The sequence below is a fragment of the Budorcas taxicolor genome, chromosome 15 (genome assembly GCF_023091745.1).
Source record: "Budorcas taxicolor isolate Tak-1 chromosome 15, Takin1.1, whole genome shotgun sequence".
Lineage (NCBI taxonomy): Eukaryota > Metazoa > Chordata > Mammalia > Artiodactyla > Bovidae > Budorcas > Budorcas taxicolor.
The window spans coordinates 42,772,794-42,914,241 of NC_068924.1; the positions used below are offsets into that span (position 1 = coordinate 42,772,794).

General features: G+C 41.4%; 1 protein-coding gene and 1 pseudogene across 3 annotated transcripts; one reads left to right on the top strand and one right to left on the bottom strand.

The window, feature by feature from the left end:
* Positions 1-1,504: 1,504 nt before the first annotated feature.
* LOC128059820 (G2/mitotic-specific cyclin-B1-like) lies at positions 1,505-2,789 on the bottom strand (annotated as a pseudogene).
* A 13,992-nt stretch (positions 2,790-16,781) lies between these two features.
* On the top strand, positions 16,782-110,857 carry DENND5A (DENN domain containing 5A). 3 transcript variants are annotated; one of them, XM_052652354.1, is made up of 23 exons: positions 16,782-16,930; positions 60,109-60,180; positions 60,923-61,032; positions 63,160-63,817; positions 68,709-68,896; positions 78,397-78,714; positions 79,851-80,066; positions 80,552-80,786; positions 83,575-83,725; positions 84,398-84,491; positions 87,539-87,670; positions 89,545-89,697; positions 96,305-96,389; positions 97,949-98,033; positions 98,507-98,635; positions 103,490-103,611; positions 104,760-104,905; positions 105,461-105,579; positions 105,947-106,128; positions 106,734-106,816; positions 107,274-107,397; positions 108,004-108,172; positions 109,855-110,857. In XM_052652354.1, exons 1-23 carry the CDS (start codon positions 16,819-16,821, stop codon positions 110,036-110,038), a joined length of 3,867 nt encoding a protein of 1,288 aa, XP_052508314.1. In that variant the 5' UTR covers positions 16,782-16,818; the 3' UTR covers positions 110,039-110,857. The 3 variants fall into 3 exon arrangements, with proteins under 3 accessions (XP_052508314.1, XP_052508316.1, XP_052508315.1); XM_052652356.1 differs by lacking the exon at positions 107,274-107,397; XM_052652355.1 differs by lacking the exon at positions 60,109-60,180.
* Positions 110,858-141,448: the final 30,591 nt, after the last annotated feature.

Below are 141,448 nucleotides of genomic sequence, written 5' to 3' on the forward strand. Positions count from 1 at the left end.
AGGCACTAAACTTATGGTGATTATTTCATAATGCACGCAAATGTCAAATCACTGTGTAGTACACCTGAAACTTACATAGTATTGTACATCAGCTATATGTCAATAAAAAAGAAAACAAAATACAGAACTCCTTTTTCAAAAAGCAGGAAAGAAATAGTGCTATTAAAAGTACTAAAATGTAGAGGTTTTTCCTTCCTGCCAGAATCTTCTTGATGTGTCCTGGCATTTTTATTTAATGTTGGTCTAAGCAAAGAAAAATTAAAATAGTAAATTATTAGCTTTAATTTTATATTTGATTTTTTATCATGCAGTGGCAGTTTTAAATGCAAATACCAGAGGGTTTTACTGCATGTAGAATTGCCAAAATTATATAGTTCTGCTTTGAAACTCATATATGCATATGCATTTTATTCTTACATGAATAGTGGAAATATTACAAAAGGTAACTCAACCGATTTTATTTCACTTCTTGATGAGCACATGTTCTACCAATATTCTTTGACTTACTGATAAATGAGAAAGGCCTGAAAGGAAAAGAACTATGGGTTGCCCTGTTTTTCCCTTTCCTTCTATGTCACCAGTTTTGGCAAGTCATCAGTTACTACAAGGAAGTCACATAAATAAGAATATGCTAGGGTTCTTCCATTGTCTGCATTTTTTAATCTTGCTTTAAGTATTGTTTTATTTTCTTAACTAATAAACAAAAACCAGGCTTTGAATATAAATTAAAATTCTTACTTTTCCAAGTGAAAATGCTGATGCTAGCTAAAGTTGATAATTTAAGAAAGCAGTACTAGTAGATTACTTAGAATTATGGTAGCAACCACCAGAGGAAATAGCAATCAGGAGGACTAGGAATGAGATGGTAGACTTTTCCTTATATAGAACTAGGCAGTATTGTCTCTTAAGATGACGGGCTTACATACAGTATAATCTATAAAGTACATCAGGATTTTAAATGCCTTCAGGAGCTTAGTAAATCATCTTAAGTAAAGCCAGGCACATAAAACAAAAACCAAGAAGAGCCAATTGTATATATTAGTTGGGTACCCAGGTAACTGAAAATTGTTTGTTTGTTTATTTTTAAACAATTGTTGTTTAGAACAGTTGTTTTTAAACAAACAACTTTTATCCTCAAGTGGAAAGTTCAGTTCAGTTCAGTCGCTCAGTTGTGTCCGACTCTTTGCGACCCCATGAACTGCAGCATGCCAGGCCTCCCTGTCCGTCACCAACTCCCAGAGTCCACCCAAACCCATGTCCATTGAGTCGGTGATGCCATCCAACCATCTCATCCTTTGTCATCCCCTTCTCCTCCTGCCCTTAATCTTTCCTAGCATCAGGGTCTTTTCCAATGAGTCAGCTCTTTGGATCAGGTGGCCAAAGTATTGGAGTTTCAGCTTCAACATCAGTCCTTCAAAGTGGAAAGTAGCCATGTTCAAATGAGTTAAGAGATAAGTAAAAAGGAATACAACTTTATTAAAAGTTATTTATTTGCAGATAGTATTCAAAAGTTCACAAGTTGCACCTTTGCCACAGCCTTGGCTAAATCTTGAACTAGTGCAGAATTCAGCTGTGCTGATCTTAGCATGCTCAGATGTGGCATACTTGTTCTTGATAATCATGTGCTTTGTAAGCCCATGATTCACCATGACCATATTTTTGCCAGGTGTTGCGTAACAACAAGAAGGGATTCTTCAGTGTATGACAGGTAATGCTGTAGAGATGGTGTCCATTCACCATTATCAAGAATTTTCAGTGCTAAGCAAAAAGCTCCCACTGCAGTCTGAGGAGGAAAGTACACCATATTGTAGTCCAGCATAGTTAGTTCCATCAGATATTTGGCCAGAATATGTAGCTCAATATTAACCTCTCCAATCTTAGATGCTCTCTGAGGGAAATGCAGGGGTAGAGGGTGTCCCTAACTGAAATTTACAGCTCTTAGAATCTTCATTTCTGTCTGTCTGATTTGGAACTTGGTATAAGTGTTGTCAGTCACAAAGGCAAAGTCACCGATTTCTGGAGGGTACGTTTCCTCATATTTGCTTGCAACAAACATGGCAGTGACTCCAACCAGCTGCAGCATCTTCTTGGGCACACAATTATCCTGCATGAACCGATCAGTTTTGGAACAGTCATGTACATGTTCTCCTGCAGCAACCTGAATTTCATTTGAACATGCACTAGCCAGTCAATTAGGATGGCTCTCGTGTTTCCAGTGACTTCATGACCCATTAGGTATTTTGGTTTGACTGCTTGCTCTTCCCTCAAGTTACCTCAGATAAACATAGATATCTTTTACATATTCACTGCAGAGTTTTGGATTCGCTCCGTCTTCTATATCCACATCACTCACTGCAAGAATTACATCCAAGAAAGCCTGACGCAGATATTCTTCTGCAGGCGCATAGCCAGATGTTTCCACGGGGCTTGGAGAGGGAGTATCGACCAAAATGGGCTCAGGGGAAAGTTTCTCTTCCTTAACAGGCTCCGGTTCTGTCTCCGGCCCCAGCTGGGGCTCCGGCACAGGTACAGGAGCCTTTTCCAGAGGTTTTTGCTACTTTTTTAGCAGTAACTTTTCCTGCAGCTAAAGTTTTTGCTTCCTTTTTCAGGGGCAGTTTGGCCTGCGGCTGCTCACTGATTTTGTTAAGGATGTCTCCAAGAGCTGTGGGCCTCAGCCCAGGCTTAGAGGTTGCAACAGTAGCCACAGGCAAGCGCTTTGCCCCTGCCATACTGATCTTTGGCTTATTTTCAGCATTAGTCTTCGTGTTCCTGGTGACCTGAAGCACCATGGCTTCTTCTGCACCAGGCAGCAGCTCGGTGAGAAAGAGAGCACTGGAGCCCCAGACCAGCCTGGAACTTGATGGTTGCACCACAGGCCAACCCATTGTCTGCATTTTAAAAGATTTTTTGTATTTTGGGCTATGGTGCGTCTTCACTGTTACACATGGGCGTTCTCTAGTTGCAGTGTGCAGGCTTCTCATTGCAGTGGTTTCTCTAGTTGGGGAAGAAGGATTCTAGGCCTGAGGGCTTCAGTGGTTGCAGTAGGTGGACTCAGTAGTTGGCGTCACCTGGGCTTAGCAGCTCCTCAGCATGTGGGATCTTCCCAGACCAGGGATGGAACCTGTGTCCCTTGTATTGCAAGGGGGATTCTTAACCATTGGGCCATCAGAGAAGCCCTGCATTTCTTAGAATGCCATTGCCTTCTTTCTGGGTTAGAAGCAAGTTCTGGTTTGAACAGAAAGCACACCCTGTCGGGATAGTCAGCACCCCTCTTATGCAGTTGTAGACATCATGAGTTTGCCTTGTACTGGCTTTGAGTCTTGTGAATTAAGGGGCATCATAGGTCCATCAGAATTCACTACCCGTGTAGTACTGCAGAGGTTGTACGGTAATGAGACAGCAAGGAACACCATCTGCTCATAAAGTTACTGAGAATTTTAAGGCAATTCTCTGGCGGTCCAGTGACTTGGTGTACTCACTTCTAGGACCCAATTCCATCCCTGGTCCTGGAATTAAGATCCAGCAAGCCCCTTGGAACAACCAAATAAATAAATAAATAAAAATTTATTGCTGGCAACAACCCAGCATTAAATCAAGTTCTCAATACAGAGTCCTGTGCATAGGACATACATACACCCATGGAGGTGGCCCTGGGTATAATAGAAGGTGGCAAGAATGGTTGTAGACTCCAATTACTATATCCAGTATAGTGCACTTATAAACAGGTGAGCAAGGAATGTGGATGGAAGGCGAGGGGGAAGAAAGAGCAGAGGAACTGAAAGAAGCCAAGAGAGACACAGGGAGAGAGAGAAAGAGAGAGAGAGAGAAACTGGAGTTGACTTCCTAGTTCTGTGAGGCCCAGTTCTACTTCGTGTGTCCTGCTGTTTACCAGCACTACACTGGCCAATGCAGAGAAAATGGAGCCCCACTGGTAGTTCATGCTGTGATATGGGGTGAACTAGAAAAAGATGCCCCTTTCTTAAGATACTTTATTGCCATCTGTTGGGAAACTGTCATAATAACTATGTGAATGAACAGTGACCACAATGAATGGTACCTCTTGGGCAGAGCTCAGTCTGTATACTTGTGAATGGCAGCCCTGCCTGTTACCCTCAGGGTCCCCAGGAGTCAGAGACGCGAATGGGGATAACTTACAACCTGAGCTTAGCAAACTTAGTGGGTAGCAGGCAGCAGTTGAGACAACAGACCAAGGGGTGGCCCAGGCACACATCTGAATAGCAGCTTCAGAGACATTCAGTTGAGAATCAAAACCAATTCTTCGCTTTATATCGCCTTGCCCCTAGGAGCTTATGGAAATTATCTTGGTGAGGGCTTTTGGCCAATTCCAACATTTGAGAAAGTCGAGTGGAGGAGATAATACTTTTGTCTAGGAGAAGCCTGTTCAGGCTAAAAAACCCCACCAAGCTTCCTTTTCTTTTGCTTTTGGCTAGAATTACATTAACTTGTTGCGGTCTACATATCTTGTGTTAATTAAAAGGTCTGAAATAAGATTAATGTATCTTTTATTAATAAAAAATGGGAAAACTATCTACGCAGTTTGTTTCAGAGATATCTTTCTAAGTATAGGGTATCTGAGGTGGGAAAGCAATAAAAGGACTCTGAAAGTTGCAGCTATTAGAAACTGTACTTCTCTATAAAACTGGGTAAGCCAAAGACTTGAGAGAATGAGAAATCTGCCGAGGTCACTTCATCTGAGCACATTGCACAGTGGGGATTCTAACCCGGGTTTCCTGGTTCCTGAGTGTCAGTGTCATTCACTGAGTGTTTCCAGTCCCCAGGAGCGGCATCTGCATCTTTCTTCCTCCTCCTCCTCTTCCTGAAATTTCGTGAACTTTTATTCAGGCTCAGAAAAAACCCAAACCATTTCTTTAACATTTGCTAAAATCTATTGAACACTGTGAGTGTATTGCATTGAATAGCAATTATTAACAATTCTTTTGCAAGCTCCACACTTACCAGCAACCCAATAATATCTCTTCTTTGTCCACAGAGTACATTAAACTGTACTCTTAAAAGAGAACATCTCGGGAATTTCCTGGCTGTCCAGTGGTTAGGACTCAGCGCTTCCCCTGCAAGGGGCATGGGTTTAATCCCTGGTTGGGGAACTAAGATCTGGTATACTGTGTGGCACAGCCAAAAAAAAAAGGAACATTTTCTTATGTGTGAATAAGAACAAAGAGGTCCCCAAATATAAACTAGGACATAATTCTGTGAGTTTTTTTAGAAATTCAGTTTGATTATAGTTAATATTTGATGTGTTAAAAGTCTTGTGCTGTTTAAGTCTGTCAATTCATTATTATAAATTTAATCATTTCAACAATTAAATTTCTTTAATTTTTCTATATGTAATTACTCTTACATGTTTTTTGTCTGCCATACTAAAGACAAATTGACATAAACTAGCAAACTGATAGTGTGACACTGGTTTTGTTCATAGCTGAAAAAATACTGAATTTTTCAATTGTCAATTGTACAGACTTTTTCCTATTTTTAAATTAAGATATGATTTACAGTAAAATTTACTTTTTTGGTGTACAATTCTGTAAGTTTTGACAAATACACAATTATGTAACCACATCACAATTAAGATATATAACAGTTTCATCGCCTCCCCCTCCAAAATCTTTGCGAGCTCAGCCACAGTTAAATATATCTTCCTCTTGGGATCTGGTCCAAAGGCCTTTCACTTCCCCTCAGCAGACCATCTGGGCTTTCTCAGAAAGCTCTTGGCTCTCGAGTTGATGGGAATAGTAAGGGGCTGTGTTCACAGCCTAAGGGCTGCAGCACATATAAGGTCATCCACCCAGACTCTCAGGCTCTCCTGGGGGCTCAGATGGCAAAGAATCTGCCCGCAGTGCAGGAGACCCGGGTTTGACCCCTGGGTCAGGAAGATCCCCTGGAGTAAGGAATGGCTACCCACTCCAGTATTCTTGCCTGGAGAACTCCATGGGCTGAGGAAACACATGGGCTAAAGTCTATGGGATCTCAGTTGGACACGACTGAACAACTAACACTTAGACTTTCACCCAGGCTCTCAAAAGACTTTCAACCCAGGAGGACAGAAAGGAAGAAGGGACAGAAGGGACCACCAGTGAGTCACTCCTAGGTTTGTCAAGAGCCTCTGCTTATCTGGTCCAGCAACTCGTTCAGTCTTCTCAGATATACACAACACACACCCACACATGCACACACTAACAATGACACACACATACAATTATTAACACATGCAAATATGAAGACACATCTAAAATATTTAAGTGCCTACATATACATAACCAACTCTGTATATAAATGTTCACTCACATGTAAGTAAACAGACACATACATAGATAAACACACGCACATGGTCATGCACAACTTCTGGGAATGTTGCACCATTGTGAACATTATCGGCAATTTGCTCTTCCTGTTGCTCAACTTTATACCTCGTCAGGCCATGGGGCAGGAGATGTTGCTTGCTGCTGACTCTTCTTTGGGGCTTCCTGGTTGCTGTGAGTTATGGTGGCTAAATGTAATGTCTGATTTTCAACCAATTTAGAGCTCTTGCGTCAACAAGCTACATGAGGAGCCTGATGCTGGTTATGAATGAGGTACTGGGGGCTGGTGGGACAGCAAGGCATGGATCGGTGTACAAAGGGACCTGACTGCCTGAGATGTTGTGAGTGTGTCACTCTATACCCAGCATTTTTTTGTGTTAAGAAAGCCTGTATTGGGACTTCCCTGGTGGTCCAGGGGCTAAGACTCTGAGCTCCCAACACAGGAGGTCCAGGTTCGATAGGAGGTCCAGGTTCGATCTCTGGTCCAGGGAACTAGATCCCACATGCCGTGACTGACAGTTCACAGACCACAACTAAAGACCTGATAGGCCACAATGAAAATCCAAGATCCTGCGTGCTGCAACTAAAAGCCAGCAGAGCCAAATAAATCATTTTTTTTAAAGGAAGAAAGCCTGTATTATGAAGCTTGCATTTTTCTGTATAATCAGTGGGATTCATTTCAGTTTGTACATGGTGAACTCTTCACTGAACATTGGAGAAGAGGGGTTTTGAGCACCTGTGAGTTCACCCGCAGGCCTTTCTTGAATGCTGTACTGTGAACTGGGAGTGGGCAGGTTCAAGCCACCCCTCAAGCCCAACCCACTGATCTGCCCCTACCCTCATCCCATTTAAGGGATCAACTCACTCCCCTCAGGGAGTGAGCAAGAGCCCCTATTACCTTGTACTGCAGCAGGAGTCCCCATAAAGCCTTGCTTGAATGTCTCATCTGGCTTCTTATCAACTTCTATTGGTTAAAGGGTCGAAGGGTCTGTTACCCTGGGTTGGTAACAGAGGAGGAGCCACAAATGAGTGATTAACTCTGGGCTTTCCAAATGAGGATTGGTTATGGGTACTTCATCCCAAGTGGGGTGACTGCTGGGAAAGTAGTAAGTAGTAAATCTTGACTGGAGATAGATGGTGTGAAAGGGGGATGTTGGAAGAATAATAAGGTGGGTGGGTTGAGCACGGATCATACAAAGCCTTAGCAGTCACACTGGAAAGAGTTTGTGCCCTACCGAGGATTCTGACTGGCCGGGTGTAGCATGACCAGAGCTGTGTGTCTGGAGGATTAATCTTGCTGTGTGAGTAGGGAGCAGTGGAGGAAGGGGATAGCGTTTTTTAAAGTTTTAATATTGTCTATTTTTTGAGTAAATAATGCATTCTTATGGTTCAAAAGTAAAAAAGTATGAAACAATGTATAATGAAATATTTCTCCTCTATTTTTGATCCCTGTCAGTTTCCATTTCTAGAACAATACATTTTAACAAAATTATTTATTCTTCTAAAAACAGTATATGCATATACAAGAAAGAAAAAGTACATATTTCTTTTATCCTTTTTACACAGATGATAGCACAATACACGCATATTCTTTTTTATGTGTATCACTTTAATTCACACAACAAACATATGAGACAAATAATATTATTGTCTTCCTTTTGCAGATGAAAATATTAAGGCTCAGAGAGGTTAAGAAATTTACCTAAAATTACAGATTTCATAAATGGTAAAGTTGAGATTTGAAACTTGGGTGTCTGACTTCAGAGATCTGTTTAGAGCTCCACTCAGAGCTCTTCTTTAATAAGTCAGTTTGCTTCTTCTACATTTTATTTATTTTTTGAAGAAGAGTTGATGTAAAAATTATGAAACTTATAAGTGTACAATATAGGGATTCACAATTTTTAATGTTCTCCACTCCAGTGTTCTTGCCTGGAGAATCCCAGAGACGGGGGGAGCCTGGTGGGCTGCCGTCTATGGGGTCGCACAGAGTCGGACACGACTGAAGTGACTTAGCAGTGACTTAGCAGCAGCATGTCATTTATATTTATATTAAATATTAGTTGTATCCCCTTGTACAATGTATCCTTGTAGCGTATTTTCTACCTAATATTTTGTGTCTTTTAATCCTCTGCCTGTATATTGTTTTCTTCCACATTTTAATTGTATCTTTAGCTCATATCTACCTTTTCATTTTTAAAAACCAGTGTCCGAGAAATAAGTTCAGAATAACTGAAGAATTGTGCGTTACTTTGAAATTATTTATTTGTTTGTTTTTGGCTGTGCTGGGTCTTCGTTGCTTTGCTTGGGCTTTCTCTAGTTTCAGCGAGCAGGGGCTACTCTTTGTTGAGTGCACAGGCTTTTCACTGTGGTAGCTTCTCTTGTTGTGGAGCACAGGCTCTAGGCACAGGGGTTCAGTAGCTGTGGCTTGGGTGCACTAGCGGCTTAGTTGCTCCGCAGCAGGTGGAATTTTCTCGTACTAGGGATTGAACCTGTGTTTCATGCATTGGCAGGCAGATTCCTATCCACTGTACCACCACAGAAGTCTACCTTGAACTTTTTATTTTTACTGTGTAATTTTTTTCTTAATTTGAGAAATTGTGATAAAATACATATAAAAGTTATCATTTAAATCATGTTTAAGTGTACAGTTCAGAGGCATTGAGTGCACTCATAATGTTGTGTCACCATCATCATCATCCATGACTCTTTTCATTGTGCAAAATAGATACTCTATGCCAATTAAGCAAAAACTCCTCATTCCTCTCCCCCTGCCTCAGCCCCTGACAACCACCATTTTTTTTCTGTCTCTATGACTTTGACTCTTCCAGGTACTTAAATAAGTGGAATCACACAGTACTTGTCTTTTTGTGATTGGCTTATTTCACTTAGCATGATGTCCTCAAGCCTTACTTGCATTGTACCATATGTAAAATTTCCTTCCTTTTTCAAGCTGAATAATATTCCACTGTATCTATATACCACATTTTCCTTATCTAGTCACCTACTGATGGACACTTATGTTACTTCCATGTTTTAACTATTATACACACAGTTTTCCACCTTGCTTTTTACATTAGCAAAGCAACTTGTATTTTTTTCTGTATCAGTATCTAACGAGTCTCCTTTATTTCTTTTCTTTTCTTTTATCCTTTTCTTCTTGTTTTGTTTTACAGGTGCATATTTCAGTATTTGTGCAAGCTGTAGTTTCTTTAACCTGTTCCCTAAAGCTGGATATTAAGATTGTTGCCAGTTGGTTTTGTTTTGTCTTGTTTTGCTCTTACAAACAATACTGCAATGCAAATATATATAATTTTGCAATTAGTGATGATCCAAGATATACTAATGACCTCATTCCTGCTTTTGAAGGAAGGTTTGTGTCTGTAAGCGGACCTGTGTGGACCATTCCTAGGGGCTCACTTCTCTGCTCTTGAGCTGATCTATTGGGATCACATCCTTCCTCCCTCTGTTTATTTTGGTGCTTCTATGTAAGATACAAACTTGCAAGATTAGTCTTACTATTCCTACATTTCTCTAGGGAAGAGCTGACACTCATGGGAGTTATAATGCAAGTAACCCTGTGCATTTCAAACTGATATTTTAAAAATGTTTATTGACTATGTATTAAGCAAAGGGAAATAAACTGACCTATTAATAAAATTATCTACTTTTTTATTTATATTACAAGTAATGGATTTATTATCACAGCTATCATTATATTTTATACAATATGAATTTGTGTTTTTCCTCAGTTTTTCCATTATTGATATCATTATCCAGAAATACTAACTAAACGTGCGGGTAACTTATAAGATACAGCTACAAAGTTTTGGATTGGTCAAAATGTTCATTCAGATTTTCCCAATAGATGTTATTGAAAAACTCAAATGAACTTTTTGACTAACCCAATATTTTTCAAACCATGCTTAGTGATTTTCTGGAATTCATGTAGCCAAGATGTTTTACACTTTCAGAAACCTGTTCTTTCTCCAGCTTCCTTTGATAACTTTCTGACCCAAACGAGGGTTAAAAGTAGACAACTTGCTATGCTTTCAGTTCAGTTCAGTCGCTCAGTTGTGTCTGACTCTTTGCGACCCCATGAATTGCAGCACGCCAGGCCTCCCTGTCCATCTCCAACGCCTGGAGTTCACTCAAACTCACGTCCATCAAGTCAGTGATGCCATCCAGCCATCTCATCCTCTGTTGTCCCCTTCTCCTCCTGCCCCCCTTTGTTAAAATTTTCAAAAGCAATAGACTTTTCTAATGGATATGATGTGGTATGTGTGCATATGTGTGTGTCTGTGTGTTTGTGTGCATGTGGTATAAGTATGAGGAGGGAGGGAAAGCGAGAGAGAGAGAGGGATGAGTGTGAAGCTTTTGAACTGAACTGAATGCATGAGTTGCCAATTACTGAGATAGGGAAAATGTATGGAAGGGGCATCGTATTATGGGAGTAAATTAGAAATTTGATTTGGAATATGTTAGCTTTGAGATGTCTGTCCAGATTTCTATGATAAGAAGTCAGTTGGATATACAAATCTTGAGTTCAGGACAAGTTCTAGACAGAGTTAATGTATATAAAATGCTTAAAATGGTACCTTTTGTTGTTCAGTGGCCTAGCCGTATGCAACTCTTTGTAACCCCATGGACTACAGCACGCCAAGCTCCTCTGCCCCTCACTATTTCCTGGCATTTGCTCAAACTCATGTCTATTGATGATATCAATATTGATACATTCAATAGTATCAATGATGCTATCTAACCATCTCATGTCTGCAGTCCCTTTCCCCTTATGCCTTCATCTTTCCCAGTATAAAGGTCTCTTCCAATGAACTGGCTCTTCATCTCAGATGGCTAAATTATTGGACCTTCAGCTTCAGCATCAGTACTTCTGATGAATATTCAGGGTGGATTTCCTTTAGGATTGGCTAGTTTTCTCTCCTTGCTATCCAAAGGACTCTCAGGAGTCTTCTCCAACAGCACAATTCGAAAGCATCACTTCTTCGGTGCTCAGTCTTCTTTATGATCCAACTCTCACATTCATATTGACTACTGGGAAAACTATAGCCTTGACTATACCTTTGTTGGCAAAGTGATGTTTCTGCTTTTTCATACACTATTTAGATCTGTCATAGCTTCCTTCCAAAGAGCAAGTGGCTTTTAATTTTATGGCTGCAGTCACCATCTACAGTGATTTTGGAAAGTGAAAGTGTAGTTGCTCAGCCGTGTCTTACTCTTTGCTACCCCATGGACAAGAGTCCACTAGGCTTCTCTGTCCATGGAATTCTCCAGGCAAGAATACTGGAGTGGGTTGCCATTCCCTTCTCCAGGGGATTTTCCTAACCCAGAGATCGAACTCAGGTCTCCCACATTGCAGGCAGATTCTTTACCATCTGAGCCACCAGGGAAGCACAAGCAAAAGTGATTTTGGAGCCCTAGAAAATAAAGTCTGTCACTGTTTCAATTGTTCCCCCATCTATTTGCCATTAAATGATGGGACCGGATGCCATGATGTTAGTTTTATGAATGTTGACTTTTAAGCCAGCTTTTTCATTCTCCTCTTTCACCTTCATCAAGAGGGTCTTTACTTCCTCTTCACTTTATGCCATTAGAGTGGTATCATCTGCATATTTGAGATTGTTGATATTTCTCCTGGCAATCTTGATTCCAGCTTGTGAGTCATCAGCTCAGCATTTCGAATGATGTACTCTGCATTTAAGTTAAATAAACAGAGTGACAATATATAGTCTTGATGTATTCCTTACCCAAATTGGAACCAGTCTGTTGTTCCATGTCCGATTCTCACTGTTGCTTCTTTACCTGCATGCAGATTTCACAGGAGGCAGGTAAGGTGGTCTGGTATCCCCATCTCTTTAGAATTTTCCACAGTTTATTGTGATCCACATTGTGGATCTCCAGTGATTTTTCATTTTATTCAGAAACAAAGGTAAAATGTTTACAATGTGCCTACAAGGCTCTCTGTAATCTGTTTCCCCCACCTCAATGTCTTCTACTTGAGTGATGGTAATGCTAGTTGCCATAACAAAAAACAACACACTACCAGGGGCTTAACCCAACTGTAGTCTGTTTTCTGTTCACCAAACAGTCCTATGGGGGTATTCTTGGTCAGCTAGAGCCTTTCCTCCACATAGTTGATTCAGAGACCCAAGTTTCTCTGTCTTCTGTTTTGCCATTCCTTAGAATCTCTGAATTCTCTACTTCCAGCTGGTGGAAGGCAAAAAAAAAGAGATAGAAAAAGCCTCATTTGTTTCTTAAAATTTTAATTAATTAGTTAATCTCATTTGCTTCTTTTTAAACTTTTATTATTTTTTTGACATATAGTTGATTTACAATGTTCTGCCAATGTCTGCTATACAGCAAAATGACTCAGTTATACACCATGTAGACATTCTTTTTAAAAATATTATTATTCTTTTTTACTATGGTTTATCACAAGCTGGAATCAAGATTGCTGGGAGAAATATCAATAACCTCAGATATGCAGATGACACTACCCTTATGGCAGAAAGTGAAGAGGAAATAAAAAGCCTCTTGATGAAAGTGAAAGAGGAGAGTGAAAAAGCTGGCTTAAAGCTCAACATTCAGAAAACTAAGATCATGGCATCTGGTCCCATCACTTCATGGGACATAGATGGGGAAACAGTGGAAACAGTATCAGTTTTTTGGGGCTCCAAAATCATTGCAGATGGTGATTGCAGCCATGAAATTAAAAGACACTTACTCCTTGGAAGGAAAGTTATGACCAACCTAGACAGCATATTAAAAAGCAGAGATGTTACTTTGCCAACAAAGGTTCATCTAGTCAAGGTTATGGTTTTTCCAGTAGTCATGTATGGATGTGAGAGTTGGACTGTCAAGAAAGCTGAGTGCCGAAGAATTGATGTGTTTGAACTGTGGTGTTGGAGAAGACTCTTCAGAGTCCCTTGGACTGCAAGGAGATCCAACCAATCCATCCTAAAGGAGATCAGTCCTGGTTGTTCTTTGGAAGGAATGATGCTGAAGCTGAAACTCCAATACTTTGGCCACCTCATGCGAAGAGTTGACTCATTGGAAAAGACTCTGATGCTGGGAGGGATTGGGGGCAGGAGGAGAAGGGGACGACAGAGAATGAGATAGCTGGATGGCATCACCAACTTGATGGACATGAGTTTGAGTGAACTCCAGGAGTTGGTGATGGACAGGGAGGCCTGGCATGCTGTTATTCATGAGGTTGCAAAGAGTCAGACAGGACTGAGTGACTGAACTGAACTGAAGCACATCTTTTCTCACTCCTTCCACCTCCAACACCCCCTAGCTACCCTAGCTTTCTTATTGCTCCTTGACCACTCCAGGCACACTTTTGCCTCATGCCCTTTCCTGTATTTGTGCTGTTCTTAGTCGCTCAGTCATGTCCGACTCTTGGCGACCCTATACTGTAGCCCCCTAGGCTCCTCTGTCCATGGGGATTCTCCAGGCAAGAATACTGGAGTGGGTTGCCATGCCCTTTTCCAGGGGATCTTCCCAACCCAGGGATCAAACCCAGGTCTCCTGCATTGTAGAATGCTTTCCCATCTGAGTCACCAGAGAAGCCCAGAAGTATTTCCTGTATTTACCTTCCCTCCAATGTCGATTTGCTCTCTCTCAGATCCTCGGTGCTGAAATGGGTGCCCCAAGTTGCTGCTTATTAAGAGTATGTTATGGGGACTTCCCTGGTGGCCCAGTGGTTAAGAATCCATCTTGCGATGGAGGGGACATGGGTCAGATCCCTGATCAGGGAACTAAGATCTCACATGCCACAGAGCAACTAAGCCCGAGCCACAACTACTGAGCCTATGTGTCACAACAAATATCCTGTACGCCATGACTAAGCCCCAGTGCAGCCAAATACATAAATAAATATTAAAGAGAAACATTGGTTCAACGAAAGAGAATATTGTGTTCCAGATATTTAAATTCCTTTCTTCATTCATTAAAAAAAATTAAGAATCTTGAAAGCAATCTTGTGGGGGTAAGAATGATTATTCCCATTTCAGAGAAGTTAACTGATGTACCTCTGCTCACATAACTAGCAAGAGTGGAAGTGAGGATTTAATCTAAAACATGAGCACGCGGCTCTGTTGTTTTCCTCTGAATCTGGAAGAAGCAATCACTCTGCCAAACATATTTCCTACTGGAAGGAGATCACTTTACAGTTGAATATTCTGGATCTCTGAGCAGTTATATTTCCCAGGGCAAATTAATACAGTCTTTTGTTTCTAACTTGTTTTATGAGTTCAGTTAGTGTGAGAGGTCTCCTAGCACCTGATCACCCTGGACACATTGGATACAAGTTTCTAGACTTCAAACTGAGAATAATCAAGCCCCTTTTAAGTCTCTTCTTCCACATGACTCCCAGAGTGATCATTCTAAGATGTAAATCAAATCCTGTCAGTCCTCAGCTTAAACTCCTCCAGTTTAGCATTCCTCTGACACAGGGTAAATTCTTTAGCCTGGCATTTGAAGGCTTTCCTGCTTTGTCCCTCTTCTTTCTCCCTGGTTTCATCTTTTAATTCTGTCTTCCAGAGAAATGAATTATATCTTGTTGCTCCTATGTAACCATTTTAACCTGTCACTCCCTGTGTGTTGTTGCACATGTTGTCTGAAACATCTTTCCCTCCCTGTTTTACTTGAGATATTTCTTTCGGTCCTTTGGAACTCAGGTTGGATTATATCTCCTCCTGGAAGCCTTCCCTGACCATCACCCATCCTGGAAGGATGCCGCTTTTCCATGCATTGTAACCATTTAGCTCTCTGAGCCTCCTCTCCTGTCTCTGTCCCCAGCATGCAAGACAGGGTGAGGCACCACCCTCAATGCACTTTGTAAAGCTACCTTTTCTGCACTTTTTTTTCTTACTGGTTCAGGCAGGTTACATACAAAGAGGATCAGGTGCCATGGTTTCAAGTGATGTTGGCTGTGACCTCCAAGTCACCCTCCCCGCGGGAACCAATACTTGAGAGAGGTACCTAGGAGAGAACTCAGGGTGAGCCTCTGGGGAAGCCAGCTGCCTTCTCAGGCCTTTAGCAGTAGCCTGTCAGAACAGACCCTAGGCACACCTCTTGTTGGAATAATAATATAATCTCTAATATTTATTGAGTGCCTTCTACTTCCAGACACTATTCTGATCACTTAACCCGTATGAGCATTCATTTTATGTAATCACAAGAAACATGACTGCTGGCACTTGGAAACTGTCCAAGGTCACACAGTAAATGATAAAGTCAGATTTCAAATCTGAGCACTGTTCTAGAGCCTACTAGAAGTAACCACTATACACATTGCCTTCTTGATTTCTGATCTCCAGTTTTCTGCTTAGAGTCTGTGGGAAATCAAATCGGAGGGTCCCAATCCAAGTACCAGGAAGCAAATTTCTCTCCTGGTCCCCCACTTCTCTCAGGAGAACTCGCTTAGGGATGGAACTGAGAATTGTCAGAAGCAGAAGGGGAGCTCGCAGTGACAGGGGCCTCTGGAGGCTCTAGGAGAAGGGCACAACCATGTGCAAGGGAAAAGGCCTGCTTGGAGTGGGGGTGAGAGGGCAGGGACTGATCACAAGCTCAGGATTCAACTCCAGGCTTTGTCTTTCAGAGTTTACGTAACCATGGGGAAAGGCCTCGCTTCTTTCTGAGCCTTAGTTTCCCCATTTATAAGCCAAGCGTAAATATAGAGCGGGCTGATTCACCTCTGGCGAAAGAGGAGACATCCCCAGCTCTACTAGAGAAAAAGCCAGCCATGGACGTCAGGGAGCGGGGCTGAGGAGAAGACTATGTGGGGTTTACGCCGCTGGGCTTCTAGAGTTAGGATGAGCTGGGCTTCCTAGCTCAGTCTATTCCCGAGACAGAGCAGGGCTAGGGAGGAGGTCGTCGGACCTTTAGTGGGAGGCGGGGGTGGGGGCGGAGCATGGGCCAGGGGCCAGGCTCTGAAGGATGCGTCCACTCATCCCGCACCTCCGCAGCCCTGCCTAACGGAGTCGCAGCCCCGAGGGGGTGGCGGATGCGGGCGATCCAGCAATTGCCTGCCGCGCTGCGGCGGCCGCCTGGGAAGCTGCGGCCCGCCAGGCCAGAAGAGCATCACGTCATCCTTTCGGCGAGGAGCCCGCCCCCTCCCCAACGGCGCCTGCGCAGGCGCGGCGGGAGGGAGCCGCGGTGGGGGCTCTTCTCAGCGCTTTCCGCCCTTCTCCGCGCTCGCTCTGGCCGCGGCGCTCTCGGCTGGCGACAGCGGCCGCGAAGCGGAGGGGAAGGAGTCCAGGATGCGGCGCGGGGCGGCCCGGTGCCCCCCTGCCCCGTCACGGCAGCCGCGGCGGCCGCGGGGACCGGGCCAAGGCCGGGGGCGGCGGCCGGAGCCGCGATAGCGGCGGCGGCGGCGGGAGGGGCGGCCTGAGGGCGGGCGGGCGCCCGGGTGCGGGGGCTCGACGCTCCGCACGGCCCGGCCCGGCTCTGCCCCAGCGCCATGAGCGGCGGCGGCGGCGGCGGAGGGGGCTCGGCGCCCAGTCGCTTCGCCGACTACTTTGTCATCTGCGGGCTGGACACCGAGACCGGGCTGGAGCCGGACGAGCTGTCGGGTGAGTGCGCGCTGAGTCCGGGGCCGCTTCCCCGCGCCCGCGGCCGCAGGGGACCCCCGAGAAGTCCTCCCCAGCCCTGGCTTTGTCCCGGGAGGCGGGCGAGGGGCGAGCGCGGGGAAGGGGGCGTCGGGCTGAGGACGGGAAACGGGCAGAGGGGCTCTGAGCCATAACGGGTCCGAACAGTCCCTGCTCCCCGCCACGCTTGTGGCCAGGTCCTCCCGGATGAGGAGGGAAGGATTGTGTTCTCAGTTGGGTGAAGGTTGACTGACTTAGTGTAAAATAAAAGGGAAGCTTGCTCTCGAACACCCGTTAGGGAGGGAAGAAGGCATCCCACTCATGGTGAAAGTAAGTTCCACCCAGACTTTAAAAAAAAAAAGGAAAACAAAAACTTGGTGAGTTTTGTTTGGCCTCCTCCCAAGAAACCTGTGATCGCAGTTCCTCAAAACATTTCTAACCCAGCCCTGGGCTAGGCCCCCTGAGTTGATGGGACGTGAAGTAATAAAGTGAACTTGGGCCACACCAAGGAAGGCGAGAACTCCCTTCGTTCGGGAAAGGGTTCGTAACCCGGGGCCGTGCCGTTTTTTTTTTTTTTTTTTAAATTGAAAATAATTTATGCCCTTTATGAGACCAGCGTCATTGGTGAATAAAAGGGCAGCAGTTTAGCTGGAGAGCCTGGGTTGCGTAGTGATGCTTCTCAAGTCATCTTTCAAAGGGAAGTGGTGGGGAAGTGAAGATAAGGCCCAGATTAGATCTGGCACTAATTACACATGAGTGTCAGAATTGTAAAATCCCGTGAATTCCACTGCACCGGTGTCAGAGTTGTAAAGTCCCCGCGAATTCCACTGCACTGTCATTGGTTTTGGAAAAGTTTTCGTCTGGAGTGTCCAGTTTGCAGGTTTTATGTAGGTGGAGGTTTGTTGTGTCATCCTGCTTTGGATGAGAGAGATTGCTTTTTACTGTTCTGTCATGATGTGTTTACTGTAGAGTTTTTCTCCTGAAAGCGAATATCCTGTTGACTAATTTTCCTTTGCTTCAGAGATGACAGGACAAGTTTTGTGTGTCCCCCCCCCAACCAGAAAAATTTCAGTGTTTCTTATGAAAAAAAATTAGATGCATGCATCAAAATGGACTATCTTTTTTTAAAAAAATGATAAATCGATGACCTTTAACAAGGTCAGAGCAAATACACTACTTCCTCAAATTAATAGCAGGTGGAGAAAAAAATCATGAAGCAGTAATACAATTAATACTTGGTCTATTGTTGGGGTAGTTTTAAGTTCTCTTTTTTAGGTCTTTGAATTCCTGTAATCTGATGCTAATTTTTCATCTGTGTTTCCTATTTGTTAAATTTATGACTTTGAGATATAGTTGTTGGAATTCAGTTCATGGTACTGGAGCTGGAAGGATCTCAGAGAAGAAAATGAGCCCACAAAGGACAGTAAATTGCCTCACTTTGATCCAGTGCCCCTCTTGTGCCATAAACTGCATTTCATTGCTTGGCTGGGATTTTAGAAAACACTAACATGTTGACAAAAAGACTTAAAATGACACAGTTCTCAGTAAAAGAAACTTTAAGTTGGTGAAATAAACCAGTGTTATTTTTATGCTGTGCTTTTGAGTGTCTATTTGATTTTCAAAAATAAAGAAAACGATTTGCAGATGATAAAGCTTATGAGTCGAATTGGGAATGATTTGATTTGTTAGTGAGAACATGGGTTTTGGGGTAAACATTCTCACTCTGCTACTGACTATCTCTGTGACTGGAGGCCAAGTTACATAACTGCTGGGGTCTTCATCTCTAAAAAAGAGAATTTAAATAAAAAGCGTCTTATCAAGTAGACTCTCAACAGTGTTAGTTCTCTTTTAGTGAATATCTGTTAATTATCTGGCTTTTCAGGAAGCTAAAATTATATCCTTGTGAAAGCTTATTGAGAGAATAAAGAGGGGGATGAGATGTATAAAATGTGTAAAGAGGGGTATTTTTCTTTTTAAATATGGTTGCAGTAGTGGAATGCCAAGACTGTTTATTCAGTAGATGGCCTTTTGCTAGAATAAGCCCTGATTGAAGGATTTATTTTTTTTCTTCATTTCATTTCTGGTAGATTGATAGGGGAATCTGGACCCCAGAGGGAATCTTTAAGGAAAACAAAACAATAGGAATAGCTCTATGCGGGTCAGTGTTGAAGCTCTCCAGGGTGCATTTTCTCTCTGCCTTATAGCTCCCAAACTGATGATGTCATAGTAAATGAAACTACAGGAAATTGTGAGTTGCACCCAGATTCCCTAGGGAGGTACTGAGAAGTCTCTGGTCTCTTCAAACAAATTAAGTTATATACCTCAGATAGATTCTATACTCTTAGTAAGTGAATCCAGAACAAACAGATAAAAAATGCTGTGTTCTTCTAGCTGTATGGAGAAAGATTATAAGATTCCTTCTTTTCTGTTTGCAGCAATAACCATAGAACTTGCACTGTTGAAAAAACACTTTGATCATTTAATTTGATATGAAGTTTCTCCCTGTCACCTCTTCCCCTTTCTTGTAGACTTAAGCATTTAGGCAAGTCATGTAGTTACTTGTGCAGGAACTGAAGAAGATATGAAAATTTGTTTTGTTTCTCTTTGAGTTAATTGAGGAATTACTTCGAGCAGAAGGAAAGAAAGGTAATCTGTTGGTGAAGCACAGGTCTAGCCAACTGGAAGAAATGGTATCTGCTTGTTTGGGTTTTGAGTTTGTCAAGGAGATAAGCAATTCTGGAAGGAACATTTTTGATTTTGATTTTACCAAACATTGACCCATTTTATTGGCCCGTTGTAAGTGGGGAGGCAGATGGTTGTAGATTCCAGTCTCTCTTTCTACCTCTTTGATAGATGGGTGTTCTGGACATCTTCATTTTCGCTTTTTCTTCCTATGATCACCACCAGGTGACTGCAGCAGCAGGTTTACCAGGATATGGGACTGTTGAGTTAATTTTCCCTATCTGTATCTGAGAGTTAAGTTGCCAATATGCTTATAACCTATTTCTTACTTTGGAATCTTTATATTCCTTTTCACTGACCTGCACCCAGTATTGAGATATAAGTATCCTAGGTTCATGAATCCGCTACTCCAGTTTCTTAGGCTCTGAGTAGTGGGTTTTGTCAAGAATTAGAGAGGGCTTGGGAACATAGATGGGAAACTAGCCAGTGTCCTGTATGAACCTACTTAGAACACAGTACCCTGAAATCGTCTTTTAATATCATTAAAAGAGAAAAAATGGCTCACTGTCCAGGAAAGCCAGAGGACTGGCTAGATCTTACTGCTCTTTAACTATATTGGGCAGTGAAGTTAGAACAACAGAATCATGGAATGTCAAACATGGAAGCACCTTTTTTTTTTTAAAAAAATATGTATTTATTTGGCTGCATCAGGTCTTAGCTGTGGCACGCAGGATCATCATTGCATCCTGCGAGATTTTTGTTGCTGTGCTGTGCAGACTCTCTAGTTGTGGCACGTGGGCTCGGCAGTTGCTCCAAGGCATGTGGGACTTCAGTATTGCGTGGCGGATATGTGACCACCGGACCCCCAGAGAAGTCCTCGGAAGCACTCTTAAAGATTATATAACCTGATTTTCACTGATGAGGAAGCTGAGGTCCTGAGAAAGTTGGGGAATATTTATCTCACTTGCTACATTTTATCCTTTTTTCTTCTCTTAGAGTAATGTTTTGTATGCTTTGTAGAAATTTGATGGGTGGTAGGGAGACAGTAAAATGTTTGGCAAGAGCAGACATACCATTGTTTTTTTCTAGGGCAGGTTTCTGTTTCATGTTAAGCAAGGATACAGTGTGTGATTAACAAGAGAGAGATGGGTTTTTTGTTTTTTTGTTTTTAGTTTTTTCTTTTGATGTAACTTCACACCAAACGTTGCCATTCAGTACTAGGAACTTTAGTGCTTCCTTTTTCCGGACTCAGTGTTAACATTTTGCTCCATTTGCCTTATCACTTAGTATGCATCACCTTTCTCTTTCTAATATATAAAAATGTCTTTATTGAGATATGTCTTTTATTTAAAATACACAATTCTGTGTTTTTTAGTATATTCACAGAGTTGTACAATCATTACTACAGTCAATTTTAGAATATTTTCATCACTTGCCCATCACTTGCCCTATATCCATTAGCAGTTACTACCTGTATCCTTCCAACTCCCTAACACCCTACCTGTAAGCACCCACTATTCTACTGTTTTCTTTGAGGGGAAACCTTTTATTTTCTTATCACCAAATCAGTACTCGTTCACATCATTATTCACATCCATAGTATAAGAAAAATGTAATCTCTTCATGCAGAAATAGTAGTTAACATTTTAATATAGATTCTTCTAGACCTTTTATTAAAATGAAAGGTACTCTTATTGTTGTAATTATAATTTTGTAAAAACAAGTGCTGATGAGTTTGAGAAAGAAGAGAGTTTGAGGGCAGTAGGTTGTTTGGGAACCACTAATCTATCTTTGATCTTTATGGATTTGTCTGTTTTGGACATTTCATACAAATGGAATCATATAATATATGGTCTTTTGTGACTGGCTTCTTTGAGTTAGCATGTTTTCAAGGCTCATCGGTGTTGTGACATGTATCCGTACATTGTTTCTGTTCATGGCAGAATGATATTGTATAGATATACCACCTTTTGCTTATTGTAAGTTGATGTACATTTGGGTTATTTATATACTTTTCATTTATTACAGATAATGGTATTGTGAACATTTGTGTATGTATATTTTCATTTCTCATAGGTATATGCCTAGGAGTGGAATGGCTGGGTTAATGGCCAGTGTTTAACCTTTTGAGAAATTGCAGACTGTTTTCTTAAACAGCTGCACTATTTTACATTCCCACTAGTGGTGTTTGAGGGTTACACTCTCCGTATCCTCACCAGCACTTACTATCTTTTCGATCATGGGTGGCCTAGGGGGTGTGAAGTGGTATCGCAGTGTGGTTTTGATTTGCATATTCCTGGATGACTCAGAAGGATATTTTACTTAAAAGAAAAAAAAAAAGCTTATCTCTTCTCAGAGATGGAGTATAAAAAGTTTGATGAGCCAGTTTCAAACAGATAGTCAGTTTAAAATAACCTTAGATTTTATTTTCCTCTACAAGCCTGGTCAGTTCTGGGCAGATTCTCTCAGATTCTCTTTATAAAATGGTCATTTAGTGAAGGCATCTTCTCTGAAGCTCAGACTCTTAGCTGAAGCAAAACTCAAATTCTGATGGCTTACCTCAGGTATTTGTGGATATTTTCAGAGGTCAGGGTAGGAGGAAGAGAGTTCTTAAGTTAGGTCATGTGTTTCCTTTTACAAGGTAGAGCAAGTAAGAGTGCTGGAGTGGATTGCCATTTCCTTCTCCAGGGATCTTCCCGACCCAGGAATCGAACCCAGGTCTCTCGCATTGCAGGCAGACGCTTTACCGTCTGAGCCACCAGGGTAGCCCAAGAAGTCAGGAGGAGAGACTAACACACAGAAAACAATTACAGAGCAGCCCCAAGGCAGTTTAGAATTATATGCTAAATTTAGTTGGAGAGACTGTGTTCTTAACATAAGAGCACCTACTTCACACACCCTTAGGTAGGGAGGATCACGCTGAAGGTAAGTGGATTTCACTTTAATAACACTAGGGCTCTGCTCCCCTTTTCTTCGGAGGAAATCCTGAGTAACAATGTCTGGTATTTAAACCAAATTCTTAGAATCTGTTTAGCCCTTCCTTCCTTTTGTAGTAGATTATAGATAAAGTTTTTCTAGCCTTGGTCCTCCTTCGGTAATGCCCATTTCCAGTCCTATATCCTTTTATAAGTCTAGTCCTATATCCTTTTGTGTATCCTTGTTTATTTTGGCTGACTGGTGGAAGATGGACTTGACTCAGCTCCTCAATTCCTATTGCCATCCTTGGATTTGAATTATTGTCAGGTAATCTTAGAGGTCTCTCAGGAACCTGGGTACACAGGAAGGGACCTGTACTTGATATGTTTTAGGTTACTGCTGGATAGGCATAGGACCTAGTAAAAGAGAGAAAGCCTTGCCTTTTGGAAGCTGGTGTCTTCTTGTGGAATTCATTGATAACACACAGGCTATCGCTACTAAAATTTTAGATTTAGTTCTCAAAAGTTTTTAGGTGAGGCAGATACTGGTTAAATGTCTGTGTTCCAGATGTTTTGTGATAACTGATTTTAGTTTGAAGTATGTAGAACCCTGGATGTTGGAGTCCTGTCCTGGTGGAAAATGAGGGCATGCGCTGGCCCTCAAGCTATTTTCAGTGTGCTTCTTAGGAGTCGGCTGTGGCTCCAGGAAGTTAGATGGGAGTGGCTATTGTTTAGACCATCAAGTTTTCAAATATTACACTTAGGATAATTGATTGATTCTCATCCATGGGATCTATCATAGTTTCCCGTTAAAGAAAGCCAGGTTAGTAATTTGTTTGTTTTGTTCTTTAGTGTGATGGGTATTTCAGGTCAAAACTTTGCTAGGCCATCTGTGATGTACTCAATGGACTGACCTAGCTGCATTAATCTAAAATGTTTTTATGGAGTGCTGAGGGGCCTTGAGCAGGGAGAAGATGTGTGGAGGTTCCTCTTATTAAGCTTCATCCCTCTGTGAGTGTGAGTCCAATTCCTTGTTTTCTAAACTACTCCTGGTTGGCAAAACATAATTTGAGTATAAATTCGTTTATCTTGGTCATAGAATCAAAAACTATCAGAGCCAGACCTGAGATAGTCCAGGTCCCACTTTTGACATATGGTAATGATTTATATTTATAAATGACATAATAGTTTTTAAACACTTTTTAATGTTTTCAGCCTCATTTGAGAATATATTTTTTGGTCCACTGTTCCCCAGCAATTTAGAAAGAACTGTTAGAATCCAGGTCTTGTGTCTGCTTCTCGCCATTGATGAGATTACTCCTTTTTTTTTTTGCCATGCCAAGTGGCTTGCAGGATCTTACCTGGGGTTTGACCAGGGATCAAACCTCCCCCCTTGGCAGTGAAAGTGCAGCGTCCTAACCACTGGACCACCAAGGACTTCCTGAGATTATTATTTTGAAATGATAGATTTTTCAATACTTAAGAAATGACTTAAGTATTAATACCAGACCACCTTACCTGCCTCCTGAGAAATCTGTATGCAGGTCAAGAAGCAACAGTTAAAACTGTGCATGGAACAACAGACTGGTTCCATATTGGGAAAGGAGTATGTCAAGGCTGTATATTGTTACCCTGCTTACTTAACTTATATGCAGAGTATATCATGCAAAATGCTGGGCTGGATGAAGCACAAGCTGGAATCAGAATTGCCGGGAGAAATACCGATAACCTCAGATGCACAGTTGACACCACCCTTATGGCAGAAAGCGAAGAACTAGAGCCTTTTGATGAAAGTGAAAGAGGAGAGTGAAAAAGTTGGCTTAAAACTCAACATTCAGAAAACTAAGATCATAGCATCTGGTCCCATCACTTCCTGGCAAATAGATGGGGAAACAATGGAAACAGTGACAGACTTTATTTTCTTGGACTCCAAAATCACTGCAGATGGCTTGAAATTAAAAGACGCTTGCTCCTTGGAAGAAAAGCTATGACCAACCTGGACAGCATATTAAAAAGCAGAGACATTACTTTGCCAACAAAAGTCTGTCTAGTCAAAGCTATGGTTTTTCCAGTAGTCATGTATGGATGTGAGAATTGGACTATAAAGCAAGCTGAGTCCCTGAGAATTGATGCTTTTGAACTGTGGTGTTGGAGAAGACTTTTGAGAGTCCCTTGGACTGCAAGGAAATCCAACCAGTCCATCCTAAAGGAAATCAGTCCTGAATATTCATTGGAAGGACTGGTGCTGAAGCTGAAACTCCAATACTTTGGCCACCTGATGCAAAAAGCTGACTTATTTGAAAAGACCCTGATGCTGGGAAAGATTGAAGGCAGGAGGAGAAGGGGATGACAGAGGATGAGATGGTTGGATGGTATCACCGACTCGATGGACATGAGTTTGAGCAAGCTCCAGGAGTTGGTGATGGACAGGGAGGCCTGGCCTGCTGCAGTCCATGGTGTCGCAAAGAGTTGGACACAACTGAGTGACTGAACTGAACTGACTGAAGCAATAACTTAATCATTGCCTGGCAGAACTGTTGTGTGGCCTCTTTGATTCAGTCCCCAAACCACAATGCAGTAGAGGAGCTCTGTTAGGGGAGGAGTCAGGTCACTTGTTTTTTGAATTGTTGAGGCTGGTTGGTATTTTTTATATATATATTTTCCTATCTCCCCATTCTTATCAGTTCTGGAAATGTTTTTTTTTTTAAAGACCAAATAGTTACTGGGGCTTTGTTTCTAAGAAGCTCTCTTTTGTAAGTCTGTTTCAGGATGTTTTATGCTTTTTGTCTGAAGTCAGTTTTCTTTGGAAAGAAAAAAAAAAAAAAAGGTTTGCATTTGCTAACCTCAGAAATCCCTCCCTGTAGCCTGCAGTTTGCATCTTTTTCTGGTTGTCATTGGGTGCTGTCTGTGACTTCTTTTCTAAAAAATAACTTCGTTTATCTTTGGTTGTGCTGGGTCTTTGTTGCTGCGAGGGCTTTTCTTCAGCTGTGGCGAGTGAGGGGCTACTCTGGTTGCAGTTCATGGGCTTCTCGTTGCAGTGGCTTCTGTTGCTGAGGCTCTCGGGCTCTAGCGTACGCGGGCCTCAGTAGTTGTGGCACGTGAACTCCATAGTTGTGGCTCCCGGGCTCTAGAGCACAGGCGCAGTAGTTGCTGTGCAGCGCTTTAGCTGGCCTCCGCAGCATGCGGGATCTTCCCCGATCTTGGTTCAATCCCGTGTCCTGTGCATTGGCAGGCAGATTCTTTACCACTGAACCACGAGGGAAGCCCTGGACTTCGGATTTACCATATTCTTTATAATGAAAGGATATGGAAAGCAGCTAAGAAACTTTTAGGATTTTTAAAGTCAGAAAGACAGAAGAAAATGATTTAGAAGTAACAATCATAAACCGCATGGATAAACCCAATTTACAACAACTTAGATTCATTTAAAAAAATGCATTAGAATTACTTTGCCAGGAATGTCAGAAGAATTCCTTTCTCAGTTGTGTCATCTCTGGTGTCCTTTTTCCCCTTGTTTTTTGTAGTTGTAAAATAGCTTTTTAACAGTGTCATGGAGATAGGTATTAATTATTGCTATACTATTGAAGAAAACCAAAGGTTTTATTTTGAGTATGTTAGATGTCTCTTCTTTCCCCAGAGTCTTTATTTGACAATGACCATTACATTAAAAGTTCCTCCTTATTGTAAAGACCATAGGTCTTTATACAAATTAAAACATTACAAAACCATGTTATAACTTCACTTGTCCTAGAGTCAGGTAGACAAATTTCTTAGCTTTGCTAGAAGACCATGCTTTATCTAATAGGTATTTGATAAATATTTGTATTAATTATGAAAAGATAAAGCCTAATTATTCGGGCTTTCAAAGAATTGTATGTAACCATGCTTTTTTTTCCTGATATAAGGCATAGTAGTTAACTTTTTAAAACTTAAATAAGTCAGACTTCCACAGTTTTTCCAAGTGCTGAGTAATAAAGAATGTGGAGGTTTGTAGAAGAGTAGCAATGACTGTTTTCCCATACTCAAAAAGCTAAGGGTCAATGGCAGATTTGGAGTTAAAATGGTGATAGGAGAGGTATTTTGTATTGCTGCTTTTGCTAAGTCGCTTCAGTCGTGTCCGACCCTGTGTGACCCCATAGCAGCCCACCAGGCTCCCCCATCCCTGGGATTCTCCAGGCAAGAACACTGGAGTGAATTGCCATTTCCTTCTCCAATGCCTGAAAGTGAAAAGTGAAAGTGAAGTCGCTCAGTCGTGTCCGACTCCTAGCGACCCCACGGACTGCAGCCTAACAGGCTCCTCCGTCCATGGGATTTGCCAGGCAAGAGTACTGGAGTGGGGTGCCATTGCCTTCTCCAATTTTGTATTGCGCTGTGATTATTTCATGATTTTTAATAGATAGAGCTAAATTTTATAACAGTTTGGATGAACTTTTTTTTTTTTTTAAGTGAATCTGTATAGTTTTAGTTATTTAACCAGTCCTATTGACAAGTTGACTTAGGATCAGAGTCTCTTGTTGGGAAAAATAAAACAAAAACCTAGAAGTATCACCTGCTAAACTCACCAGTTGTGCTTAATTCTGAGATTCTGTATGTTCAGATGGTTTTTAATCCTTTTCTTTGCTAAATAATTATCTAGTATTCATCCTTTACACCCACTGTGAAACACAGTCTTTTTGGTGCAGTTTTATTGTTTGAAAAGTTGATATTTAAACATTTGTGGTTTTATCTTCTAGAAGAATGTTTAGTGTTTTGTGGAAGATTGTTGATCTGCTGGTCTAGCTCTGTTGGTTGCTCAGCTCAGTTGGTAGTGAATGTGATGAATTTAATGAGGCCAGGGTCATTGAATCAATCTTCCTAAGGACCAGTTAACTTTGTTCTACCCATTTTTATGCTACCCTCTGCTGATCATCCCACTCACAAGTACACTAGGTCATGGGGAACACAGTCAAGGAAATGAGGCTAGAGTAAGCTGGTCCATGCCTAATAATTAAATTAACAGATATTATTTATTGAATAGATTTCATTGCTAGGTACCACAAGACATTATCCTCACTTTACAGTTTACGAAAGCACTGGTAACTACTGAGCTCACACTTCAGAGCCTAGGAGCCTCAACTACTGAGCCGATGTGCCACAATTGCTGGAGCTGGTACAGCTCTGGGTCTGCTACAAGAGAAGTCACTGGAGTTAGAATCTCCTGCACCACAACTAGAGAACCCCACTTGCAGCAACGAAGACCCAGTGCAGCCAAAAATAGCTAACTAAATAAACAAGTGTGTTTTAAAAATGAAGTGAAAGTAGAAGTGAGAGATACTGCCAAATCGCCTTCCTCCAAAGGTTAGACTCTGTGCTCAGTCACTCAGTCATGTCAGACTCTTTGTGACCCTACAGTTTTTAAGATGCTACCCAATTTTTTCTCTACATCTGTAATGGAATATTAGCTGCTTTTCTACAGTGTTTTCGATCTTCTAGGAAGAAAATGTCTGTTTTAATCTAAATTTAATTATTTGTGAGGCTGAGCATCTTTTCATATAGTTCATGTACACTTGTATATTTCTTCAGCGAATTACTTGTTTAGTCCTTTGTTCATGATTTCTGTTGTGTTGTTTATCTTTTTCTCATTGACTTGCATAAACTGTCTTTTGGAATATGCTGATTGTTAGGAAATATTTCAAAAACACTTGCAGTGAAAAAATATATGGACACAAATATAGATGTATAAAATTGAGATCATATGAGAAAAAATGTATCCTGCTTTTAAAATTTACTATTATATGTTGATCGTTTTTCCATATTTTTAAATGTGTCTTAAATATTTTTCCATGTCATTAAATATTCTTCATAAACATGATTTTAATTATTATTTGTTTTTAACAAATGAAATTGTTACTTGGTTTTATTTTTAATTTGTTATCCAGAGTAGGAGTGAACTGTACAATTTTTAATGATTAACTGGCACTTGGGTGGTTTGTTTATACTCTTTTATGATAAGTAATTTTACAACATATATACTTTATATACATCTGTATCTGTTGCTCTAGTATGTATAACAAACAGTAAGACAGTTAGATAAACCTTTAAGCACATTTCATATGTATGATGAATTTCTTCTTGGAAGTGCTGTGCCAATTTATGCTCACTTCTAGTGTGCTATCATTTCACCATATATATATAAATTATATATATATTATTTTGAGGGGGGTGGTAGATTACTTTCACTTTTCACTTTCATGCATTGGAGAAGGAAATGGCAACCCACTCCAGTGTTCTTGCTTGGAGAAACCCAGGGACAGGGGAGCCTCATGGGCTGCCATCTGTGGGGTCACACAGAGTCGGACACGACTGAAGCAACTTAGCAGCAGCAGCAGCCATTAAAAAATGTACAGTTTGGTGGCATTTAGTACACCTTACAATATTGTGCACAATACTGTGTATCATCATTATGTAAGTGCTTAACAGGTTCATCGCCACAAAAGGAAACCTCCATCCATCGAACAGTAGTCATTCCCTATTCCTCCCTCCCCCAAGCCCCTGCCAACCTCTGACCTGCTTTCTGTTTCTTTGGATTTGCCTATTCTGGATATTTTTTGCCTTTTCATACTTCAGGAAGGTTAGAGATACCAAGGAAACATTTCATACAAGGATGGGCACAGTGAAGGACAGAGCAGCAAGGACCTAACAGAAGCAGAAGATATTAAGAAGAGGTGGCAAGAATACACAGAAGAACTATACAAAAAAGGTCTTAATGTCCCAGATAACCGTGATAGTGTGTTTACTTGCCTAGAGCCAAATATCCTGGAGTGTAAAGTCAAGTGGGCCTTAGGAAGTATTACTCCAATCAAAGCTAGTGGAGGTAATAGAATTCCAGCTGAGTTATTTCAAATCCTAAAAGATGATACTGTGAAAGTGCTGCACTCAATATGTCAGTAAATTTGGAAAAGTCAGCAGTGGCCACAGGACTGGAAAATGTCCATTTTCATAACAATCCCAAAGATGGGTAGTGCTAAAGAATGTTCAAACTACTGTACAATTGTGCTCATTTCAGGTGCTAGCAAGTTAATGCTCAAAATCCTTCAAGCCAGGCTTCAACAGTATGTGAACTGAGAACTTCCAGATTTAGAAAAGGCAGGAGAACCAGAGACAAAATTGCCAACATCCACTGGATCATAGAAAAAGAAAGGAATTACAGAAAAACCTCTACTTCTGCTTCATTGACTATGCTAAAGCCTTTGACCTGTGTGGATCACAACATACTGTGGAGAATTCTTAAAGAGATGGGAATACCACAGCACCTTACCTGCCCCCTGAGAAACCTGTATGCAGGTCAAGAAGCAACAGTTAGAACTGAACATGGAACAACAGACTGGTTCAAAATTGGGAAAGGAGTACGGCAAGGCTGTATATTGTCACCCTGCTTATTTAACTTAAAAGCAGAGTACATCATGAGAAATTCCAGGCTGGCTGCCCCAGAAGCTGGAATCAAAATTTCTGGGAGAAATATCAGTAATCTCAGAAATGCAGATGACACCACCTTTATGCAGAAAGTGAAGAGGAACCAAAGAGCCTTTTTATGAAGGTGAAAGAGGAGAGTGAAAAAGCTGGCTACAACTCAACATTCAAAAAACTAAGATCATGGCATCCAGTCATATCACTTCATGGCAAATAGATGGGGAAACAATGGAAACAGTGACAGACTTCATTGTCTTGGACTCCAAAATCAATGCAGATGGTGATTGCAGCCATGAAATTAAAAGACGCTTGCTCCTTGGAAGAAAGTTATGACCAACCTGGACAGCATGTTAAAAAGCAGAAACATTGCTTTGCCAACAAAGGTCCGTCTGGTCAAAGCTATGGTTTTCCCAGTAGTCATGTATGGATGTGAGAGTTGGACTATAAAGAAGAATAGACTATAAAGCTGAAGAATTCTTCAGCTGAGTGCTGAAGAATTGATGCTTTTGAACTGTGGTGTTGGAGAAGACTCTTGAGAGTCCCTTGGACTGCAAGGAAATCCAGCCAGTCCATCCTAAAGGAAATCAGTCCTGAATATTCATTGGAAGGACTGATTCTGAAGCTGAAACTCCTATTTTTTGGCCACCTGATGTGAAGAACTTACGGGTGAAGATAATTCTCCTCTCTTATTGAGGGTAACCTGACAGGAGGCTCACAGATTCTTAAATCTGTTCACCCGGGGAAGAAGACTGTTGGGTGCTTCCTGATAAGCTGTGGTTTTAAGTTTGGATTTAGGGACATATTAGTGTTCTGGGTACAGCCATGTTTCCTTCTCTGAGTTCTGTTTAGTACTCATTCTGTGAAGCTGATATATGCTGTCACTTTCATTGAGTAGAGGCTTCCTTTTGGTAAAGCATTTGAAAATTTCCAGGGCATTTCTGTCTGTGTCTTGTTTCCATGGTTAAAGATTTAGATGGGATTCTTGCGCGTTTAGGACTTCCCTGGTGGCTCAGACTACAGAGAATCTGCCTGTAGTGCAGGAGATCTGGGTTCCATACCTGGTTTGGGAAGATCTCCTGGAGAAGGGAATGGCTACTGACTCCAGTATGCTTGCCTGGAGAATCCCATGGACAGAAGACCTGGGGGGCTGCAGTCCATGGGGTGGCAAAGAGTGGCCATGACTGAGCAACTTTCACTTTCACGTATGGATTTTTTTTGTGTTTTTTTTGCCTCTGTGCTCCATACAAGAATATGGTCATAAGGAATGTTTCCCGTATTCTTTACACATATTTACACACTCAGTCCTCTCAATAAACCTGTGAAATAGGTATCATTATCTATATGATACAGATGACAAAACTGAGATTTATAGGAGAGAGACCTTGGCCAGATTAGTTAAAATTCAACAAGACATGGAACTAGTATTTGAATTTAGATTTGCCTGTCATTAAAATCCTGTTTGTTCCACTATGTATTATAACACAGTACTTTCCTTAGCTTCCTCTGGATGAGAGGCCCATTCAGATCTGTGAGGCCTGTCTGCTTTGGAGAAAGAGATACAAGTTTATTCAAATTGTCATGAATTCCAGGAGGGATTGGTTTTGAATGATAAATTTTTGTGTCTCTGTAGCACTTAGCCTAGAGCTGGGTGCCACACAGTGGGAAGGAACTCAGTGAAGGTTGAGAAATGAGTATGGAATAATGTAGTGGTGTCACATAATAGGCAAGTGTGGGGTAGACAGTGTCTCTGTCCCATGGTGGCTGAGTGGAAAAAACATTCTGTGCCTATGTTTATAGCTTGGATTTTTTGAGAGGGTGTGAGTATGATGTTAGGTTTTGAATGAGTAGTTTTGATTAAATGCCCTGCACATTTAGTAAATATCTGTTGGTTTATATGTTGACTAATTATGGGGACATTTTCACCTTGAGAGACAACTAAAATTTTTGGCTTGACACATTTTCTTCCCTGTCTGTGGCAGCAGTATATTCATTTTCAGAATTCTTCTTTAGCCTGATTTTGTAATACATTGGCTAGTTTGGTGTTGGCTGCTGTGGTAAGAACTGTGCTATAATTAGCATTTCTGCTTCCTCTAACAGTTTTATGGATTTGCTTTGAAGAATCATAAAAAAAAAGAAAGTTTTATTGTGATAAATATTTCTTCAGGAAGGATGTTTTATACAGGGTGATATTCTAAATGTGAAATCCCAAATAACCACATTAGAAAAAAATATCTCCACAAGACTGAAATGGCTCCAGAAGCCGTCCTCCCAACGCCCATTGTCAGGGTAAATTATCAATAGATGGGCAAGGATAGAACTGAATTGCTAAGAGGAGACTGAAACCTGAGATCATTAAGCATTTACATAGAAGCATTTAATTCCTCTGAATAAATTCAAGTCTCATGGCCCAGACAAATTACACCTTAGTGTTCTGAAAGAATTTTGGGATGATTATAATGATGATTAGTCACTGTCAGTAATCTTTAAGGAATCATAGAATTGCCACAGTAGACATATTTTCAGTCTGAGAAGAAGGTAAGAGCTTGGCATATTCCTCGTCAAAATCTCAGATGGTTTATTAAGGATGTAGTATGAGGATTTGGAAAAGAAATCTGTGATTCTTAGGAGCCAACATGGACCCACAAGGAATGTGTTGGTGACTTAATAACCACCTTTTCTTTATTAAGGGAGTAGACTTCTAGAGGAGGGGAATACTGTCAGCTATCATTTTTTGACTCAAGAATGTTTTGAAGGGAATGATTAGAATATAGTTGGGGTTAAGAGATTTGAGTTGTGTGGTGAAATAGGAGGTTCCCAGGCTATTCAGTGGTTAGAACTCTGTGTTTTTATTGTCAAGACCCTGTGTTTAGTCTTTGGTCAGGGAACTAAGATCCTGCAAGCCGCCGAGGGGGGGGGGGACCTAAGGAGGGGGAAAAGAAATAGGTGATGCAGAAATATGGTGTGATAGAAGGGAGGACTTAATAAGAACACAAAAATGCAAGGCTTGTAGTTGTCTGTAAATTGGATTTATGGCAAAAATGTGGTTTGGTTGACAAAAAGTTTTGGTTTTAGCCAGCATTAATAGCTACTGTTGAAAGAGTGAGTGGATAGTGTTGTTTTAAACGATGTTAGACCACATCTATCAAGATAGATTTTATTTCTAGGAGCTTGGATGGTAAGAGACCAAACTACTTTCAAAGGAGCAGATTTGTTTTTTGACTAGTTAATAGCTCTGACAATAGCTTCCACAGAACAGTTCCAGAAGAACTTGGAGAAATGGCAACATTGTTGGAATACCATAGATTTTGATAGCATTCATTTGAAAAAATGTAAATTTTGGCTAATCTGGCAAAGAAAAGTATGAAGGTCATTCTAGGCAGAGAATAGCATCTACAAAAAGAATGAAGGCATGAGAAAGCATGCCACATTTGAGGAACAAGTGAGTTAGTACAGATGCTGTGTAAAGAGGGAGAGGTGGGCTATAGGAGGTGAAAGTGGGGAAATTGGCAGGTGTTGTATATGAAGGTGGAGAAACTGGAATCCAGGAAGATAAAAGTGATTTGCATAAGTCTTGATTGTGTATTGAACCAGGCCTAGAAATCCAGGCTTGCTTGTGTCCTTTCTGGAGTTCGCTCCATCTTTCTTTTCTTTAGGTATGTTGTTCTATATTTAGTTTAAAATGGCCAGGGCATGCCCTATGTTTATGAAAGGATTCTAAATAATCATGTAAGACTATCTTTTACATTCTTTAATAAGCTAAAAGAACTTAAGTAGCTGTGATCTATAAGCAATATAACTTTCCCAGTTATCAGTGCCAGATATTATGGTTTTAACTTTTAGAGACCAGCAGCCTATATTCTGGGTCATGCTAGAATCAAGAACTCTTTCTATTTTTCCATGCTGTTTGTTTAAAAGAGGATTCTTTCTTTGCCTAGTTCAAATGATAGATGCTTGTATTAACAGTTGCAGCTATAATGATCATTTACAGCTGTGCAAAGCAGAAGATAAGTTTATTAAGACCTTGTGGCAACTTTGCTTGTGACTGCTCTGGTTGTAACTTATTGTTCCACTGCAGACGGGTGAATTTCACATGGGAAGCAAGTTCCTGAGGCCTGTTTGTTCCTTAGTCACAGTTCTATCCAGGGTTGATGTCCAGTCTGTATACCATATGTGAATATGTATATGGCCAGCATTTGTCCTGACTGGTTGGTGCCCACATTGTATTGATTGTTAACTATTTTGAGAATCATGTCTAACTCTCACCATCCATCTTTCCTCATTTTATGCCAGATATGAAGTTTCTCTAATTTGTTTGTGGTTTATTCATACAGAGAAATTGCTACCTTTTCTTCTCAGGCTCTTAAACAATTTTATTAAAAAAATTCCTGGAGAGACTTACCTGATGGTCCATTGGTTAAGAATCTGCCTTCGTAACCAGTTAACCAGTCTGCAAGGGGACACAGGTTCAATCCCTGATCTAGGAGCTAAAAGTCCCACATGCCCTGGAGATATAGTGTGTGATCTGACACTGCAGTGCTGCGCGCTGCAACGAAGAACCCGTGTGCCATAACTAAGACCTGATGCGGGCAAATAAATTAATATTTAAAAAATTCCTGGAAATAAAATTTTTTAAGTTATGAAGACCACTATGTACTATTTTCCTTTAGGTCCACTTAGTGATTGGGAAGCTAGTTTCAAACATTTGTGTGACAATTAAGGAAATCTGAACACTGATTAGATATTTAGCTTTAAGTATTCTTTTGGTCAAAGTTTTTTAGGTGTATTAATAGAATTGTGGTTATTTTAAAAGAAAAGTCTTTCTTATTTTTAGAGACACATGGTGAAATATTGTAGATATGTCTAGATTTGCTTTAAAATAATTTAGTATGAGGGTGTACAGAGAAGGCAGTGGCACCCCACTCCAGTACTCTTGCCTGGAAAATCCCATGGATGGAGGAGCCTGGTGAGCTACAGTCCATGGGGTCGCGAAGAGTTGGACGCGACTGAGCGACTTCACTTTCACTTTGCATTGGAGAAGGAAATGGCAACCCACTCCAGTGTTCTTGCCTGGAGAATCCCAGGGACGGGGGAGCCTGGTGGGCTGCCGTCTGTGGGGTCGCACGGAGTCGGACATGACTGAAGTGACTTAGCAGCAGTAGCAGCAGCATGAGGGTGTACAGATATAAAGTAAGATTGGACATGCATTGATATTTGTTGAAACTGGGTGATGGATACAAGGTAATTCATTGTACTTTGTATAGTAAAAAGTTAGAAAAAGTTTATGTATTTTTAACCTCCCAAATTTATAAAATTATAATTGGATTTAAAATTTTTTCAAAGGTATATTATTGGCAATTATAACTTCTGATTGCCTTGAAATAATTAGAAGTACAACTTGGGATTAATATGGGCATACCTCATTTATGCGCTTCCCTTTATTGGGCTTCACAGATATTTCATTTTTACAAAGTCAAGATTTATGGCAACCCTGCATCAAACCAGTCTGTCAGCACCATTTTTCCAACTGTATTTGCTCACTTCATATCGCTGTGTCACATTTTGGTAATTCTGGCAATATTTCAGACTTTTTTCATTATTATATTTGCTGTGGTGATCTGTGATTAGTGATCTTTGTCTTGCTGAAGCCTTCAGTGTTGGTTAGCAGTTTTTAGCAGTGAAGTATTTTTAATTTAGATCTGCATATTAACTTTTTAGACGTAATACTGTTATACACTTACTAGACTACTGCGTAGTGTAAACATAACTTTTATATGCATTGGGAAACGAAAATATTCGTGTGACTTACTCTTGCTTTATTGTGATAATCTGCTTTATTGAGATGGTCTGGAACCAAACCCATAGTCTGTCTCAGGTTTATCTTTGTACATGCGTGCTAAGTCGCTTCAGTCATGTCCGACTCTTTGTGACACTATGGACTGTAGCCTGCCAGGCTACTCTGTCCATGGGATTCTCTAGCCAAGATGACTGGGGTGGGTTGCCATGCCCTCCTTCAGGGAATCGTCTGACCTAGAGATTGAACTCGTGTCTCTTAATGTGTCCTGCACTGAAAGGTGGGTTCTTTACCACTAGTGCTACCTGGGAAGCCCAGGAATGTCTGTACTTCCAGCCACAGGCAAAGAAATTTGACCTTCTCCTTTATGTAATATTTAAAAATATGTTTTAGTGTAGCTTTTTGAAATATTTAAAGTGGTGCCCCTGTCATTACCATTTCATTTATGGGCCTCTAGTTGGGAGCCGTTAACTCTAAAAAAATTTTTTTCTATCTTTTGGCCATATCATGTGGCATGTCGGATTTTCTTTCTCTGACCAGGGATCATACCCTTGTCCCCCTCAGTGGAAGGGCAGAATCTTAGCCACTGGATTGCTGGGGAAGCTCCTTGGCTCTAAAAATTTTGATCAACCTTGTTTGTTTTTAGACTTCTTAATGCAATTGTATTAATATTGTAATTAACAAGGAATTCTTTCTTTTCCTATGTATATTGCTTTAATGGTTAGATTGTATCCCTTTGCCTTAATGGACCTAACCTTTTTTAAAGCATTTGCTTTTCTTCTTTTTCTTGCAGTTATAAATAGCTTTACCATGAGAAATGGCTTTTCTAGAAAATGCTCCTTGAGTGCTATTTTAGTGGGGGCTAGTTTTTTTCCTGGTGTCTTCTGGGTGGTATTTAGTGGATTTAGCAGATCAAAGGGTATATATATATATATATATATATTTTTTTTTTTTTTTTACAGTTTTTGTGATGTTGTGCTACTTTGGTTGAGCTTCTTTCGAAGGTGGCACTTTGTGGTTGGAACCATTTCAGTGTTTAAATCTCGACTGCTGAATCAAAGTTTTAAGGCATGTTAACAGTCTCGAAAAAATGATAAATTGGATCTTTTCAAAAGAACTGAGCTTTCATTGGAAACAGGTGGAAGGATGGAAATGCATTAACTGTAAATCTTGAAGTCAGTTTATTAAGCTACTGCTCTTTAGCTTAGTTAGAGAGCTGTATAACAGAGGTGGCATTTGAATGAAGTATTGAAGGATAGGAACGACTTAAACTTGAGGATGTGAGTTGTTGTTTAGTCGCAAAGTTGTGTCCGACTCTTTTGCAACCCCGTGGACCATAACCTGCCAGACTCCTCTGTCCATGGGATTTCCCAGGCAAGAATACTGGAGTGGGTTGCCATTTCCTTCTTCAGGGGATCTTCCTGACCCAGGGATCAAACCTGCATCTCCTTCAGTGAAGGTGGATTCTTTACTGCTGAGCCACTGGGGAAGCCTGAGGATAGTGGGGATGGGTAAAAGGTGGGTGAACATGGAACTCTGGGGCATGTTTAGGCAATCTTGAGTCATACTGTTTGGCTATAACATATGCTATTTAGAGTACAGTAATGGAAGCTAGGGTTAAAGAGTTAGTTAGGGGAACAAGTAAAATAAATAAGGATATACCAGGTAGACTGTGAAAAAATAATAGTGGGAAAAAAGAAATGATGGTAATTGATTGTAATAGCTTGAAGACTATTGAGAGGGTAACAGGCAGGAAGGCCAGGGGTCTTCTTTAAGCCCTGGGGATCAAATCTATCCCAGTTTTTCAGGATACAGTTCAAAGGAGTGAGGCTGGAATTGTTAGCTCCCATCTGTAAGAGAGAAAAAAAGCTACCAGCGCCATCTTTCTACCGGAGGCGTCCCTCCTTGCTCTAGATGGGGGTGTAGACAGACTGTATACCAAAGCTTTTCTTTCCTGGTCGGACTTAGTCTGTCCCTTACCGACGCAGGCGTCATACTCGTCCCTCCCGGTTCTACCACCGAGATGGGGTGGGGATGCACCAGGGGTAGACCTGGTGGCATCCCTGACTGACATCCAGCTCCTCACCATTAAAACCTTGCTTGCCTCTGATGTCACCCGGGGTGCAATCAGAGTAACCTTCCGGAATGCCTCCCAAGCTGAGACCGCTGGGGGAAACATTTGTCACCTGAGTGCCTGTGCACTACCCTGAGTATATTCCTGACCACAATAAGACTGATACCAACATAAAACTGAGATGTTCCTTCCAAGTGTCACCACACCAGTATAAGAGCCTCCTCTGGTCCACTAAGAGCCAGTGTTACTAAGGGAAAAAACCCATTGTAGTTCCAATCTGAGTAACCTTTAACCTCAGAGATGTTCTTGGAGGTAGAACTCCATCTAGCTTCTGAACTTACAATTCCTAGCGAGGCTGGGCATTTCCTGACTACCAATCCAAGTCTGGGACCTAAGTCACAGTACACAGTAACAGCATAGATCACAAGTCCCTTGAAAGTCTGTGAGCCAATAGATTAGGTTAATACTTCTAATTCCCAAGGAGTTATGAAATGGTCAAAGAGACCGAAAAGTTTGACTGAGAAAGGCGAGTTCGGTCCACACGCTTTGCCCATTTCTGGTCAGTCCCCAAAGGAGACATTGGGTGCCTCTTGGCATTGGCAGGTCGGTATAAACTCCCAACAGGTTTCTGCCATAAGCCATATGAGATCACTGTGGAACTGCAGAGCAGGGCTTCTCACTTGCTTCGTGCAGGGCGTTTCATTCATTCACACAAGCACAACGTGTTCTCTAGGAGAACAAAGAACTAGAGCTCCAAGAATCCTTACTTTGTCCTGAAGGATCCCGGATGAGCCCCCAAGACGAAAGGTTGTTGTTGACCCACGAAAAGACACCATTATTCTTGGCCTCTGGAGGAGAAGAATTCAGTCTGGGGCCAGAGACGAGGCTTGATCGCTCAGAGCTTTTGTGTAATAAAGTTTTATTAAAGTATAAAGGAGATAGGGAAAGCTTCTGACATAGGCATCAGAAGGGGGCAGAAAGAGTACCCCTCTGCTATTCTTCAGCTGGATGTTATATAGTCACTAGCAGTCTGTTAGGAGAAGGCAATGGCACCCCACTCCAGTACTCTTTCCTGGAAAATCCCATGGACGGAGGAGCCTGGAAGGCTGCAGTCCATGGAGTCGCTAAGAGTTGGACACCAGTGAGTGACTTAACTTTCACTTTTCACTTTCATGCGTTGGAGAAGGAAATGGCAACCCACTTCAGTGTTCTTACCTGGAGAATCCCAGGGACGGGGGAGCCTGGTGGGCTGCCGTCTGTGGGGTCGCACAGAGTAGGACACGACTGAAGCGACTTAGCAGCAGCAGTAGCAGCAGTCTGTTAGTGAAAGAAAGGAATGTCTTGAAACTCAGAATGGCACCAGGCCCCTCATCCATAAGATGTATTTTGGGATAATCTTGGCACCAGACGATTCATCCCGGACCATAAAACGATTGACTTGAATCTTGTAGAAGGGCAGATTACCATACAAATAATTTCGTTTACATAGATTAGGGGGACAATATCTGAGTATAACATACTGGTTTGTCAAGTAAGTTCTGAGCCATTAGGCAGAACGGACTTGAAGACAGAGTTTGGGGTAATTAACATAGCTTAAGACAAACATTTCCATAAGAAAAATGCATTGGTTAACTCAAGGTTTGAGAATAGTTGACTTCAGGTGAAACCGAGTGTCATTATGGCAACACAGTATTTTAAGAGAAACCTCCTTTTAAATTTGTATAGAGAAGGGAAAAAATATTGCTGGTTTGTTTCCTCCTGCCCCTTAAGAGAGATAAAATGTCTGACACTTGCAGCCTATTTCCTCCCTTTGGAGACCCCTGGGGTTACCCTCTCACTATCAGCTGCCACTATTGCTTCTATAAATAACTCTTGCAGGAAAATTACTACTCTGTTAGTCATTCTGCTAGGGTCCTCATTTTAGCAGACCTGTAATTTTCTAGGAGAAGTAGGGTCAGTGTTTGTAGGGTTGTTGATATAAGTGGAACTGATTCATTTTCATAGTCTGTTCAGATAAGAGACCACGAGAGATACAGAAGACAATGGACGTTGAGAAGGCGGAGAGGGAAAAAAATGAAATAACGTTGGCTTCTTGGGCTCTTTCTAAGAAGCTTTTCATCTAAAGCTTCAGCAACAGTGGTGGCTTTTAGTCTTGGTTTTCTTCCAAGGACGATAGAAGGCCCTAGTTTCATGTGTTCATGTTACTCTTACTAAACTCAGTTACTGGCAGGTTGGGCCCCCAGTTTAACCTCATCTTTATGTGTTCATGTTACTCTTACTAAACTCAGTTACTGGCAGGTTGGGCCCCCAGTTTAACCTCATCTTTTACTCTCTCTGGATCTCTAGTGCCAAGAGAAGACTCTGAGGGGCCATCTTTGTCGTAACTGCAACTTGAAGATTGATGGTGCTTGGAGCAGTGAAAGGATCCAGGGGACTTGGGTTGCTTTAGTTGGGGAGGAACCCCTCTTATGACCTGTGGGTTGAGGATACTGCTTTGTATCACAGTGTCGAACTTGAGGTTTTAATGGCTTTTTAACCTTCTGATGAAGATTGCTTACTCTTAACATCGTGATGTACTTCGTAACAGCTCTAAATTCTAAGGTTTTAAGAGACATCCGCTCATGCAGTAGGTGTAAAGAACATTGGATGGGATGTCTGGAGGGGTTTCTAACCCCATTTTGCCTTATACTCATTGGTGACTTACTGTTTCTGAGCCAGTTTCCTTATCTGTAAAAGCCCTCTGAGGGTTGTGGTGAAGCTTAATGAACTAATATACAATATGAAAGTGTTTTCAGTGGATTTCAGGTGGTATATATGTTTTTTCCTTTTTCTTCTTCAAGGTTTCTCATTCCATATCTTGCCAAGCAAGTAGGAAATATGCAGAAGTAATCCCATGGATGGAGGAGCCTGGTGGGCTGCCGTCTATGGGGTTGCACAGAGTCGGACACGACTGAAGTGACTTAGCAGTAGCAGCAATGTGTAGATAATTATGAAAAATGTGGGTTCATGTAATTGACCTTTTGAAGAGGAGTGCTTTTCACTTAAAAAGATATATAGAAAACTCTGTCCTTACTGCAAAATTCAGGCTTAAGAAAGTAGGGAAAGAAGAAAGTAGGGAAAACCACTAGGCCATTCAGACCACTAGATGTAAATCAAATTCCTTACGGTTGTACAGTGGAGGTGATGAATAGATTCAAGGGGTTATATATGGTAGATAGAGTGCCTGAAGAACTATGGACAAAGGTTCATAACATTGTAAAGGAAGCAGTGACCAAAATCATCCCCAAGAAAAAGAAATGCAAGAAGGCAAAGTGGTTGTCTGAGGAGGCTTTACAAATAGCTGAGGAAAGTGAAAAGCAAGGGAGAAAGGTAAAGATATACCCAGCTGAATGCTGAATTCCAGAGAATAGCAAGGAGAGATAAGAAGGCCTTCTTCAATGAACAATGCAAAGAAGTAGAGGAAAACAATAGAATGGGAAAGACTAGAGATTACTTCAAGAAAATTTGAAATATCAAGGGGACATTTCATGCAAGGATAGGCACAATAAAGGACAGAAACGGTAAGGACCTAACAGAGGCAGAAGAGATTAAGAAGAGGTGAAAAGAACACAGAAAAACTATACAAAAAAGGTCTTAATGACCTGGATAACCACAGTAGTGTGGTCACTCACATAGAGTCAGATATTGTGGAGTGTGAAGTGGGCTTTAGGAAGTGTTACTATGAACAAAGTTAGTGGAGGTCATGGAATTCCAGCTGAGCTATTTCAAATCCTAAAAGATGATGCTGTTAAAGTACTACATTCAATATGTTAGCGAATTTGGAAAACTCAACAGTGGCCACAGGACTGGAAAACGACAGTGCCAAAGAAGGACATTGCCAAGGAAGGACAGTGCCAAAGAATATTCAGACTGCTGTACAGTTGCACTCATTTCGAATGCTAGTAAGGTTATGCTCAAAATACTTCAAGCTAGACTTCAGCAGTATGTGACAGAAATTCCAGATGTACAAAATGGGTTTAGAAAAGGCAGAGGAGGGTCATGATGGGGAACACATGTACACCCATGGCTGATCCATGTGAATGTATGGCAAAACCACCACAATATTATAAAGTAATTAGCTTCCAATTAAAAGAAAAAGAAAAAGAAAAAAAAAAAAAGAAGGGGAGAAGAGACACCAGAGACTAAATTGCCAACATTTGGTGGATCATAGAGAAAGCAAGGGAATTCTAGAAAAACATCTACTTCTGCTTCATTGACTGGGCTAAAAGCTTTTGACTGTGTGGATCATGACAAACAGTGGAAAATTCTTAAAGAGATGGGAATACCTGAACACATTACCTGTCTCCTGAGAATCCTGTATGTAGATCAAGAAGCAACAGTTAGAACCAAACATGAAACAAAGGACTGGTTCAAAATTGGGAAAGGAGTACAGCAAGGTGATAAATTGTCACCCTGCTTTTTAAACTTCGATGGAGAATACATCATGAGAAATTCTGGGCTGGATGAATCACAGCTGGAATCAAGATTGCCAGGAGAGAAATATCAACAACTTCAGATATGCAAATGATACCACCCTAATGGCAGAAAGTGAAGAGGAAGTAAAGAGCCTCTTAATGAAGGTGATAGAGGAGAGTGAAGAAGCTGGCTGAAAACTCAACATTCAAAAAACTAAGATCATGGCATCTGGTCCCATCACTTCATGACAAATAGAAGGGGAAAAAGTAGAAGCAGTGGCAGATTTTATTTTTTTGGGTTTCAAAATTACTGTGGATGGTGACTGCAGTCATAAAATTAAAAGACGCTTGCACCTTGGTAGGAAAGCTATGACAAAAACCTAGACAGCATATTAAAAACCAGAGACATCATCTTGCCAACAAGTCTGTATAGTCAAAGCTATGGTTTTTCCAGGGGTCATGTTCAGATGTAAGAATTGAACTGTAAAGATGGCTGAATGCCGAAGAATTGATGATTTCAAATTGTGGTGATGGAGAAGACTCTTGAGAGTTCCTGGGACTGCAGGGAGATCAGATCAGTCAATCTTAAAGGAAATCAACCCTGAATATTCACTGGAAGGACTGATGCTGAAGCTGAAGCTCCAATACTTGGCCACCAGATTCGAAGAGCTGACTCATTGGAAAAGACCCTGTTGCTGAGAAAGATTGAAGGCAAAAGGAGAAGGGGACAACAGAGGATGAGATGGCTGGATGATATCACCGACTTAGTGGAAACGAATCTGACCAGCCCCAGGAGATGATGAAGGACAGGGAAGCCTGGTATGCTGTAGTTCATGCTTTGTTCACTTGGGGTCATCTGGGAAGGGAGAACCATGCTGAGTCTAGTTGGAAACTGAATTTAGAGTCTTGGTAGAGTTTTCACTGTAAGGTAGTATTGGGTCATGGATTTCAAATACTTTTTCCTCCTGAGAGGAATTTTAGTAACAAGGCAGGAAGTGATGTTTCTTCTCCCTTTTGCTGTCAGTGAGTAATATAGCTATGCAAGTCCCTTTTGTAGGTGATGAGTCAGGACTCCTACAATTGTTTTGGTGTTGAGTTAAATTTTAAGTTTTATTCATTTCAGTTTTCAAATACTGTGTTAATATTGTGGAACTATATTAATACATGTTTCTTTGGTTTAAAAGAAATCACTTCATTGGAAATAGATGGGGAAACAGTGGAAACAGTGTCAGACTTTATTTTTTGGGCTCCAAAATCACTGCAGATGGTGACTGCAGCCATGAAATTAAAAGACACTTACTCCTTGGAAGGAAAGTTATGACCAACCTAGATACCATATTTAAAAGCAGAGACATTACTTTGTCAACAAAGGTCCTTCTAGTCAAGGCTATGGTTTTTCCAGTGGTCATGTATGGATGTGAGAGTTGGACTGTCAAGAAAGCTGAGCGCCGAAGAATTGATGCTTTTGAACTGTGGTGTTGGAGAAGACTCTTGAGAGTCCCTTGGACTGCAAGGAGATCCCACCAGTCCATTCTAAAGGAGATCAGTCCTGGGTGTTCTTTGGAAGAATTGATGCTGAAGCTGAAAGCCCAATACTTTGGCCACCTCATGTGAAGAGTTGACTCATTGGAAAAGACTCTGATGCTGGGAGGGATTGGGGGCAGGAGGAGAAGGGGACGACAGAGGATGAGATGGCTGGATGGCATCACCGACTCAATGGACATGAGTTTGAGTAAACTCTGGGAGTTGATGATGGACAGGGAGGCCTGGCTTGCTGCAATTCATGGGGTCACAAAGAGTCAGAAATGACTGAGCAACTGAACTGAACGGAACATGATATATTAGTCTTCTAATATTTACCCTTAAATTGGTATATGTAAATAGGAAGAGTTTCTCTTTGTTTTTTAATTTTTTTTATTTATTTAGCTGTGCCGGGTCTTAGTAGTGGCATATGGGATCTGGTTCCCTGACCAGGGATTGAACCCAGGCCCCCTGCCTTGGGAGCATTGAGTCTTAACCACTGAACCACCAGGTGAATCCCGAGTTTTTATTTTAATCCTGTACTTTAATATTATTAAGACATGTAAGTTTTGCAATATAGAAATTAGGAATAAGTTAGTTATTATAAATCCAAGTTGAAAAGAGTCTCTTACCAACTGGAGAGAAATGTGCTATTATGCATATTTTTTTTACTATAATCTCTTTATCTTGGGATCATACATGCTCAAAGTAGGAAATTTAGAAAGTAGATAAAAGCGTAAAGAAAAAATAGCAATCACCCATAGTCCAGCCTTTTAAAAGTAACTTGAAAGTGAAAGTCTCTCAGTGTGTCTGACACTTTTTGACCCCATGGACTATAAAGTCCATGGAATTCTCCAGGCCAGAATACTGGAGTGGGTAGTCTTTCCCTTCTCCAGGGGATCTTCCCAAACCAGGGATTGAACCCAGGTCTCCCGCATTGCAGGTGGATTCTTTACCAGATGAGCCACAAGGGGAGTCCAGAAGTAACTTAGGCATGTTTAATATTTTGTGTATTTCTTTCCATAATTGTTTTTGTGTTGAATTACTTAAAAATACATTGTAATTCACCTCAATGTTTACAGCAGCATTATTTACAGTAGCCAAGACATGGAAGCAACCTAAATGTCTCTTGAGAAGTGAATGGACAAAGATGTGGCATATATACACAATGGAATAGTACTCAGCCATGAAAAGAATGAATTGAAGCCCTTTGCAGCAACATGGTCAGGAAACTAAGATCATGGCACCTGGTTCCATCACTTCATGGCAAATAGATGGGTAAACAGTGGAAACAGTGACAGACTTGGGCTCCAAAATCACTGCAGATGGTGATTGGAGCCATGAAATTAAAAGATGCTTGCTCCTTGGAAGAAAAGCTATGACCAACCTAGACAGCATATTAAAAAGCAGAGACATTACTTTGACTACAAATGTCTGTCTAGTCAAAGCTATTGTTTTTCCAGTAGTCATGTATGGATGTGAGAGTTGGACTATAAAGAAAGCTGAGCACTGAAGAATTGATGCTTTTGAAGTGTGGTGTTGGAGAAGACTCTTGAGAGTCCCTTGAACAGCAAGGAGATCCATCCAGTCCATCCTGAAGGAAATCAGTCCTGAATATTCATTGGAAGGACTGATGCTGAAGCTAAAGCTCCAATACTTTGGCCACCCGATGTGAAGAACTGACTCATTGGAAAAGACCCTGATGCTAGGAAAGATTGAAGGCAGGAGGAGAAGGGGAGGACAGAGGATGCGGTGGTTGGATGGCACCACTGACTTGATGGACGTGAGTTTGAACAAGTTCCAGAGATGGTGAAGGACAAGGAAGCCTGGCGTGCTGCAGTTCATGGGGTCGCAAAGAGTCAGACACAACTGAGTGACTGAACTGAATTGAACTGCAGCAACATGGATAGACGTAGAGACGATCATACTAAGTAAAGTAAGTCAGACAGGGAAAGACAAATATCAAATATTATATATCATTTAAATGTGGAATCTAGAAAACATACAAATGAGCTTATTTACAAAATAGAAATGGCCTCTTAGACATAGAAAACAAACTTATGGCTACCAAAGGGGAAAATGTGGGGGGAGGGATAAATTGGGGATTTGGGGTTAATAGATACACACTACTACATATAAAATAGATAAACAGCAAGAACACGCTGTATGGCACAGGGAGTAGTGTTCAGTATCTTGTAGTAACCTATGATGGAGAAGAATCGGAAGAATACACGCACGTATGCACACACACGTATATATAAACAGTCACTTCGGTGTGTACCTGAAACGTAAATCAACTCTGTGTGCTTAGTCGCTCAGTCGTGTCCAACCCTCTGCGACACCACGGACTGCAGCCCACCAGGCTCCCTTGTCCATGGGGATTCTCTAAGTGAGAACACTGGAGTATGTTGTCATGCCTACACTTCAAGAGAAAATAAAGTAAGCAAACTATAATTTTTTGCAATTTATGGGAAAGTTATAAGTACTTAAGAACATCTGTTTCTTTGCTTTTATGTTCTTTTTTCTGATTTAAATTTTTTATATGATTTTTCTTATCATATGTCATTTTATTTTTTGAGATTGGTGGGACAGAAATCACAAAGTTAAATAAAATACCACTATCTTCAGGATGTCTTAAGCTCTGTAGTCAGGTACCAAGTTTCATCTGAAGTGACATTCATAAGGCTTCTTGAGTGCTTTAAGTGTGCCTCGGTTTCCTTTTTTATTTCTACATGATCATAATTAATTAGGAAAACTATATTAATCTTTATTACTCTCTGTTGAAGAAGATTCTTGAGAGTCCCTTGGACTGCAGGGAGATCCAACCAGTCCATCCTAAAGGAGAATCAGTCCTGGTTTTCATTGGAGGGACTGATGGTGAATCTGAAACTCCAATACTTTGGCCACCTGATGTGGAGAGCTGACTCATATGAAAAGACTCTGATGCTGGGAAAGATTGAGGGCAGGAGGAGAAGGGGACGACAGAGGATGAGATGGCTGGATGGCATCACTGACACAATGGACATGGGTTTGGGTGGACTCCGGGAGTTGGTGACGGACAGAGAGTCCTGGCGTACTGTGGTTCATGGGGTCGCAAAGAGTCAGACACGACTGAGCGACTGAACTGAACTGAACTGAACTCTGTATTTCTTCTCTTTGAGATTTGCAGCATCTGAAAGATTCTTTTTGTTATAGGAGTTTGTTGTGGTTTGTCTCGAGTGAGACCTGTGATGAATACTTTAACTTAAGGTAGTTGTTGGTTCCCAGATCCCTTTGAGAATCTGATACAAACTGTGGATCCTTGCTTTAGCTTTGTCAATCTGTTTCATTTGAAATCTTGGCTTGCCTATTGCACAGATAATATTAATACCTTAGATTGTCCTTTTACTTTATTGTGAAGTTGTACTTGTGACACTTTTCTGTGATAGATTCAGTTTCCTGTATCTCATATATACATCTTTCTTGGTTAATTTAGTTTTGGCAGAGAACCTTCTAAATTTCCACAAAGCTTGCTGTTGTCTCTCTTTTTTTAAGCAACTTTATTGAGATATAATTTACATACCATGAAGTTCATATCCCCCCAATGTAGGCAACTACAAATCTACTTTCTGTCTTTGTAGATTTGCTTATTCTGGACATTTTGTTTAAATGGAATATAATTTTTAAAATCTTTAAAATAAACTTATTATTTTAGAATAGATTTAAACTTACAGAAAAGTTGTGAAGATAGTACAGGAAGTTCCTGTATGCCTCACACGCAATTGCCCCCTAATAGTAATATCATTATACTCATTTGTCACAGTTAGTGAGCCAGTATTGACACATTATTAATTAAAGTGTGGATCTGTTTTCATCCACTCTGCTAGGTCTTTGAAGTGCACTTTCAAATTTGGGAATTCATGGCACTTAATTTCTGGAAGATTTTGTTGAATTATTTTTTTGATCTTCCCCTTAATTTTCTCTTTATGGGATTCTGTTATTTGGATATTAGACTTCCTGGACTGACTAGATACTTCATTCATATTTTCTTAGTTTTTGCATAATTCTCCTTCTGTTCCAGTATTGCCGTTCAGGATACCATATTATAAATAGGAGCTATGTTTGCTTAGGCTGCTTTTAGCTAAATCATTCAACTGGCTTATTTTCTTTTAGATGACTTCAGCAGTTTTTAAAAATATTGGTCAACTGTTTTGTAGAATGTCCCTCAATTAGGGTGTATGTGATATTTTTCTTCTTGATTAGACTGGGATTATGGTGTTTTGAGAGGAATATTACAGAGTTATGTATATCAGGAGTCCACACATATTCTGAACATGACTTACCATTGTTGACGTTTATCTTGATCTCCGGGTAGCATTTATCAGATTTTTCCAATGTTTATCAGATTTGTCACGTAGTGTTTGTCAGATTTTTCCTATGAGCAGCCCATACTTAAGGAGTGGGGAGTTATTTTCCACCGCTTTGAGAGCAGAGTATTTATTCACATAAATTATTTGGAATTTTTCTGCACATGAGATTTGTCTATTCTCCCTCTATTTATTTAATGACTTATTTATATTAGTATCACTCATCACTCATGGATATTGATTTTATTCCTTGGGTTATAATTCAACTTCTTTATTATTACTATTATTGTTGGCCATGCTGAGCAGCTGGCAGGATTCTAGTTCCCAGACCAGGGATCAAACCCTGGCCCTCAGCACTGAAAGCGTGGTGTCCTAATTATTAGCACGCCAGGAATTTCCCTCAGCTTATTTATTTTGTTGTTCAAATTATTCTAGCTTTGGCCCTTGGAAGATGGTTCAGTGGGCTCTTGTGTCTGATGTGCCTGAATCATTGTGGGACTTTTTTGAATACTTCTTACTTTTTGGCACTACAAGATGTTCCAGGCTCCTCCTTTATACTTCCTGCTCAGTTAAAGAACCAGCTGTTTCTCTAAGTAGCCTTAAGTCATTTTATTGGAGAATAATATTAGAAACCAAGATCTCGGTATTAGTTGTGCTCATTGTTACTGGGGTACTCTTGCCTCCAAGCCTGATGAATAGTATTTTTGAAACTTCTTTTTCTGTATAGGTTTCTGTTTCCTCAGAGTTACATTAATTGATCGATTGGGTGTGCTGTGCTTAGTGGCTCAGTCATGTCCGACTCTTTGCCATCCATGGACTCTATAGTCGGCCAGGCTTCTCTGTCCGTGGGGATTCTCTGGGCAAGAATACTGGAGTGGGTTGCTATCCCTCCTCCAGGGAATCTTCCCAATGCAGGGATCAAACCCAGGTCTTCTGCATTCCAGGTGGATTCTTTACCATCTGAGCCACGAGGTAAGCCCTTGATGTCTTTCTTTAATTGTAGTCTTTCCCCAAATGCCTCATGATCTCTGGCTATGCATTCACATCTAAGAATAATGCACCAGGAAGCTGATTAGGAAGCTCTGTGTTCGTAGGTGGGGTTTGGTTACTGAGAGGTTAACTACAGAATTGATTTGGCTACATAGTTTTTTTCCTGGGCCACCAGTATCTCTGGGTCTTTTTTCTTGTGATGGTCAGGTTCACGTAAAAGGCTCCTTAGATCTCCGCCTTGAAGTCATAATCCTTGCTGCCAGTTTTCTTGAGAGCCAAGGGTTTCTTGAAGAGAGGACAAGGGAAGAGCTCTGGGGGTCTCAATGTTCAGTATGTAAATTTTCTATTTCCCTATTTTTATTTTTTAAAATAATTTTATTTATTCGTTTATCTTTGGCTCTGCTGGTTCATTGCTGCACAGGCTTTCTCTGGTTGTGGAGAGCAGGGGCTACTTTCTGATTGTGGGTGATATGGGCTTCTCATTGTGGTGGTTTCTCTTGTTGCCAAGCACGGGCTCTAGAGCATGTGGGCTTCAGTAGTTGTGGCACGTGCACTCAGTATTTGAAGCTTCCAGGCTCTAGAGCACAGGCTCAGTAGTTATGGTGCATGGGTTTACCTGCCAAGTGGGATGTAAACAGTCCATGGGGTTGCAAAAAGTCAGACACAATTGAGTGACTGAACTGAAATGTTAACTATGGTTCAGCTCAGTCATTCAGTCGTGTCCGATTCCTTGCGACCCCATGAATCGCAGCATGCCAGGCCTCCCTGCCCATCACCAACTCCCTGAGTTTACCCAAACTCATGTCCATCGAGTTGGTGATGCCATCCAGCCATCTCATCCTCTGTCGTCCCCTTTTCCTCCTGCCCCCAATCCTTCCCAGTATCAGGGTCTTTTCCAATGAGTCAGCTTTTCGCGTGAGGTGGCCAAAGTATTGGAGTTTCAGCTTCAGCATCAGTCCTTCCAATGAACACCCAGGACTGATCTCCTGGTTGGATCTCCTTGCAGTCCAAGGGACTCTTCAAGAGTCTTCTCCAACACCACAGTTCAAAAGCATCAATTCTTTGGCACTCAGCTTTCTTGACAGTCCAGCTCTCACATCCATACATGACCACTGGAAAAACCATAGCCTTGACTAGAAGGACCTTTGTTGGCAAAGTAATGTCTCTGCTTTTAAATATGCTACCTAGGTTGGCCATAACTTTCCTTCCAAGGAGTAAGTGTCTTTTAATTTCATGGCTGCAATCACCATCTGCAGTGATTTTGGAGCCCCCCAAAACTGATACTGTTTCCACTGTTTCCCCATCTATTTCCCATGAAGTGATGGGAACAGATGCCATGATCTTTGTTTTCTGAATGTTGAGCTTTAAGCCAGCTTTTTCACTCTCCTCTTTCACTTTCATCAAGAGGCTTTTTATTTCCTCTTCACTTTCTGCCACAAGGGTGGTGTCATCTGCACATCTGAGGTTATTGATATTTCTCCCAGCAATCTTGATTCCAGCTTGTGTTTCTTCCAGTCCAGCGTTTCACATGATGTACTCTGCGTATAAGTTAAATAAGCAGGGTGACAATATACAACCTTGACGTACTCCTTTTCCTATTTGGAACCAGTCTGTTGTTCCATGTCCAGTTCTAACTGTTGCTTCCTGATCTGCATACAGATTTCTCAGAGACAGCTTAGGTGGTCTGGTATTCCTATCTCTTTCAGAATTTTCCACAGTTTATTGTGATCTACACAGTCAAAGGCTTTGACATAGTCAATAAAGCAGAAATAGAGGTTTTTCTGGAACTCTCTTGTTTTTTTGATGATCCAGCGGATGTTGGCAATTTGATCTCTGGTTCCTCTGGCTTTTCTAAAACCAGCTTGAACATCTGGAAGTTCACGGTTCACGTATTGCTAAAGCCTGGCTTGGAGAATTTTGAGCATTACTTTACTAGCGTGTGAGATGAGTGCAGTTGTGTGGTAGTTTGAGCATTCTTTGGCATTGCCTTTCTTTGGGATTGGAATGAAAACTGACCTTTTTCAGTCCTGTGGCCACTGCTGAGTATTCCAAATTTGCTGGCATATTGAGTGTAGCACTTCCACAGCATCATCTTTCAGGATTTGAAATAACTCAACTGGAATTCCATCACCTCCACTAGCTTTGTTCATAGTGATGCTTTCTAAGGCCCACTTGACTTCACATTCCAGGATGTCTGGCTCTAGGTGAGTGATCACACCATCGTGATTATCCGGGTCATGAAGATCTCTTTTGTACAGTTCTTCTGTGTATTCTTGCCACTTCTTCTTAATATCTTCTGCTTCTGCTAGGTCCATACGATTTCTGTCCTTTATTGAGTCCATCTTTGCATGAAATGTTCCCTTGGCATCTCTAATTTTCTTGAAGAGATCTCTAGTCTTTCCCATTCTGTTGTTTTCCTCTATTTTCTTGCATTGATCGCTGAGGGAGGCTTTCTTATCTCTGTGAATTACATCCCCAGGACTTACTTACCTTATAATTGGAAGTTTGTAGCTTCTGACCACAATCACTCATTATGCCCCCCACTCATTGTTTTATTTATTCATTGTAAAGGATAAACTTTCCTTTTTCTTCTGCAATGGAGGAGCCAGGTGGAGTGGGAAAGGGATGGGGTGGGGTGGGGTGGGATAGGATGGGGTCCAGCTGGTTTTTTTCTTTTTTAATTGAGATATAATTCATGTAACATACATGTGCCATTCTGAAGTGTAGACGTTAGTGGTTTTTAGTGTATTCACTGTGTTGTACAACCATCACACTATCTAGTTCCAGAACATTTCCATCATCCCCAAAAGAAACTACATAGCTATTAGCAGTCTGTCCCTTGGTACTACTTTTTGTTTCTGTGAATATGCCTATTCTGGGCATTTCATATATGTGAAATTGCACAACATGTGGCCTTTTGTGTCTGGCTTCTTTCACTTAGCATAATGTTTTCAAGGTTCATTTGTATTGCAGCATATAACAGTACTTCATTTATTTTTATAGCCAAATAATGTTCCATTGTGTAGTTATACAATGTTTTGTATTATCTGTTCATGAGTTGATGCCATCTGGTTCTTAAATAGACTTTCAATTACTCCTTCTGTTTTTAGCCCCATCTTAATCCCTACTTCCATAAGTACCTGATGCTACAAGTTCTGAGCTTTTTGGAGATTATCTTCAATTTTTCATTCTGTAGGTTTATGCTTCCTTACTTCTGCTATTGTTTCAGTGGGATTTGGGGAAGAGAGGCAGCAGAGGAATAACCAATGCTCACAATTTGAGAGGTAGGATTTCTGTGCTTGGTCAGACCCAGTAGTCATTAAGTCATGGAACGATCGAGCTAGAAAAACCTTTACAGATCACCAATGAGTTCTCCACTTTAAAAAAAAAAAAATCTTTTGGTTGAGGAAAGTAAGACCCACAAAACTCAGTAAATTGTTAAGGGTCGTACAACTGGTAGTCAAGGTAGGACCTTGACCCTCCTCCTGCCTTCTACCCTAGTTTCTTACACTCAATTTAGACTGTTTATTTTAAAATTTGGTATTGAGAGCATGGGAACCATTGCTCAGATTTGTCCTCTGCTACTTCTTTCTTAGAGATTCTAGTCCAGGCGTTTGCCTAAGCCTGGTTTTTTGGACAGCCCAGCTTTTAGAGAAGAGTACCCCAGTTATGCACATGTGTAGCCTCTGGGAGCCCTCACTCTGTTTAGAACAGTATGTGTATTTCCAGCTCACAGGACTGGGTTTGTTAGACTAGCCTAAAATACCATGAACTTGAGAGCTTTTTTCTTTCCCCACGAAACACCAGCAAATTACATATCTTAGTTCAATATGTTAGCTCAACATTGCGTCCCCTGCAGGGTGTTCAGCTGGGCTGAAAGGGAGGCAGTGTCTGTACCTGATGCCTTGCTACCTAAATTCTGTCTTATCTGTGGTTTGGAGCAGTCCTCTTTAGATGGGTTCTCAAATCTCAGTCTCTTGTTAAAATTGGGTATGTGAGAAGTTCAGCCATTTTAAGAATACTAATTGCATGAATTGGACTAGGTGTGGTGCCCTGATGATATCAAGTAGGAGGCAAAGCATCAATAAGGGTAGTGTCCATATGTACAAATCTAAAGTTAGTCTGACAAGGAAAATACATTGAGAAAGAAAGTGAAGAAATTTGTCTCAGGGGAACACATAGGGGTAACAGATGGTTTCTGTTGCTCTTTCTTTGAAAGCCTGGTAAACAGTTTTCCTGGGTTAATAGTGCCTTAGAAGAGGCCTGTGGCTTGTCCATATGGGGGGCAGCTCATTATCTGCATTCTGGATATTTGTGAGTGTCTGTCTCCTGAGCACCACAGTCATCTGGTGATGGGGGGCCAAGGTACAGGCTGTCTCTTCAAGGAGTGGTTGTCTTCTTCACTTCATGCAGGAGCTGTGAATTTACCTCAACTTTGTGTGTATAAGAAAGAAGACAGTGATGAGAGCAGTGTAAGATGGTTTTCTTTAGATACCAAAACTCTGCTTGTTAGTCTGTGTCATTTTAAAGCTGTCTCTATTTAAAAAGTGCTGATAGTAATGAAGTTGTCATCTAAAAGTAATAACAAGTTAATTTAGTTAGAAATTTGCATTTCCTTCTCTTTCTACGTTGTGCCCTGTTAGAGTTGACAGAAGGTCATCTCTGATTTGTGCACAAGTTCAGAAATTATCTACAAGACAAGGAAAATTGAAATGCTGGGGCAGGAAGTGAATTGAAGATACAACAGTTGGTTTTCAACATGCACTGGAAACCTAAGTATAAGTTGGTAGTAATACTATTCAGTTGGGCAATCAATTTCAGAAATGTTTATAACAGGAAAAATATAGTGAAATTTTTTAATGCAGGAAAGAAATTGATTATAGCATGAGTAGCACTGAATTGGTGACCAGTGTCACTAACAGGATCAGTTCTAGGACATCCCAGGTTGTCATTATGCAAAGGATAGCATAATCATCTGATTATATCCATTCCCAAGGGCTTCTGTGGTGGCTCAGTCGTAAAGAACCTACCTGCCAATGCAGGAGAATCAGGTTCAATCCCTGGGTCAGAAAGATCCCCTGGAGAAGGAAATTGCAACCCACTCCAGTACTCTGGCCTGGTAAATCCCATGGACAGAGGAGCCTGGCGGGCGACTGAGCATGCTCACACGCATGCATACATCTATTCCTAGGGAAAAAAATGTCATCACTCTTGCTGTAGATAATGTGAACTAGACCTTATAGGATTGGTGGTGTTGAGGTGAGAATAGGCAGTTTATATGACGCTTCTGTCTTAGAGAGGGAGAACATAGCTGTCTTCAAAGAACTCTGTCCCAGGTTTAGCTTTGAACGCTGGATTTGTGTTGTCTGCAGCTTTGGCTTTAAAACCTTGGCTGGTTGTTGAAAACATTAAAACACTTTTTTAAAATTAAAAACATGCTTTTTAAATACATTAAACTTTTTATTTGAGGTAATTGTAGAATCAGTTATGCTGCTGAAAGAAATAATACAGGGAGATTATTTTCCTTTACCCGATGGTAACATCTTGAAAAACTGTAGTATACTGTCACAACCAGTATATTAACATTGATACATGTTAATATCAGGATATTAACATCCTGATACAGTCAGGATACAGGATAGTTCTGTCACCACAAGAATTCGTGGAGTTGCGCTTTTGTAGCCTCCCTCCACCCATCCCTGACTTCTGATCATTCATTTCTGTGATGAATGAATGAATACCACTATTGATCTGTTCATTTCTTTAATTTTGTCATTACAAGAATGTCATATAAATGGAATCATACAGTATATAACCTGTTCTTATTCTTGTAAGTGCAGGTCTGCAGCAGTGAATTCTCTCAGCTTTGTTTTACCTGAAATGTGTTAATTTTTGCCTTCAATTTTGAAGGATTTTTGTTTGTGAAATTCTAGATTGACAAGGCTTTTTTTTTTTTTTCTTTTAGTATATGTAGAATGTTTTCCATGTCTTATAGTCACTATTGTTTCTGATAAAAAGCAGTAGTAATTTCAATCATTTTTCTTCTTAATGTAATACATTCTTTTTCTTTGGCTCCATTCAAGATTTTCTCTTAAAGTTTTTCTTTTTTCAAGAGTTTAATTTCATATCATTTTCTTGGTATTTATCCTGCTTGGAATTCTTGACTGAGCTTCTTGACTCTGTAAATTTATATCTTTTACCAAATTAGGGAAATTTTTGATCATTATTTCTTCAAATATTCTTTTAAACCTCATTTGCTCTTCTTTCCTTTGGGGCTCCAATTATATTTATGTTAGACTTGCTGTCTCTCATATCTCTGGTTTCCCTCCCTTGCCCCCCCTTTTCTTTCTAATCTTTTTTCTTTCTGTTTTACAGTTTGGTTACTTTGTGGTTGATTTGTTTTTCAGTTCACTAACTCTTCTGCATCTCCATTCTACTTTTCCCATCCATTTAATTATAGTATCTATTTCTTTGCTGAGATTTACTGGCTTTTCATTCATTATGAACACCCCTCTTTTAAATCCTTGACTGCTAATCCAAACATTTGGGTCAATGCAAAGTCAGTTTCTTTTGACTCTTCTCTTGAGAATGGGTCATGTTTCTTGTTTCTTTATATGCTAACCAATTTTAGATTGTGTCCTTGACATTGTGTATGGTATGTTATAGAAACTCTGAATTCTGTCACTTTCCTCCAGAGAACATTGAATTTTGTTCGTTTCCCAGCAGTGAGCAGCAGCTTAAATCTCAGTTCAGTTCTTTTAGCCCTAATTTAGCTGTTTGGGGTCTGTTCCATGCACTTATGGTTCAGGGATCAGTCAGAGACTTGAGCAGCATTTATACAGTTAGTGGTACCCCTCTCTGGCTCTCCTTGGAATTTCCCTCCCTTACTTCTCAGCTGTTGTGGTTGCCTTTAAAGTCTGTTCTCTGGTTCTTCAAGCTAATAAGGCTGGATTTTTATCTGAATTTTAGCCATCTCTCATGGCACAGACTCGGACCTGCCTAGCCAAAAGGGGACTCTTTTCCAGTGTTATTACCTTTTCCCCAGGGTTGACCCTCCATCTCCTTTCATAATCTGCCTGTTTTTTGTTCTCTGTTACCTTTGGATGGGCTTCCATAGTGGCTCAGACTGTAGAGAATCTGCCTGTAGTGCAGGAGACCCAGATTTGGTCCCTGGATGGGAAGATGCCCTGGAGAAGGGAATGGCAACCCACTCCAGTATTCTCGCCTGGGAAATTGCATGGACAGAGAAGCCTGGTGGGCTATGGTCCATGGGGTTGCAAAGAGTCAGACAAGACTGAACTACTCACACACACACACACACACACACACACACACACACACACACACACACCCCTTTGGGTAGTTGTTTTTTATATTTTGTCTGGAGTTCATAGTTTATCTGTAAGAGATTGGTGTCATAGGAGACTTTCTGCCATGGCTGGAAGTAGAACTTCCATCAAACTAGATATAAATTACTCTTTTGACAAAGTCAGTTTTTTGTTGTTGTTTATTTATTTTTTTAATTTTAGTTTCACCGATATTTATATAATCCTCCCTATGTCCTCCAAGGGACCAGATATAAAAATGTTTTTAGCTTTAAAAAAAAAACAAAAACTTCAAATTTTATATAAAGCTCCTTTAGTGTATCCCAACTCTGACTACTATAGTTTAGAAATTAGATACTCATTTTATTTGGTGTATCTAATCCAAGATGTAGGTATAACAGATGGATTCTATAAACAGTTTCCCAGGAAATAATGGTTACTTTTATTTTGCTTGAATCTAAGCTAACACTATGATCTGGAGAAGTTAGGTGGTTCAGCATAAACCAGGTTGAGATTTAACTATATTGGGTCTTCCTCAGGTAGACCTACCTTTTCATATCCTCTCTACCGCTTAAAAATACAAACATAATAAGTTTAATATAAATGTGGAGGTCTTGAACATTTTCTGATGACCTGGACTTCAGACAGAAGTTTTGAGGTATTTTCTATTTTAACTTGCTCACATGAAGCAATCAACAAATAATGTCCTAATTTGGGTCATTATCAACCTGGAAAGCGGTTATTTAGTAGTATGTGTATTTCATTTTAGACTCTGTGAAAACCTGCTCATTTAGGTTAACTTTTAAGTGGTCAAAACATTTTCTGCCCATATTAGAAATATTTGGAGCTGTGCTTTTTTAACTTGAGTCATGAAATCCTTTGAGATCTGAAAGAAATTGTGTTTTCTCCCCAGAAAAATGCAGACGTCTTCCTACAAAAATTTGTAAAGCATTGCAGAGTTTAGGGGTTCCTTTGAAGCTTCTCAGCATCAGCATCCCTCATTCAGGGTTATTCAAATCAAGCTAGTACCAAGAAGCTAATAGCAATACAAATGTCAGTTTGTTTCTGGCTTGGCCAAAGCAGGACAAGTAAACAAAGAACCTATTAGAAGTCCTTGTAAGGCATGCAGGCTTTTAAAGAAAATCTGTTGTGATTTTATCTGAACTGTACTTTCCAGGGGGCAGATTCACAAAGATAGATTGATACCTAGTTGACTAATTTTTCAGTTGTTGTTAGAAATGTGCCTTTTGATGTTCAGACCCGCTGACATTTGTGTTGGGCAAATAATTAGTTATTGTTTATAGAACAATGGAACAGCTGTGGTTGTGATGTCATATTCCTGGTATTGTTTGTATTTCCAGAGGTCTAAATAACAGGATTTAAGGGACCTGTGACACGTGTAGGTTTGAGGAGATAGGGCTATCTAGATGTTCCTGAGGCAATATGTGTGTGTTGCTTATTCTCTGAAAAATTCAGCTCTCAGTAAATGAACAGCGATTAAGTTGTTTTTAGTAAAAAGATCTTAGGTTTGTGATCTCCTTCCTCTATTACTTTATGACACTTCATATAGTGTCTATAATGAACATGATTTGGTCTCAGGGCCCTTATACCTGTTCTTTACACATCGCCTTTCCCCTTGCAGTGAAAATACTATGCTTCTGCTACTGGTTCAGTCTAATACACAGCAGGACTTTTGTCTAAGAGGCACCGTCTGCTGTGCATTTACTCAGAACCTGACTATTTAACAAGACTTCTTTACTCAGCTTGTTTAAAGAAGGAGCAGGAAGTGGAGAGGTAGAGGTGGGGACAGAGGATCTGAGGACCACTTCTGTGATCATAGCTTTCCTCCTCCTCTTTGTCTACATTCCAGGTCAGCTCATCATGTTCACTTTTGGCTCCATTCTTCATCTCACTGCTTTGAAATTCTCCCCCTAAATAGTCCCCTGTTTCATCTTTTGAATGCTCTTCAGGTCTTAGGGGGTACCTCATAGCCATCTGAGGAAAGTGTCTTTCTCTGAAGGCTTTCATATAGGACATTGCTAACCGCCCTGACTTCTGTGTATGTTCAGATATTTTGTGGTTTTTACTGAGGGGATTTTTTAGCCTACTAAGAAAGAAATGAGAAAACTGACAATTAAAAGTAAAGAAGCTTATGAGGAAGAAATAGTTTATCTTCTCTCAGAATTGGATGCAGTTTAAAAATACATTCTGAGAATGTCAGAATGTAGACAAGATCTTTTGTCAGCTGCTTGCAGTTTAATTACTTTGTACAGTGAGTGCAGGCTTGCATGGGTGGGCTCTTTGCACTCTGCAGGTGTTAGTGAAAGCTCTGAGACTTGCTTGACATAGCTGTAGAGCTTTGTTGCATTGCTTCCAATATCACCAGCTGCCTGCTGATTTTGCAAGTTTTCTTCAGTGAAGATTACCAAATGTATTTTGAGAAATGAAACTTGCTAGATACGAGTTTCAGAAAAATCAGTTTGAAAGAAGGGATTGGATGTGAGAGAAATTGAAATTGTAGAACTTGGCTTTATTAACAGAAAGAAGGTTGGGCCTTGTCAGAAGTTGAAAATTATGAATAAGTGGGCTTATGATGACAGTGATGGACAGAACCTGACAGAAAATGGATGTGAAAGTTTTGATTCTAAAAGCAGTAACTTTCTGACTGGAATGATTATTAGTTTCTGAAACAGGTGCCTTAGAATTAATATAAACTTTTTTTCCCAGAAGCTTTCAAGATGCCTCTAGGCTGATTTAAAGTGAAGGACATTCTGATTTTAGGTTCATCCCAATCTTGTGTTGGTGAGAAGTGCATCTTCCTTAATCATCACCAGCCTGCTGGGGTTCTAAGCCAACTTAGAAAAACTTTAGTTGGAGCAGAGTTTATTCTGGCAACTGGAAGCACATGAACAGGATCCTGTGCAAGTGTGCTCTGAATGGATAAATCACATAAGCGGAGCCTCCCACCTAATAACCTCCCTGCAAAATTGTTATTTGTGTGTGTTCTTTTTCCTATAGAATGTTTCATATACGTTTGATGGAACGGTTCTTGAGGATGGGTGGTTCATCTCTATCCTCCACAGTACCTAAGGCCCTTGTATAACACGATTACTCAGTAAATAGATATGTAATTCAATTGACTTGTCTTTGGTCATGTTTCCCACATATTTTCCCATGATTGCTAGTAAATTTATATGTTTGAAATATTTAGGTGCATTTAATTTGTCCCCTTCTCCCTCATTCTTTGGGAAAAACAATATTTGGTGGTATACTTTCAGAGAAAGCACTAGTGGCTTTATAGTACTTTTAACATCTGTTGAGCTCTTTTTCCCATTATACTATATTGTAATGTTTTTCAAACTGAATTGTGGCCATTAGTAGGTCTGCAGGTAGCATTTTGGTTTTAAATGATATAGAGCAGAAATTATGAAAAGACATCTCATGTAGTAAGGGTAAGTATTTTTTGGGTGAAATTTTTAAGTGAATTTATGTATACATATTATGTATGTGTTTATTGCTTCATGATATAAACTTTGTTTCATACTGGAGTCATGGTCAAAAAAGTTTGACTAACATTGCTTTATTGTAATCCTGTGTTATTTTATTTATCATGTAGCATTATGCCAGTACATACAGGCTTCTAAAGCCAGGGATGGTGCCAGCTCTTTCATTTCAAGTACAACTGAAGGTAAAAACAAACTTGAAAACACCCATAGCATTCTGGTGGCTCTTATATAAGTCTCTCTGGCGGCATTTTGTACCCTTTGAGATTCTAACTTTCTTATGCCTTTTTCGACCAACAGATTTTTCATATTCCTATCCTTCTAGGTGGTGGGTTCTTTGATTCTTCCTCTTTTCTTCTTAATGTCCTTATTTCTGTCTACTCTTAATGTTTTTAGGAAGGGATGGAGGAAACAAAGGAGGAATTCAGAAATTTCAAATGATTCTCAACTGACAAATAACTCATTTATCCTGAAAAATCCGCCTTGTATTTTTTCAGAGATCATAGAAATGCATACTTTATTTTTAATTTAAAATAATTTATGCTTCTGTCGTGTTTTCAGTTGACTTTTACCAAAGTAAATGTTGCTTTTGGGGGGGTGGGAAACAACGATATAATCCTTCATCTTCCCTTGTGTTTTCTCCCCTCTTCTCCCAATAAGATTAACTATTGGATTTGTAGTAATGATTTCATTTTTAACAAAAGCCAAGGTATCTAGCAGTGTCCAGTATTAACCATGCTAAACTTTTCCAGCTTCTTTACTGATCTATAATCTAATAACTATAATGCCTTTCCTGTTCTTAGATGGTTGACATACTAACCCTTTTGCCTTCATTTCTGTACCTTGCTGGACTGCCAAGCTCAGATATTCATAACCCTGTGGTTTCAAGGGACTTTGTGGAGATGATTTGCTCTGTTTTCCTTGCAGGTGAAAATTTTGAGCAGACACCATTGAGACGAACATTCAAGTCTAAGGTCCTTGCACGATATCCTGAGAATGTGGACTGGAATCCCTTTGACCAAGATGCAGTGGGAATGGTTAGTATTTGTTAGCTACAAGTGTGAGATAATTTACAGAGTAATTTACACTAGGATTGTAAGTTCAGACTATGGTAGCTATGATTCCACCAAGGATCAATAACTTCTGAAGATGGGGTAATATGCATGTTGTTCATGATTCTGCATTTTGATCACTTTATCAAATACTCAGAATATATCAGCTATACCAAAAGTCACAGTGTGCTTCTGTTGAGTCAGACAAGTACTTAGTATTGGGTTAGTGAACTTTTTTTGTGAGATTGAGCTCTTAGTTGCTTATAGCATTGATACTGTATGTTGAGATTTAAATCTTAATTTGTACTGTATATATCTGAGTAATATGGCAGAAATGAATCTTTGTTTTAGTATAATTTTAGCACCCAGCTGGTGCCAGTGGTAAAGAACCTGCCTGCTAGTGCAGGAGACCAAAGAAACATGGGTTCAATCCCTGGGTTGGGAAGATCCTCTGGAGAAGGAAATGGCAACACATTCCACTGTTCTCCCTGGAAAATCCCATGAACAAAGAAGCCTGGTGGGCTACAGTCCATGGAGTCACAAAGAGTCAGACACGACTGAAGTGACTTAGTACACAGATAAGGCAGCATTTTTAATCTCTAGAAGAATACTACCATGAATAACATTTATTGAGTATTCAACTTATGCTAGGTACTGTGATAAGTACTTGACATGAATTAACTCATTTAATTCTCATAGTACCCCTTACGTGGGCTACCCTGGTGGCTCAGTGGTAAAGAACACATGTACCAATGCAGGAGACGTGAGTTTAATCCCTGGGTTGGAAAGATCCCCTGGGGAAGGAAATGGCAATCCACTCCAGTGTGCTTGCCTGGGAAATCCCATGGATAGAGGAGCCTGGTGGGTTGCAGTCCATGGGGTTGCAATGAGTTGGACACGACCTAGTGACTAAACAGCAGAAAATGAAATCCTTCATGTAGATAATATTAAATAAACACAGACACACATATTTTATGGGTAAGGAAACTAAGATCCAGAGAGGTTAGGTAATGTGTTCAAGTCACATGGCTAAGGAGCTGTTTGAGTAAGCTTAAATACTAGTTCCAGAACTCTGCCCTTGACCACATCTTTGTACTTCATTGTTTTTTAATAGCTTTGTGAGGATGATTTTGTTTGATGGACACAATAAGCCTGTGAAGTAGGCAGAGTAAACAGTATTATCTTCATTTTACAGGGGAGGAATCTGAGTCTAGAGAGCCTCAAGTGTTTTGACTGCTAGTCTGGTGCTTATTTCCTTTTAACATGGTATATTCTAGAAACATTTAGGCTTTGAGAAGTCAAGTTCAAGAATAATGGAAATACCATAATGTAGCTCCTTGTACTTGTTAACCCAGGCTCCTCAAAGTCCATTTGTATGACTAGGTTGGTGAAAAAGTAGAAAATGAAAACTGATTGATTCAGGTCACTTTGATTAGCTGTTCAGTTTCTTTATATAACGCATCTGAGTTAAAGTGGAAAAAGTACATCTTTATCCTGATTATGTCATCTCTTTGCATTATATGAAATGAACATTCCCCCCCCCCCCCCCCTTTTTTTCCCTCTGAAAAGAGAAGATTTTGTTGATGACAGAATCTTGTGAACTGGATAGAGTCTAAAACTTGGTTTATTTTTAGGTATGAAGTTGCATCTATCCGGTTTTTAGATATGTTTCTAGCATCATCTCCTAATACATGCTGTCATGCTTGACCACCTACCTAAATTCTCCAAGCTTTCTTTAACCTTGTTTATGCACTTTTTTTGTGTGTGTGCCCATGAAATACCCTTCTTTCTCTTGTCTACCTAATGAGTTCAGGCATAAGCTCATCTCTGAAGCCTTTTCTAATGAAGACTGAGACTGAGTTGTTTTGTGTTCCTCTGGTACTTTGTGTATACTTCTATATAGCCTTGATAACTACAATGTAATTTTAGTTAGTAGTGTGTGTCTTAGAATGGGAGTTCTTTAGGGCAGATAGTTTGCTGTGTGGGACTTGATATTCCAGACACACAGCATAGTAGGTGCTCTTTAAGTGTTAATAAATAAGTAGTGATGGTGTTCTGAGAAGAGGAATAGCAGTGTGTTCTCACTCGTTATTTTCTTGTTGTCTTTTACAGCTATGCATGCCCAAAGGGCTGGCATTCAAGACCCAGGCTGATCCCAGGGAGCCTCAGTTCCATGCCTTTATCATCACTAGGGAGGATGGCTCTCGGACCTTCGGGTTTGCTCTCACATTTTATGAGGAGGTGACTAGCAAGCAGATCTGCAGTGCAATGCAGACCCTCTACCACATGCACAATGCAGAGTATGATGTGCTCCACGCCCCACTTGGGGATAGCCGAGGCCTCAGTGGCATGGAGGATGGTGATGGCACTCCTGGGACCAAGCTGCAGCGCCTCAACTCCTACGACATTAGCCGGGATACACTCTACGTCTCTAAGTGCATCTGCCTCATCACGCCCATGTCCTTCATGAAAGCGTGTCGGAGTGTGCTGGGGCAGCTTCACCAGGCAGTCACTTCGCCTCAGCCCCCTCCACTGCCCCTTGAGAGCTACATATACAACGTACTATATGAGGTGCCACTCCCGCCTCCCGGCCGGTCCTTGAAGTTTTCTGGGGTCTATGGGCCGATCGTCTGCCAGAGACCAAGTACCAATGAGCTTCCCCTGTTCGACTTTCCTGTCAAAGAGGTCTTTGAACTGCTTGGAGTGGAGAATGTCTTTCAGCTTTTTACTTGTGCCCTTCTGGAGTTTCAAATCCTGCTCTACTCACAGCGTAAGTCAGTGCTTACTAGAGGTCTCTTCCTGCCTAGGGCCTCTCTTTTTTTCCAATTCGGGTAACAATGGGGGTGACTGTAAAGGCCAAGGGCTGTTAGAGTTTGAGCAGAATCCAGATCTTTTGCTTTCCATGACTCATCAGCTTTTGTAAATTCCAAGTATGTGAATTTTCAACCAATTGCAAAGAACAAATACAGAATTCCCTATTTAGCATCAACTAAATTAACTTGTGGCGCTAGTGGTAAAGAACCCACCTGCCAAAGCAGGAGACAGAAGTGATATGGGTTTGATCCCTGGGTTGGGAAGACCCCCTGGAGGAGGAAATGGCAACCCACTCCAGTATTCTTGCCTAGAGAATCCCATGGACAGAGGAGCCTGGCAGCCTGTGGTCCATACAGTCCCAAAGAGTCAGATATGACTGAAGTGACTTAGTATGCACACACGCTGGATGGCAAACTAATGGAACATGAGAGGTCTACCATTTCTTATTGACTATCATCATGGCCTTTTGCTGGACTCTGCAGTCTGGGAGGAGAACCCTGCCTCCTAAAGTCTGACTGATGCTGAAAAGAGGAGGCAGGAGTTGATGTTTGTGGGACATACTTTCTACCAGTTTGTCCTATCACTCTGCAGAGTTGTTTCTGCCCCTTCCTCAGCCTGATGGTAGTGATGACCCTTCATATATTTGAAAAAAATATATTTGAGAAAATGAGAATGTGTTGCTTTTCTCTGTTGTTTGTTATAACTGAATTGTTTTTTATAAATGAGAGGTTAAGTGATTTTGAGTAGCGGATTTGGACAAAACAATGAAGTAGAGCAGAAGGAAAAAATATTTATTAAGGGAGTGAATTAAGTAACATAAAATTCATTCATTCAGAACATATTTACTGAGAGTGTGTTGTGTGCCAGGTGTTATTCTCGGGGCTAGAAATTCAGGGTGGACAAAATAGATAAACATTCCTGCTATAATAGAACTTACATTTTAGTGGGAAAGAGGTGATTTTTGCTTGCTTGGCAAAGATTAAGCCTCTCTCAGTGATCCATGTTAATGTTTGTGGGAAAAGTTTTCCAGTCAAAGAGCACAAAAAATAGAAAGGTTCTGAGACAAAAATGTAGTTGGTATGTCCAGGGACAGTGAGGGTGCCTGATGGATATAATGGTGTGAGAGAGCAGGCGCTTAATAGCAGATGGTGTTAGAGACTTAACAGGAGGCCAAATTGTAGAGTCCTGTAGGCCATTGTAAGGACTTTGTTACTCTGAGATGTTTAGTCATTAGAGGTTTGAAGATTTCTGACTTTTTATTTTGAAATCATTCCCAGCTTACAGAAGAGTTGTAAGAAATGTTCAGAGGGCTCTTGTGTACTCTGCCGCAGTTCACCAGTTGTTAACATTTGGGTGCATTGTTTTATCCTTCCCTCTGTATCTCTCTATGTGTGTGAACATAAATGAACCATTGAGAGTCACTGTAGATCCCATGTTCCTTGACTCCTTAGTACTTCAGCTTTTATTTTGTAAGAACAAGAACATTTTTTAATATAGCCATCATATGATTGATAAATTTAGAAAATTTAACATTAACAAAATAATAATACTGTATTCAGGTTTCATTTACCACTGTCCAGTAATGTCCTTTATGATAAATTTTTAAAAATTGAGGGATAGTTGATACACTATTGTGTAAGTTTCAGGCGTACACCACAGTGATTCATGATTTTTAAGGGTTATATTCCAGTTGTAGTTGTTATAAAATATTGTCAGAGAATACAGACAATATTCCCTGTGTTCCCTGCACTGTACAATAGGTCATTGTAGCTTATTTTATACATAATAGTTTTTACCTCTCATTTGTCTGTTCTATGAGTCTGTTTCTTTTTTGTTATAACCTAGTTTAATTTCTTAGACTCCACATAAAAGTGAATGATAATTTAAAAAAAAATTCCTGGTTCAGAATTTTAGTCCAGTAACATATGTAGTATGCATATTGCTTTTAGTAGTCAATTCTTCATGTCTCTTATGACTGACATTTTTGTAGAGTACAGGCAAGGTATTTTGTAAAATGAACCTCCATTTGGGTTTTTCTTCTCATGTTTCCTTCTGGCTAGATTCAGGTTATACATTTTTGGCTGTGATATCACAGAAGTGATGTAGTGGTTCTCTCAGTGCATTATATCAAGAGGCACATCATGTCTATTTTTATCACAGGAGGCACATGATGTTCGCTTGTCCCATTTTTGATAATGTTAATTTGATCACTTGGTTAAGGTGATGTCTGCTGAATTTCTTAACTGAACATTATCATTTTTAACCTTTGTAATTAATAACTAATTTGTGAGTTGATACTTTGAAACCCTGTAAATTTATTGTTGCTGTTCAAAGTTTTACCTAATAGCTTTAGCATCCTTTGATAATTCTAGTCTAAATTAGTTACCAGGCTGTGAGGAAGAACATTTCATTCTCCCTTGTTTATTATTGTATGGACTCATAGATTTTTATTTTATTCAGTAGGTTATATGGTCCATTACTATAATTAATTTTTTTTATTTTGAGGTCAAATTGTCCCAGATCTGGTCCATGGGCAAAGTCTGAATAATGTTGGTTAGGAGACCATTGTAATAATCCAAGTGAGACACTATGTTGTCTCTTCACTAAGGAGGTAACAGCAAAGTGGTGTGAAATGGTTGGATTCTGGATATGATTTGAAGTAATAGAGACTGTGTTGAATTGAATAGCATATACCCCATCTAAAATGGACAGCCAGTAGTTAGCTCCAGTTAATTCCTTTGGAAATCCTGGCCTGATGTTTCTAGATCTTCCAGTTTTTCACGAGGACCCTATGGGGTGGCACAGAGTCGGACACGACTGAAGCGACTTAGCAGCAGCAGCAGCAGCAGCAGCAACAGTGTTCTTGTTAAACACTGCAGAACAAACAAGAAAAGCCTCTGTTGACTGAGTGTGGTTCCTGAGGCTTCACTTTGCAACTTGTTTTAAATAATGATGTTTCAGACTCCTGTCTCTGGCTGATGTATAGACTTGTGTAAGTCTTGTTGCTTTTTTAGTTACTGTTTCTTGACTGCTCAGTTGCTCAGTCGTGTCAGACTCTGCAGCCCCATGGACTGTAGCCTGCCAGGGTACTCAGTCCATGGGATTCTCTAGGCAAGAATACTGGAGTGGGTTGCCATGCCCTCCTCTAGGGGATCTTCTTGACCTAGGGCTGGAACCCGTGTCTCCTGCATTGGCAGGCAGATTCTTTACCACTAGTGCCACCTGGGAAGCCCATGTTTCTTGACTTAAACTGGGTGAAACAGCTGACACTGAAAAACATGGGTTTGAATTACATGGATCCACTTATATGTGGATTTTTTTCAATAAATATGTACTATAAGAATGAACAATCCATGGTTGTTTGAATCCTTGGATGTGGAACTGTAGATAGAGAGTGAAGTGAAGTGAAGTGAAAGTCGCTCAGTCATGTCTGACTCTTGCAACCCCATGGACTGTAGAGTCCATGGGATTCTCCAGACCAGAATGCTGAAGTGGGTAGCTGTTCCCTTCTCCAGGGGATCGTCTCAGCCCAGGGATTGAACCCAGGTCTCCTTCACTGCAGGCAGCTTCTTTACCAGCTGAGCCACCAGGGAAGCAGAGGGCCACCTGTAAATGTTTGAGAAGATGAAGTTTTAGTCATCAGTTTTTAATTATTGCATTACTAGTTAAATAAAAATAAAAACTATTTCCAGGTCATGCTTAGCCAGGAACAACGTGTAAGCTGCTCCAGAGTTTTATTGGTGACCACACAGGATGCTTTGCTAAAACTTCTCTATCTAGTTGATGCATATCAGCTTCTGCTCACTTCCTACTCATTTGTCTTCATTTTCTGGAAAGCTTTTTGTTAGTTATAACTCCGTTAAGCTGGGATTTGCTTAAATGGTGGGCTGAGTTTTTAGTGCATAAAGCTGTTTAACCCCTGTGAAAACTCACTCATTTGAAATCAACTGTTCCAGGAGGATATTACTCATATGGTTTTAAAATTTTTGTTCGTACTTTGTCCTTAAGTATCTGAAACCATCATACCATTTGTAAATAGTAACTTATTAAATTTTGATTTTAATAAATCTATTGTATTGGCTTTGCTTATTTTAAAAATAAAACTCCAAAAACTAAAAGAAAAACAAGTCTAGAAATTGCATCCTGAAGAAAAGTTAAACTTTGAACATAAGCCTTCTCTTCCAAGCTATGCTCTCTGACCTAGAATAGGCTTTTGAGTAATGAAAATCAGTCTTCTGAGTCTGTCAAGTTCTAGGGAAGGTTTTTATCAAAGTGTTAAAATGACACTTTCATACTGTTTCCATTCAGGCTAGGTTGTCAGGTTGGGGGCAGACTTGGCTAAGGGTAGAAAACCAGCTTCTGCTTGGTTGGTGGTTCTTTGCTCTTGATCTTGACTGCAAAGTTCACATCAGCTCTTTAGAGAATGCAGACGCATGTAAGCGGTAAATGAGGTGTTTGGCATTCATGCTGAATAGAAACCAGACCACAGTTCCTTTTTTTTTGTTCTAGTTCTCTACCCTCTTTCTACTTAAGAGAATCTACTTAACCTTCTCATTTAGTATTTAGAGCAAGGTGCCATTTATGATTTCTATTGTATTTCTGTTAAATGTTATAGTGAGTATGGACCTGTGTGTCTGGGGGGATGTATACTTCAGCATGTGATCCACTGAGGTTTCTGGGTTGTCTCTTTGATTCCCATAAGGGAATCATGCTCTGAGCACCCTTGCTGAAGTTTATACTGTTCTTTCTACATGTGGAATTGTATTAAAATTTTTTAATTACTATTGGAGAAGCAGATGCCTTGTTTTTGACTGGTTTGTGTGTATGTGTTTATTTTTTTGACCTAGATTACCAGCGACTGATGACTGTGGCGGAGACAATTACAGCCCTCATGTTTCCTTTCCAGTGGCAGCATGTCTATGTTCCTATTCTCCCGGCTTCTCTCCTACATTTCTTAGATGCTCCTGTCCCATACTTGATGGGCTTGCATTCCAATGGCTTGGATGACCGGTCAAAACTGGAGTTGCCTCAAGAGGTAAGAGAAACGTGGAGCTTGGGTGCTGGTGCCTGTGGCCCTGATACAGGATTTGGGAGAGAAGGGCTTTGGGATGAGTCCAGGGTGGTTATCGCCAAGTTTATTTTCTTTTTGGAGAACATAAATAACTTTCCAGGAAAAAAGTAAAAATAATGAACATTGAGCTCAATTTATATCATTCCAGAAACACTTGTTTATCACCTGACATAACATTTATTGTAATCTCTGTGTTTATACTATTATGAACTGCCTTTTTCATGCACAATTTTTCAAACACAGGATTTTATGTATTTATAAGACATTTATTAGAAAATCTTATTATGTAAAATTTTAAATTTACATGGAAGAGGAGCTTAGTGAATCTGTTTTCAATACTTAGCTTCAACATATGAAGTATGAGAATGGTCTGTTGGTCATTTCTATTGTTTAAAATACTAAAATAACTGATTAAAAATAAGTATTTATTTATTTAGTACTTCATTCTAAAATAAATTTAAAGCACCATTAGAAATAAGATTGTTCACTGTTTATTTTCCTAGAACTACAGGTAAAACTCGTCTACCTCTTTTGGTCATTTCATGGCTGGTATGAAACTAGCTGGGGGAATTGGGCTTTACTACTCTGAATTTCATAGTCAGTGGAAAGGCCTGGGAAGAACACTTTGGAGTATTCACACAATGGTGTCATCCCTCTACCAGTGATTTTTTGGGGGAAGATTTTTATGTACAGCTGAGGAATATGAGTGAAAGGACCTCCAAAGAAGAGACCATTCTCATGGAATTGGGTCTGAGCAGCCTCATGTTGTTGGGCATGTCTGGGTAGCCACGGTGATGAACAATCCTGATAATTAGATCATACCTGTAATATTTAAATTATATTCAGATGCATCTCTTTTTCTCTGTCCTTTGGTTTTAGAATCAAAATGTCTTCTTTGTAGTTTTTGCTCTTCTGCCTCCTTTGCTTCTTTGATTCTATAGTGCTTTGTGCTTTTTGGGGTGGGACAAGATGAATTAAGAAAGAAAAGATCTAAATGATGTCAGCTTAAAAAAAATTCAGAAGTCTGCAAAAAGAACAGAGTTTATTTGGGGACTTAAATTTTGCAGTTGGGGAGAATCAGATTTGGTAGCCCTGAAAGAGTGTTCCAAGGAAAAGAAAGAGTCAGGGACTTATAAGGACAAAAGACCATGAAGTTGTTAAAAGTTGCCCTGTGAGAGTTGTGATCGACTCTAACCTAAGTCAGAATATTTGTCCTTAAGAAATCGCAAGTTATTTTATGGTAGGGGTCCTATAAATATATAGACTGTCACAAATTGTTTAAGGGTAAGGGCCTTTTAGTATCTTGAGTTTTTGGAGGTGTTCTGGGTGACTTCATCAGGCTAAAAGGTCTGAATCCATCCAGCCTGAGTTGTGCAAACATACTTCCTTAGTGGCCTCCTGGCTCCATTTTAGAGATCTCTTTTAGCAATACTGACTCCATTTTGACTTTCACAATGATGGAGAAAACCATTGCATTTTGGGGTATTGGGTTTTTATATGTATTTGTCTACTAAAATGCCTAAAGAGTAGATATCAAAGATTGGAGTGTGGAGAGCTTTTTGTTATTGCTTTAAATGAGTGTATATTTAATATTGACACTTCTTTCTGGTAAACCTAACTATAATTTTGTAAAAGTCAAATAAGAATAACAGTAGAAATGATTGAAGGTAGAAAGGCAAAGAGGCATGCATAATCTAATAAATAGGTCACTAGGCAAGAAGCCAGATTTGTTTTATTTTCATCTTTGGCATCAGCTGGCTGTACACTTGCGGTCAAGTTCTATTTCCTGTAGGGTCTCTCAGTATCATTCTGTGTGGGCTTTGTGTACGTGGGTATGTGAAGAGGCTGCTGGGAGACCAGCGGTTTTCTTAACAGGACTGTTTGAGAAACTGTGGGTTGTTTGAGAAACCCAGAATCTCACTCTGTTCTGGGATGTTGGAGCCTCCACTTTTGCATCCAGCCTGCTGGACCTTTTGAACTCTCTTGTACGCCACTGTTGCTGCATCTGTTGTACTCTGCCTCTCCTTGTGGTCCCGTTGAGAAGGAGTGGCAGGTTGGAGAATACCTGTGTGTACTTTATAGGCAGTTCTAGGGTTTCAGAGTCCCACTTCATCCAGCCAGTCCCTCTGAAGATCATGTGTTTGTGGGGATAGTTACACAGCTGGATATTTTCTACCTTAATTTTTAGCAGATGACCTCTGGGATATCTGAGTCTGTGTAAGTCCCCCTGGTAAACTTTAGGCTGGTAAAGAACGAGGGGGTTTCTCAAGGAGTAAAGCATCATCAAAGATACACATAATAAATGGAGAGTGATAATATTTTTGAAAGATAATTTTAGGATGTCTCAGAGATGATACATTTATAGTTTCAAATTCTAACAGTGCACAGAAGTATAAAGTAAAAAATTACCTCAGATTTTACCACCCAGAGATAACTAAGGCTGGGAAATTCACTTAGGCCTTTGCAAGTGGGCATCATTAGGGTATTGGGGCTGGGCACACTTGATGTATAAAAGGGACTTTATCCAGAGGCATAAAGAGTGTACATTCCCTAACCTCCCCGAGTCAGAATTCATCAGTTGCTGCCCCATCTTTGGGCATCGAAGTCTGTGAAAAGCCCTTTGTTTCTTTTTACACCAACACATGAGCTCAGCTGGCCCCGAGCAAGTGAGAATGCTGTGCTGCTTTTGTGAAGCGTTCTTTGTCCTGTGCTGCTTTTTTGGGTTTCATTGTCTGAGCACAGGAAGGAGGCAGTTCCTCCACAACTGTGTCGGGGGAGGGGGTGTTCTTTCTTTCTGTCTTGGGTCGCTGTTTCTTTCCTTCTTTCTCAGGATACTTTGTCAGTAGCTTTTCCCCAGTAATCTGTTGAGACTAACCAATGAGGCTGTCTGTGATTTGGTGCTAGGAGCTCAGGGCTGGGAAAGACCAATGTGACCTTTTGCAGGAAGGGATTTGGGAAACTTCTGTGGTTTGGGATATCTATGTGATCACTGCCCCAGAGTAGCTAAGTCTTCCCATAGCCTCTCCTGATGAGACAGAAGGTTAATGGAAGAAAACTGATCACTTGGGTTCAGTGCCTCTTCCAGGCTGCTTCCTGTCCCTCAAGCTGTTTGTAGGAGTTGGCCTCTTTTCACATAAGGAAAGGGGTTTAAGGTAGATTTCAAGTTATTTCTGTTTGTCAGAGCCCTCTGTGTCCTGACGGGAAAGAGCATGAAGCTCTTGTGTTAGTCTGGTAGCTGAATGGCCTTCTTTTCATTTTGCCTTCTTATCCCTACCGGCCTCAGCCCAGCTCTGTGAAGAATGGCTAGTAGTGTTGTCTCAGAGGCTCCTGTCTTAACCTCTGAAGTGCGCCTGAGCTGCTTGCTTTTCTCCAGCCGCCTCTGCCCAGGAGTATCTGCAATATGTGGATACAGCATTTGGAGTTTATCAGATTCTTCACAGATGTTCTGTGTTTGGTCAAGAGCAGTGGGAGAAACGGCAGCCAAGCATGTTGAGTGGATGTAGTTGTGTTTAGCTGCCTCTGTGTTTCCTATTGAATAAACTGTTTTTTCCCCCCTCTAAAGAGAGGAGAACCAAGAGGATAAATAATTGCACTGTGTGCCTCTGAGGGGAGAGGTCACAGTGCTTACTTCCGTTAGCTATATGGACAGGGCTTGTGAGGCAGGTGATTTTCAAGACTAGATGATTTAATTCTGTCTTTACTGTATTTTTAAATTGCTTGATCCAAAGGCATTTATGATTTTAAAATCTTCAAGGAATAAATGTAAAAGTAGGTGTTATTTTTAGGTGTTAAACATGTATTAGCTCTTTAACAAGGAAGGAAGGGTTCAAAGTTGTTTTCTAGTGGAGGAACTCTGGAAAGTGGAATTTAAAGTGATTCTTCTAATTTTTGAATCTTGGTTATGGGAAAGTTCTCTTTAGTTATGGATTTGTTAATGGAGTAATTTATGCACTCAACAAATGTGTATTGAATGAATGCATACATGGCACATGGACATGTTAAAACATGAAGTTTTCATAGATTGAAAGTCTGTGAAATAGTTAGATAAAGCTGGACTTACCATATGGTCTTCCTACCTCCTAGAATATAAGACTTACTGATACAGGGATAAATAGCAGAAACAGTGGAACAGCATTTTGATACATAATAATACATATGATGCCAAAGAACTTTTTAGTAATGGAGCTGGAAAAATTGCTTGTCCATAGGAAAAAAAGATTCTTACCTTAATCGGATAACAAAGTCAACTTGAGATGGAATAAGCATTTAAATGTCAAAAGCAAAAATTTAAATCTTCTAAAAGAAAATGTTAATACAGTCTTGATCTCAGGGTAGGGACTTTGTGAACAAGATGAAGAAAACACTTTCCATAAAATAAAAGATTGACAAATTTGATTTTTTTAATTAAGAAAGACATTTTAAAATGAAAAGATAAAAGCTAGGAGAAGATATGTGTAGGACACATACAGCCTTTAAAGAGTTAGCATCAAGAGATTATAAAGAACTTTTGCAAATCGGTAAGAAGATGAGCAACCCAATAGATAAATGGGCTAAACATATGAAGAGGGATTGCATGAAAAATACACATTTCTTGTAATCAGGATCTTTGTAGCTCAGTCGGTAAAGAATTTGCCTGCAGTGCAGGAGACCCGGGTTCGATCCCTGGGTTGGGAAGATCCCCTGGAGAAGGAAATGGCAACCCACTCCAGTATCCTTGCCTGGAAAATCTCATGGACAGAGGAACCTGGTGGATTGCAGTCCATGGGGTCGCAAAGAGTCGGGCACGACTGAGCGAGAGGGATTGCATAAAAAATACACATTTCTTGTAATCAGGAAAGTGTGAATTAAATGTACCCACTCAAGTGGAAACAATGGAAACAGTATCTGACTTTATTTTCTTGTGCTCAAAATCGCTGCAAGTGGTGACTGCAGCCATGAAATTAAAAGATGCTCCTTGGAAGAAAAGCTATGACCAACCTAGATAGCATATTAAAAAGCAGAGACATAACTTTACTGACAAAGGTCCATCTAGTCAAAGCTGTGGTTTTTCCAGTAGTCATGTATGGATATGAGAGTTGAACCATAAAGAAAGCTGAGCACCAAAGGATGGATGTTTTTGAACTATGGTGCTAGAGAAGACTCTAGAGTCCCTTGGACTGCAAAGAGGTCAAACCCTAAAATCCTAAAGGAAGTCAGTCTTAAATATTCATTGAAAGGACTGATGCTGAAGCTCCAATACTTTGGCCACCTGATGCGAAGAACTGACTTATTAGAAAAACCCTGATGCTGGGAAAGATTGAAGGCAGGAGAAGAAGGGGACAACAGAGGATGAAATGGTTGGATGGCATCACTGACTTGATGGACATGAGTTTGAGCAAGCTCCGGGAGTTGATGATGGACAGGGAATCCTGGTGTGCTGCAGTCCATAGGGTCTCAAAGAGTTGGACACGACTGAGCGACTAAGCTGAACTTAAGTGGGTATATTAAGAAATCTGATGATACCAAGTTTTGGAAAATACTTGGATTATTAGTAGGATCACTGTAGATTGTTGGCAAAAATGTAAATTGTTATAAGCACTTTGGAACTCAGCTAGGACTTATCTTGTAAAATTGAATATTTGCATACCTTATGACATAGCAGTTTCACTCTTAGGATATAACCAAGAGAAGATCTTGCACATGTGTCCAAGCAAAAATGTATAAAAGTGTAAAAGCAATACACAGAAAGCTAGTTGAAGGCCTTTTGATGAGAAGATTGATAAATCGTTATATGTACACACAGTGGAATATTGTATAAGAGTGAAAATGAACAATGAGTAGTTACATAAAACAAAATGGGTGATTGTTAGTAACTTAATGTTGAGTGAAGAAAAGTAGTACCACAAGACTACTTAAAGAACAGTGATCCTTTTACAGAATTTAAAAACAAGCAAAAAATCTAAAGGCATATATACATATGTGATAAATGAAAAAAGGCAAAAAGATAACAAACATAGAATTCAGGATAGTGATTACCTGGGGGTGAAACTGTGTAGGTTGGGGAGAAGTACATTGGTAGATAAAAATATTGGTAATTTCTAGTTTCTGGGTTGGACTGGTTAAAAAATATAATGTCTTTAAGATTGTTCCCAGAAAGTTGTCAACTTACATTCCCAGTAATAGTCTTTGTTTCCTAGTAACTTTGCCAGCGTTGGACACTGTAAATCTTTTACCTTTTTGCTAACCTAGTAGGTAAAAAATATCTTGTTTGCATTTCTTGGTTTATTAGTAAAACTGAACATCTTTTCATATATTTGAAATTAACAGAAGCTTCTTCTGTTTACCTTTCATAGCCATTTTCCAGCTGGGTGAATTAGCTTTATCTCAATAATTTCTTTGAATATTAATCTTTTACGTGTTATGTATGACAATTATTATTTCCCAGATTATTAAAAAAGTTTTTTTAATGGCAGTATTTATACAAAGTTTTTAACCTTGTATAAAGTTTAAAGCTTCCCTCATAGCTCAGTTGGTAAAGAATCTGCCTGCAATGCAGGAGACCTGGGTTTGATTCCTGGGTTGGAAAAATCCCCTGGAAAAGGAAATGGCAACCCACTCCATTATTCTTCCCTGGAGAATTCCATGGACAGAGGAGCCTTGTAGGCTACAGTCCATGGGGTCATAAGAGTCAGACACGACTTAGCAACTAAACCACCATCAGCACCACCACCACCAAAGTTTAAAAAGCCCAACTCTCTACCCTAAGGCTTAATAGAAATCATTTATATTTTCTTTTAATACTTTTGTGAATGTTTTCATATTTTTTCACTTTTTGTTATGGAAAATGTTGAACATATGTAAAAATAGAGAGGCTAACATCCATCATTGCACAGTAATCATCAACTCATGGCCATTCTTCTTTCTGTATCCTCCACCCTTCCTCCATTTACCCTACTGGATGAACCCTACTGGATTATTTTGAAACAAATCTCACACAACATTATTATGTCATCATATATTTCATCTGTGTCTCTAAAAGGTGGAAATTCTTTTTTATGACATAAAGTGGCTTTATTTATATTTAAATCGTCAGTCTATCTCAAATTTGTTTTTGAGTATGGTATTATACTTTCAACATTTCTAAATGTCCATTTGTCCCCAAAACATTTATTGAACGATCCATCCACAATAGATTGGTCTATTCAAGACTATTCTTTTCCAACAGATTATTGTTTTACATTTGTATTAGAATCCAGCAAGGCAGTTCAGTTCAGTTGCACAGTTGTGTCTGACTCTTTGTGACCCCATGGACTGCAGCACGCCAGGCCTCCCTGTCCATCACCAACTCTTAGAGCTTGCTCAAACTCATATCCATTGAGTCAGTGATGCCATCCAACCATCTCATCCTGTGTTGTCCCTTCTCCTCCTGCCTTCAATCATTCCTAGCATCAGGGTCTTTTCAAATGAGTCAGCTCTGCGCATAGGTGGCCCAAGTACTAGAGCTTGAGCTTCAGCATCAGTCCTTCCAGTGAATATTCAGGACTGATTTTCTTTAGGATGGACTGGTTGGATCTCCTTGTTGTCCAAGGGACTCTCAAGAGTCTTCTCCAGCACCACAATTCAAAAGCATCAATTCTTCAGCACTTAGCTTTCTTTATAGTCCAACTCTCACATCTGTGCGTGACTACTGGTAAAACCAAAGCTTTGACTAGACGGACCTTTGTTGGCAAAGTAATGTCTCTGCTTTTGAATATGCTATCTAGATTGGTCATAACTTTCCTTCCAAGGAGCAAGCATCTTTTAATTTCATGACTGCAGTCACCATCTGCAGTGATTTTGGAGCCCAAGAAAAGAAAGTCTGTCACTGTTTCCATTGTTTCCCTATCTATTTGCCATGAAGTGATGGGATCAGATGCCATGATCTTAGTTTTCTGAATGTTGAGTTTTGAACCAAATTTTTCACTCTCCTCTTTCTCTTTCATCAAGAGGCTCTTTAGTTCTTTGCTTTCTGCCATAAGTGTGGCCTCAGAATTGGCTATTTTTTTCTTTTATTTTTATGGGTAAGATTCAGTCAGTTCATCAGATATGCCCTTCAAAAAAGTAAAAATCTTTCTGGGATTTAAAACCATTTTACATTAAATTTATAAATGTGGAGATAATTAGCATCTTTTCATTATGGAATTTTCCTATTTAATAATATATAGTGTGTACTTGTGTGTATATTCATTTATTGAAATTTTATATTCTGCAGTGATAATAACAGTGTCGATTGACATTTATTGTATACTAACACTGTCCTAAATCCTTGATGTTGGTTGTCTCTTTATCCTTGTTATAACAAATGCTTAATTAAGCACATAATAATACTCTGCAGTGAAGCAAATGACAATTGTCTTGGCAATTGGTTCATGGTTATAAGATAAATATACAAAGGTACTTGGCAACGGGTTCATGTTTATAAGATAAATATACAAAGATAGAAGACTCTTCTAATTTATAGCTGCATTTCTCAAAAATTCCAGCATGGTTGAGAACTATGAAATATTTAAGTTAAACTGAACAAGAAATGTATAAGACCTCTTAGGAGAAGAGTGGATGTCTTGGCAATTGGTTCATGGTTATAAGATAAATATACAAAGATAGAAGACTTTTCTAATTTATAGCTGCATTACTCGAGAATTCCAACATGGTTGAGAACTATGAAATAGTTAAACTGAACAAGAAACATATAAGACCTCTCAGGAGAAGAGTGGATGGTTAAGAGCTTGAGGGTACGACTTAAGTCAGGCTAGCTGAGTTCAAATCCCGGCTGTACTACTTACTAGCTGTGTGACTTTGGACAAGTTACTTAACCTCTCTGTGTCAGTTTGTCTGTAAAATAAAGATAACTATTGCCAGGTTGCTTTTTGTTTACCTAGATTACCTACCTCCCCAGCAGTGTATGAAAGTACTGTTTCTCTGTATCCTCTCAGAAGCAGTCTTAAAAACAGAAGAAAGCACAGAAATCAAGACCAGCCATCAAATCTTACAAATCAGGAATGAGGCTCAGAAGGGAATACTGGCATGCTCAGGGCCATATAGGGAGATAGTGACAGAGTCAGATCTGGGACCCAGACTTTCTGACACTCTCCTAGTATTCTTTCTACTGTTGTAAGGATTTGTGAGTTCAATAAATATTCTATGAGCATTTACTATGAGAATTTGGTGCTAGATGCTAAGCATCTATGTACTTATATAATCCTTATCACTAAGATAAGTATTTTTATCTTCATTTTATAACTGAGGAAACAGAGTTTCATAACTTTCCCAAGATCCCAAGACTGGAAAGCATCAGGGCAGGATTGGAACTCAGGTCAACCTCCTTCCACCCCGTCTTTATGCCACACCTAATTTATGCCCATTGCAGATGTTTGCTATTTCCTCTCTTCATAATTCCTCTAAATAACTCGAGTTGTTCACAGTCCTCCTCCTGTTTTGACTACCAGGCTAACCTCTGCTTTGTGGACATTGACAACCACTTCATTGAGTTACCAGAGGACTTGCCTCAGTTTCCCAACAAATTGGAGTTTGTCCAGGAAGTCTCTGAGATTCTCATGGCATTTGGCATTCCCCCTGAAGGAAACCTTCACTGTAGCGAGAGCGCTTCCAAGCTGAAGAGGCTCCGGGCCTCTGAGCTCGTCTCTGACAAGAGGAATGGAAATATTGCAGGCTCCCCTTTACATTCCTATGAGTTCCTCAAGGAGAATGAAACTATCGCCCGCCTGCAGGCCTTGGTCAAGAGGACTGGGGTGAGCCTGGAGAAGGTAAGATGTTGTATATGGGTCTGAGCTAAGGTGTCAAATAAAGTATAGGGTAAGAAAGTACCCAGTTCAGGGCAGTGCATACCTGTGAATAGTGAAAGGATGCTCTGTGTGGAAGACCCTGGATTTGGCTCTGGCAAACATGATCCCCCATGTGAATGCTACTTGAATCTAAATCTGGGTAGCTTTTCACTTTGGACATCAAGGAGAAACTGCTGTCATTCTCTAAACACTGCAGCAGAGAGACTTAGAGGGATGATGGTGGTAGTCTGAGTTTGGGCCTCTTTCAGATCCATTGCCATGTGAATGTCATAGCAACCTGGAGCACATAGAGCAGGAATTGTTGACTTAGAGAGCATGAGTGTTTTGCTTAAGATTAAATGCCTCTATGTGGTTGACTTGAAGTTAGAACCTGGTCCTCTTGAATTCTAGTCCTCTGCTCTTCCTGGGGATGTATTAGCTTTCCATTGCCTGACTTTGATGAGACTGTCTGCTTTCTGTAGTTGTTTACTCATCTCTTCACCCTCTGCATTCTCACTGTTATATCACTTTCTTAAATTACATATAAACAAAATAGGATAATCATTTTGTTGGGCTTTTTCTTTTTCTTTTTTTTAGTGCAGTGTGAAATGTCATTTTCCTGGTTTGTTAGTAGCGCAGATATTAAAAAAGAAAAATAACGGCCAGTTAAAGAAGAGCAGAGAAATATTTAGAGAGGTTTACAAGGTTAAAAGAGACCAGTAAGGAAAAATTTTAGGGAGAAAGGGAACGTAAATATGGGGGAGAAAAAGAGATGAAAGGAGAATGAGAGTCTGACCTAGGTGCTTTACATTATCATTTTCTTGTTGCCTTCCCAAATTCCTTCTTTCCTGACCCTTGAGATAACTAGTGCCTTTTCTTCTAATGCTATTTCTCTGCCTGTAATGAGTTTCTCTCCACTTTCATTGAGTTGCTGGATTCCTGCAAGTGGAACACCCTCATTTATCTCTTCTTCATGTCAGATTTCCTTTCTTTTTTTCCCCCCCATTTTTTCTCTTTTGAATGACTCTTGTGGGGAAAAAAGGATAATTTGCCTTTCTTTGGGATAAAAAGAAAAACTCGGGTGTTCTCAACTGTTTTATTTTGTTTTGTTTTTGTAGCTGGAAGTGCGTGAAGACCCCAGTAGCAATAAGGATCTCAAAGTTCAGTGTGATGAAGAAGAACTTGGGATTTACCAGCTAAACATTCAGATCCGGGAAGTTTTTGCAAATCGTTTCACTCAGATGTTTGCAGATTATGAGGTGTTTGTCATTCAGCCCAGCCAGGATAAGGAATCCTGGTTTACCAACAGAGAGCAGATGCAAAATTTTGATAAAGTAAGTATTAATATAGTCCTGCTGGGGAGGTGGTTAGAAATGAGAACATTTAAAGATGTGACTGAATATGAGTTTTTCTTCCATAAAACGTGCTGGAAACAAGTTCTCGGTCCTTCTGATGTTGGTAAAATGTTTGGTTGCTTTAGAGCAGAGTGCTGGTTATTGGCTATCAGGTGATTTACCTTCAGTCAGAGCTCTCTTAGGCAAAGATGCACACGCAGGTTGAACATTAGGATTCTGCGAACGTTGATTGCCACAGTAGGTTACCTGAGTAAGTTTAGGCCAGTGTGTCAAAGTTGCAGGATATTTGAAATATATAACTTTTTTAAAATGATGAGGTTTTGCGCTTTGCTTTTTATAAAGACCTGGGAAGCTTCAGAGAACAGTTAACCTATTGAATCTCATGGGTATGTAGGCTTGGTTGATTGAGGCTGACATGACCTCTTCCCTCTTGATGACACTCTGTTTCCTTTTGGTCCCACCAGGCATCTTTTCTGTCAGATCAGCCTGAGCCCTACCTGCCTTTCCTCTCAAGATTCTTGGAGACTCAGATGTTTGCTTCTTTCATTGACAACAAAATCATGTGTCATGACGATGATGATAAAGATCCTGTGCTCCGGGTGTTTGACTCCCGAGTAGACAAGATCAGGCTGTTGAATGTTCGGACACCTACTCTGCGCACATCCATGTACCAGAAGTGTACCACTGTGGAAGAAGCAAGTGAGGCCTCCTTGTTGCTAGCTTTCTAGCCTCTTGGATTATATCACTAACGTGTCCTTATTCCTAAATATGCCAGCTTCTTTCTCTTGTTTTCTGCTTTTGCATAAGTTGTTTCCATTGCCTGCAATGCTTTCCTCTGTCTTTTTTGCCTGGCAAACTTTTTCTCATCCTTTAACACTGTGTCGGTTAAGAATGAGTCCTCCTATAAGTACTAGAGAATCTAATTAGCAGCTCATTAAATAAATGGGAGTTACTGTTCTCAAATTATCAAGAAGGGCAGAACTGGTGGTGGTTCGGCTGCTCAGCATTGTAATCAGGAAATGAAATTCTATCTTTTCACTCCAATATTCTTAACATGTTGACTTTTTATTATATTCATGCTTATTGCCTCATTGTTACAAGAGGCCTTCTATGTTCAAATTCAGGGCAAAGGGGAAAGTTGCTGCCAGCTGTATTGTCCCTCTTATATCAGAAAGCGAAAGCTTTCCCAGAAATTCCCAACAACTTCTGTTGTCTCATAAAAGCATATTATGTGACTACCGTTAAGTGCAAGGGAGGCTATGAAAGTGAGTATTGACCTGGTATAATGTTAGCCCAAACTGTATTGAGATTCTGTTAGCAAGAAAGAAGGGGTGAGTGAGTTATGGGTAAGTAAGCTGCTAACAGAAATCCAGCTGATGTTTCTCTTCCTCTGGAGCCTTCTCTGATGCTCTCAGGCTGAGTTGATTTCTTCGCTAAGCTCTGTAGTACCTTGTTCTTGCCTCCCTTTTATAATCTCTGTTCTAAGGTATCATTATCAGGGAGCAATTTAAGATCTGAGACTGTATTTACTCATTGTCTTACTCCTAGTCCTCTAACGTTGTACCTGGAACATATAGATGTTAAATGTTGTTTGCTACTTGCATGGTGGAGTACACCTTTTTGTTCATAGAGATTCTGTCTGGATCAGTTTAACTAGAGAATAGTCTCAGCCTGAGGTGTCAAACTAAGTAGTGTGCTCACTTCTGTGAGTGATATTCAGTGTCCTTGTAGCTTGTTGGTATGTTTTGTTTGTTCATTTACTAAATGTAAATACTTCGTGCCCAGTGTATGGTAAGTGCTCACCAAGTATTTACCAAATGAATGAATGAAGGTGCCAAGCATTTTTTTAGGTTTTGAAGATACAAGTGGTGACTGGCTTCCTCAACGTTATGCTTGGTTGCCTTCTGACTTTATCTTTCAGCTCATGCTCTAGGCCTTTCATTAAGATGATAGTCCTCTTGGCCAAGACTTGAGGACATGTTGCCCATGCAGGTGGAGTACTCTGACATAGTTATCTTTGCCTCCTAGAGCACATCCAGTTTCAGATTCCAGAACCCTGCCTAAGGTTTTGGTCCTGGGGAGCAAAGTGATCTCCTAAACCATCACTTTAAAGCAGGACTTCCCAATCTTTTCATGTTGTGTTATACTTGAAAATGACAATATTTATATATGGCTTTGAGAGCCCAGGTCTACCACTTAAGGCCAAGAAGCCTTGAATTTGGGCCTGCTTGGTCAGGATGCATGTCCTCTCCCCAGAGGACTCACATCCTGAAGTGTTCTCCAGGTCTACCCATTACAGCTGGTCAGGCTGGTCCCCCACAGAGCAGGGATTGCATGCCCGCACATGTGTGGCCTTGGCACTGTGTGCAGAGCTGGCCTGCCTGGGTATGTGTTTCTGTAGCCAAGAGTGTCCAGAGCAGGAGCCTGCTTTTGTAGATAGCTCTGTGGTGTCAGAGGGCTTCCCAGGTGGCACTAGTGGTAAAGAGCCTGCCGGCTAATACAGGTGGCATCAAAGATGCAGGTTTGACCCCTGTGTCGGGAAGATCCCCTGGAGGAGGAAATGGCAACCCACTCCAGTGGTGTTGCCTGGAGAATCTCATGGACAGAGGAGCCTGGCAAGCTATAGTCCATAGAGTCACAAAGAGTCAGACACAACTGAAGCAACTTAACGTAACATTGTGGGGCTAAAGGGAGGAGTCTGCTTATACTAGAGACTGAAATGAGAGGCTGTAGTGACTTGAGACCTTCTCCTACCCAGAGGTTGAGGCAGTCAGTTCTCAGCCCATCTGTAATCCATTTGTTGAATACCAAATACTGATATGAATTACACTGGCCTCATTTGTGGCCAGGACATGAATTCTTGTGGTCTTGTTAGAATGTGGGGTTTGGGATATGGAAAGAGAGCTAACTAACCCTTGTTTCTGTGACTCCTTTCAGAAAAATGAGTATCAAAGACCCTCCACGCAACTACACACTCTGTTCCCAGGAGTAATGCCATTGGTATATTCCTGAGATATATAATCCAATAATGCTTGTTCAGGGTTCTTCCTGCTGGCTTCAGATTTCTAGCCTAGAGTAGCTCAGCTACATCATCTCATTCTGCATGGACATCTCAGTTTCTTGAATCAGTGTGATTGGAAAATGGTAAAAACATAGCTAATGGCGACTTTTTAGAGATTCTTTAAAACGTGACATTTAGAGGGGATCTTGGAAATTCTTTTTTAAAGAATGAAGTTCCACAAATTTTGGTATCTTATGTTTTCCTTTTTATTTAGCTCAAAATACTTTATTTCCTTTTTTGATTTGCCTTTTGACTCCTGGTTTATTTAGAAATGTGTTATTAGTTTTAAGGTATTAATGATTGTTGTTGGTCACAGGACTTAACTTTGTCTGAATCAAGTTATTTCAGATTTATTGAGACTTATTTTATGGCCCAGAATTTGATACATTTTTTAAAGTACTGGACTTTTTTTTCATTCTTATCCAGAGAAAGCAATTGAGCTGCGACTGGCAAAAATTGATCATACTGCAATTCACCCCCATTTACTTGACATGAAGATTGGACAAGGGAAGTATGAACCAGGCTTCTTCCCTAAGCTACAGTCTGACGTGCTTTCCACTGGGCCAGCCAGCAACAAGTGAGTCAACCCCAGAGATTCCCCACAGTGGTAATATAGTATCTGAACCTAGACTGTCATTTCCAGAAGACCTTGACTTTTGTAAAGCAAATGTGGAGAAGATACAAACTGTCCAGATTGTTCACTTGTTTAAACAAGGAAACAGGTGACAGAGCATCATCAGCTCCCGTCTCCACTGTGCAAATTGGGATAGCTCCATGTATCAGGACCTGTAAAAGGCCAGACTGCAGATGGGTTGAAATCATCTGCAAATCTCATAACTGGGCCCGCACAGCACCTAGCTAGCACTGTAAGTGGTGGAGTAGAGTAAGTGGTGGTTGAAATAATTGGAGTCTGACCTGAAACTCAGTAACTTAGCAGAATTGTTTTTTCTTCGTTAACTTTTGGAGATAAGTTTATCGAAGGCCAGGCAGAGATGAGTGAAAATAGTTTTGGATCTGTAAGTGAAGTTTCTGTAGATGTTTCAAGAGAGAGAACGTCTTGGTTCCTTGGAAAGATATCTCTTTATTGCCCAGTCACTGATCTTTAACCTGCCCTTATATCAAGGTTTGAGCTACCTCTGGTGACTTCTTGGTAGCTTCCCATTGGTCCCTAGATGTTTAAGTTTTCTCCTGTAAGTTGACCTTACTTTCTTAGCAGAATATTCTTAATTGTCTGCTTTGATTCTGTCAGGTGGACAAAAAGGAATGCTCCTGCCCAGTGGAGGCGTAAAGACCGGCAGAAGCAGCACACAGAACACCTGCGTTTAGACAATGACCAGAGAGAGGTAAGACACCTTGAATGATAAGAAACGACCCTGTTACCGTGCTGTACCCTGCTTCTCTTTACGTCCTTGGTTTCTGATCTGATTCAAACATCCTTCCCACAGGGATGGGTTAATAATGAGTGAGTTCCTGATACCTGATATGGGCCTGGCTTGTGACAAATCTAGGATGTACAGTGGTTCACAAGTGGCAGCAGCCGCTAACCACATGCATCCTCTCCCTGAGCCAGACTTGCACTTGTGTTTAGTGATGCTCCCAGTACTTGGAAGAAAGCCTTTCACTGTTGTTTCAGTAGTCACTCGTGCATGATACTCACTCTCTCCCAGGTGTAGGGAGAGTGGTAGGGGTGACAGGAACATCAGGAGGTAAGATTCTACAACTTGGAAAAATTACTTTGAAAATTCTTGAGGCTTTTGTATGTGTCTGGTTTGATAGAAATTAATTTGTGAGATGGAGGAAAAGCTGAACTTGGGTTAATGCTGTGAATCTCTGAACATGGGGAGGAGAAGCCTTTTTTACCTATTTGTTTTCTTCATCTTAATTTAAAACAGGTAATCTTGACTTTTTTCTCAGAGGAGCCAAGGGAATATTTTTATCAGGTGCCTGGGGATTGAGGATTCTTCAGTTGACCTGAGTCCTCATTGCTTGTAAGCAGAGTTTCTCAGCACTGCTATAACTTGTTCCCTGTAAAGTTTCTAGTTATAAACCTCAAGTTGCAGACCCTGCCTTACTGAGTTGCAGTGAAGTTGTGAAAATGGAGCTTAAGCTTCAGAAACCTATTTCAGCAACTTCTCTTTAAGAAAAGACCCTGCAGTTTGCATTTTATACAAAGTCAAGCATATTATACAAAATAAAGCATATTATTTTCATATGTGTCTAGCACCTCAGTGGATGGGAAAATATTTTGCTTTTGCTGTTTTTTAAATGAATAAATTAAAATTGCAAAGTATGGTCATGAATTTTTAACTGCTGGTTTATAGGGTACAGTTGCACTTAGTGTTTTTGTGAGGATGGCATAATGGGTGTAGGGTGTGGGTGTTATTTTTAAAGTTCTCCTCTAGGTCTTCTACCTAACCTCCATAATATTTCTTTCAGCAAGGTTTATTGAGCACGTTTTCTTGGTCAAAATCACTTAGTAAACACTTTGAAATATAAAAATAACAAGGAGATAGCCTTGTCCTCAGGGAATGCCAGTTTATTAAGGGGGCAAAGGTAGGTATGCAGCTGTCTTTAGTAGAAGAGTTTTTTGAAAGAGCTGTATGGGAGGCATGCCAGTGTTTGATTACTGATTAGAGAAAATAGAGTTCCATTCTGTCTGGGATAATCTCACACAAGACTGCTTAGAGGAACTAGCATCTGTTTTAGTCTTAAGGGTGATAGGATTGTTAGGAACAGAGATGAGCATTGCAAGTAGAGGAGATGGCAGGACCCAAAGTGTGGTGGTGGATTGTGTAAAGGAGACTGTGGGCAGAATATTTTGGAAGCAAGAGGTACTGGAGGAAGCTAGCGAGTTAGAAAGCAGATAGCAGTAGTGCAGGTGATAGTCATTGAAGCCTAATCTTGAGGGTTGATAGTCGGGGCAGAAGGAGGGGCCAGAAACTAGAATGGACAGAACTGTACTTCTGGAATAAACATGGGCAAGAAAGAAGTTGGGTACAAATGTTGGTTGTGAAACGGGGGTACCGAGAAGGTGTCAGCGTACAGTTTGTTGCATTGATGTGGGTTCTGTGTTAAAACACAGCATGTGGGGAATCACCAGCAAATTATAGAAAAGCAGAAAATGCAGTTGTTTTGAGTGTGCACTCATGCGAGATGCCGGACTGGGTGAATCACAAGCTGGAATCAAGATTGCCAGGAGAAATACCAGCAACCTCAGATATGCAAATGATACTACTATAATGGCAGAAAGTGAAGAGGCACTAAAGAGCTTCTTGATGAAAGTGAAAGAGGAGAGTGAAAAAGCTGGCTTAAAACTCAACATTTAAAAAACTAAGATCATGGTATCTGGTCCTATCACTTTATGGCAAATAGATGGGGAAAAAGTGGAAGCAGTGACAGATTTTATTTTCTTGGGCTCCCAAATCACTGCAGATGGTGATTGTAGCCATGAAATTAAAAGATGCTGACTCCTTGGAAGAAAAGCTATGACAAACCTAGATAGCATATTAAAAATCAGAGACATCACTTTGCCAACAAAGGTCTGTCTAGTCAAAGCTGTGGTTTTTCCAGTAGTAGTGTACGAATGTGAGTGTTGGACCATAAGGAAGGCTCAGTGTTGAAGAATTGATGCTTTCAAATGGTGGTGCTGGAGCAGACTCTTGAGAGTCCCTTGGACAGCTAGGAGATCAGACCAGTCAATCGTAAAGGAAGTCAGCCCTGAATATTCATTGGAAGGACTCATGCTGAAGCTCCACTGCTTTGACCACTTGATGCGAAAAGTGGACTCATTAGAAAAGACAATGATGCTGGGAAAGATTAAAGGTAAAAGGTAAAGGGAGTGGCAGATGATGAGATGATTAGCGTCACTGACTCAATGGGTATGAATCTGAGCAAACTCCAGGAGATAGTGAAGAACAGGGGAGCTTGGCGTGCTGCAGTCCACGGGGTCACAAAAAGTCTGAGACAACTTTACAACAGTTTAGCAAAGATGGATATCTTTGATATGAGCAGAGGGATTAAATTCCTCCCAACTTGGTGGGGAAAATGATTTTTCTCAATAGTACTCTGAGATTATAGTTGGTTTGTCCACGCATAGGAGTTTGCACACTCATACGTGTTGCAGCTGTGTGTTTTTTACCTTTTGTATCATTAAAGCCAAGATAATTCCAGCACTCAAGGAGTGCTTTACCTCAGAAAAAGAATTAGTTCACCCTGTTCTCTTAGTTTTCCCTAAGATACAAGTGTTGCTTTTCAAACTTTGTCCTGAGCCTGAGAATGAGGCAGTAAGATAGTGCAGGGTGGTAGTGCCCTCTTCAGGCACCCATCTGTACTGGTTGCCTGTGATTTGTATGCATGGGCACAAAGTCTTTGATTTTTCCTTTTGCTTTAGAAGTACATCCAGGAAGCCAGGAATATGGGCAGCACCATCCGCCAGCCCAAACTGTCCAACCTCTCCCCGTCAGTGATTGCCCAGACCAACTGGAAGTTTGTGGAAGGTCTGCTGAAGGAATGCCGCAACAAGGTGAGCTGTGGACTCTTTTGAATGTGTATTTTCCTTGGCAGCCAAGGCGAGACCAAGGCTTAGCTCTGACCATTCTGCTCTTGATTTTTAAAATATTGTTAATATAACATTGAGATAGTACTAGTGTTAAGGTCCTGTTAACTTGGAATTAGATGTATTTGTTTTCCATAAAATGTAACATTGATTGAGAGCAAGCATAGTTTGCTTGATAAAAATTTAATATGTATTCTTTAAAACTGAGAGACAGTGGTAGTTTTTAATTTTAGATATCTTGTGTTACTTAAAATCATTAGTTTTAATGTAGTTAAATTGTCAACAGATTCATTTTACACATATGCAGATATTTTTGCCTCTCTAATTTACTGATAACGCTGATCTCATGTGTCTACAAACAAAAGAATTCACTGAGTGCCTACTGTGTGTCAGACCAAAGTATGTTATTCAGTTTGTTGCTGTTTTTTGCCATTCTACAGGAATAGTAATTTTTTTAAAGGTACTTTATTGAGATGTAATTGATATATTAAAAATGACACACATTTATGTATACGTCTTAATCATTTTTTATTTTTGGAGGTATCTATAGGTGATTTAAAAATTAAAAAAAATTTTTTTAATGGAGAATAATTGCTTTACAATATTGGTTTCTGCCATATAGCAACACATATTGGCCATAGGTATACATATATCCATATGCATACACTGGTGATACCACTAGCACAATCAGGATGTCTGTCACTTCCAAAAATTTCCTTATATTCTTTTGCAGTTTTTTGTGTGTGTGTGCTTACGCAGCATGAGATTTATCACCTTAACATATTTTAAATTGCACAACGGATCTGTTTAGTGTGGATGAATTTCATAGACATAAAGTTGAATGAAAAAGAAAAGAAAATAAACTACATTGTTAATCATTTCCTTGTTTTTCTGTAGTTTTATTGTACAAGTCAGGACAGTGATCACTTCTAGAGTGGGAAGGTGATTGGAGAAGGCACGTAGGGTTCTTCAAAGGTATAGATGGGCATTGTTGTTTTTCTTAACCTCAGGTCAAGTTAGTTTAATAGTATACACTCACATAAACACATATATGTGTATGTATATGAGATATATTTCACAATAAAAATGTTAAAAATAGTAGCACTGGAAAAGAAATATGCCAAAGTGTTAAGAGTTGTTGCTTCTGCAAGGTAGAGTATGGGGTGATTTTTTCCTTGCTTAGATTTTTATATGTCACACATTATAACACAATTAAATCTTCCTTAAGAACTTGGATTCAATATTCAAGCAGCTTTAGATTCAAAGACCAGATCTGCTACTACTTAAAATAATATCTTCTTACAGAGCTATTTGGCTTAACTGAGATAATGTTATACTTAGTACAGTGCCTGGCACATAGTAATGAAACCATTATATAGCATGGTTTTTGTTTTACAGTGAGTGCATGAAAATTTTTTTACCTAAAAGTAAATTACTTCTTAACTTTTTATCCCCTTGGCAGCTACTTCAGATATATTTCTAGGATTAAATGCTTTTAAAAATTTGTTTAAAAGGTCAGTTAGGCAATGAGAATCAGAGAATGTCTGAGATGAGCATGACCAAAGGGTTTTAATCAACTCTTTTCATCTCATAAGTAAAAAAACTGAATCCTGAGTGATGAAATCACATGTCCACGGTCAGTGATTTCTGTGTTTTTATCTTCTTTAAAGAAGGCACTTTAATATATAACCTGACCGATATGGTGAAAAGTAAATACACTCTTTACCTGTGGGTCTTCCTCTCAACCCAACAGATGTACCTGGCAGGTGGGCACAAGCCTGTCTAGTTGAATGGGATCTGGCTAATGTGGGTATCTAATCTTACTGACTGATTTCTTATAGACCAAGAGGATGCTGGTGGAGAAGATGGGGCGAGAGGCTGTGGAACTAGGACATGGGGAAGTGAATATCACGGGGGTGGAAGAGAACACCTTGATTGCCAGTCTTTGTGACCTACTGGAAAGGATTTGGAGTCATGGGCTACAGGTGAAACAGGTAATGAAGTCTGGCCTCTCCCTTTGAGCAGACTGTCTTCCTGTTTTTGCATACTAGTTTCGCCACTTTTCCAGCTGGCTGGCTTTGAAGAATGTCATGTGGTGCTTGTGGAGTGAGACTTGGAATTGATTTTTTTTTGGTACAGAAAATTGTACACCTAATAAGTGTGAATTTTATGGTAATATGAATTATGTCTCAAAATTTTTTTTTTTTTCAATTCAAATAGGATCATCCTGTACATAATATTTTGGAACTTGTTTTTTCTTGCCTCAGAATGTCTTCTCCATGTTCTTAACTAATTTAGGTGACAGTATAAGAGCTGAGACTATAAATCAGATAGTCCTGGGTTTAATTCCTACTTTCAGTCTGTGAAACTGAGCACGGTACCTAGCTTCTGTAACATTCTCTTTCCTCGTGTCCATGATGGAATTGTAAAAGAACATACCTCCATAGGACTGTTATGAAGATTTGAAAAGATAATTTGAGTGAAGCACTAAGTTCAGAGCCTGTTAAAACTGGGAGGTTCTCTAAAAATGTTGGTGGTTATTCTTCTTCTAAAAGTTCAGTTTTAATGACTGTTTTCACTGTATACATGTGCAGTACTTAAATCAATCCTTTATTATTGGTTATCTAAGTTATTTCTGATTTATCAGTATTAAGAACAGCACTGTGATTATAAGCTTTTAAAAATGTTAGTAATTGTGTATCACATCCCTAAAATGTTGAGAGTTTTGTAGTAGAGCAGCAACACTGCTGCTGCTGCTGCTGCTGCTGCTAAGTCACTTCAGTCGTGTCCGATTCTGTGTGACCCCAGAGACGGCAGCCCACCAGGCTCCCCCGTCCCTGGGATTCTCCAGGCAAGAAGACTGGAGTGGGTTGCCATTTCCTTCTCCAAGGCATGAAAGTGAAGTCGCTCAGTCGTGTCCGACTTTTTGCGACCCCATGGACTGTAGCCTACCAGGCTCCTCCACCCATGGGATAGAGTACTGGAGTGGGTTGCCATTGCCTTCTCCTGAGCAGCAACACTATAGGCATTGAAATCAGAAAGACCTGGTTTTTAATCCTAGCTCCTCTTGGTAACTTTAAGTGACTTGCAATTTCTGAGTTTCGTCTTCCTTATCTGTACTACAGAGTTAATAAAACCTAGCTTTCAGGGTTGTTATGATAATTAGATATGGTTAAAAAAAAGTACCTGGCATGTGGTAGGTATGCAACATATAATAACTCTTATTATGCCAGGTTCCATGTGATGGATTTATGTTTCTTTCCTTTTCTCTGTAATAAATGAGTAGACTATATATGATCATTTTATCATTTCTTTTAAGTTTAGCAAGCCTGGTTATATAGTTGAGCCCTTTCAGTTTTTAAGTAAAATATATGCCCCCCCCCCGCCCCAGCCCCCAAACTTCTTATTCTCCATAAAAGTCTTTAGGGAATTAGTTATTAAAAAATAGTAATACCATATCATCACAGGTGTCTTAAACTTGTCCTCTGAGGCTTTGCAACCATATCCTTTAGGAATTCCCACAGCCTGGGGAATTTTGTTTGGAGCCCATTTGCTCCCCCTCAGTCTGGATAGACAGAGGCTACTTACTGGTGAGAAACCAGTACAGAATAGTGGGAGCTTTTCAATTGAGCTTCCATTTTGTTCTGAGTTCTGATTTCGGAGCTCTAAATGTGAAGCACTGACAGTGTCACAGAGGAATTGAAGATCCGTGCCTTCTGGCAGGGACACATGTTCAGCTGGGATTGAATACCTACAGTGTGTTCTCCTTAGGTCTCCATTTTGTTAACCTTCGTTTAGACCACTTTTCTCTCCTGATGAGAAGTTCTTCAGTTATGTTTCAGTCCAGGGATTATAACCTGGCTCCCTGGTCCCCTCAATAATGTACCCAACTCTCAAAGAGTGATCGTCTCAGTCCCCTCTGGGGGCACCTTGTTGAACAACTACTTACCTGCTTAGAAAGTCAAAGAGAACACAAACCGCAGTGTTTGCTGCTAGTCTCAGTTTGTTACCAGCTGCCTGCCTGAAAGGCTGCCAACAGCAGGTCCTCGTAAGAACCTGTGTTAACCTCACCACTCTCTTTGGCTTCTGGTGACATTTCCAAGGATGTGGACTTCCTTTAGTATATTTTTCTGAGGTTTGGTTTTTTCATACTGATTTAGTAACTGCTGTCATTTCAGGACTGATCAGTGAAAAGGGGTTGTTTCTCATCTTTCATGTGTGTGACATTCTTGGAGAATCTGGTGCTATATATTGTTTGGCCACATTCCCAAATGGGTAGCTGGGCTATATTGAATCTTGAAGCCACAGTCAGCCCCCTTGCAATCACTGAGCGCCTGGGTGTCCTGGCACTGTGGCTGGAGTTGCTCTTGCCTTTAGCCCTTTGGCATCATTACATGTGAGGACTCTGGTGACCAGCTGCATTTCTGTGTCACATCCAGACAGTTGTGTTAAAGGAGGCTGCCTCCTGAGTCTGCTTAGATTTAGGGGATACAGTGATGCATAAGGCAGTCTCTGCTTTTTCAGGAGTTAATAGTGGTTTTAGTAAATGGATGGATATATGGGTTTCTAGAAGTTAAATTAACTAAATCAAAGACCATGAATATTTTGAGCTCTCATACTGTCTTTTACTTTATAGTCTTAATAAACCAGTTCGTAACAGTATAAGAGTTTTAAGTCTCATTGATTTTGTTGAACATCTGTTTTCTCAAACATTTCGTATTTCAGTGAATTTAAAAAATGGTCTTTTCTAGTTGTGTGTTTTTTAAAAAACTGCCATTAAGGTTGTTGGGTTTTAAGTTGGTTAAATCTTGTAGGAAATCCAAACCTACAGAAAGTTCATGTCAACAGCTTGCTGATCTGTAGATGGGGGGTTTTTCCCATTCAAATGCTTGATTCTGCCCCCCCCCCAATCAGATCAATTGGTGGATAAAAATAAAACAGATCTTCCATATTCTCATGGGAAAAATCTTGAGACTTAATTCCCCAAATTCATTCCCAAATGTAAAATTTTCTTCAGAAAATACAGCTTCAGAAGCTAAATGTTCTCTTCCAGAAGCTCCATTTGTATAGCATCATTATTAACAGTAATGGTTCTAATATTAGCTGTACTTAAACTTGCATCACAATACTTACTAGTTATATGATCTTTTACAAGTTACTTAGTTGATTCTCAGTTTGTTCTTTTCTAAAGAAAATGAGGATAAATGTACCTACATTATAGGATTGTTGGAAGCATTAAATAAAATATTGTATTTTAAACTTTTAACATAGTGCTTAGTTCATAGAAAATGTCAAGACATGATAGTTTCTGTCATTATTACTCTTGTAAAATATAGAACTAAATCACTTGTAAAATGAACATAATAAATCCTACTATTAAAATTCTACTACATTTATATTATATCTGCTATGTGAGAATATTTATCATGAATCTGAAGTAAAAGTTTTAATCCTGTAACAAGTTAACATAGAGACAAGGGTCTCTATGTACAGAAGGATGACTAGACTAAGGATACAAAGCAGTTGCTAGGTGGCCAGCTGGGCTCACTTACTTTATAGGCAAATTGCTCCCTTAACACCAGGCTTGAAAATGTTATCCAGATTTGTGTCTTGGTAAAATGCAAAATGGTAAAGTAGGAAGTCAAGAAACACCTCGAGTAACAGGCAAATTTGGCCTTGGAGTACGGAATGAAGTAGGGCAAAGGCTAACAGAGTTTTGCCAAGAGAATGCACTGGTCATAGCAAACACCCTCTTCCAACAACACTAGAGAAGACTCTACACATGGACACCATCAGATGGTCAACACTGAAATCAGATTGATTATATTCTTTGCAGCCAAAGATGGAGAAGCTCTATACAGTCAGCAGAAACAAGACCAGGATCTGACTGTGGCTCAGATCATGAACTCCTTATTGCCAGATTCCAACTTAAATTGAAGAAAGTAGGGAAAACCACTAGACCATTCAGGTATGACTTAAATCCCTTACGATTATACAGTGGAAGTGACAAATAGATTTAAGGGACTCGATCTGATAGAGTGCCTGATGAACTATGGCCGGAAGTTTGTGACATTATACAGGAGAACAGGAATCCCCAAATAAAAGAAATGCAAAAAAGCAAAATGGCTGTCTGAGGAGGCCTTACAAATAGCTGTGACAAGAAGAGAATTGAAAAGCAATGGAGAAAAGGAAAGATATACCCATTTGAATGCAGTGTTCCAAAGAATAGGAGGGAGAGAGACGAAAGCCTTTCTCAGTGATCAGTGCAAAGAAATAGAGGAAAACAATGGAATGGGAAAGACTAGAGATCTCTTCAAGAAAATTAGAGATACCAGGGGAACATTTCATGCAAAGATGGGCACAATAAAGGGCAGAAATGGTATGGTCCTAACAGAAGCAGAAGATATTAAGAAGAGTTGGCAAGAATATACAGAAGAACTGAACAAAAAAGATCTTCATGACCCAGATAATCACGATGGTGTGATCACTTACCTAGAGCCAGACATCCTGTAATGTGAAGTCAGGTGGGCCTTAGGAAGCATCACTACGAACAAGATGAAGCTGTGAAAGTGCTGCACTCAATATGCCAGCAAATTTGAAAAACACAGCAGTGTCCACAGGACTGAAAAAGGTCAGTTTTCATTCCAGTCCCCCAAAATGGCAATGCCAAAGAATGCTCAAACTACCATACAGTTGCACTCATCTCACAGCCTAGTTACGAAATGCTCAAAATTCTCCAAGCCAGGCTTCAACAATACATGAACTATGAACTTCCAGATGTTCAAGCTGGTTTTAGAAAAGGCAGAGGAACCAGAGATCAAATTGCCAACGTCCGCTGGATCATCAAAAAAACAAGAGAGTTCCAGAAAAACATCTATTTCTGCTTTATTTGACTATGCCAAAGCTTTCGACCACGAACTGTGGAAAATTCTTCAGGAGATGGGAATACCAGACCACCTGACCTGCCTCTTGAGACACCTGTATGCAGGTCAGGAAGCAACAGTTAGAACTGGACATGGAACAACAGACTGGTTCCAAATAGGAAAAGGAGTACGTCAAGGCTGTGTATTGTCACCCTGTTTATTTAACTAATATGCAGAAGTACATCATGAGAAACGCTGGGCTGAATGAAGCACAAGCTGGAATCAAGATTGCCAGGAGAAATATCAATAACCTCAGATATGCAGATGACACCACTCTTACAGCAGAAAGTGAAGAAGAAATAAAGAGCCTCTTGATGGAAGAGAAAGAGGAGAGTGAAAAAGTTGGCTTAAAGCTCAACATTCAGAAAACTAAGATCATAGCATCTGGTCCCATCACTTCATTGCAAACAGATGGAGAAACAGTGGAAACAGTGGCAGACGTTATTTTTTGGGGCTCGAGAATCACTGCAGATGGTGACTGCAGCCATGAAATTAAAAGACAGTTACTCCTTGGAAGGAAAGTTATGACCAACCTAGACAGCGTGCTAAAAAGCAGAGACACTACTTTGCTAACAAAGGTCCATCTAGTCAAAGCTTTGGTTTTTCCAGTAGTCATGTATGGATGTGAGAGTTGGACTAAAAAGAAAGCTGAGTGCCGAAGAATTGATACTTTTGAACTGTGATGTTGGAGAAGACTCTTGAGAGACCCTCGGACAGCAGGAAGATAAAATCTGTCAATCCTAAAAGAAATCAACCTTGAATATTCATTGGAAGGACTAATGCTGAAGCTGAGGCACCAATACTTTGGCCACCTGATGCAAAGAGCTGACTCATTGGAAAAGACCCTGATGCTGGGAAAGATTGAGGGCAGGAGGAGAGAGGGACAACAGAGGATGAAATGGTTGGATGGCATCACTGACTTGATGGACATTAGTTTGAGTAAACTCTGGGAGTTGTTGATAGACAGGGAGGCCTGGTGTGCTGCAGTTCATGGGGTCGCAAAGAGTCGGACATGACTGAGTGGCTGAACTGAACTGAAAATGACAAACTACTACATGTCTCCAACAGTTTAAGCTGCAGCTTTTACATTTTCAAGTGCCAAGGTTCTGCTGTGTTGACAGTAGTATATCTTAGATATGTAGTTAAGTACCAGCTGCCTCTTCTGCAGGCTTCTTCAAAATATCTTCCACAGTAAATCCTTATCCTTGTGATGATGTACTCTCCCTAGGCTGCAGAGGGCAGGAATGCTTTTAACTATTTTAGGAAATTTGGGAGCTGTTATAGAACCTTGTAGGCTGGGTATCTGTTCCTCTGCAAAAGCCATGATGCACTACCCAAGCTGACTTTCAACCAATAGACCATTTAGAGATTGATAGGTTATTTGCTTTTTTCTTTCTTATGCACTGGTCCATTCTCAAGCTCTTTTTTTGACCCATGTCCTTCCTGTTCCCAGTGGGGGACCATTTCTTTTCTCTGTTCCCTTCCATTCTTTGTATTTCTCCTTAATTTTAGGTAGGGGATATATGCATCTGGGCATATATTGAGATAAAAAATAGGACAGATACTTTTTAGCAAAAGCCCACATCTGTATGTTAAAATTATCTCTGACTTTGCTCACTAGATGACTTACCCTTAGAAATCTAAACTGATAGATGTTTCTCCTTTGCATTGGTTCCAGGGGAAATCAGCCTTGTGGTCCCACCTGTTACATTATCAGGAAAACCGGCAGAGAAAACTCACATCAGGAAGCCTCAGTACCTCAGGTAAGATGGTCTTAGCACCACTGGGCAAGCTTCCTCCATTCACTTTCCCATTCCCCACTGAAGTGATCCTCTTTAGCAGACTGTTCCACATCAATGAAGCCTTCACTCTGTAGTGTTTAAGCCACAGGGCTCTCTGGACCACAGAGCATGCCAAGGCCGTGGGGTTTGCTTTTATTATGTGTTTCTATACACTTTTAATGAGTGAGATAGAAGATTTATATCAGCAAGAGGCCACCCTTAGAATAAATTTGGATTTTAAATGAATTTGGATTGACACTGATGTCCTGTGTTTGGAGCAAGTGTTTTCAGACTCTTTTGTTTTATTTCTCTGAGATGAGCGTTGAGATGATTTCCCATCAATTAAGAGAGCCTGTTTGTCAGTGTCCTGCCTTGGAACTTCTCAAAGTCCAGGCCTGCTGTGCATGATCCCTTGAAGTTGCTTTCTGTTTCTATTTTTAAAAATTTCAAAGTTGGCAAGGACCCCAGAAATCGTCTAGTCCAGTCCCCTTATTTTACAAGAGACAGAAACTGGGATCCAGAGAGGAACTGAATTTACTTAAGATCATACAGTGAATTGATAGAAGAGGCCAGATCAGGAGTCAGGCCTCTCGTCTCCTGGTCTGCTGTTCTTTATAACCTCGTACAGTGTCTTTTCCAGGACTGTCTCCCTTCTTCCTTTTCTTCTTGGCAGCATCTCCTCTTCATACCATCCCTCACTCTCCTCTCTCTGCCAGGGAGTTTGTTTACTTTTCTTAAATGTTCTTGTCCTAATGGTAAAAATCAGTTTAAGTGAAGGTGAAAAGGTAGTCATCAACTCAATGTGTATTGTCTTTGCCCTTGAAATAGTTGATCTCAACAAGCAGTCACTGCACGTGGGGAAAATATCAATAGTTTGCAAAAAATCAGATTCAAAAGCTCCCTGAGTAACCTCATAAGGAGTTTTTGAGTCCACTTTCTGGGTATGAGAACAAAATCTTCTTAGGAAAGCCATGGAAGTTATTGCCAAGGGATAAAGTGTAGCCACAGAGTCTCAGCAGCTGAATGATGAGGATACTAATTTTAAACATGGGGCCAGACATGGGGATATACAGGAATTGTGTCTAGAAGTCCTAAGCATTCCTTACACATCCCCTTTTTGTAGTCCATTTTGAGGCAGGAGTAGGACATGAGTATAGCTCTGAGCGGAACCACTGCTTCCAAGGATTATGATGAGAACATGTTGGATTAGGAGCCAGAGGATCTGTGTTCCTTCCAGTCCCAACTTTGCTGCTTGCTGACTGGGGGCAAAGCAGCTCACCTCTCTGAATTTTAGTTTTCTCCTCTGTGATACTGTCCATGGCTATCTTATAAGTTGTTAGAGAATTAAGTGATACAGCATGCATAAAAGTATAAAATCTGGTACCTGATAGGTACTTAATGTTCATGAAATGATTGATTAAAGTGTTTTCAAAGTAACCAGCTTTTTTTCTGTAGAAATTTGTGATTTGAGATAAAAAGAGTACTTAGCTATTTTGGTAGTCAGATCTCTTTGGATTTAAGCAACTTTTTTTTTTTCCTAGGAATATTTCTTGATTCAGAACGGAGGAAGTCTGATGCCAGCTCCGTCATGTCTCCCCTGAGAATCTCTCTCATTCAGGATATGAGGTCAGTCTGGGCTCATTTGTGATTAGCCACTCGAATTCTGTTTTCAGTTGCTGCTTAGGAGTCCACTTTAAATAGCAGAGTCTCAGTGACCTGGGCTTCTACAGCCTCTCATTTAACCAGGAAGCCTTCTCAATGGTCCTGTGTTTCATGATGCATTTGTAGAGCTGTACAAGCAGTTGTGTTTCCATAGATTTTTGGAGAATTATATCAGGGTGTTTCAAGGCCTAAGAGCTCTGGGGTTAGCCTTGCTTTTTGAAAGCTGTACTGTCTTCCTCACCAACCCCCTAAATTATGGTGAGCCTATCCTTCAAAGCTTCATAGAAGCTCAGGATTTTGAGAACAAGAGAGATGGAGTCTCTCAGGACAGGGTGGGACTGCCTCACCAGGCTTCCTTTGGCATTATAGGGGAGGTGTTGGTAGTGAGTTCATTTCCCACCCCACCCTCCACTTCGCTTTCCCCATTTGTCCTTCAGGCACATCCAGAACATTGGAGAAATCAAGACTGATGTGGGAAAAGCCAGAGCGTGGGTGCGTCTGTCCATGGAAAAAAAGTTACTTTCCAGACACCTGAAGCAGCTTCTCTCAGACCATGAGCTCACCAAGTAAGGCCATTCCACTTGGAGTATAACCAGCTCCTGAGAGTGGTGGGAGGGATTGGAAACCCATGGGAAAGGAGAGTATGTGGTGTATCATTACTGCTGAATTCAGCTAAACTCAAATTGCATGGGAAGGTTTTGTAGCCTTTCTTCTTTTTCTTTATTCCTTTCTGTGTAGAACACTATTGTGTACTACACTGAAAAATATGTTTTCTGTTTTCCTGTTGTTGAATAATAACTCTCTTGGCAGTGCTCAACACAGCATGCTTGTTTTAGTAGGAACATTCAGACATAAGCAGTTGACTGGGTGCTCTCTGAACTGAGTTCTGAAGGCCTGGATTCTTCAGACTAAGCCACAACCACTACTGGAAGCACTGGTCCTCCCTTTTGGCTGTTGGTTCCTTTTATGGGACCTCCTGTGGTCTATTCTGGCTCCTTCAGCCGCTGGTCAGCCAGAGAGCTCTTGTTGAGTTCTACCCTGGGTCAGTTCCCATAAAGAAGATGGGAGGATTTTCTTGTTTGGGTGATTTTTGTGATGCAGCATTTCTTCTTCTCCTTCTTTATCTGTAGAAGATAATTCTATTATTATCTGTTATCTATTCTTCCTATCTTCTCAACCTGCATCTCTCACCTCCCCAAATAGCTTTCTTGCAGAGGTAGTGAGAAGAATGGAATCCTCATTGAGTACCTCAGAGTTTTGGGGGTCCTCCTCTCTTTGTGGCACTCAAATGACCTGCATACTTCCTGGGCATAGGATGTTTTATTGGTCTCTCTCTTGTCTTCAGGGGGAAAGGATTGGAGAATTGAAAAGAAACTTCTAATATATCCGCTTACCTTTTTTGTTCTCTCCTGAGCCTAGGGCTAGCCCAAAGTAGCTAAGTTCTCGCTTTTCCTCGCTCCTAGAACCACTAACCCTACAGTTCTCTTCTCTTGATTTTATGTTTGCATTCATTCTGTACCCAGATTACTAGAGCAGGAGGGAGAAGGCGGCTGTCCCCCTGCTCTGAGTCTTCTCCTATATGTAATACTTTTGATTCTTTCATCATCAGCAAATCTATTGGGGATTTTTCTTTTTGCCATTTCCTTGAGCATCTTTTAATGGTATCCTTTATTATGTGACTTGCTTGTTGATGATAAAGCAGAGAAGCAGACCTTGATGATAAAGCAGAGAAGCAGAAATTTTATGTAAGTGAATTGATTAAAACTGTAGAATCTGTTTTTATTTAAAGTGAAACTGTTATTTTTTTTTTAAGACTTTATTGTATGTTTAAACCACAACAAGAGGCTAGTTTCAAAAGCTTGATAGGTTAGGGAGCTCATTTTGAGAGGTTATGAAATAGCAGTTCTTAAAGTGCTTGAATTTGATTCCCTTTAAGGATGAAAAGGTATAGGAATAAAATTTGAAGATTGGGAGACAACTAAAAGAAAACAAATGAACATTTAAGCCTGGAGTTTGGAAGGGAGTCAGTTGCATACCAGTGTCTGGAGGCCAGTTGTGTGTCCTAGAAAAATCTGTGGCTGTGTGGGCACTGGGGTCTGACAGGACAGGAGAGATTCCTGTGGGGTGGTGTGGGCATTGTCGGTTAGGAGATGGCTCCAGGTTGGCAGGAGGACAGGGTACAGAGGTAGCTGAAAGGGGCCGCAGTCCAGGAACTTTATGATAGAGTCCAGGGCAGTAGATGGGTCTAGGGCCTGTAAACTTAAAGGTCTAGGCAGGAGCAGACAGGGCCCAGACCTTGGTGAGGAGGCTAATTTTGTTTTTTTTAAACTGTGGCCCTGTTAGAGGACGACAGCTCAGAATTCATTTACTACATAGTAACTTCTCACATGATATTCTGACCCCTGTGCTACTTCAGTGACTAGAAAATGAGGAGAGTTTTGCTGCCACAGACAGCATTTTGGGTGGGGTATAGGGAGAGAGAAAGAGATACTTCATCAAAACCTACCTACTCCTCCATCCTATCCCTCTCATCTTTCTTGTCAGTTTGCTTACAGCTCCAGCCACTTTAGACCCCTCATACTTCTCAGGATGTGTTAAGCTCTTTCAGGGCCTAGTCACAAGTTTTCTTTGCTGGGGTCTGCCCAGACACCCCAGCGACCTGGTCCATTCCTCCCCAGGCACCCATAGCATTTGTTACAGTACTTGTTCATTCCTTTTTTTTTTAAACCACAGGTGGGGTGTATTATCATTATCGTTATTTGTTTGCCACTTATTAAAATTTGCTTTCTCTGCAGCAAAAGAGACAGAGATGTATAGAACAGACTTATGGACTCTATGGGAGAGGGCGAGAGTGGGATGATTTGAGAGAATGGCATTGAAACATGTATAATATCATGTGAAATGAATCGCCAGTCCAGGTTCGATGCATGATACAGGATGCTCGGGGCTGGTGCACTGGGATGACCCAGAGGGATGGTATGGGGAAGGAGGTGGGAGGGGGTTCAGGATGGGGAACACATGTACACCTGTGGCAGATTCATGTTGATATATGGCAAAACCAATACAATATTGTAAAGTAATTAGCCTCCAATTAAAATAAATAAATTTATATTAAAGTATAAATTAAAAAATAAAAGAGAAACTGATGTTGGGAAAGATGGAAGGTAAAAGGAGAAGGGGTGAGAGAGTCAATTCCTAGGCGGGTTGATAAGAAGTCCAGGGTACCGGAGGAGGAGAAGGGGGTCTGTGGCTCTCAAAGCAGAGATGGGGTCTGAAATTCTCAGGGAGAAGGAAAGGACAAACATCTTTTTCCTTTTTATTTTTCTCTACATTCATTAGTCTTAGTTACATAAAACAGTTTTTCCTTTAAGCCAGGAACTGATGATTACACAACAAACAATTCAGTTTAAACTCCTCCTGGTAGCTTGGACAGTAAAGCGTCTGCCTACAATGCGGGAGACCCAGGTTCGATCCCTGGGTCGGGAAGATCCCCTGGAGAAGGAAATGGTGACCCACTCCAGTATTCATGCCTGGAAAATCCCGTGGACCGAGGAGCCTGGTGGGTTACAGTTCATGGGATCACGAGAGTCGGACAGGACTGAGCGACTTCTCTTCTAAGGTTTATATAACAACAATGTATCCTGATTGAGGACAGTTTCTCCTTCCTGAAACCTGGCTGATCCTGTTATCTTAAAATATAAATTATGGGAGTAGGTCTAGTAAGATCTTTACAAACTTGAGACATTCTTTTGATTTATAACTAATTTTTAAAAGTATGTAACTTCCTTGCATAGACTAGCGAGGGGGGGCTTTCTCTGCCCCCTTGTGATGTCTATGTCAGAAGCTTTCTCTGTCCCTTTTTAATACTTTAGTAAAACTCTGCTATACAAAAAATAAAATAAAATAAAATTTGCTTTCTTTGGAGGTGGGAACCATACACCTTTCCTTGTATGCATTTTCCCTACTTAGGTTCCTGGTTTTGAGTCCGTGTGACCCCTTGCTTAGCTTTACCTCCCACATACACATTTCAGGTCCTTAGCTGCTGTTCCATCTGTCTCCTTATTTATTGCCACTCCCTGGGTTTCACTTTCATGCCACTTTCACCCTTCAGCTGTGCTGAATTTAAATTTCTTGAAGTTGGTCATGTCTTTCCCTTTATCTCTAAGAAAACTATTACTTGTAGGGCAGATTGCAATCTCTTTAGCCTGAATATTTAGGCCTGCCTTCATTTTACGGAGAAGGCAATGGCAACCCACTCCAGTACTATTGCCTGGAAAATCCCATGGACGGAGGAGCCTGGTAGGCTGCAGTCTGTGGGGTCACGAAGAGTCGGACACGACTGAGCGACTTCACTTTCACTTTCATTTTACCCTAGCCAGACTTTTCAGTCTCTTGCTAACTGTTTACTTCCCCGAGCTCTCAACTCTAGCTAAACTGGCTTTTATACCCTGTCCTCCTTCTGCAACCCCTGTCTGAATATGTACTGTCCTTCAGGCCCCTTCTGCTCTAGGACCATCAAAGCTTACGGCTCTTTCAGTTTCCAGACAGAACCTTTTAGAGCCTTTTATTTGGCAACTTGTTATGTTATATATTGTGGCCTTGAGCAGGTTTATTCATCTAGACCGTATTTGAGGATAGGCTTCCCTCTCTGGCTCCTGGGTTGGTGAATTATCTGTGTGAAGAACTGTATAAACTGTCTAGGTAGAACCTCACAGGTCTGCTGAATCCCACACTTCTCTGGCATGGTGATGGCAGTCTGGGCAGGCAGGACAGGGACCTTGCTTTGTTCTCTGTGTGTTTCTCTGTGCTGTGGTCCTCTGCATTGGGCTTTTTGTGTCCCCGATACTTGGGGAAGATAGGCCCTCTGTGCCTGCATTGTCCAGCAGAGGAGTGAGCAGTGGACGGATGGGGATGGGAGGAAGTTTGAAAAGAGGGTAAGAACATTCTCTGTACAGCTTTTCCTTACCTGAGACCTGGATCATTCCATTCTTTGCCTCTGACATGTTCAGAGCAGTGTTCTGACCTCTGGGTCTCAGGTCTGCTGAGGGTCTGAGACTAGCTCTGGTAGGAATGCTGACCACAATCTCTTGCCATTGCTACTTGCATGCCACACACTGGGATGATGCCCTGTAGAAGCCTTCAGGTTAGCAATGAGGTCCCACAACCTCTGACACTTTACAGTAACGTCAGCTCTTGGACACGAGTAGAGCTTGGCTTTTGTTGTTCCTCTATAGGTTAAGCTACTTTCACGTTACCCCTCAGATGGAGTTGCTGGCTTTGTTCCTTTTTTAGGTGGCTACAGAACTTTGAGGCTTGCCCTCATGTTCTTTCCTTAGCCATCTCCCTCCGGAACTGAATACTTCTAGCCTCTTTCCCCTACTTTTGGCTGAGAGACTGATGTGTTACCTCCTCTCCGACAGAAAACTCTACAAGCGCTACGCCTTCCTGCGCTGTGACGACGAGAAGGAACAGTTCCTCTATCACCTCCTCTCTTTCAATGCCGTTGATTACTTCTGCTTCACCAATGTCTTCACTACTATCCGTGAGTGGCCCTGTGCTCCCCCCTAGCCTTCCCATTGCCAGTCTTCATGAACCTGTCAGAGGCTAACTTACTGACCCCTTTTTAAATCAAGAAGATGATCACTTGTCCTTTCTTCTGTGGGGAGAGAGGTCTTTACTAGCCCTCCTTGGAGGAGGTTTTTTCTCTGAAGTTTCTTCTTGTTTTGAACTAGGATGCTCATACTTTTGGCCATTGTGTTATCACGGTGGTTGGGCACAGCTCTGGGGGCCTAAGATGGAGTGGGGTGGGGATGGTGAAGTTCACTGCCTGCTCTGCACACCTGTAAAGAAATCTCCCTTTTGTTTTGGGTTGAGAAAGTCATTCAATATCAGAGAAAGTTTCAGACTGGCCCTCAGGGAAAAGTAGCTCCTGAAGTAGCAGGAAGAACTCCAGACAGCTGTGGGAGGTTTGGGTCTGGACCCTGTTCTGCCCTAACTCACTATGGATCTGTGTCTGCCCCTGCAATGGGCCTCCATCTCCCTATTTGCAGAGTGAGGAAAAGGGTTTGAAATGGGCTCAGAAAGGCCCAGGATGCTCTGTTAGGTAAACAGTTGCTGTAGTCCATAAGGTCGCAAAGAACTGGACATGACTGAGGAGCTGAACTGAAGTGAGTCTGAATTTGCCCATGGCTAGCAGTTTGGCTAGTGACTCAGCATTGTGGACTCTTGTTTTCATATGACACTCATTCTCCTCCCCAGGGAAGAGGGTCATAGGCTTTGGTGGAAGCAGCGCTGGACTGGAATGTAGGAGGTCTGAGGGAAACTGTTTCCCTCTCGGGGGCTTAGGAAAGGATTGTGATGCCTGCCTGGCTTCCCTGGAGATTGTTACTAGAGTCCTTGAGATGACAGATAGAAAAGTGCTCTGAAAAGCCATTCAGTAGTGTTGAGTTGGCGGTCATGTTTAAGGGACAGTTTTTCTTAGCTCTGAGCCCACAGATGGGCGTGGGTGTGGCCGTTTGGGTGATAACCCTGGGAGGAGTGAGACTGAGACGATTGGCTGATGCTCTAAACTGGCCTCCGGCCCTGCTGCTTGCTGCAGACACGCCAGCACACCTGGGGCAGGCCAGGGCCTTCTCAGGTAAGGGAGGGATTCCTGATCTCCTCCAACGCCTTATGCCTTCCCCTAAACAGTGATTCCTTACCACATCCTGATCGTACCGAGCAAGAAGCTGGGGGGCTCTATGTTCACCGCCAACCCATGGATCTGCATCTCAGGAGAACTGGGTGAGACACAGATCCTGCAGATTCCCAGGAACCTGTTAGAGATGACCTTCGAGGTATGTGTTACCCGGGACCACATCCCCAGGCTCTGGGCGTCTGAGTTTCAGCTGCTACTTTGGCACCTTCCTCCAGAGTTTTATAGAGGCCTTGCTCTATACAGTATTATGTTGCAGCACAGCTGACCTGTCCCAGGATGACCAGAGGCCAGAGCCAAGGCTTGAGCTGAGGAGAGGGAGCCTGTCCTGTGTAAATGGTCTCTGGCTGGGAAACACCCATCGGGACTTGCATACCTCCCTGTCCATGGCGTGTTGAGGAATTCTCAAGAGTTCTTTCAGCTGCTGAACCCAAGGATTCACAGAAACCTCAGACTGCTCTGCCACTTCCAGAGCTTTCTGTTCCCAGGCCCTAGTTCTTCCTCTAGGTTGTAGTATCTTTCTTTCTCAGCATCGTTCCTCATGAGATAGTACTGTACTGCCAGCTTTGGTGGCAGGTGGAGCTATGAGCTCTGCAGCTTGCAGGCAGCTCGTCAGATCTCTGCCTCTGAGCAGTGTGGCACTTTTCTCCTATTTTCTTGACCTTCCTATCATCTCTGTTTCCCTGTTCTCTTACAGTGCCAGAACTTGGGGAAACTCACTACTGTGCAGATAGGCCATGATAACTCTGGACTCTACGCCAAATGGTTGGTGGAGTATGTGATGGTTAGGAATGAGATCACCGGACATACCTACAAGTAAGTGTTCTTCAGCTCTGCCCTGAGACAGCGGGGCCTGGTGTACTACCAGGGGCTGTGTTTGATGCTTGGGTTTGTGGGCTTCTCAGGGAGACCTTTTAGGTGTGATAGGCTGAGTCTTCTTGTTGGAAGAGACAAAAAAGGGTTTTCCAAGTGGAAGTGTCTGCTACCACTGTCCAGGCCACCCATCACTCAGGTGGCTTCCCTGGTGCTTCACAATGGGATGAGGAGTAGGGCCACGAGGGGTCCCAGGCCAGTTTCAGAGCCTGTCGCCAGGGATCGGCTTTGTTGATGGCCTTTGTGGATCAGCAAAGGGAAAGACAGTGAAGGAGCTGACAGCTCTGACAGGCTATTGCCTGAACCTCAGGTTTCCATGTGGCCGCTGGTTGGGGAAGGGCATGGATGACGGGAGCCTGGAGCGGGTTCTGGTCGGGGAGCTGCTCACATCCCAGCCTGAGGTGGATGAGAGGCCGTGCCGGACCCCACCCCTGCAGCAGTCTCCCAGCGTCATCCGGAGGCTCGTTACCATCTCACCCAACAACAGACCCAGTAAGTGGAAGGTGGGGCTGGGCCCTCACACTGCCCAGCCTGGAGAGTGGGCAGATTTCTGGGAGCCCTGATGAGGGAGCCCAGATCCGTGCCTGCACAGCTGCTTCAGGAACTACCTCTGCAAAGCAGCATCAGGCATTGCCACCCTCCTCTCATGAAGCAGTGCAGGGATTTGGCACTCCTGTTAGAGGACTGGGAGGAGAGGGGAGAGCTCCTGGAGCCAGGCCCAATCCTCTGTGCTATTTGTATGTGACCCTATGGAGGAGAGGGGTCTACTTTCTGGCCTTGCCTGTTTTCACTATCAAGTTCCTGGCTTCACTGTCAAGGCTTGGCACTCTTTTGGTTGCCAGAATTCCAGGGCAAATAATAAATTTTCCGAGCATCTGTTAGAGACTAGACTCCAAGGTATTAGATGTTGCTTTTGTCCTAAGATTTTAGGAAGAGCTAGCTCCACAAAGTTGGGTGAGCCAAGAGCAACTCAACTCTTCCCAGGGTCCAGGCTGCCCCACCTCTCCTGTGGGCCTTCCCTATGTCCTGAGTCTTTTGCTCTGTCAACCAAGCACTATTAACCTCTGAGATTGGATATCTGCTTGATTTTTAATCAGAGCTGAACACTGGGCAGATCCAGGAGTCCATCGGTGAGGCAGTCAATGGCATCGTGAAGCACTTCCATAAGCCTGAGAAAGAGGTGAGCCTCCCGACCCTCCAGTCCAGGGCCTTATATTGAATAAGAGAGAATAACTTTGTTCCAGGCTCAAAGATGTGCCTCAGTTAGTTTGAGATTCAGCATATTCCTTCCTCCGGGGACCTGTGCCTAGGGTTACCCTGTTTTCCTTACATTTTGACAACACAGCAGAGTCCAGTGTGTGTATTTCTCTTATCTTTATGAATCTGTCTGCGTCTCCTTAATAGCGGCCACATTGGCTTTGTCTCCTACTGGGGACCCAGAACTATCATCTGTTCACTCAACAGCTTTTCACTGAGACTGGCTCTGAGTTGGGCCCTTCCAGATGCTGGGAGACTAGACAAGGTCCCTGCCTGAGTGTTGCTGCCGTCCCAGGTTTGGGTGGTGGGCTTGGGGTCTAGTGGTTGCAGGGCATCTTGATCAAGGCTAGCCTGGCACTCTCCCCTGTCTCCTTATATAGCGAGGTAGTCTGACGCTGTTGCTTTGTGGAGAATGCGGCCTTGTCTCGGCCCTGGAACAGGCCTTCCAGCATGGGTTTAAGTCACCACGGCTCTTCAAAAATGTCTTCATTTGGGATTTTTTGGGTGAGTTGGGCTAGGATTTGAGGGTGGGAAAAGCATGCAGACATGAGGGGATCATCAGCCTAATGTGTGGGTGCTGACCACCAGGGTCTGAGATACAGAAGCCAAATCAAGTGAGTCTCAGGTTAGATCTGTTGTTTGGTGGCCCTGGCTTTTCTTGAAGGTAATGAGACAACACCCCTACCCCCACCGTTCACCCCTCATCTCCTGTGAACTGGATTGGAAAGACTCTTTCCAGGCATCTGTTATATATAATACGGGCTTAGTCATGAGCCCTCATACTTCCTACTTGTAGGTCCAAGAGGCCAGTTGATAGCACTGGAGTCCAAGCCCTTTGTTAGACCCCACCTGGAGAAATAGATGTAAGAAGCTTCTTCCTCAGAAGTTTTGTTGAGAAAGGACCATCTTTATATCAAGGGTCACATTAAGGAATTTAGAACACAGAGCTAGGGAACAGAAGGATCATTTTGAACTGTGACCAGGGACATCAGAACACCCTTGTTCTCACTGAGTTACCTGCATTGACATGGAGGGGCCTGAGGTAGGACAGTCAGGGATAGGTTCGTTTTGAAAGTCTCTGTCACTGGCAAGCTTTTCTCCTCTTCACAGAAAAAGCACAAACCTATTATGAGACTTTGGAGCAGAACGAACTTGTCCCTGAGGAAAACTGGCATACGAGGGCCCGGAACTTCTGCCGATTTGTCACAGCAATCAACAATAATCCCCGGAACATTGGCAAGGATGGCAAGTTTCAGATGCTGGTGTGCTTGGGAGCCAGGTACTGCAGCCCCGTGGCCCAGCGTGCAGGCAGCCAGCCTTGCAGGTGGTGCTAGAGGTGCTGGGGGTGGGGAATATCCTGTGACCACGTGCCCTTGGGTGGGTAAGGCCTTGTGAGCTTGGTGGACGCCCTTAATTTCCTTCATGTACCATGTGTGTGGGGGGTGTGGGGGTGAGAACGTGTGTCTAGTTGGGGAGGAAGGGCCACATTTTGATGGGGAGGAAGGGCCACATTTTGATGGGAAGGAATAAAACTGCCCCCCTGGTAAAATCTGAAGCAGAGTATATGTATCTAGTCACTCCTTCAACAAACATTTGAATGTGCTAGGTCTCATGGAAGGTGTGGGAATAAAGCTGAATGGTTCCTACCATTTAGAAGTTCACTTGTCCTAATTAAGTACAGTACAAAGCAGAAGCTTGGGAGAATTTGATAAAGTACTCATTGATAAGGTTTGCTGAAAACGCAGAGGAGAAAGACCAGAGGAGGCTTTGAGGAAGAGGTGGCGTTTGAGGTGAGCCTTAACAAAAGGATAGACGTCAGGAGGGGGCTTGAAGCAGACGAAACTAGCAGAGAGGCCCTAAACGAAGCAGAGGATGTGGGGTTAGGAATTAGCAGGCAGAAGGTGGGATGGGCGGTAGTAGGCTGGGGGCCTTGAGGAGCTGGGACAGAGTTGATTAATCAGGGGACTGAAATGATAGTCATTTGATATCAGGAATGGCACACATCAGAGTGGACAAGATTGTTAGGGGTTATTCCAGGGGTCAGGTGAGAGCACAAAGACCAGATAAACAGGGCGGTTTATTTAGGCCGTGGAAGGGAGGAGTTGGCATAGTGGTTAAAGACAGACTCTGGAACCAGAGTCGCCAGGTTCACATCGCAGATCAGCTACTTTCTGGCGGTGTGCTCTTGAATAAATGCTTGTCTCCATCAACCAGTAGATATTTCTTCATCTCTACTAAGGGGATAATAATAGCACTGATAGCAGCTCCCTCACATCATAGGGTTGTCATGAAGGTTGTCTCTTATAAAGGGGCCTGGCACATGCTAAGTGCTATTTGTGTGTCAGTTTGTTGTGTATTTTTGGTGGTGGTGGCTGTGGAGAGGAGTGAGGTTCTAGGAGATGGAGGATGTGATGCAGAGGAGATGTAGTGTCTGGTTGACGGTGTGTCTGGAGGGAAGAGGGGGCAGCAGGGGAGGAGGAGCAGGCCTTGTGCGGATGACAGGGTCTGTTTGGATCAGCATTCCTGGGACTGGGTAGCCCCCAAGCAGATTCTGACTGTGCTCATGCTCAGTCGTGTCTGACTCTTTGTGACCCCATGGACTAGCTGGTCAGGCTCCTCTGTCCATGGAATTTCCCAGGCAGGAATACTAGAATGGGTAGCCATTCCCTTCTGCAGGGATCTTCTGACCTTGTAATTGAACCCAAGTCTCCTGCATTGGCAGGTGGGTTCTTTACTACTGAACCACCTGGGAAGCCAGGTACCTCCCAGTAGGAGCCTTTTAAAGCCTTATAAGGCATCTTCACCAGGTGCTCTTAGGGGAGGGGGAAGGGGACTGTGGGGAGAGACCTGCTTCTCCTGCTTCACACTTGGTTCAGGAGGTGATGGGGCAGGTTCCCCCTTGGGCTTTCGCTAACTTTCTCCTGTCCTTCTGACCCATCGGAATGGATCCTTCCCTGCCAGAGACCACCTCCTGCACCACTGGATCGCCCTGCTGGCCGACTGCCCCATCACTGCACACATGTATGAGGATGTGGCGCTGATCAAAGACCACACACTTGTCAATTCCTTGATCCGCGTGCTGCAGACGCTGCAGGAGTTCAACATCACACTGGAGACGTCTCTGGTCAAGGGCATCGATATCTGACCTCCCAGCACCAGCCAGCAGCAGGACCCAGAGACTCGCCTGCAACTTCGCCCCTTCTTCCCAGAGGGACCTAAGCGAGTTGTGCAGGAGATGAGAGATGTACACTCACTGTAAAAAGAAAAGTAGAGGATTTTTGGAATAAATAATCTATTTTAGAGTTTATTTGCTGATTTGCTTTTTACACACTTTCATGTGAAAGAGTGATAGGGAGAGGGAGGTGAGGTTGGTGCCGCTTATTTTGAAGCTGGCGCCCTCCCTCGCCGTGGCCACGCTGGAGCCTGCGGCCTCCCTGGACTGAGCCTGCGGCGCCGCGGGGCAGTTCTGCCTCCTCGCCCTGCCGCGTTAATGAGGCCATTCCACATCGTTTTTAAACTAATGTTTTCTATATTAACATTATTATAGATATTTGGCTTTCACGGGCCACACAGGTGTGCTGAGCAGGAATCCCCACACTCCAATCAAAGGGATTTTTAGTAGTGCCTCTGTAAGCACTGATGAGTCAGCCCTACGTCTTTTCTGTTTTGTCAGTATTATTTGGGAAGGTGACATGCCGGGATATATCATCGTGCGGAGAATCACGTTTCCTCTTGGCACACAGTTGCACAGAAGTAAATATAAGCATGTTTTAACAGGTTTTCCTTTTTTTAAAATGTATTATTTATTTAACCCTCCATTGTATGTTTTAAGTCTTTTTCTTTTCTTTTTTCAGTTTTTTTAAGGAAAGAAAAAGCTGTCCCAGTCTAACTGGCTGTTATTACTGTTAAATTTATGTTGTTTTGCAACTTACAAACCAGCTGCAGTATGGCCCACTTAATAAAACACCTGAAACAAAACTGTGTGGGCCCCTGACTTTGGCATGGGGGCTGTGTGGAGTGGTGGTGGAGAGCACAGTTTGATCTGAGAGGAAGGGGCTGTAGCACTGCCTGCCTCAGCAGGCCTGCCCAGAGTGATGAGGGGCTTTGGGTCCTGGATCCTATCCACTGTGGTGCCAGGAGTTCCCATGGCTGTTTGAGAGGAATGCAAATGAGGGTTATTTTCCCACCTTCCAGAGGAGGAGGCTGAGGCGGGGGAAAAAGACCTAAGTTGCAAAGATGGTCAACTGACTGAGACAGGATGGGCCATTTCTTAAGGGTAAGAAAGACCAGATACGGGAACACTGGACACATGAGATCTGTCTGCCCTCGGGAAAGAAAGCTTTTTCCCAGCGTGGCAGGTGATAGAGCTTTGTCAGTTTCCCAGAAATCAGCTTGTGTGTGGTGTGCTCAGTTACGTCTGACTCTTTGAGACCCCATGGAGTGTAGCCCACCAGGCTCCTCTGTCCAAAGGATTCTCCAGGGAAGAATACTGGAGTGGGTTGCCATTTCCTCCTCCAAGGGGTCTTCCTGACCCAGGGATTGAACCTGTGTCTCCTTTGTCTCCTGCATTGGCAATCGGGTTATTTACCTGCTGAGCCATCGGGGAGGCCCCGTAAGTCAGCTTGATGTGTTTTTATTTTTCAACCAAGCTGCTTTGGCAGGAAGCTCCAGAGGTGTAGCACAATCAATCACGTACAGCCCCTCAAGCCAATCAGTGTCCTCTTGTATGCTTCCCTGACTTGGCATGTTCTGTTCCCTCTGCCTGGTATGCCTACCCTCATGTTTGCTTGTGTTCTTTATTCAGGGTTTACTTCAGGCATCACCTGCTGACTCCTTCCTGGGCAGTGTTAATCTCTTTCATTGTGCTCCTGCAGTTTCTTAGATGCTAGGACTTCCTTTCTGGGTTGGCATTGTCTGCTTTCACGTTGGGCCCACTTCTTAGGGAATCACCTGCTGACTCCTCCCTGGGTACTGTTAATCTCTTTCATTGTGCTCCGGTAGTTTCTTAGATGCTAGGACTTCCTTTCTGGGTTGGCACTGTCTGCTTTCACGTTGGGCCCACTTCTTAGACTGAGCTTCTAGAGGGTAGAGAGGGTCTGTGGTTCATATACCTCCCTGGTGACAGGCATTCTTCAGTTCAGTTCAGTCGCTCAGTTGTGTCGACTCTTTGTGACCCCATGAATCGCAGCACGCCAGGCCTCCCTGTCCATCACCAACTCCCAGAGTTCACTCAAACTCATGTCCATCGAGTCAGTGATGCCATCCAGCCATCTCATCCTCTGTCGTCCCCTTCTCCTCCTGCCCCCAATCCCTCCCAGCATCAGAGTCTTTTCCAATGAGTCAACTCTTCACATGAGGTGGCCAAAGTACTGGAGTTTCAGCTTTAGCATCATTCCTTCCAAAGAATACCCAGGACTGATCTCCTTTAGAATGGACTGGTTGGATCTCCTTGCAGTCCAAGGGACTCTCAAGAGTCTTCTCCAACACCACAGTTCAAAAACATCAATTCTTCGTCGCTCAGCTTTCTTCACAGTCCAGCTCTCACATCCATACATGACCACAGGAAAAACCATAGCCTTGACTAGACAGACCTTTGTTGACAAAGTAATGTCTCTGCTTTTGAATATGCTATCTAGATTGGTCTAGATTGCTGGCATATTGAGTGCAGCACTTTCACATCATCATCTTTCAGGATTTGAAATAGCTCAACTGGAATTCCAACACCTCCACTAGCTTTGTTCATAGTGATGCTATCTAAGGCCCACCTGACTTCAACATTCCAGGATGTCTGGCTCTAGGTGAGTGATCACACCATCGTGATTATCTTGGTCGTGAAGATCTTTTTTTGTACAGTTCTGTGTATTCTTGCCACCTGTTAATATCTTCTGCCTCTGTTAGGTCCATACCATTTCTGTCCTTTATCGAGCCCATCTTTGCATGAAATGTTCTCTTGGTATGTCTGATTTTCTTGAAGAGATCTCTAGTCTTTCCCATTCTGTTGTTTTCCTCTGTTTTCTTGCATTGATCGCTGAGGAAGGCTTTCTTATCTCTTCTTGCTATTCATTGGAACTCTGCATTCAGATACTTATATCTTTCCTTTTCTCCTTTGCTTTTCATTTCTCTTCTTTTCACAGCTATTTGTAAGGCCTCCCCAGACAGCCATTTTGCTTTTTTGCATTTCTTTTCCATGGGGATGGTCTTGATCCCTGTCTCCTGTACAGTGTCACGAACCTCATTCCATAGTTGATCAGACACTCTGTCTATCAGATCTAGTCCCTTAAATCTATTTCTCACTTCCACTGTATAATCATAAGGGATTTGATTTAGGTCATACCTGAATGGTCTAGTGGTTTTCCCCACTTTCTTCAATTTAAGTCTGAATTTGGCAATAAGGAGTTCATGATCTGAGCCACAGTCAGCTCCCTGTCTTGTTTTTGCTGACTGTATAGAGCTTCTCCATCTTTGGCTGCAAAGAATATAATCAGTCTGATTTCGGTGTTGACCATCTGGTGATGTCCATGTGTAGAGTCTTCTCTTGTGTTGTTGGAAGAGGGTGTTTGCTATGACCAGTGCGTTCTCTTGGCAGAACTCTATTAGCCTTTGCCCTGCTTCATTCTGTATTCCAAGGCCAAATTTGCCTGTTACTCCAGGTGTTTCTTGACTTCCTACTTTTGCATTCCAGTCCCCTATAATGAAAAGGACATCTGTTTTGGGTGTTAGTTCTTAAAGGTCTTGTAGGTCTTCATAGAACCGTTCAGCTTCTTCAGCGTTACTGGTTGGGGCATAGACTTGGATTACTGTGATATTGAATGGTTTGCCTTGGAAATGAACAGAGATCATTCTGTCGTTTTTGAGATTGCATCTAAGTACTGCATTTTGGACTCGTTGACCATGATGGCTACTCCATTTCTTCTAAGGAATTCCTGCCTGCAGTAATAGGTATAATGGTCATCTGAGTTAAATTCACCCATTCCAGTCCATTTTAGTTCACTGATTGCTAGAATGTCGACGTTCACTCTTGCCATCTCCTGTTTGACCACTTCCAATTTGCCTTGATTCATGGACCTAACATTCCAGGTTCCTATGCAATATTGCTCTTTATAGCATTGGACCTTGCTTCTATCACCAGTCACATCCACAACCTGGTATTGTTTTTGCTTTGGCTCTATCCCTTCATTCTTTCTGGAGTTATTTCTCCACTGATCTCTAGTAGCATATTGGGTACCTACCGACCTGGGGAGTTCCTTTTTCAGTATCCTGTCATTTTGCCTTTTCCTACTGTTCATGGGGTTCTCAAGGCAAGAATACTGAAGTGGTTTGCCATTCTCTTCTCGAGTGGACCACATTCTGTGAGACCTCTCCACCATGACCCGCCCATCTTGGGTGACCCCACAGGGCATGGCTTAGTTTCATTGAGTTAGATCAGGCTGTGCTCTGTGTGATTAGATTGACTAGTTTTCTGTGAGTATGGTTTCAGTGTGTCTGCCCTCTGATGCCCTCTCGAAACACCTACTGTCTTACTTGGGTTTCTCTTACCTTGGACGTGGAGTATCTCTTCACTGCTGCTCCAGCAAAGCGCAGCCGCTGCTCCTTACCGTGGACGAGAGATATCTCCTCACGGCCATCCTGACCTTGAACATGGAGTAGCTTCTCCTCACGGCCATCCTGACCTTGAACATGGAGAAGCTCCTCCTCGGCCCTCCTGTCCCCGTGCAGCCGCCACTCCTTGAACGTGGGGTTGCTCCTCTTAGCTGCCTCCCATGGCCTCGGGAGGGGTTAGCTCCTCCCGGCCGCCACCTCTGACCTTGGACGTGGGGTAGCTCCTCTTGGCCGCTCCTGCGCTGTCGCAGCCTGGCACTCTTGGGTTCTTCCTTCTTTAGAGGATCTTCCTGACCCAGGGATCGAACCCGGGTCTCCCACATTGTAGGCAGACGCTTTACCGTCTGAGCCACCAGGGAAGGTTAGGCTTTCTTCAGGTGAGGCTTTTTGAAGAGGTGAGGAAGCAACAGGTTTCAGGGCAGTCGCAGTGCACCGTCCTGCCAGCAGGGGGTGTGAGAGGGTCGCGGGAGTCCAGGTGTTTTTGGAAGCTGAGGTTGGGGAAGTGGGAGGGCAAGTGCCTCAGAGCACATGTGTGTTGTGGGAGCTCGGCCAGAGATGACCTTAAGCCAAATGCTTTGCACACACACCTCTCCCTTTTCCTCACAACTTGCAAGGCAAATTTAGATTATTCTCTAAGTGAGGAAATTGAAACTTGGAGAAGTTTAGTCACTTGCCCAAGGCCACACATCACGTAAGTCGTCGGCAGTTACCAGCACTGTTTACTCCAAGCTTGTGGCTTTGGAGCTGCTCCCTTACTGGATTCAGGTCTCTGCTCAGATGTCCTTAGAGAGACCTCCCTGACCACTAAAATACCAAGTCACTTTTTATTCCCTGTTCTTTATTTTCCTTCCTAACACCTGTAACCTGCAAATACTAGTTATTTGCTAATTTTAAACATAAGCTTTATGAGGAAGAACCCGATCGACTTTGTTCATGAAGTACTAACTGACACCTGTTTTGTATCTAGTAGGTGTCTGTGGAATATGTGAATTCATTGGCAATTGTTAACATCACAAACTGTGGGCCAAAGTTGAATCCTTGCTCTGCAACTGGGACTGAGAAAGCAAGCTGTTTACTCACTGTCGATGAAATGGGAATGGTAATAGTGACTGTATCATAGGCTTGTTGTGAGGACTGAATAACTCTGCATGTATACCTAGAACAGGTCAAGTGTATGTAAATGCTGGTCATGGTTATTACCGTATTGTATCAAGCCCTGTCCTGGTTCCTATGACCCAGACTCCCTGTCCTCAGAGAGCTCAGAGGCAAGTATTTCGGGGGGAGTATGACATCAGGAGAGATCAGAGAAGGCAATGGCAACCCACTCCAGTACTCTTGCCTGGAAAATCCCATGGATGAAGGAGCCTGGTAGGCTACAGTCCATGGGATCGCAAAGAGTTGGACACGACTGAGCGACTTCACTTTCACTTTTCACTTTAATGCATTGGAGAAGGAAATGGCGACCCACTCCAGTGTTCTTGCCTGGAGAATCCCAGGAACGGCGAAGCCTGGTGGGCTGCTGTCTATGCGGTCGAACAGTCAGACATGACTGAAGCAACTTAGCAGCAGCATGACATCAAGAGAGATACTGCTCACCATGACCATATCTGCTTAGGATGCAGGATTTTTAGATGAGTGGAGGTTGCATGTAGAGCGAACTGCATGGGCAAAGGCGTGGGTATGTGAATGTGCCCTCCCGACTGGGATGCATGGGGAAGCCTAGTACTAGTGTTAAGTCAGACAGGGAGGAGAGCAGATGTGTGAGCCCACAAAATGGGAGACAAAAGGCTGACAGGTATCCCAGGGCCTTGAACGTTGCTGGTGCTCAGTAGATGTGGACTGAATGAACGAACGCACGCTGCAGACACCAGAAACCAAAGCCATGCCACTTGTATGCGGCCCTCCTTGTGCACATGTGCACCTGTGAAGAATGCTGCTGCTCCGAGCCCTCCTTGTCTGATTGTGGAATGGAAACCTGGGGTCGGAGCGTAACTATTGGGCTAAGACATGACAACTGCGTGTCCCCAATGCAGCGTGCAGTCTGAACAGGTCACCTGGAGTATGTGCTCATAACCACATGTATGGTCTCACTCAGGGCAGACTCACCCATGACAGGACCACATCTCAGAGCAGCAAGAGGGGGCAGTATTGTATAGGTAACCTGGGGGTATCTCTCCTCTGCCTCCTTCCAGCTTGTGGGTGCTGATTACCTGAGCCAGTGCTCAAGCCAGTTGGAGATAAATGGCCTTCCTGGATGTGGTGATGTGACTGACTTGCAAACGGTCCAGTGGGTCTTGGCTATGTGTGGTGGGTGCATGGCACCCTGCTCTTGGTTATATGCTTAAATGGAGGATGCTGGTGGCCTCCATAAGCCAAAAACGGTGGAGAAACAACGCCCTTTCTAGCAGATGCTTCCGAGAAGGTGAGTGTGAATCACATTTTACAAATCAAGGCTCTCCTGGAACCATCCAGCTCTCTGCCCCTTCTAACAGCTGATTGTGCTGTGTCTCACTTTCTACTGTGTTTTGTTTTATAATCTGCTGCAAATCCTTTTTCGAATGATATAGTAGAAAAGAACAGACACGCTTGGTAGCTCAGTGTTTCAAGGACACTCAAGTCAACTGCGTCTCCAGCAGCTCCGGGGAGGTCAGATGCATTCAGTTTGCTCAGCAAGCAGCCCTTCCTGCCTCGGCTTCTGCACCTGCGCTAAATCAGTGCTTCCCAGACTCTGAGATTTCAGGGACTGGTCAGTAAACAAGCAGATGAACTCAGTGAATTGTTAGAAAGTGAGCACCCTTGTAACCACCACCAGGACAGGAATAGAGCTTTACCCACTTTCCCAGGTTCCCCACTCCCCCCTTCCAACTTGTTGACCTTCACCAAAACCACTTCCTTGAGTTTCTTTTATTGTTTTATCACCCACGTGTGCATCCCTATACTCTATAGGGTAGTTTTACTATTTTTTAAAAACAGAAACCCACTTTATTATTTATTTATATTTTTGGCCTCACCTCTCGGCTTATGGAATCTTAATTCCCCAACTGGGGATTAAACCTGGGCCCCCGACAGTGAAGTCGCCAGGTCCTAACCACTAGACCACCAGGGAACTCGATAGTTGTACTATTTGTTTGTTTTTGTTTTTTAACTTGATGCATCTGTTTTAATCTGGAGAGTCTCCTCTATCCCTGTCTTTTCCTTACAGTTTATCTGTTGAGGAGCCTGGGCTGTTTGATCTGTAGTTTTTCCACAGTCTGGATTTTGCTGGTTTATGCTGAGGGTGCAGTTCAGTTTGCTCTTTTATTCTCTGCATATCCTGCAAATCAGCAGCTAGAGCCTCAGGTTGGATCCCCCTTGAGAAACCTGTATGCAGGTCAGGAAGCAACAGTTAGAACTGGACATGGAACAAGACTGGTTCCAAATAGGAAAAGGAGTACGTCAAGGCTGTATATTGTCACCCTGCCTATTTAACTTCTATGCAGAGTACATCATGAGAAATGCTGGGCTGGAAGAAGCACAAGCTGAAATCAAGATTGCTGGGAGAAATATCAATAACCTCAGTTATGCAGATGACACCACCCTTATAGCAGAAAGTGAAGAAGAACTAAAGAGCCTCTTGATGCAAGTGAAAGAGGAGAGTGAAAAAGTTGGCTTAAAGCTCAACATTCAGAAAACGAAGATCATGGCATCTGGTCGCGTCACTTCATGGAAAATAGAGGGGGAAACAGTGGAAACAGTGTCAGACTTTATTTTGGGGGGCTCCAAAATCACTGCAGATGGTGATTGCAGCCATGAAATTAAAAGACGCTTACTCCTTGGAAGAAAAGTTATGACCAACCTAGACAGCATATTCAAAAGCAGAGACATTGCTTTGTCAGCAAAGGTCTGTCTAGTCAAGGCTATGGTTTTTCCAGTAGTCATGTATGGATGTGAAAGTTGGACTATAAAGAAAGCTGAGCACCAAAGAATCGTTGCTTTTGAACTGTGGTGTTGGAGAAGACCCTTGAGAGTCCCTTGGACTGCAAGGAGATACAACCAGTCCATCCTGAAGGAGATCAGTCCTGGGTGTTCATTGGAAGGACTGATGTTGAAGCTGAAACTCCAATACTTTGGCCACCTGATGCGAAGAGCTGAGTCATTTGAAAAGACCCTGTTGCTGGGAAAGATTGAGGGCAGGAGGAGAAAGGGACGACAGAGGATGAGATGGTTGGATGGCATCACTGACTCAATGGACATGGGTTTGGGTGGACTCCAGGAGTTGGTGATGGACAGGGAGGCCTGGCGTGCTGCAGTTCATGGGGTCGCAAAGAGTCAGACACGACTGAACTGAATTGAACTGAACTGCACTGATGAGACTCTAGGCATGTGTTCATTTACCAAGTGGTACATCATGTCTGGTGGTCACTTCTATTGGTGTTGGCAGCCACTGATGTTCAACACCTACATCCGGTAACCAATGCACTGGAGGTTGCAAGATGGACATATTCTAAGCTATTATTTTGTTTTCATTTATTAGAGGGAATAATTTTATAAGGAGATGCTACCCTCTCATCTATTTGATTTCTGAATAGAGTTTGTATAGGAAAGGTAGGATAAATATTTAATCATTTCCTTTTATTTACTCAACTTTTAAGATAATGAACTGGACTGGTTCCCTGCTATCCTCAGAAGGTGGCTATTTAAAACAATTGTTATGAACTTAGAAGTTAAAACCTACCTGATGGGTTTCATTTCGTGACAGTTATTGTCTTTATTGTCTCATCTTGGCTGTTGGGAGTCCCTCCAAGTTGGCTCCTGAGTTGTTTGCCATGACTCTTGTGATTGCTTTCTGGCATTTCCTAAGTTCCTCTTGTATGTTTTCTATCCTAAACTTGGAATCAGCTATTTCTCTAAGAAGCCCTGGGTTTCATGGGTGCCTTGCCCCTACGTATAAAGGCAGTCCTGCCACGCCCTGCTGTTCAGGCTCAGTTATCTCCACCAAGATGGTGACTCTTTGTCTATGGGTCCTCAGACACATGGAATGCAAAGTGCCCTGGCTGGTGGCAGCTGGGACCTGCAGTTCCATGGACTGGGATCTGTAGAATGTAGTTCTGTGTCCCCTGGAAAGCATGTGCTCCCTTTGGAGGACAGTGCTTCCAACCCCACAGAACCCAGAACCACAGAAACAGGAACCACAGTGGCCCTCAATGGACTCTTGGAAGTGATGAGAAGTGTGGCCACTTCTTATTCCCTTTGGTTCCTGGAACCAGGTATTCTTTCATAGGGACAGAGCAGCACTTGAACTTCTCTGATTTAATGCATATGCTGGATCCTGAAGGATGACATACCATTCTTGCAGATTGTTGCCTCAGATGCCTTCAGAAGGCTATTCCAGGGCCCCTTAGGGCTGGTATCTTCTGGATGGCACAATTAAAAAAAAAAAAAAAACAAACTATGAATGTGTATCTATCAATCACCAGTAGATCTTAATGTCATGGGCCCACTTCCTAACTTCCTTCCCTGCAAACTGGGTATGCTGGTTGGATGCAATGGAATTCCATACCTGGGGATCAGGTACTCTCTAAGCTTCTGGATATTGGTGCTGACTGGCTCTGGGCAGGAAAGGCAAACTTATTTCAAGAGTAGATCTCTATCCCTGCGAGGATGAACTGCTGACCCTCCCTGGATGGAAGGGACCTGAGATAGTTGATTTGCCTCCAAGGGATTTGTTGTTCTCCTCAAGGAATAATGCCGTATCTGAGGCTCAGCATTTGTTTCTTTCACTGGCAGAAGGCAGCAGCAGCTAGATGAGCTTTGGTACTTGGGCGTCTGTGCTGGTGGGCCTATGCATAGCCTCCATGTCTATCTTATGATAGACAACTCCATTCATCTGCTTATTGTGCCAGTCCCAGGATGGCCAGTGACAAAGTGGCTGAGTCATTTAATCTACTTAGTTCAGTCCTCTTCTGTGATGGATGCTCTCTGGTGAGCGGTGATGAAATGACACCAAAATCTTCATACTGCCTGCCTCCTTCTAAATGTCCAATCACATGTCTCTACCCCAAACCTTCTTGTCCCCAATCTTCCAGACCCTTCCAGTCCCTTGACAAGCCTGCTATATTATTGACCACTGCTGAAGAATGTGTATCTAGCCTCCTGTATATACTTCTCCTTCCATTGCCAGGGGCAGCTAATTGGGAAGACCATAGGGTCTGCTTGATCATTACCATTTGCAGCTTTGGCAAGATTTTCCCTTGCTTCCCACTGTCTTTCAAGGCAGCTCCTGGATATGACTATCACACAGCCCCTGTCCTTTTTGACTTCCATCCACATACCAAGGTGACCCATCTGCAAACCAAATGAGGTTACCATTTCCATCTTACAATAAACTACTGCTGGCTGCGCTTGACTTTGTCTTGGCCAGCTCGATGGAACCATTTATAACAGGAAGTTCATGACTTATTTTTCATCTGATGCTCATGGATAACCATTTCATCTAAACCAGGGCCCAGTCACATGCCAGGAGCTGCTTCTCAAAAGGTGTGTAATTCTCTGCTGCAGATGACATGACTTTGCTCCAGACTCTCAGGGGCCAACTTTATGATTCTTTTGCTGGGTTTTGCAATGAGCTCTAGATTGCATCTTTCCCTATCATTGCCACTTCCAGCAATATAGAGTCTGCTGGATCTCCCCCGCCTCCAAATGCTCAAAAGGTTTCTTTTCTTTAAAGTTGAGTAATTTTACTAAAATACATCTTGAGGTTGGTTGCCCTAGATAGGGGTCTCAGGTACATGGTGTGCACTTCCAATGTGAGGGGCCTTGGGTAGCTTTCCTTTCATTGTGACTGTAACACCCATCTTGGAGGAAACAAGCACTCTGACCCAGGTCATACCTTTCATGGTTTGAATCCAACTTAAAATTTTAGACACCGTCTTGGCATCTTCTCTGCTGATCAGGATTCCTGTAGTTCCATGTGGGCCTGCTGCCACTCTGCACACAGAAAGGTCTTGTTCACAGGTAGTCCAGTAGGTCAGCATAGTCCAGTCTTCCAGCTGTTAAAACACCAAGAGTATTTTAACTCACTTTTCCAACAAATATTTGTTAGATGTGTCAGCCACTGTTCAAGGCACTTAGGAAGAAATTGTGAGCAGATACTATATCAGTTCAGTTCAGTTCAGTCGCTCAGTCGTGTCCGACTATTTGCAACCCCATGAATCGCAGTACACCAGGCCTCCCTGTCCATCACCGACTCTCGGAGTTCACTCAGACTCATGTCCATCGAGTCAGTGATGCCATCCAGCCATCTCATCTTCTGTCATCCCCTTCTCCTCCTGCCCCCAATCCCTCCCAGCATCAGAGTCTTTTCCAAAGAGTCAACTCTTCGCATGAGGTGGCCAAAGTACTGGAGTTTCAGCTTCAGCATCATTCCCTCCAAAGAAATCCCAGGGCTGATCTCCTTCAGAAAGGACTGGTTGGATCTCCTTGCAGATACTATATAGTGAAATACATTTCTTCAAAATCATCCAAGGTAAGGGGAGTGAGTGAGAGTATAGGGAAAATAAGGTTGCCATGAGTTTCTAACTGTTGAGGCTGGGTGAGGAACATGGAGGTTCATTATACCAATGGATGTCTCTACTTCTGTATGTTTGAAACTTCCCATAATAAAAAGATTAAAAAATACATATGGTTCTTGCCTTTAGGCAGATTGCAATCTAATGAGTTAGATACTAATTTTTGAAAATCACATAAATGTCAAGTTGCAACTCTGATAATTTCCTTGAAGATATCCAGTGCTATAAGAGCCTAACATGAGGGGTCAGGAGGACTTCCCTGAAGTTGAAGGTCAAAGTTAACTAGGCAGATGGGCAAGGAGGAGAGAAACTTCTAGGGAGAAGGAGCAACCTTCTGCCAAGTGTCTCCTTCTGTGGTGGGAAGGAGCACAAAGCACACCAGACCCAAAAGGGGATTTGCTCAGCTGAAGCAGAGGCTGGTGGGGAACGTGGTGGGAATGAGGCTGAGTGACTGCTGGAGCCCAGCTGTGTGGGGCCTTCAAGACCACCTTAAGGGAGTTCTCTCTTTACCATTGGAAAGAACTGATGCTTTTGAACTGTGGTGTTGGAGAAGACTCAGAGTCCCTTGGACTGTAAGGAGATCAAACCCAGTCAACCCTAAAGGAAATCAGTCCTGAATACTCATTAGAAGGACTGATGCAGAAGCTGAGGCGCCAATACTTTGGCCACCTGATGCGAAGAATGGACTTATTGGAAAAGACCCTGATGCTGGGAAAGACTGAAGGCATGAGGAGAAGGGGACAACAGAGGATGAGATGGTTGGATGGCATCACTGACTCAACGGACATGAGTTTGAGCAAGCTCTGGGAGTTGGTGATGGACAGAGAAGCCTGGTGTGCTGTAGTCCATGGGGTCACAAAGAGTCGGACGTGACTGAGATATTGAATGAACTGAACTGATTGGGGCTCTGAGAGGTAAGGGTTTCCTGGAGGTGGATGATGCATTCAGATTTGCATTCTGAGGAAGAACTCCGGGAGATGGTGACGGACAAGGAGGCCTGGCGTGCTGCGATTCATGGGATCGCAAAGAGTCGGACACAACTGAGCGACTGAACTGAACTGATGTAAACCTCCCAGCTAGTGGCCAAAGGGGAGATAAGAGAGACAAGAGCAGCTTGAACTAATGGTGGTAGAATCAGAGGGAAAGGAAAGGATTTTACAGTTGCCTCAAGAGGCAGGACTGAGGACTTAGCCTCTGACAGGTGAGGGGTTATCAAGGTTGTCTCCTAGGCATTAGGGGTGCATCATTTATACCCAGACTTGTGCTGTTAGCCAGGCTAAAATGTGTGGGGTAATGGTGAATACATCTGTGCTTCATTCATCTGTGGAACACGATCTGTTTTGAGCTTCCTTTACTCGTACTAACTCTGTAGGAGGTGAGACTGCCTGGGCACAACAGAATCTTTGAGCTTGAGGTTCCTTCCTTCCTGCCCTTTCCTTGACTCTGCTCTTTCCTCCGGGGTGGGGCAGCCCCTGAACACTTCTGTTTAGATTTGGGTCTCAGTGATCTCAACTTCCGAAAGAGGCTTATTATAGGATCTGACCTTTAACTTGAGCTTCACAAGCTGGACAATTCCAGCAATCTCGGAACTACAGGATTAATTGCTGAGAACCTGGTTTTGATAGCTTGCATGCTGACCCCAGAGCTAGTCCAAGGGCAGCCCTGGACCAAACTGTTGAATGGTTCAAACTGTTGGTTCCTGATGTCCTACTCTGCCTTAGTAAGTTCTGGCCTCGGGGGACAGGCAATACCACCCCTACCTCTAAAGGCAGCCATGGGCCAGGCAGCTCTTTGAATCATGATGCTTCACTTGTCGAAAACGTTAGTTACACCTGAGAACCATAACACAGAACACGGTAGGCTCAGGCTTTCCAGTAAAGAAACCTTTAGCCCAGATTGTGTAAGATTCTGTAAAAGCTTCCTGATTTTGTGGTTGTGCTTTATTATTTCGGTTTTGGCGTTTGGAGGCATTTCTGGCAAGAGCTGGAATTCAGTGATCTCAGCCCACCATTGTTACTCAGCAAGCTGTGTGATTTGCTAAGCTTAACCCTCTAGTATCATGAGAACACATGGGTTTATATACCTTTGTAGGAAAAAGTAATCATAAAATTGAATTAAAATTGGTGCCTGGTTTTATTTGCAACAGATTCAATGTACTGAATTCACAATTGTGGGCGATGCTCATGGATAATGCTTTACTTTGAATAAGGTTGCTGAACCCCAAAGGCAGGCTTTAATTTGGGAAGCTGAAGAAGCTAGATTTTAGTCTTAGAATACTGTGGGTTCCACATACCCAGATAGTGTGCCTTCCTGCTTCTTGTATATAAAATAGATAATTTAGCCTTGTGTTATTGCTGTGTGCTAAAGAGGAAAGGATCTAGCAAATAAATGCCTTTTGAAAATAAGTCCATAGCAATTAAGAAAGAAAATGCAATAAAAGCATTCATATCAGAAATTGGAATTAAAAACTGTCTCTGTTTGCAGATGACATGATCTTGTATACAGAAAATTCTCAGGAGTCTACTAAATCTATGAAAACTAATAAATGAGCTTAGCAAGGTTTCAGAATACAAGATCAATATAAAAATGAATTGTGTTTCTCTACAGGAGCAATAAACAAACTGAAAGTAAGTTATTAAAACAATTTATAACAGTATCAAAACAGAATAAAATACTGAAGAATCTTTAACAGAAGATGTATATTCTGCAAAATACCAGACATCACTGAAGGAAATTAAAGAAGATGGAAATAAATAGAATATGTTCATGGATCAGAAGACTTAATATTGGTAAGATGGCAGTACTCCCTAAACTGATCTATAGTTGAATGTGTGCGTGCCTGCTAAGTCGTTTCAGACATGTCTGACTGTGTGCCACCCTATGGACTGTAGCCCACCAGGCTTTTCTGTCCATGGGATTCCCCAGGCAAGAATACTGGAGTGGGCTGCCTGGCCCTGTCCTCCTCCAGGGGCTCTTTTGACCCAGGGATTGAACCCACGTCTCTGATGTCTGCTGCACTGGCAGGTGGGTTCTTTACCACTAGCACCACCTGGGGAGCTCCGCAGTTGGATGTAGTCCCTACCGAATTCCACCTGACTTCACAGAAATTGATAAACTGATCCTAACTGAAAATTCATGTGGAGATTCAAGAGACCTAGAATAGCCAAAACAAGCTTGAAAAAGAAGAACTAAGTTGGAGGACTCACACTTCCTGATTTCAAAACTTATTACAAAGCTACAGTAGTCAAGACTGTGGTACTGGCGCAAAGATAGACGTATATAGATCAGTGGAATAGAATTCAGAGATAAATGCTCACATTTACATCAATTAAGTTTTGACATGGCTGCCAAAATAATTCAAAGGGGAATTTTTCAACAAATGTGCTGGGATAACTGGATAGCCACATGCAGAATAAAGTTGGACCCCCTACCTAGCACCACATACAGAAATGAACTCAAAATGGTCTTCAGGGAAGATAATGCTCGTGTGTGGTTTCTCAGCTGGGCTGTTTCTTCTCTCCAAAGTTTTAGTCAGATAGGCATTGAGCATAAATCCCATCTGGTGCTTGTGCTGGCTCTGCTAACAGAGATAAATCACAACCAGGCTCTCCCGGGGCAGCCACCCACACCTGCCCATATGATGTCTTCATCAAGGGCAGAGTCTGTAGACATGGTGACAAGAATGATGATGGTGATGATCGCTGACACTCTGAGTCAAGCACCATTCCAACCATTTTACAAGTATTACTCCTTTGATTCTTACAAATATTAACCCCATTTCATAGATGAGGAAACTGAGGCAGAGATGGACTAACTTGCCACACAGCTGATAAATAGCAGGGCTTCTGAGAGAGTGGGTGGGGAAAACATGCAGGGGAAGGGCTGTACCTATGCCAGGACTCGGCTGATGATATCAATAGAGAGAAAAGGGGCTGGCATCATAGTCGGCTGGGGTAAGGTGACCTTGACTACAGTGGCCACGGGTCTCCTTGGAATCCTGTTGCTGACCTGCCCAAACTGGATTCAGCAGCCCCATGGAACTCTGGGCCTGCCATGGCCTCCAAGTCCCATACTGCCCTCATGAGCATCTCCTTAGCCTAGCACAGAGCAGGAGCTTGCGAGTAGTTGCTGGGGTCCAAGAACTTGACATTTCCACTTGCTCATGGCCTGAACTCCTAACTTCCATGGTGCTTCTCCTGAAAATGTGATTACGAAAGCAATAGAGTCATTCTATAAAACGCTCAGCCATCACACGTAATGGAAAGACAAGCAGAAGAGCTGGTTCTGGCTTCTAATTCAGCCTGGAGGAGGGGACTTTTTAAAGGGTTCTTGATGGTCTTTAGGATATGAAAGGTCAGGATATTCCTGCTGGAAAAAGCACATTCCACAAGGGAGGCCTCATACTCTGTAAAGGAAAACAAAGGACTTGAAGAATTAAGTGGCTCGGTGAAAGGTGAGGACGCAAAGTGGGACCCTGGGGGCAGAAGTGAGGGTATCCAGAGAGGGACCCAGCCACCTGTGAGAGGCAGGGGTCAGAGAAGAAGAATGTCCGGTGAGAACCCCCCAGAAGAAGGATCAGCCTGGACACACCAGGACACAGGCATTCCTGCTGATTTTAAGTTGTCTACCACACCATGCAGAATGGTAGCCCCTCAGCAGTGCCTCGTGCAAGATATTCTTTGGAGAAATCAAGGAGAAGGGACAATGTTTCATATTTGTGTTAATTATGGACAGAGAAAGAAACAGCTGTGGAAAGTGAGATGCCAGGGAAACTGAGACTGGCAGGAAGAGGAAATGGGAGTAAACAGAACTTGTTGTGGTTCTTGAGTTGCTCAGTTGTGTCTGACTCTTTTCCAACTCCATGGACTGCAGCCCTCCAGGCTCTTCTGTCCACGGGATTTCTCAGGCAAGAATACTGGAGGGGGTTGCCATTTCTTTCTCCAGGGGATCTTCTTGACCCAGGGATTGAACCCACGCCTTCTGCATTGGAAGGCAAATTCTTTACCACTAAACCACCAGGGAAACCCAAATAGGAGAACTAGGCACCTGGAAATTCACACCAGTGTGGAGGAGGGCATTGGAATTTGCACATATGTATACGTGCTTACATACATTTGCTATATACTTTCCTTAGTATAGAGGATGATGGTTTCAGCCATTTTTATTTAAATGTTAAAAGAAAGGATGATCCTGTGAGGCTGGAAGACTGCAGGATACAGAGATAAACAAGATAAACAAGTGGAGGAAAATAAAAATCCCTCTCTACCAGGTAAAGAGAAGAACTCCAAATATTTTGGCATATATATTTCAGACTCTTTTCTATGCACATGTGTAGTTCTGTTGTTCAGTTGCACAGTCTCATCTGATTCTTTGCAACCTCATAGACTACAGCACTCCAGGCTTTACTGTCCTTCACTTCTCTCGGAGCTTGCTCAAACTCATGTCCATCGAGACGGTGATGCCATCCAACCATCTCATCCTCTGTCATCCCCTTCTCCTCCTGCCTTCAATCTTTCCCAGCATCAGGGTCTTTTCCAATGAGTCAGGTCTTTGCATCAGGTGGCCAAAGTACTGGCGCCTCAGCTTCAGCATCAGTCCTTCCAGTGAATATTCAAGCTTGATTTCCTTGTAGTTATGAATCTAATTTTAAAAGTTGATTTAATGTGCACATAATTTTGAAGTCTGCTTTTTTTCCTCAACATAGTATTATGAACATCCTTCTGTTTCAATAAATATTCATCTTGTATCTTTTCTAGGGGCTGGATGATATCTTGTATGAAGATACTAGAGTTGACAATCAAGCCTTAAAGTTTTGATTTTAGTTGCATTTTTATAAAAGTTAGAAATGCTCATAGTTTGAAGAGTCAAATGATTCTATAAATCTTGCTATGAAAGATAGCAATCCCTTACACATTCTCCCTCTTTGCCCAGAAGCAGAAGCAACCACTTTCACGTCCATCCTATTAAGCTAATTACTTTGGTATTTACTTCTGCACCTCTGAACAACAGCCTCGCATTGCTATTTGTTGATTTTTCATCTTAGGTATGATTTCTTCACTTCTTGATATGGAAATTGAGGACTTACCTCACGTTCCTCCTGTATTCCCAGGAGACATCTCCCTATGTCCTCCTGATAAAATGCTATGGTAGTTTTGGCTGGATCAGTGTGTAGAGTTTACATTATTATGGTTATGTAAACACTGTTGATGGCTACGTGGTGTAGTAAAATATGATGAATTGTCCTTTCCCCCATAGATTTTCTTTTCTCTGGATTGCCTTGTGTTGCAGGTTGGTGTTTCCAGAGACAAAGCTCTGAGATGGATCCCGGTGTAGGATATTTATTACAAGAATATCCTGAGGATCAACGCCTGTGGATAGAGGGCGAGCAGACAGAATTGAGGTTTCAGGGGAGAAAGAAGTCAGACTGTCATGCAGGCTGAGCACAGCCTTGACTAATGCCCTGGGAGCTCTGGAGCCAGAGGGTAACTTAGGAATAGTCCCTTCAGTTTCCTTTACAGGCATTAGCCACTCATTTAACCCCTAACCCTTGGTCAGTTGGCAAAATCTCCTCTAAATGCATTGGTTTGCACCAGATTTTCAATGTATTCCTATCTTCTCAAAGAAGTCTCTCCTGGACGCTTGCACCTACTCCAGGCTGCACTGGTGCTCCAGGCTCCACTGCACTGCACTCCAGCCCTTACTTCTGGGGCTTTTGTCGCCCCAGGCTCTTGTTTCCACATCACTCTGGGCTTCAGGGCAGCCCATTGTACAGAGGTTTCTGGTTCACTGTACTCCACTGTATTGTATTCTGTTTTCCTGTGTTCCATGCCTTCTTCTTTCTTAGTTTATTCTATTGTTTTAGTGGAGCATATCTTCTAGTCACATCCACAGAAAGCAGAATAATGGGCTACGTATATTTTTTTGAGATCTTATATATATGAAAATGTTGTCATTCTTTCCTTACAGATTGCTAGTTTGGAAAAAGACTTCTAGCTTGGAAATACTCCCCTCCCCCCCCCCCCCACCCCCAGTTTTAAATGCATTGCCTTGTGCCTTCTAGCTTCCAGCATTGCTACTAAGAAGTCCAAAACCACTCTGATGTCTGACCTTTTTCTGAGCCCTGTTTTTCCTTTCTGAGAACTTGTAGAATCTTTTCTGTTTCTGATGATAAAATTTGCCTCTGTGTGGGTATTTTCTTTCATCCATTGTAGGCACATGAGGGACCCTTTCAATTTATTTGGAAATTCATGGGCTTCATTCTGAGGAAATTTTCTTAAGTTCTTTTTCTTGGATATTTTCCTCTCCTTCTTCTGTTTCATTTTATATTTTTCCTGGAATGTCTATGATTAAGACACTTCATCTTACCACTCACTCATTTTTCCATCTTTTGGTTTTTTGCTTTTATTTTTGGAAAATTTCCTGTTTTATCATCTAGCACTTTTCTAGTAGAGTTTTAAAAAGAAGCCTGACACATAAACAGCAAAGTGTAAAAATCACAAGTGTGCATTTAGCTCAGTGACTCATCAGAAACTGAAGACGTTTGCATAGCTCCAACCCAGGGAAAGAGTAGGTGAGGACTATTACCTGCAGCTCTCCTGTGTGTTTATCTCATCACCACTCACTTTCCTCCCCCAAACAATCATGATCCTAACTTCTAACACCATAAATCAATTTTGTTGTTTTCAAGCTTCAGCTTACATCAGAATCACCTGGAAGATTTGTTAAAAACAGATTTCTGGCACTCACTTTCAGAGTTTCTGATTCAATAAGTCTATGTTGGAGTCTAAAAATTTTCATTTCTAACAAGTTACCAAGTGATGCTGATGGTGAGAACTACTGGCCTATTCCTTAACTGAAAACAAATGGAATCATACAGTGTTTCCTCTTTGCTGTATGGTTTCTTTTGTTCAAAATTAACTTAAACCTTTTTTAAAAAACATGTAGCTGAAGTTCATTCATTTAAACTACTGAATAATATGACTGTACCCTATAGTATGAAGTTATTTATCCATTTTACTGTTGATGGTCATTTGTGCTATTACCAGTGTTTGGTTACTATAATTAATGGCTCTACAAACATTCTTTTGGAGTCTTTTGGTGAAAATGTGCACACATTTCTGCACGGTATGTCCATGTAGGAGAGGAATTGCTGGTACACAGTATGGGTCAAGCTCTTTTCCAAAGCAGTTGTACCAATTTTTACTGCCAACAGCAGGGTGTGAGTGCTCTCCGTGCTCTGCATTCTACACAACACTTGATGTCACCAATCTTTTTATTTCTAGCCATTCTAGTGCAGTGGTATCTCACTGTGGTTTATCTCATGCAAAATGGTTTTGCATTTTCATGATGACTGATATTGATTGTTCTTTCATAAGTGTATTGGTTACTTGGATATCCTTTTGGATGAAGTACCCATTCAAGCTTCTTTCTCATGTTTCTCTTGATTTATCTTTTTCATATTGACTTGTAGTGATTCTTGATACATTCTGGATATGACTATTAGTTGGTAATACATATTGCAATAATTTCTTCCATTCTATGGTTTACCCTATTAATGGTGAATTTTTATAAACTGAGTTTTGTGTATGTAGTGAGAGCACCTGAAACTGTTTTTAAAAGCAAATTTCCAGTATATTATACAGTATTATATAACTATAGTCATCACATTGTACACTAGATTTCTGGGCTTATTCATCCTATATCACTGTAACTTTGTACTCTTTGACCAACATCTCCCTATTTATTCCACATCTCTGCCCTTGATAACCACCATTCTACTCTCTGCTTCTATGTATTTAACCTTTTTAGATTCCACATATAAGTGAGATCATGCAGTGGTTTTCTTTCTGTACCTGGTTTATTTCACTTACTGTAATATCCTCCAGGTTCACCAACATTTCCATAAATGGCAGGATCTCCTTATTTCTTAAGGCTGAATAATACAACATTGTATACATGTATATAGAAGACACAGAGCAAGACTATGAAGAAGTGGATGTAGGAAATGGATGAAGAGTTAGCAATAGCAAAGAAATCTACAGTTGAAAAAGATAAATTGTAAACTGTGCTCTCACCATTTGGATGCTATGAAGAGGGAATGTGTGAAGAGAGAATGTGAGATTTAAGTTACCTCCTTTTAAGAGACTTGCCTTTGTACCGATGACTATGGCCAAGAAGATGGAATGTGCTAATTTGTCAAAAACAATGAAGGCACACTCCTGGAGATGGGGTTGGGGTCCTTTTTCCAAAGCACACAGGGGGCTTAGGGGAGAAGTGGATACCTAAATGAAAAGAATGAATGAAAGTCCATGCATTGTTAGGAAGAGATCATGGGTAATGGATGCTTGAAGGGCAACAAAAAATATCCACTACATTTTCCAATGACTTTAACCCTTGAATATTCTTGGAGCCCCTGCAGCACAAACAGGTATTGGCAGGGAAATTAGTTCTAAATTTTGCAGGAACTAAATAACTCTGTGATGAATTTGTCTGTTTGGTAGTCAGCACTGACTTCCAAGTCCTTCTAGAATGCCTTTCTGCACTGTGTAAGCTGACAAGCTAAAAAACCTCATCATAAACAGCATTTCTAGGCTCCCTTGCAGCTAGGATCCTGAATATGACTTATGTCCTGGCAGTGAAATGTACTTACATGAGACTGAAAAGTATGAGTGATTCAGAGGCTATTTTCCAACTGCTTCTGGTTTTGTTTGTTTGGATTTGGTCATGAATAAGCCTATGGAGATAAACCTGACAACCAATTTCCAGGTCCTGAGAAGCAGTTGCTATGATGGCAACCTCCTCATCTTGATTCTTGAGCGTTTAATTAACTTATTAAAGGTACGCAGACAAAAAGTGACAGGGTTCAAGCTCAGGTGTCTGAATTCATAGCTATTTAGAGAGCTCTCAGAGTTTGCCACAGTTGCACAGTTGTTGCTTCCCTGGCGGGTTAGGTCTGGGTACTGATCCTGAAGACCCAGCCTAGACCCCACCCCATTCACTGCTTCCAAACATGTTGTAAGTGCTTAGTTTTTTCTTATATACTTTCAGAGCTACTTCAGTTTCCTGCACTGAAACCTTCTCACTAACATAATAAGGGAAACACCCTATCTCCCCAAATTCCAGGTTTCCTAATTACGATCATGCTATGGGTATGGAATAAAAGCCACGTTTCTCTCAACAAGCAGGGGCAAGTACCTGTGCTTTGGCGTAGCTGTAGAAGAGCCCTGATAGAGGAAGTGAGGAAAAAGGACACCAGCCAGGTGTGGCTTCCGTGGGTCCGACGGGTGTGTGGCGGGATGAGAATTGCCTGTATTATGTGCCTCCTCTGCCAGCGCTTGTGCTCTGTGCTTCAAAAACCTTGTCACATCCACAATTCGGTGTAACCCTGCAGGGCAGGTGTAATTACTTTCAGTTTACATATGGGGAAACTGAGGATCCGAGAGGTTAACAGGACCTGATCAAGATGCTTGGAGTCATCTACACACTTGGCATATATACATTTACAGTTTTAAGTGTTCTTCTCCTCATTACAAAAGTAATGTATGTTCATTGTAGAAACTTTGTCATCGTCCCTTTGCTGTCATGGCAGCAGGATGGAAGCAGGGGCTGCTTTTTCTACATGTGTATTTACATAATTGTAACGTCTTTGCTTCTATTATATACGCTGCCCAGTTTTTGATATATGAACTCCATTTTCTTTTTTTCCTCTTTTTAAAAAATTGAATGGCATGAAAAATATTTCAGAAATGAGAAATAATTGACAAACTGGCTTGTGTTGACCTCTTAATAAATGAAAGGGCTGAGATAGTTATCTGCAGTAAAATTGCAAAATAGATAATTGAAAGGAATCACAGGTCACATCTTAACTTATTATCTTATTAATAGGCTCTATGAGCTAATTTAAAGGATTATAACATCTCTCATATCAGTAATCTTATATGACGATTTTAATGACACCACTGTGTATGTGTGTGTGTGTGTGTGTGTGTGTGTGTATGTGTGTGTGTATGTTTTGGTTGCCCATTCTCTTCCCACAGGCTTTAGGCAATAGTTAAAAATGTGGCCACAAGAATTTAGAAGATGTTATCTGTTGCCTGTCTAGCCTAAATTGGTCCAGGATGATAACTCACTATAATTAGGTGTCCACATTTCGCAGGTAGCATAAGAAATGCATGCATACTCTGTGGCTTAAAATGAACTACAAATAAGACTCCCATTGAAAAGTGCTATGATCTTCAAAAATGGCTGGGATCTGATTTCATTCAATTTTAAGTTACTTTTGTGGTCATGACAATAAAAACTACTTCTGCTCCAGCCCTCCTCTTCCTCCTCCTCCTGCTATTGCAATATATTAATAGTTACATGGTTCAACAACTAAAAAGTATAAAGACAATCACTGAAACTTCCCTTCTATTCTTTGCCTCTACGTACCCAGCCATCTTCCTAATTTCTTATATATCTTTCTATAAATTCTTTATGTATGTACAAGAACAAACAAATATAGATTCTTGTTTTTCTTTCTGTTTTCCCACACAAAAGGTAAATATATATATACATTGTTCTGTAGTTTGTTTTTGTTTTTTTCATTTAAAAGAATATCTTGGCAATCTTTTCATATGCAAACATACAGACTTTCCTTTTCCTTTTTATAGCTATGTTAATGTTCTATTTTATGTATGTCATATAATTTATATTTCTGCCTGGGATTTTTGGCCATTTAGGTGATTTTAATCTTTTGCTGCTACAAACAATGCTGTGACGAATAGCTTTGTACATAATATCATTTCATACATGTGAGAATTAACATGTATTAAATGTTTCAGTTCAGTTCAGTCGCTTAGTCGTGTCTAACCCTTTGCGACCCCATGGACTGCAGCACACCAGGCCTGCCTGTCCATCACCAATTCCCGGAGTTTACTCAACCTCAAGTCCATTGAGTCGGTGATGCCATCCAGCCATCTTATCTTCTGTGGCCCCTTCTCCTGCCTTCAATCTTTCCCAGCATCAGGGTCTTTTCAAATGAGTCAGTTCTTTGCATCAGGTGGCCAGAGTATTGGAGTTTCAGCTTCAGCATCAGTCCTTCCAATGAATATTCAGTACTGATTTCCTTTAGGATGGACTCATTGAATTTTCTTGCAGCACAAGTGACTCTCAAGAGTCTTCTCCAACACCACAGTTTGAAAGCATCAGTTCTTCAGCGCTCAGCTTTCTTTATAATCCAACTCTCACATCCATACATGACTACTGGAAAAACCATAGCTTTGACTAGATGGACCTTTTTGGGCAAAGTAGTGTCTCTGCTTAAAAAGATGCTGTCTAGGTTGGTCATAACTTTTCTTCCAAGGAGTAAGCGTCTTTTAATTTCATGGCTGCAATCACCATCTGCAGTGATTTTGGAGCCCCCGAAAATAAAGTCAGCCACTGTTTCCACTGTTTCCCCATCTATTTGCCATGAAGTGATGGGACCAGAAGCCATGATCTTAGTTTTCTGAATGTTGAGCTTTAAGCCAACTTCTTCACTCTCCTCTTTCACTTGCATCAAGAAGCTCTTTAGTTCTTCTTCTCTTTCTGCCATAAGGGTGGTGTCATCTGCATATCTGAGGTTATTGATATTTCTCCCAGCAGTCTTGATTCCAGCTTGTGCCTCCTCCAGCCCAGCATTTCTCATGATGTACTCTGCATATAAGTTACATAAGCAGGGTGACAATATACAGCCTTGACGTACTCCTTTTCCTATTTGGAACCAGTCTTGTTCCATGTCCAGTTTTAACTGTTACTTCCTGAACTGTATACTGATTTCTCAAGAGGCAGGTACAGAATGAAGAAGGTATACAATACAGAATGAAGCAGGTCAAAGGCTAACAGAATTTTGCCAAGAGAATGCACTGGTCATAGCAAATACCCTCTTTGAACAACACAAGATAAGACTCTAAACATGGACATCACCAGATGGTCAATACTGAAATCAGATTGATTAAATGTTTATTTAATTTAAATAGATATTTTAAGACTGCTTTTTCTAGAACTTATGTCAGTGTATACCCTCATCACTAATATTTAAAGTGCCTGTTTCCCTAGACTTGCCATGAGAATTTTGTCAAACTTCGGACTTTTTGTGTCATATGTTTAAGATTTATTTACATTTCTTTTAATTGGCCATTTTTTTGTGTGTAACTGGTCTTTACTTATTGACACCTAGGGGCTCTTTACATATGAAAGAGATTACTCTTTTGTGATCTGCTATGAAAACATTTCTCCCAATTTCTTATTTATTCTTTAACTTTACTTATAATGTTAAACATTAGAGTATTTTTTTTGGATGGTTGATTTTATTAATTGTTTATGGCTTCTGGGTTTGGGGTGACAAAAAGACTTTCCTTACTATAAGATGAAAGGCATTTTCCCAGTTTTCTTTTAAAACTGTTGAGGTTTTTTAAAAGTTAACTTTTTTTTTTTTTTTTTTCCACATATCTTGCAGTATCTCAGGTCCCCAACCAGGGATTGAACCCAAGCCATGGCAGTGAAAGCCCAGAATCCTAACCACTAGGCTACCAGAAACTCCCCAAAAGTTAAATTTCGTATTCTTTTGAAGTTAACTCAGTGAGGCATGAGGAATGGATTCAACTTCATTTTGTCTAAGTGACTACCCGTTTGTCCTAATACCATTTATTTAGTGGTCCATATTTTTTCCAATGCTTTGGATGTCAGCTTTATTACATTGTGTCTATGTATGATTTTGTGACTATTTCTGGATATCATGTTCTCCTCCATTAGCCTATCTGCCTTTGTATGAGCCAGCATTACACTGTGCTGATTGCTGAGATTTGATGATATCTTTTACTAGTCCTAGTACTGCTACTCTTCCTCCCCTGCCATGGCTCTTCCTTTTCACACTTTTTATCACTGTTCTTGCTCCTTTCTTGTTCTATATAAACTTTAGAATCAACTTATAGTATTTTTTTTAAAGCCTAATAGATCACATTAAAATTTTGAATTAAGTTATGGAAAACTGACATTTTTATGATGTTTCATATTCCTGTCCAACAGCATGTAATATTTCTACTTGTTCAAGTTTTCTTTTGGATACTGTTTAGTAGTGTTTAAAAATTTTTTTCTTTACATAGAACTTGAGTATTTCTTATTGTCTTTATTTCCAGGTATTTAATTTTTTGTTGTTGTTGCAATTGTAAATAGTCTTTTCTTCCATCACCTCCTTTATATTGAGAAAACTTTATTTCTACACATTAATTTTATTCCCTACTAGTTTATTGTATTCCCTTATTGCTTGTTAGTTTTTCAGTTGATTTTCTTGAGTTTTTCAGATATCCAACGATATCACCTGTCATATTTCCTCTCTTCTAATTCTTATACCTCTAATTTATATTGTCTACTTGATTTGACCATTATATTCTGTAAACTATAGTAAATTGAAATGATCATCTTTGTCTTGTTGCAGAGTTCATTGGAAATGCTTCCAGTATTTCCCCATTAAATCTGATGTTGGCTTTTGAATTGGGATAGATTTTTTCCTCATGTTTAAGAAGTATCTATTCATATGTTATTGATTTTTTTAAAATCAAGGATGTTTGTTGTTTAAAATCCCTTTACAATCTATGAAGATCATCTGATCTTCCTCCTCAAATCTGCTTATAAGATTAATTATGTAAATAGATCTCATAATATTTAAACCATCCTTGAATCCTGAAATGTATCCCACTTATTTATGATGCTGAATTTTGACTGCTAATTTTTTGTTTATAGAGTTTTTTTTATTGATGGTAATAAATAATATTGATCTATAGTTTTCTTTTTTGTGTACAATATTATGAAACTTGGGTATTAACGATATACTTCCATCATAGAAAGAATTTGACCTCTTTTTCTATGCTCTGGAACAATAAAAAAATTGGAATAATTTGTTCTTTAAAAGAATGACTTCTTCATTAGAATTTTTTCCATCAAATTATCTGGTTGGTCCTGCCACTTTCTTAAGAGGTAGGGTAGCTCTTTGACAACTTCTCTTTTTCTCCCATACAAATTGGTTTCCATCATTTCTCTCTCTTCTGAAGCCAGTTTGGTGTGCATGGCTCTTCTGATGTTTAGAAATCTTGGATTTTCTTCTTAAAAGTTGTCTTTATAATTACAGGATGTCTTTATAATAAGGATGTCTTTTATGACATCCTTCATCATCCATTTCTTTAGATAGTATCTGTGGCTTCCCTACTATGAAAATAATAAAACTAGTTCATATCCTACCATACTGGCAGCTGAGCTCTAGCAGCCGCAAGAAGAGAGCAGGGTCTCTATATGGGGCACTACTGAGACCCTGTCCATCCACAGAGCATGTTCCTATGGTGTCCGCACAAGTATTAACTCTGGCCTGAGCACTGGGACAGGAATTGCCAACACTCAAGCAGTAAACTGTCAGCAAATTATTACGAAGGAAAAGCAAACATATGCACGTGGCAGTCAAACATAGCAGGGAGTCAGAATTCTTTGAGGAGTTCAAAGTCTCTGGTTTTTAAAACTACTGCAACATTGTGAGGCAAATGGTCACAAGCTTAGAAATAGAAATCAAATATAAAAATCATTCCATTAGATAAAAAAGAACAATTTTTACATATGAGGCTTCTGCTCAACCAATTATTAACAAGGAAGACAATTTTAAAATTAATTTTCCTTGTAATTAAAGATATAGCAATGGATATACAAACATATATTTTGAATTGTACACACATCATGAAGCCACTTTTGGTTTCTTAAATGACCCTCACAAATTACAGGAAATGTGAAAGAAAACAATAACTGCAAATTATGAGCTGGTTCTGCCCACATGTTTGGTTTATGGTACAACTAATGCAGGCAAGGGAGCATTAAAAGTTTTTAAATAATAATTATCTTAGGGACTTCTCTGGTGATCCAGTGGCTAAGACGGCTCCCAAAGCAGAGCCCTGGGTTCGATCCCTGGTTGGTGAACTAGATCCTGCATGCCACAACTAAGAATTCGCATGCCAAAACAAAATCCCACATACCACAATGAAGATCAAGGATCCTGAGCACCAAAACTGCTGCTACTGCTGCTAAGTCGCTTCAGTCGTGTCCGACCCTGTGCGACCCCATCGATGGCAGCACACCAGCCTTCCCCGTCCCTGGGATCCTCCAGGCAAGAACACTGGAGTGGGTTGCCATTTCCTTCTCCAATGCATGAAAGTGAAAAGTGAAAGTGAAGTTGCTTAATCGCGACCGACTCTTAGCGACCCCATGGACTGCAGCCCACCAGGCTCCTCAGCCCATGGGATTTTCCAGGCAAGAGTACTGAAGACCCAGCAAAGCCAAATACATACGTAGATAAGTAAATAAATATTTTTTTAAAAAGGAATGATCATGTTTAGATTTTGACAGAAGTATTGAGGATGAACACTCATTATGTCTTTTCTGTTGGATGGTAAGCTCTTTGAGGGCAGGGCTTGCCTCTCATTCATCATTGTATCTCCCATAATGCCTAGCACAGCACCTGGTGCACATTCAGGCTGCACGGGGCAGTGGTTAGGAAGGAGGATCTGATGCCAGATATCTTGGCACTGAGGCCTGTTCTGCCACCTCCTAGCAAACTACTGAACCTCTCTTCACTTCAGTTCCTCTATCTGTGGAATAAGGATAATGATGATATCTACTTTGTAGAGTTTCCATGAGGATTAAATGAGCTGATGTATGTGAAGTAGCTAGTATCTGACATTTAGTATTCACTTAAATGTTAACTACTATCACTTAAAAAAAATATTTATTTACTTTATTTACTTGGCTGCTCCGGGTCTTAGTTGCAGTATGTGGGATCCAGTTCCCCAACCAGGGATCAACCCCAGGCCCCCGGGCTTGGGAGTATGAATCTTAGCCACTGGACCATTAAGGAAGTCCCAAATATTACTTTTTAGGAAAATTTTGTTGGAAGAATTTTTAATCCTCTGTAATTGAAAGAGAATATTGGTGAAGTTTTCAGAGCCACTGAAGAAACAGAGTCCTGGTATTTAGACCAAGATAGCATCAACATTGTGAATAAAACAATCATTTGCTACTTAGGCTCCCAAGAGGATTCAACCCTACCCAACTATCTTTCTCCCATCTTACTCACAGGGTTACCTTCTACCCAGCCAAATTTCCTAATGGAAGCGTATCTGGAACTGAATAGGAATATTTTTTGCCTGTAAATAACAGAAAATCCAACTCAAAAAACTTCAGTGAGCTACTGCTCCACATTCATTATGATGGCTATTGTTTAAAACAACACAAAACAGAAAGTAAGTTTTGGTGAGGCTGTGGAGAAGCTGGAATCCCTTGTGCACTGCTGGTGGGAATGTAAAATGATTTAGCTGCTATGGTCATTAGTATTGTGGTTCCTAAAAAAATTTAAAATAGAAACATCATATGATCCAGCGATTTCACTTATGAATATCTACTCAAAAGTATTGAAAGCAGGCACACAAATAGATATTTGTACATCCACATTCACCACTATATTATTAAAATAGCCACAAAACAGAAGCAACCCAAGTGTTCATTGACAGACGAATGGATAAGCAAAGTGTGGTATACACATACAATGGAATACTATTCAGCCTTAGAATTTATGTTACATGAAATAAGACAGTCACTAACACTGTATGATTTTATTCATATGAGGTACTTCAGTTCAGTTCATTTCAGTCACTCGGTCATGTCCGATTCTTTGCAACCCCATTGACTGCAGCATGCCAAGCCTCCCTGTCCATCACCAACTCCCGGAGGTTATTCAAACTCATGTCCATCGAGTCGGTGATGCCATCCAACCATCTCATCCTCTGTCATCCCCTTCTCCTGCCTTCAATCTTTCCCAGCATCAGGGTCTTTTCAAATGAGTCAGTTCTTTGCATCAGGTGGCCAAAGTATTGGAGTTTTAGCTTCAACATCAGTCCTTCCAATGAATATTCAGGACTGATTTCCTTTAGGATGGACTGGTTGGATCTCTTTGCAGTCCAAGGGACTCTCAAGAGTCTTCGCCAGCACCACAGTTCAAAACCATCAATTCTTCGGCACTCAGCTTTCTTTATAGTCCAACTTTCACATCCATACATGACTACTGGAAAAACCATAGCCTTAACTAGATGAACCTTTGTTAACAAAGTAATGTCTCTTCTTTTGAATATGCTGTCTAGGTTGGTTATAACTTTCTTTCCAAGGAGTAAGGGTCTTAATTTCATGGCTGCGGTCACCATCTGCAGTGATTCTGGAGCCCCCAAAAATAAAGTCTGACACTGTTTCCACTGTTTCCCCATCTATTTGCTGTGAAGTGATGGGACCAGAAGCCATGATCTTAGTTTTCTGAATGTTGAGCTTTAAGCCAACTTTTTCACTCTCCTCTTTCACTTTCATCAAGAGGCTCTTTAGTTCTTCGCTTTCTGCCATAAGGGTGGTATCATCTGCATATCTGAGGTTATTGATATTTCTCCCTGTAATCTTGATTGGAGTAGCCAAATCCATAGAAACAGAAAGTAGAACGATGGTTGCCAGGAACTGGGGCTGGGTGGAGGAGTGAGTGATTACTGTTGAATGAGTACAGAGTGTTAGTTTTGCAAGATGAGAAAAGATCTGGATGGTAGTGATGGTTGCACAACAGTGTAAATATACTCAATGCCATTAAACTGTGTACTTTAAAATGGTTCAAGTTGTAAATGTTATATATTTTTTACAATTTAAAAAGCAAAGAATAACTTTAAAAACCAATTCAAACAATAAGGAAGGGGCTTACCTAGTAACTCCATCTGCCAATGCAGGAGACAAGGGTTTGATCCCTGATCCAGAGGATCCCACTTGCTGTGGAGCAACTAAGCCTGCATGCCACAACTACTGAGCCTGTGCTTTGGAGCCCAGGAGCCGCAACTACTGAGCCTACCTGCTGCAAGTACTGAGGCCAGAGTGCCCTAGAGCCCATGCTCTGCAAGAAGAGATGGCACTGCAACAAGAAGCCAGTGCACAACTAGAGAGCAGCCTTCCTCTGCACAACTAGAGAAAGCCCGCACAGCAGCAAAGACCCAGCGCAGCCAAAAATGAAGACACACAACAACAACAACAACAACAGTAAGGAAGTGTGCTGGCACACACACCTGGAGACCCTGAGCTGGGGTGTACCTGCGGGTTGGCTTCAGTGTTCCTCTTGATTTACTCCCTTTGGGTTGGTATCAAGATGGTTGCCACAGTCTCTCTTTCACCACACCCATATCATAGCAAGAAAAGAGGACTCTTCCATTCCAAGCTTTCAAGCAAAGAGACTGAAATTGCTTCTGATTGGAACACCGTCATGTGTTTATTCCTGAACCAATGATTGTCGCGGGGGAATGGAATGAAAGTACTGATCTTCTTAAACCATCTCCTGAGCC

What these genes read in the sequence shown, in the direction of transcription:
- DENND5A (XM_052652354.1), top strand. Translation starts at nt 16,819, where the DNA reads ATGAGCGGCGGCGGCGGCGGCGGAGGGGGCTCGGCGCCCAGTCGCTTC. An exon ending in GGAGCCGGACGAGCTGTCGG is followed by an intron (nt 16,931 to 60,108) that starts GTGAGTGCGCGC and finishes TTTATCATGTAG; the next exon opens with CATTATGCCAGTACATACAG. An exon ending in CTGGTGTGCTTGGGAGCCAG is followed by an intron (nt 108,173 to 109,854) that starts GTACTGCAGCCC and finishes CTTCCCTGCCAG; the next exon opens with AGACCACCTCCTGCACCACT.